This window comes from Panicum virgatum, chromosome 4K (genome assembly GCF_016808335.1).
Source record: "Panicum virgatum strain AP13 chromosome 4K, P.virgatum_v5, whole genome shotgun sequence".
Lineage (NCBI taxonomy): Eukaryota > Viridiplantae > Streptophyta > Magnoliopsida > Poales > Poaceae > Panicum > Panicum virgatum.
Window position 1 is genome coordinate 4,125,715 of NC_053139.1, and position 136,729 is coordinate 4,262,443.

The 136,729-nt window shown below is 46.4% G+C and overlaps 16 protein-coding genes, 5 long non-coding RNA genes and 1 pseudogene across 43 annotated transcripts; 12 read left to right on the forward strand and 10 right to left on the reverse strand.

Annotated features, from left to right (window-relative positions):
- The first annotated feature begins 3,897 nt into the window (after nucleotides 1-3,897).
- Nucleotides 3,898-6,828, forward strand: LOC120702620. The gene is made up of 2 exons (XM_039986484.1): nucleotides 3,898-4,278; nucleotides 6,511-6,828. Exons 1-2 carry the CDS (start codon nucleotides 3,966-3,968, stop codon nucleotides 6,546-6,548), a joined length of 351 nt encoding a protein of 116 aa, XP_039842418.1. The 5' UTR covers nucleotides 3,898-3,965; the 3' UTR covers nucleotides 6,549-6,828.
- Nucleotides 6,829-7,001: 173 nt separating this feature from the next.
- LOC120702619 (cysteine synthase, chloroplastic/chromoplastic-like) lies at nucleotides 7,002-9,394 on the forward strand. Of its 4 annotated transcripts, none has more exons than XM_039986483.1 (7): nucleotides 7,002-7,544; nucleotides 7,717-7,864; nucleotides 7,952-8,154; nucleotides 8,231-8,356; nucleotides 8,477-8,635; nucleotides 8,784-8,977; nucleotides 9,109-9,394. In XM_039986483.1, the coding sequence occupies exons 2-7, from the start codon at nucleotides 7,815-7,817 to the stop codon at nucleotides 9,232-9,234; spliced, it is 858 nt and encodes a 285-aa protein (XP_039842417.1). In that variant the 5' UTR covers nucleotides 7,002-7,544; nucleotides 7,717-7,814; the 3' UTR covers nucleotides 9,235-9,394. The 4 variants fall into 4 exon arrangements, with proteins under 4 accessions (XP_039842417.1, XP_039842414.1, XP_039842416.1 ...); XM_039986480.1 differs by having other exon boundaries at nucleotides 7,717-7,859; XM_039986482.1 differs by having other exon boundaries at nucleotides 7,732-7,864.
- A 2,731-nt stretch (nucleotides 9,395-12,125) lies between these two features.
- Nucleotides 12,126-13,399, forward strand: LOC120702621. Its single transcript, XR_005686469.1, has 2 exons — nucleotides 12,126-12,391; nucleotides 12,619-13,399. It is a non-coding gene; the product is annotated as an uncharacterized LOC120702621 (long non-coding RNA).
- A 4,597-nt stretch (nucleotides 13,400-17,996) lies between these two features.
- On the forward strand, nucleotides 17,997-20,633 carry LOC120702622. 3 transcript variants are annotated; one of them, XR_005686470.1, is made up of 4 exons: nucleotides 17,997-19,435; nucleotides 19,526-19,613; nucleotides 19,701-20,068; nucleotides 20,144-20,633. XR_005686470.1 is itself a non-coding variant. In XM_039986486.1 (3 exons), exons 1-3 carry the CDS (start codon nucleotides 18,417-18,419, stop codon nucleotides 19,728-19,730), a joined length of 1,137 nt encoding a protein of 378 aa, XP_039842420.1. In that variant the 5' UTR covers nucleotides 17,997-18,416; the 3' UTR covers nucleotides 19,731-20,633. The 3 variants fall into 3 exon arrangements, 2 of the variants coding, with proteins under 2 accessions (XP_039842420.1, XP_039842419.1); XM_039986486.1 differs by having other exon boundaries at nucleotides 19,701-20,633; XM_039986485.1 differs by lacking the exons at nucleotides 19,701-20,068; nucleotides 20,144-20,633 and having other exon boundaries at nucleotides 19,526-19,694.
- Nucleotides 20,634-23,558: 2,925 nt separating this feature from the next.
- On the forward strand, nucleotides 23,559-26,294 carry LOC120705002. The gene is made up of 4 exons (XM_039989551.1): nucleotides 23,559-24,916; nucleotides 24,991-25,083; nucleotides 25,173-25,298; nucleotides 25,703-26,294. Exons 1-4 carry the CDS (start codon nucleotides 24,761-24,763, stop codon nucleotides 26,075-26,077), a joined length of 750 nt encoding a protein of 249 aa, XP_039845485.1. The 5' UTR covers nucleotides 23,559-24,760; the 3' UTR covers nucleotides 26,078-26,294.
- Nucleotides 26,295-28,989: 2,695 nt separating this feature from the next.
- On the reverse strand, nucleotides 28,990-31,988 carry LOC120702624. Of its 2 annotated transcripts, XM_039986488.1 has the most exons (5): nucleotides 31,866-31,988; nucleotides 31,437-31,542; nucleotides 31,238-31,360; nucleotides 29,741-29,809; nucleotides 28,990-29,628 (listed from the first exon to the last, which is right to left on the reverse strand). In XM_039986488.1, exons 1-4 carry the CDS (start codon nucleotides 31,952-31,954, stop codon nucleotides 29,759-29,761), a joined length of 369 nt encoding a protein of 122 aa, XP_039842422.1. In that variant the 5' UTR covers nucleotides 31,955-31,988; the 3' UTR covers nucleotides 28,990-29,628; nucleotides 29,741-29,758. The 2 variants fall into 2 exon arrangements, with proteins under 2 accessions (XP_039842422.1, XP_039842421.1); XM_039986487.1 differs by lacking the exon at nucleotides 29,741-29,809.
- An 865-nt stretch (nucleotides 31,989-32,853) lies between these two features.
- LOC120702625 lies at nucleotides 32,854-36,962 on the forward strand. The gene is made up of 3 exons (XM_039986489.1): nucleotides 32,854-33,053; nucleotides 33,224-35,836; nucleotides 36,744-36,962. Exons 1-2 carry the CDS (start codon nucleotides 32,897-32,899, stop codon nucleotides 33,913-33,915), a joined length of 849 nt encoding a protein of 282 aa, XP_039842423.1. The 5' UTR covers nucleotides 32,854-32,896; the 3' UTR covers nucleotides 33,916-35,836; nucleotides 36,744-36,962.
- A 2,348-nt stretch (nucleotides 36,963-39,310) lies between these two features.
- Nucleotides 39,311-41,320, reverse strand: LOC120702627. Its single transcript, XR_005686471.1, has 3 exons — nucleotides 41,076-41,320; nucleotides 40,785-40,951; nucleotides 39,311-39,595 (listed from the first exon to the last, which is right to left on the reverse strand). It is a non-coding gene; the product is annotated as an uncharacterized LOC120702627 (long non-coding RNA).
- On the forward strand, nucleotides 39,469-40,720 carry LOC120702626 (protein FAR-RED IMPAIRED RESPONSE 1-like). Its single transcript, XM_039986491.1, has 3 exons — nucleotides 39,469-39,630; nucleotides 39,744-39,957; nucleotides 40,040-40,720. Exons 1-3 carry the CDS (start codon nucleotides 39,496-39,498, stop codon nucleotides 40,546-40,548), a joined length of 858 nt encoding a protein of 285 aa, XP_039842425.1. The 5' UTR covers nucleotides 39,469-39,495; the 3' UTR covers nucleotides 40,549-40,720.
- A 980-nt stretch (nucleotides 41,321-42,300) lies between the features above and the next one.
- Nucleotides 42,301-47,377, reverse strand: LOC120702628. 13 transcript variants are annotated; one of them, XR_005686483.1, is made up of 6 exons: nucleotides 46,675-47,376; nucleotides 44,487-44,515; nucleotides 43,262-44,328; nucleotides 43,040-43,168; nucleotides 42,599-42,715; nucleotides 42,301-42,506 (listed from the first exon to the last, which is right to left on the reverse strand). It is a non-coding gene; the product is annotated as an uncharacterized LOC120702628 (long non-coding RNA). The 13 variants fall into 13 exon arrangements; XR_005686477.1 differs by having other exon boundaries at nucleotides 43,262-44,115; nucleotides 44,241-44,328; nucleotides 44,487-47,376; XR_005686484.1 differs by having other exon boundaries at nucleotides 43,262-43,910; nucleotides 44,066-44,115; nucleotides 44,487-47,375.
- Nucleotides 47,378-53,751: 6,374 nt separating this feature from the next.
- On the forward strand, nucleotides 53,752-56,156 carry LOC120704965 (annotated as a pseudogene).
- Nucleotides 56,157-58,090: 1,934 nt separating this feature from the next.
- Nucleotides 58,091-60,951, forward strand: LOC120702630 (cysteine synthase-like). The gene is made up of 7 exons (XM_039986493.1): nucleotides 58,091-58,313; nucleotides 58,404-58,531; nucleotides 58,919-59,121; nucleotides 59,255-59,380; nucleotides 59,721-59,879; nucleotides 60,259-60,452; nucleotides 60,546-60,951. Exons 1-7 carry the CDS (start codon nucleotides 58,209-58,211, stop codon nucleotides 60,669-60,671), a joined length of 1,041 nt encoding a protein of 346 aa, XP_039842427.1. The 5' UTR covers nucleotides 58,091-58,208; the 3' UTR covers nucleotides 60,672-60,951.
- Nucleotides 60,952-61,449: 498 nt separating this feature from the next.
- LOC120702632 lies at nucleotides 61,450-63,002 on the forward strand. The gene is made up of 2 exons (XM_039986495.1): nucleotides 61,450-62,516; nucleotides 62,617-63,002. Exons 1-2 carry the CDS (start codon nucleotides 62,098-62,100, stop codon nucleotides 62,825-62,827), a joined length of 630 nt encoding a protein of 209 aa, XP_039842429.1. The 5' UTR covers nucleotides 61,450-62,097; the 3' UTR covers nucleotides 62,828-63,002.
- A 156-nt stretch (nucleotides 63,003-63,158) lies between these two features.
- Nucleotides 63,159-65,579, reverse strand: LOC120702633. Its single transcript, XR_005686485.1, has 2 exons — nucleotides 65,363-65,579; nucleotides 63,159-63,739 (listed from the first exon to the last, which is right to left on the reverse strand). It is a non-coding gene; the product is annotated as an uncharacterized LOC120702633 (long non-coding RNA).
- Nucleotides 65,580-67,084: 1,505 nt separating this feature from the next.
- On the reverse strand, nucleotides 67,085-69,238 carry LOC120702631. The gene is made up of 3 exons (XM_039986494.1): nucleotides 68,813-69,238; nucleotides 68,125-68,286; nucleotides 67,085-67,730 (listed from the first exon to the last, which is right to left on the reverse strand). Exons 1-3 carry the CDS (start codon nucleotides 69,131-69,133, stop codon nucleotides 67,371-67,373), a joined length of 843 nt encoding a protein of 280 aa, XP_039842428.1. The 5' UTR covers nucleotides 69,134-69,238; the 3' UTR covers nucleotides 67,085-67,370.
- Nucleotides 69,239-82,515: 13,277 nt separating this feature from the next.
- LOC120702635 lies at nucleotides 82,516-83,497 on the reverse strand. Its single transcript, XM_039986498.1, has one exon. The coding sequence runs from the start codon at nucleotides 83,376-83,378 to the stop codon at nucleotides 82,725-82,727; it is 654 nt and encodes a 217-aa protein (XP_039842432.1). The 5' UTR covers nucleotides 83,379-83,497; the 3' UTR covers nucleotides 82,516-82,724.
- Nucleotides 83,498-83,621: 124 nt separating this feature from the next.
- LOC120702634 lies at nucleotides 83,622-86,791 on the reverse strand. The gene is made up of 7 exons (XM_039986497.1): nucleotides 86,480-86,791; nucleotides 86,247-86,357; nucleotides 85,308-85,376; nucleotides 85,034-85,165; nucleotides 84,401-84,478; nucleotides 84,195-84,320; nucleotides 83,622-84,115 (listed from the first exon to the last, which is right to left on the reverse strand). Exons 1-7 carry the CDS (start codon nucleotides 86,693-86,695, stop codon nucleotides 83,933-83,935), a joined length of 915 nt encoding a protein of 304 aa, XP_039842431.1. The 5' UTR covers nucleotides 86,696-86,791; the 3' UTR covers nucleotides 83,622-83,932.
- A 963-nt stretch (nucleotides 86,792-87,754) lies between these two features.
- LOC120702636 (hydroxycinnamoyltransferase 2-like) lies at nucleotides 87,755-89,580 on the forward strand. Its single transcript, XM_039986499.1, has one exon. The coding sequence runs from the start codon at nucleotides 87,872-87,874 to the stop codon at nucleotides 89,246-89,248; it is 1,377 nt and encodes a 458-aa protein (XP_039842433.1). The 5' UTR covers nucleotides 87,755-87,871; the 3' UTR covers nucleotides 89,249-89,580.
- Nucleotides 89,581-91,907: 2,327 nt separating this feature from the next.
- On the forward strand, nucleotides 91,908-94,108 carry LOC120702637. Its single transcript, XR_005686486.1, has 2 exons — nucleotides 91,908-93,721; nucleotides 93,833-94,108. It is a non-coding gene; the product is annotated as an uncharacterized LOC120702637 (long non-coding RNA).
- An 8,308-nt stretch (nucleotides 94,109-102,416) lies between these two features.
- LOC120702638 (dolichyl-diphosphooligosaccharide--protein glycosyltransferase subunit 1B-like) lies at nucleotides 102,417-107,554 on the reverse strand. 5 transcript variants are annotated; one of them, XM_039986501.1, is made up of 8 exons: nucleotides 107,248-107,542; nucleotides 105,206-105,265; nucleotides 104,486-105,123; nucleotides 103,717-103,957; nucleotides 103,431-103,514; nucleotides 102,932-103,018; nucleotides 102,689-102,840; nucleotides 102,417-102,608 (listed from the first exon to the last, which is right to left on the reverse strand). In XM_039986501.1, exons 1-7 carry the CDS (start codon nucleotides 107,374-107,376, stop codon nucleotides 102,703-102,705), a joined length of 1,377 nt encoding a protein of 458 aa, XP_039842435.1. In that variant the 5' UTR covers nucleotides 107,377-107,542; the 3' UTR covers nucleotides 102,417-102,608; nucleotides 102,689-102,702. The 5 variants fall into 5 exon arrangements, 4 of the variants coding, with proteins under 4 accessions (XP_039842435.1, XP_039842434.1, XP_039842436.1 ...); XR_005686487.1 differs by having other exon boundaries at nucleotides 102,470-102,840; nucleotides 102,932-103,063; nucleotides 107,248-107,552; XM_039986500.1 differs by having other exon boundaries at nucleotides 102,470-102,840; nucleotides 107,248-107,540.
- A 5,241-nt stretch (nucleotides 107,555-112,795) lies between these two features.
- On the reverse strand, nucleotides 112,796-114,880 carry LOC120702640 (coniferyl alcohol acyltransferase-like). Its single transcript, XM_039986504.1, has one exon. It carries the CDS (start codon nucleotides 114,860-114,862, stop codon nucleotides 113,180-113,182), a length of 1,683 nt encoding a protein of 560 aa, XP_039842438.1. The 5' UTR covers nucleotides 114,863-114,880; the 3' UTR covers nucleotides 112,796-113,179.
- A 540-nt stretch (nucleotides 114,881-115,420) lies between these two features.
- On the reverse strand, nucleotides 115,421-120,312 carry LOC120702641. The gene is made up of 10 exons (XM_039986505.1): nucleotides 119,878-120,312; nucleotides 119,565-119,627; nucleotides 118,295-118,373; nucleotides 118,008-118,139; nucleotides 117,529-117,607; nucleotides 117,337-117,379; nucleotides 116,849-116,955; nucleotides 116,691-116,760; nucleotides 116,239-116,321; nucleotides 115,421-115,804 (listed from the first exon to the last, which is right to left on the reverse strand). Exons 1-10 carry the CDS (start codon nucleotides 120,088-120,090, stop codon nucleotides 115,774-115,776), a joined length of 900 nt encoding a protein of 299 aa, XP_039842439.1. The 5' UTR covers nucleotides 120,091-120,312; the 3' UTR covers nucleotides 115,421-115,773.
- Nucleotides 120,313-136,729: the final 16,417 nt, after the last annotated feature.

Below are 136,729 nucleotides of genomic sequence, written 5' to 3' on the forward strand. Positions count from 1 at the left end.
CAGGTCGGCCTTCGACCTCCCACCCATGGGGCTCTCAGTATTCCACGGCGTGTCCTTCTCGTCGCCCCCACCGCACCCGGACTCCACGGTCCTCATGTTCTCCAAGCTCCGCCATGGCAGCCAGGTCGAGGTGCTGGTGTGGCGAGCCGGAGAAGACGACTGGACCCAGCTGCGATTCGATCTTGGGCCTGACACCAAATTCAAGGTGACCTACAGCAACCCCGTGTTCCTCGACGGCCGGTTCTACTGCCTAGGAAGCCGCGGCAACCTGGCAGTTTTCGACCCGGCGGATTCGGAGTGGAGAGTTCTTGACGCCCCGGAGTGCATCTACGACGACGACGATCTCAGGACCTCGGACAGCCGGGGGCACCTCGCCGAGTTCAGAGGGGAGCTGGTCGCAGCTTTTGTGCCGCAGCATGAGGCGCCGGTTGAGATGTTCAGACTTGATAGGAGCGAGATGGCTTGGGCGAAGGTGGAGAGGCTAGACGATGCGGCCATGTTCGTGGACAATTGGGGCGCTGTGATCGTCCCACAACCGGAGGACAGTTTGTGCAACAGGGTGTACCTTCCAAAGTTTGCATGGAGTGAGGATGGAGATGGTAGTAAAGTCAGCGCATACTATGATTTGGTGAGCCGGCGATATTATCCCAAGTTCTATGGACTGATGGAACCCATGAACTCCATCTGGATTCAGCCGAAAGCTTCGCGTGCGTAGCTAGGAGTGTGTGTGGGTGTGGCTATGAAAAATTGAAAATGAATCTTCATTTTACACGAGGATATAAACAATTTCATATGATAGCTGTAATAATTTACTAAAGCCGTGTTTAGATCCATTAGCCAAAAATTTTTGAAACATAATCTTTTTATTTCGGACTGCTAAATAAAATCTATTTACAAAATTTTTTGTGCCGATGGATTGTAAATCGCAAGACGAATATAATGAGCCTATTTAATTCATAATTAATTTATAATTAGTTAATGATTACTGTAATATCACTGTTGCAAATTATAAATTAAATAAGTTCATTTCAAAGCATCTGCAGTGGCCTTTCCGCATGAATCGATTCATACGCTCCACGAAAGCAATTTGTTTTCTCTCTCCAGTCCAAACTGTCAATCTGTCATTAATGAATCTAGTCTCAAATAAAAAACTAATATCCTCTTTGCTTTTGCCCACGGCTTCCCCTCACAAGCAAAGTGTCAGCGCATTCTACATCTTATTTTATTGCCCATGGGTCGACTCCCAAAGATAGTTCGACTCTTCGCTCTCTCATCTAGATTCAGCTTTCTCCACTGGTTGCATCGATTCTTCCCACTGCCACATTAGACCATGAGTCGGCCAGGGGAGAAGTCCTTATATTTATCTCGCGATTTACAACTCATTCGTATAAAAAATTTTATAAATAGACTTCATTTAATATTCTATGCATGTGTCCAAATATTGGATGTGATATTTTTGGAGGAAAAAAATTTTAAATCTAAACACACCCTAATTCTTGTTTACTTGTAGTAAACGTACGGGCATATTTACTGCAAGATGTTTGAGTTTTTTTGTGTCTAGTGTTTACTCTATTTGTATTAAGCGTACTTCTAGATTAAGTTTTTGAGGGAAAATTTTAAATTAAATAATTAAATAAATTAATTCTATCTCTAATAGCATCTTCTCTCGAAATTAACAAATTCATCACAGACGCCTCAATTCTATATGTTAAAGCCCCGAGGGGCGGCGCGCGGCCAGGCAGGCCACGTGGGCCGGAAAAATTTGGCCGTCCGATCATGATCCGATGGCTATGGATGAAAGGGAATCTTGCTATTTCAGAGTACTAAATAAAATCTATTTACAAAACCTTTTACGTGGATGGGTTATAAATCACGAGACGAATCTAATAAGCATACTTAATTCATGATTAACTCATAATTAGTGAACGGTTATAGTAGTATCACTGTATGGCTACGGATGAATGGGAATCTTGATATTTCGAAGTACTAAATAAAATCTATTTACAAAACCTTTTACACAGATGGGTTATAAATCACGAGACGAATCTAATGAATATACTTAATTCATAATTAACTTATAATTAGTGGACGGTTACTGTAGAATCACTACATGGCTACGGATGAAAGGGAATCTTGCTATTCCGGAGTACTAAATAAAATCTATTTACAAATCCTTTTACACGGATGGATTGTAAATCACGAGACGAATCTAATGAGCATACTTAATTCATGATTAATTCATAATTAGTGAACGGTTACTGTAGTATCACTGTTGTAAATCATAGATTAAGTGAGCTCATTAGATTCATCTCGCTATTTACAACCTATCCGTATAAAAATTTTGTAAATAGATTTTATTTAGTATTCCATGCATGTGCTCAATATGTTAAAGCCCCTCGGGGCGGCGAGCGGCCAGGCAGGCCACGTAGGCCGGAAAAATTCGCCCGTCCGATCGCGATCCGATGGCTACGGATGAAAAGGAATCTTGCTATTCCAGAGTACTAAATAAAATCTATTTACAAAATCTTTTACATGGATGGGTTGTAAATCCCGAGACGGATCTAATAAGCATACTTAATTCATGATTAACTTATAATTAGTGAACTGTTACTGTAGTATCACTGTATGGCTACGGATGAAAGGGAATCTTACTATTTCGAAGTACTAAATAAAATCTATTTACAAAACCTTTTACACGGATGGGTTGTAAATCACGAGACGAATCTAATGAGCATACTTAATTCATGATTAACTCATAATTAGTGGATGATTACTGTAGAATCACTGTCTGGCTACGGATGAAAGGGAATCTTGCTATTTCGGAGTACTAAATAAAATTTATTTACAAAACCTTTTGCACGGATGGGTTGTAAATCACGAGACTAATCTAATGAGCATACTTAATTCATGATTAACTCATAATTAGTGATCGGTTACTGTAGTATCATTGTTGCAAATCATAGATTAAGTAGGCTCATTAGATTCGTCTCGCTATTTACAACCTATCCGGGTAAAAAAATTTGTAAATAGATTTTATTTAGTATTCCATGCATGTGCTCAAATATTTGATGTGACGTTTTTGGGATAAAATTTTTGAATCTAATCACGGCTCTAATTTCTATAAGTGAATGCCCCGAAGGTCGGCGCAAGGGCAGACCGGCCACATCAGTAAAAAAGATTCCCACCATTCGATCCTAAATTGACAGTGCATATGACTGGCCGTGCCATCGTTATCTTTGAGGCCTTGAGACACGAATGGTCCATGCGTCAGCTCTCCATTCGATCACTGCAAAACATCTGAATCTAGAACTCTCGACTGGTAATTTTGGTGGCCTCCGAATGTGTGTGTGCTCTACTGCAATGACGGTAGTGAAACTAGGCCGGAGAGCCACACGGCGAGTTTGGGCGGGCCGCCGGGCACGCCCTCGACGGGTGCGGCGAGTTCATGCCGTCACCGGCGGGCGACCCGGCCTCGCTCCGGTACGCCGCAGTGCCGCAGGTCAGGCGTGATAGCCGCGTATTGCATGGTGATGAGATGTCCGAGGACCGCTCCCGGCCGCCTTCGACGGCGAGATTGAGACGTCAGATTTCAACTACTATTTTTTTACTTTTTTTCTTTAAAAATAAATATCATATTTCTATCTATATATATTTATTTGTCTATACATCTACTATAAATCTCTATAAAAACTTATATTGCCAAACGAAAACAAATAAATAAATTACGCGCGCCAACGCGCGCAAGGCACTCGTTGTACTATAAATAATTCTGGCCTTCTGGCCCAGCAGCTGCTTTGTAAATCTTTTGTGAACTGGGCGTGCGCGGCGGGCTCACTGGGCCGAAGCGTCCATGGTGGGCTGTTATTGGGCCCCCAGCTGGCCCAACCTAACCGCACCGGTCGTGTCGTCGTGCCGCCCCGACGCGCCGCCGGCTACGCAGTGGACGCAGGCGAGAGGGAGGAGGGATGGAGGCGGCGCTGCGCGGGATCAGGGGGAAGCTGACGGAGCACCGGGAGAAGGTGGTCAGCGCGCTGCTGCTGGGATCGTTCCTGGCGCTGGGGTGGCGGTCGGCGGAGCAGCAGCGCGAGATCGAGGGCCTGGAGGCCGAGAAGAACTCCCTCCGCGCCGCCAACGCCTCCATGTCCACCGCCATGTGGGCCTGGCGGGAGGAGCTCTTCTCCCTCGCCGCCGCGCCCTCCTCCCCCATCTCCGTATCCCGCCTCCGCCACATCTACGGCGAGGAGGAGGTCGCACCGCCCGCCGCGCCCAAGCAGCCAGGTGGGTACCTCAGGCTCGCTGCGGCGATGTGATGGTCTTTTTTTTTTTCAACCAGAGCTTGATTGATACTACTCCGGTGAAATTGCCTGTTTGATTCACATCGAAGCGTATAGTTCGGTAGTTTCAATCCAGTTATTTTTCCCCCCACACCTGACCATGCTTATAGTAGGCAAGGTTTTAAATAGCCGGCTATAGTTGCCGCTATCTTCCGCTATAGCCTTTTTGGAGAGCTACCGCTAGGAGAAATAGCCGGCTATAGCCCGCTATATCTGGCTATAGCTTCCGCTATCAGCATTTTAGGATCATTGCCGCTAAATGCCATAGCCCGCTATTTAAAACATTGATAGTAGGTCGAAATGTCACTAAAGCTAGGTAAGGGTTTTCACTGTTCTAAGTGTATAGGTTATGCTCTGTGCCATGAATTATACATTTGATGAAGCTTGATGGTGCTTTGCTGCAGTAGTATGATGGCATCTTTCTATACTATACAAAATGCACAACTTTCTGTCTGAATTCTGAGTACGGTAGGGACTTAACAACACATCATCCAATTCCAACTGGAACCTAGAATTCAGTTTGTGGTTGTCTCTATTGTAGCTATGTCTAAGAAAGCTTCTTGTAGAGGAGTTTGCGATTTGGTTATCATTTATCCTTTTGAAATTTCCTGTTTCTAATTAGCATTTTTTTTAGCTCTATGACTATGATTTTGTCGTTCAGAATGCTTAAGTTATGGTTAAGTTACACTCGCATCCATATTAAATGATATACTACGTCAAAAGCATGGAATGCACCTGAGGCTCCGTTTGGATGTCGATATTGGAGGCCTTGGCATTGAATTGAGTTCAATGCCAAATTAACTTAGTATTGGTATTAGGTTACAATACCAAAGCCATTGTTTGGATGTAGATAAAATTGGGAGATGGAATCAAAGCAGCTGGGGAATACCGATTCATGTTTGGATGTCCACACCGTGGCATCTGATTTTGTCCACGCTGAGGGAGGCAGGGGACGAGCCGCACGGCTCGCCGGCGGAGGATCGGCGCGGGTCTCGCCGCGGAGGGGTGCAGGGGAGGGGCGCCGCGCAGCTCGCCGGCGAAGGGGCGGCGAGGGGCAGGCGGCGGGCTGCTGGGCCCCATCGAGCTCCGTGCTGGGCCCCATCGAGCTCCGTGCCCATGGCCGAAGCACGCGGCGGCACGACGTTCCCCGCTGGCTAGCAGCCAGCCGGCGCCCCTCCTCCCTCAACTCCGACGGCGCCAGCGGCCCTCCGCCCCCTCCCTCTCCAATCCTGCTCCCCATCCTCCTCCGTGGCGCGGGCGGAGCTAGGGCGGGCGCGGCGCCGGCGAGCGCAGGCGGAGTGCCGGCCGGCCGCGGGAGGGGGGAGCTGGCGGCGGGCCTCGCGGCGGCGCCCCCCGCCCCTGCTCTCCTGGTGCAGGGCCAAGGCGGAGGCCGCGACGCGCGGCCGGGCGGAGGCTCCCTGGAGCTCGCGGCGGAGGCTCGACGAGGCGGACGGGCGGCCCACGCGCAGGGGCGCGTGGCCCCGCGAGCAGGCGCGCGGCTCGCGGCGGAGGTCCGCCCATGGGAGTCGCGCGGAGGGAGGAAGGAGGCCGGGTCGCTCAATGCAGCGCAATACGGAGGCGAAGAGGTCCGAATTGCGGGAGGTGGTGGAGTGGTACCCAGAATACCGCTTGGCATTGGGTCCAGTTTCCAATTCCAATTCCAATTCCGAAATCATCCAAACAGCTGGCATTGAGTGTATCCAATGCCAATTCCGAATTCCAGGCTTCAATGCATACATCCAAACGTGGCATGAAGGATTTCTACTTTCTATTGCTGTGAATTTGTATATTATGCTTGTGTCCTTGTCAATGTATTAGGCAGCTTGAATCACCTTGTACCGGTACTTAACCATGATGATGTGCAAAATGAGTTTATTCTTTGTCGAAATTGTAAGGTAATCGTGCAGTCCGTGCCTCAAACTTGAGATTTGTAATCTCATGTGAAAAATTATCCCTTAATGCTCAGTGAGGTTGCCATGCCTTTTCGACTTAGCTTTTGAAATCTCTGATTGACTCATTATCAACATCATGCTTATAGCAAAATAGTAGTGAAAAACTGAAAGTGAACAGTTTACTAGTATAGATATGACTTTTCGATGCATCTGGTGATAATAAAAATGTTGGCCTTTTCGATGCATCTGGTGATAATAAAAACGTTGGCCTTTTCGATCTGCAGGATCCGATGCCGGGGAGGAATCAATTTCTATAGCATGAAACTCTGTCGCACCTTTTCCATGCAGTGTGCAGTGTTTAGCATGATCAGATAGCGAGCCAGGCTTCCTGAAGGCGATAATGTTTTGTTAGATAATCATGAATGATCGTTGCACTGAGTTGCAAATAAGTTTTCATCGACCTAGTAACATAAGGAACAGTGTTGTCTCGTGTGTTGCTTTCCAAAGCTAGACTGTGTGATCCGAGATAATATAAGTAACACTGTTGTATTATGTGCTGCTTTTCTTGCGGGAAATTATGTGAGGCATTCTTTAAATGCTAATATGAAGAGTGAGCTGAAGGCTCTGTGCATTTCATGCAGTTCAAACGTTGTCCTTTCACATGCAAAGACTCGTCACTTATCAGAATGCTCCCATTCCCACCTACTCCCAATAAACAAACGCTACTTGTCTCATGTATGCTTGGGCTGTTTTTTATGATAAGACAGGTAAAAAATGCTACTCCCTCCGTTTTTAAATATTTGATGTTTAGAACAAGCTTTTTAGTTTCAAAATGATCTAATTAGATTGTCCTAAACGCCATTAAGACAGAGGGAGTGCTGAATAGTAAGTCAAACCTTGCAGCCACGGAGGAAAAGACGAAGCTGCAGGCATCACTGCATCAGTGGCGTGTCTCGTGCTCTGAAAGATCCGTTTGAAGCGCACGGACCGTGAATGCAGCATTTTTGTCATTATTGAGGGGGCAACTGATAGCAACGTGCTTCCTGTCCTTGCAACAGTAGGACAAGATTACATTTGGATAATGGCCAAGCAGCAATCTTTTTTTTAGTGAAAACTAGTAATATTCAAGTAGGATATAGTGTGTAGTGGAAGTGCAGGCACCAATTGTCTGCTCCGTGGTTCTGTGAAGGAGCAAGAAGAGGACATGGAGGAAGAGGAGGGGCGGAAGGGGATACCTTCCCTGCTGAAACCACCATCCCCGCCTGAAACTGAAGCTGGTTCTCTGCAGCAGGAACACATCGCCTCTGATATTACCCAGGTGAGGTCATCTCTAGTTTCCATATCCTGGTACCTGTTTTCGTCATCCCCCCCCCCCCCCCTCCCCTCCTGTCTCTGCAGTTGGTTTCCTTGATTTCTTTTCATGCATTACTATTTCTTTGAACTACCATGTACAAATTCACTCAGAAAAAAGAACTATCATGTACAAGTAGCTTGCTTGTTTTCAGCTCGTAGGATGGACACCACTGATAGAAGTGAAAAGAATCACCCAGAAGGATGAGGGCAATGCCCGGATTGTTGGCAAGTTGGAATGCTACCAACCTCTTTGCTCTGTCAAGGACCGCAGCGCTCTGAGGTGAAGTACAAGTTCATATAACTCTACAATCTTGAGGTTACCTGTACACCTTCAGAGCCCTCTTTGGATCCAAAACCTCATATTCTTTGCAGAATGGTTGAAGATGCAGAGGAGAAAGGCCTTATCTCACCTGGCGTCACGACACTGGTTGAGCCAACTAGCGGCAATATGGGGATAGGTTTGGCGTACATTGCTGTGCTCAGAGGTTACAGGTTCGTAGCAGTCATGCCTGCTGAGTACTCACTTGACAAGCAGATCTTGTTGCGATATCTGGGAGCAGAGGTGGTTTTAACTAGTAAGGGTTTGCAACCATAAAGCTCGTCTGTCATAGAGTCTCGATACCAATGTGTATAATGCTATGCTTTTTTTAGATCCTACACTTGGCTTTCAGGGACAACTTGACAAAGTGGAACACCTCAAGAAAGAAATACCCAATGTGCATGTTCTTGATCAGTTTGCAAATGCAGCTAATCCTGAAGCCCACTTCACATGGACTGGTACCTATTCTTGAAATTAATAATGGTTTACATTAATCTTTTGATCCAGATCATGGATTGGGGAAAAATATGTTTCTGAGAATATTGCACGATATATTCTGGCTGTCCATTTGTACATAGGACCTGAGATTTGGAAGGATACGGCAGGCAAAGTAGACATATTTGTGGCTGGCTCAGGCACTGGAGGTACTATTTCTGGTGTTGGTAAATATTTGAAGATGAAGAACCCAGCTGTGAAGGTCATTTGTGTTGAGCCTGCTGAAAGTCCAGTTATTTCAGGTAAATGTTTAAAATACAATAATGTAAACACCCCACCGAATGATTAAATACTACAAGGAATAAAATAAAATATTATTAATCATTACTTACAATAAAATTACTTCATGAGCTAATTGATTTCATAATAGCTTTGCTTATTTTGTTATAGGTGGCAAGCCTTCTCGGCATAAAATCCAGGGAGTTGGCCCAGGATTTGTACCCAAGAACTTGGACACCTCCCTCGTTGATGAGATCATTACAGTAACTGCAGAAGATGCAATGGAGAATGCAAGGAGGTTGGCAAGGGAAGAGGGCCTGCTAGCTGGCATATCATCTGGAGCAAATTTGGCAGCTTGCCTGAAGGTTTGAGCTATTGCAAACTCCAATTCTTCTGACTGGAACCTACTCCATCACACTAATTTTTCTAACTGGATTCTACCTCCATTTCTTTCTCATCTTTGCTTACTTACCTTCTCTACGAAATAATATTTTAGGTGGCATCAAGAGAAGAGAACAAAGGGAAGATGATTGTCACAGTGTTCCCAAGTGGTGGCGAAAGATACATGAACTCTGACCTCTTTGCAGCTGTAAGAGAGGAATGCATCGCCATGACCTTCTGATCTCGACACTTCTGCAGATCTGCTGATCTGGAGTCGTGTTCTGCTCTGGCATGGAAGGATGTGTAGTCCATTTGCAGGAAGCAATTTATAAATGTTGTTGATCAGAAACCTTTATAGACTTTTGGGTTTGTTGTAGTTGGGTGTGCTTGTTTGCTTTCTACTTTTCTAGATTGACATCGAACTTTCAGCATAAAAAATCAGCAAAGCTATAACAAAATCAGCAAAGCTATTACAAGAAATAGTAGAATTCACTTAAACATATTAATTTCCCTCAAATTCCAAACTCATTAACTTGCATTACAAGGATAACAGTTGAGCAGGACCATCACTAGACATTTCGCCTCAGTTTGTTTCGATTGGTTGATTAACCCACTCTTCACAGCTTCTTTCGAGATCATTCTCCGGTCGACCCTCCGCCGCTCACGTGGGGAGGGGAGCAGGTCGCTGACATGTGGGGTCCGATCTCAGAGTTGGAGCATAGCTCTCCAATCAGGATGTACTAGAATGGGTGGAATGGAGCCACTAGATAGAGTGAAGTTTCTAGAGTTGAGCTGTTTTTAGTGAGAGATTGTCCCCAAACATCCCCCAAATTTCAAACTGTTAGGTATGGACTACCTCAGCGGTACCAGTAGAGAGCGTCTACCGCTACTACGGCCGGCCACTACTAACGTTATTTGTTATCTTGATGATAGGCTCGCACGCCAATTCCACACGTGGCGATGCAAGCCAACAAACCTAGTATTCCACAACCATCACGGATGCTGCTGCAGCAGCACTCCAATATTCCTTATATTAGATTTTCTATTCCATGTAACTAGATACAACACATATATAGATATAGATACAAAATAAGTATACTTAGAAAAGCCAAAACACTAACAAGTGCTCAACACAACTGGGAACATAACATTTAGACAAAAGTCAACTAAGGAACCAAACAATTCTTAACACAAGCAAATGCTTATAGCCCACTTTGAACGGCAAACATAAAATAAATACAAGCACTGTAGAGTTTAACAACAACAACATAGCTTTTTTTTCCCAAGCAAGTTGGGGTAGGCTAGAGATGAAATCCGAAAGAAATAAATTCAAGGTTCAGGCACATTGATAGCTAGTCTCCAAGCGCTCCTATCCAAATCTATCTCTTTAGAGATATTCCAATCCTTAAGGTCTTTCTTAACCGACTCATCCCACGTCAGTTTAGGTCTACATCTACCCCTCTTTACATTATCGACCCGCTCAAGAACCCCATTACGCACAGGCGCCTCAGGAGGCCTTCGTTGGACATGTCCAAACCATCTCAGCCGATGCTGGGTAAGTTTCTCCTCAATTGGTGCCACCCCGACCCTATCCCGAATAACTTCGTTCCGGACTCTATCCCTCCTTGTGTGCCCGCAAAACTACCGCAACATCCGCATTTCTGCTACACTCAGTTGCTACACTGTAGAGTTTGCTCTCTCGCATTGCACCCCCAATACTAAAATACAACAGCACCAGGCCAAAGGGCCTTGTAGTTGCTCAACGAGGTGAGATCAGACAGACCGCTCTGGTATAAGTGAGCTCCGCACATGTTTCGTCTTTATTTTCAGTAGCATTCTTCGTTTGTCACCTGTAAGAACATCGAGTGAAAACAGTGTAAATACTTGACGAATGAGATGCATACTTGATGAACGAGACTGCATCTTATGCTTATCTCGACTTTTCACATTATTAGCTACTAAAACTCAACAGGGCACAAAGGGGAAAAATATCTTCCTACATCAATCCACCTGAGGACAAAAGTGCAGATGACAAAAGAATCCTCCACAACGAAGTGTAAATGCAACTGATTGACAACCATAATTGAACATCATCTGTTCATAACATGGCTTGATGACGGAAGCGGCAATATTTATGCTTATCTTTGTTTTTCTACACCACCTAGTACAACACCAACTAAGCAATACAGTGACCCAAGGCTCACAAATCTTCCTATGACTATCAGATAGTAGTGTATTCTTATTTAGTGATCACTGTATTGATAGCCATAAGATCACTAACTAAGAAGAAAACACTACTATCTGACCACTAATGATAGCCATTTTTGTTAGAAAGCTAAAAATGAAGCAGTGTATCAACAACAGAACCAGCAACCCATGTAACCAAATCGTCATGGATAACTAATTAAATGATCCGCCGCCTCAGTTGATTGAGAATACGTAGTTGTTTTTCACATTTTGACTAGAACCAATCCAACTGTTCAAATGCATCTTTGCATAAATAAGAACAATGCTCCCTTGCCCCCCAACCTCTCTCTCATACAGACCCTTTCTTTGTCAACCCTGTTCGTTCCCTGCTCATTGGTCCCCACGAGCATCCTTGCTTTCTTCGAATCTACTGACGTTCTTCCCCTGAGCCAAGACAGCTCACCGGGCGCAAGCCTCCCCAGAGCTTCCTCTACTGCCAGTAACACAAGGTAACCCCCAAATCCCCAACACTAGTCCTCATTTGCCGGTTCAAATTAAGGTGATGCAAGATCTGTCACCTGAGAACTAGCAAATACATCAAACTACTAGAAAACAGGCCAAAAATCCAGGCCAAAGAAACCACTTGTTACTTGAACCGGTACTAATGTGAGACATCAGCACCGGCTGCATCAATAGCCGGTACTTTTGGCATGCGCCGAGCGCTGGCAAAACACGCCACGGCACAAACCGGTGCCAATGCACTAACAAAAGCACTGGTTAACTCCATCAGCCGGTACCAAATTGATCATGCATCAATGGCACCGGGTGGTGGCACGACCCGGTGCTTATGGAGCAGACATTAGCACCGGGTCATATCATGACCCGGTGCTTGTACTGACCCTGGACATAGGCACCGTTGAAATGAGTATCCGGTACCGATGGCCGGTCTGATCTCCCTCGATATTTTAAGTCCTGACCACCCATCTCTTCTCTCCACCGCACAGACCCCCACTCTCTTATCCTCTCCACCGCCCAGCACCCATCTCTTCTATCTTCTCCCCATCTCTCCTCTCTCCCACGCCATGGAGGTCAGGCTGGTGGATCGAGCCCATGTGCCGGAAGCTCACTGCCAAGGTGGTCTGGGTCATGAGCAGCTTCATCGTCTGCGTCGCCATGGCCATGGTCGCCATCCTCAGCTCCTGTCGCTCGAGGTAAGCTATAGCGGCAGGCTGGGCTAAGCTCAAGCTCGGGACAGTGCTACTAGATGTGCTACTAGATTTGGCCGCACGAGATTGGCGCTCCTTTTCTTTCTCCCATGCTTGCACATACAAGAATCAAGACCGATGGTTGCGTCTGTATAGTTTTCTTCCGTTGCTTTGTCTTGCTTGCTTGATGGGAATTGGACCTTTGATTCGTTTGTTGTTGAGGAGATGAACAGGTGCGTGGTGCTCACCCTGCCCGACGGCAAGCTTGCGGGATGCTGGATGCACTTGGCATATGCTCGGTCCCTGTTCGTGGATGGACCGGCGGCGGCTCCCTCTTGCGGATCCAGGCATGAAGCGGCCAGATCCGGCGAGGAGGCATCACGCTTAGTCGCTTGGACGCCACGGAGGTGGCGGCGAGCAGCCGTACGGCGGGGAGCCACTGGCCGCACCGGACGGATGGGCCGCACGGCCAGAGCAAGCCATGGCCGTTCCCGTGCCTGCGCCCGCCGAGCACCATGCAGTTCCCCTTCGAGGTAAGCTATATGCGAGCCTTTCTTGCTGATCTGCTGCTCCACATTTTGATTCAGAAGCTCACGCACTCTCTGGCATGCGCGTGGGAGCCGACCGCCGCCGCCGACGCCGCCGTGGGGCGCGCTGGCCGCCGCCGCCGCGGGAGCCGGCCGCCGGAGCTGGCATGGGGCGCTTGGGCCGCCACCGCTGCCACAGTTGCGGGAGCCGGCCGCAGCCGCCGTAGGCCGCGCAGGCCGCCACCGCTGCGTGTCTGCGGGAGCCGGCTGCCGTCGGGGGAGTGAGCGGGCTGACGCCGCCGTCGGAGAAGGATGGGAGCCGGCCGCGTGGGTGATTTTTCTCTTTTTTTTTCTTATTTTTCAGAAATAGATATGTATATGGGATTGTATTCATTGGATGTATCTTGTGAACTATTCTTTGGATGATTTGTAAGACATATGACTATTTTGTATCGATGGATTTAATATCTGAACATTCTTTGGAGCATGAATCCTGTGAACGATGTGAGGGGAACGGAGGGGGGAGGGGGGAACGGGAGAAGATGCTAGAGAATGGCCGTAGCGATTCTCCGGTAGCAATGGAGGTCTTAAGGCACCGGGTTATTTACCCGGTGTCCTAGGTAGTCACATTGGTCTCGATTACTTAGTACCGGTTGCAAAATCGGTACATATTCTCATTTTCAACCGGTGTTGATGGTCCTTTCTCTAGTAGCCAAGCAAATGTCACAAGAACCTGTCTATATAAACTGAAAATGCAATTGACTAACAGAAGCAATAGCTGAATGTATATCACACATCAATTTAAATGCTCTGATTAACTACTACTTTATACCCAGAAAGGGATCAATTGAAGCCACAAGATAGCATTTTTCATTTAGGAAAAGATGCTCTGAAATAATACCTGTTGTGTCCGGCTTAATATACTTGGCAATGTCACTGGCGAAATACATGAAAGATCCGTAGGGTTGCCTTTCAGTGCCAAACTCAGCTGCACCTACCAGTGTCTTGTTCCTCGTGTCAACAGCAAGAACCCATGCCTGGGGGTGCCTGTACTTTTTCCTAGCTATCAGGTAAACAACACCTTCATGAGCAGCAGCAGAGATGTCTGGAGTGGGGTGGGACACAACGAGGTTTTGCAAGGTTTGGCCTAATCCAGGGCCAAGCAGTCCAGACTGCAGCAATTCTGACTTGATCTTGTCGTCAATTATGATGTCCGATGCTTGGATCCTGCAATCCATGCGCCAATCCTGGAAGGAGCTAGTCATCGCTGTGTTGGTATATGTGACTACTGCCCAATCATGCACATTGTAGGAAGAAGACCATTCTCCATCATAATTTTTACCACGGACCAAAGTGAGCGTAGCTTCCAAATGAACAAGCTTGAGGCAATCATCTGGATTGCCGCTGCCTCCCTTGATGAAGGCAATGCCCCAAAAGGGGTGTGGACAGCCTAGTTCAGCGCCCATGCCATTGTTGCCGCTCACCATGTTCAGCGGCACTGGCAGAGGCACACCACGGAGCGTGGGCTCGTCGCGGAGCACATCGCACAAAAGGATGCCGTACCATAGATAGATCGACCCAGCCCATGGTGCCGGCTCCACCTCCTATAGAGATTACGGTGCTGTTCTCGTGGAAGAGGAGACGACTGCATTTCTCTGGAACCACCATCGGGACCATGCGCTGTGGCTCCGTCACCAACACCGTCCGATAGATCCAATTCGCGGGGTTCTCGGAATGGAAGATGTGGAGGTCGTAGATTGGCGTGCCCGTGGCAATCAATACGGCGATGGTGTAGTTGGCATCGCGGCTAAGAAGACCAATGTCGTCGTCGTGGAAGAAGGGATGAGGGCGCTCAAGCCGACTGAGCCACGGTGACCTTTGGTTGCCGGCCCGGTAGACAAAATAGTCGGCGTCGTCCGGCGAGGAGTCGCTCTCGGGCCGACAATCAATGTCGACACGGAGGAGAAAGATATCTTGCACCGCGCGGATGACGCGGGGGCGAACGGTGAGGGTTAGGTCTGGGCAGTGGACGTAGAGATTGGAGGGGAGCAGAGGCTGCTCAGGGCACAAGGATACCTCGATTTTGTCATGGTTCCTGGTGGTGTTGCTGGTGGTGGTGGCGTTCCTTCGCTGGACGAGATGGGCGTTGACGGAGAGGAGAACGCAGTCAGGCTGAGACGAAGTAGACATGACCGGGGGCAAAGGAGGGAGGGAGGGATGCGGCGGTGGAAATCAGTGGCAACCTTTTAGGGTTAGGAAGATTTTTTTTTGAATAAAAAGGGTTATATATATATTGTCTATTTGACTCCCATGATGTTGAATACTAATCAGCAAGCCGGCGACGCTGCCACCTCTCCGGTGAGCCAACCACCACCACATTTAATTCGCAACAGTTAATTCCTGAAACCTGCATGCACGGAGGGTGCAATAAAACCACCAAATCAAATGCATAATTAAAGGGCCGTCATTCTTGTAGGTAAAACCAGATGCTCACGGATCGTAATTATCAAACAACGCGGTCGTAAAAACAACATAGTGTTACGGTTCAAAAACCCCTCACCGAGCACTGATTGTAGATAATGAAGGACGTTGTTTTCAAACCATCGGAAATCAGGCCTCCGATTATGCTCCCAGTGCTAGGAACTAGGAGCCCACCTTCCCTCCTCCCTCAACATTGATCCACACCCAATCCACCGCCGCACGATGAAAAAATCTCACCCCCGCCCGCCGGCGTGCTCACTCACCCCACCCATACGGCTTTCTCCACGGATTCCCCACCCCCTGCAACACACCAGGATTGGAGGCCTGCGTGCCCTATGCCGCCCATCCCCCTGGTCATCAGGCTTGCTGGCGGCGCCCCCTGCTGGCGGTGCCCCCTGGTGGCCACCACATGGCCGCCCCTGCTAGTTGCGCGTGCCTGCGCCCCCCTCCCCCCGGCGGAACCGCTTGGGGGCCATCGCCGGGTTAAGTGCCCACTACCCGCAGTTGCTGTCTACATCGCCGGCTGTCTCCACCAACGCACCGGGAAGCCGCGGGATTCTCTCCACTATTCGCCGCCCAATCGATTTCGCTAGCATCACTAGTAGAAATGTGCATATCAATGACGATTACCTAGTGATATTTAGAATTTTTGTCACAAAACATGCTTTATCAGTGACGAAGTTTAGGAATTCGTCATAGTTCTTCGGTGACGGAGACCAACGCACAAAAGATTATGACGAAACAACCATCAGCGTCACAAAACAATGAATATGATCGCCACAAATGATATACGCCATATAGGTCGAGAATATGTGACCAAGGGCCCACGTCATTCATGTGGGACCCACTGTGCCCTTGTTCTAGTTGGTCCAAAAATTAGGCATGAATCGAACCGCGGCCGCGAGGTTGGGAGAAGGAGGTCTTTACCATCGCAGTACATGATCTTTTGTGCTCGTGGTGGGTTTTTTTTAATTATCAACATTTTGAACGTGATACTCTGTAACCTGAGTGCCCCTTCGTTCAGATTCAGATTCAGATCCGAGAGGACTTTGACTCGAGCGTGGGAGGCCCTGGTGAGGGCGGTCGGCGGCGTGGGTGATGCGCACGGCCTCGGCGAGCGGCAGCGTGGGTGAGGGGCGCGTCCTCGACGGACTGCGGCACTGGTGACGGGCACGGCGTTGGTCGTGGGCGTCGGCGGCGGCAGCGTGGGTGAGGGGCGTGGCGGGCGGCGGGCGTCGGCGTTGGTCGTGGGCGCGGAGTTGGCGACGGCCAGCAGGACTGCGGCGGCGGTGGCGACTCCTTAGCAGACATCCGATGAGCAAGGCTGCGCCGCAGTGGAAGGTTCCCGATTTGCAGTTGCATATCCGAGGTAATTGCTCGTTCTCTTAATTAATGGATGGCCAATACAGATTTATGTGAGAGGTTTAAGCATTGGTTTGTTTCTAGCTTAGGGTATCGGAATTCAACTCTTGCTGTGAATTTGGTTACAACTTAATATTGCTATGTTGGAAACAGATGGACATAAGATGGATACATGGAACACAATTCACACCAGAGTATATGGAGGGAGTCCGCCAGTTCATGGATTTTGCTGCCCATAATTTAGGGAAAGATGTTGATATACCATGCCCATGCAGAAGATGCCTAAATCTCGAGTCATGGCCTCAGCCAAAAGTAGATGCCCACATACATCTTTTTGGGATGTCAGCTACATACACTCGGTGGATTCATCATGGAGAATCAATGGATGGTATGGAGGTTGAATTTGTACAGGATGAGGTTCAAGAAACTGACATTGATGGTTCTAGGATAGATGTGGGCGAGTGTGCTATTGATGAGGGCAATAATGAAATGTCTGAGCTATTAGGAGATCTATATAAAGCGGCAGAGGAAAATGGAGAAGAACCAAAATTCCATACAATCCTTGAAGATGCAAAACAGATACTTAGCACGGGATCGAAGTATTCAAGATTCTCTTTTCTTGTGCGGATGCTCCATATCAAGTCTAGTTATCGAATCAGCAATAGGGCATTTTTTGAAATATTGAAGCTACTGTCATATGCATTTCCAGATTGTGAAATTCCAAAGTCGTATGATGAGAGCAAGAAGTATCTCCGGGAAATTGGCCTTGGATATAAGTCGATACATGTATGCAAGAACAACTGTGTGTTATTTCAAAAGGAGTATGCTGATATGGAGGTGTGCCCAAAATGTGGTGAATCTAGATGGGAGGATTCAGATGGCAGCAAGCGGTTTCCTCATAAGGTGTTGAGGCATTTTCCACTAATACCAAGGCTGAAGAGGATATTTACCAGCAAAACTACAGCCGAGAGTACCCAATGGCACAAGCAACAACGTGTGCCGGTGGAAAATGAAATGAGCCATCCAGCTGATGGCGAGGCATGGAAGTACTTTGATAGGAGAAATCCATCTTTTGCAGATGAACCTAGGAACCTAAGGCTTGCCTTAGCTACAGATGGGTTCAATCCCTTTGGGAAGATTAGCACTACTTACAGCATGTGGCCTGTCCTTGTGAAGCCTTTGAGTCTTCCACCATGGGAATGCATGGATGAATCGAATTGCTTTATGTCATTACTCATCCCAGGCCCAACATCTCCAGGAATATATTTTGATGTATTTTTGGAGCCTCTTATAGAGGAGTTGCTTGCATTATGGGAGGGTGTCACAACATATGATGCATTCAGTGGTGACAAGTTCAAGCTTCGTGCTGTTGTATTATGGTGCATACATGATTACCCTGCATTGAGCACAATGTCTGGGCGGACTACAAAAGGATATTATGCATGTATTCATTGTGACAAAAACCCACTATCACGGCCACTAAGAATAAGATTGGTTACCTAGGGCATCGTCGATACCTTCCATTGTCTCATCGATGGCGAAGAAGCTTGGCCTTTGATGGACGCCATGAGAAACAGACTGAGCCAGGAAAATTCAGTGTGGAGGAGGTGCGAAGAGAACTACAAAAGGTTAAAGATGTGAGGCCAGGTAAACAGGACACAATGAAGAAAAGAAAGCGTGAAGGGAATGAAGGACCCAAGATTTTCAGTCGTTGTAGCATTCTGTGGAAGCTCCCTTACTGGGAAGACTTGCTGGTGCCACATATTCTTGATGTGATGCATATCGAGAAAAATATTTGTGATAACATTATAGGAACATTGCTCCAAATTGAGGGGAAATCAAAGGATACTCATAACGCTAGGCTGGATTTGTATGACATGGGCATAAGACATGCCTTGCACTTACAGGAAGATGGAAATTCAGTTCGAATGCCTCCAGCTTGCTATGTTTTGAATAAGAAAAATAGAATTGGGTTCTGTAACTTCCTAAAGAGCATCAAGTTTCCACATGGGTATGCAGCCAACCTATCAAAATGCATAAGTGGTGATGGTAGTAAGGTACAGGGGCTGAAAACTCATGATTGTCATGTGCTGCTACAAAGAATTATACCAGCTGGGCTTCGGGGATTTGTGGAGAAGGAAGTATATGAAACCATTGCAGAACTTGGAAAGTTCTTCAAGGAATTGTGTAGTAGAAATCTGAGGAAAGATGTCATAACGCGGCTGAAAAGAGATATCACATTGATCATATGCAAGCTTGAGAAGATTTACCCCCCGGCATTTTTTGATGTGATGGTGTACTTGCCTATCCACCTACCTGATCAGATATTGCTCACAGGACCTGTACAATATGGATGGATGTACCCAATTGAGCGGCGGATGGGTACTTTCAAGAATTCAATGAGGAATAGGGCAAGACCTGAGGGTTCAATTGCTAAGGCATATGTGGCTAATGGTACCTTGTCATTTTGTTCAAGGTACATTGAGGATGTGGACACTAGGTTTAATCGGGATGCCCATGTAAGTAGCGAGGATGGATATCTTGAAGATGACACCTCTGTTTTTAGGCACGGTGTCAAACTCATGGGAGCAAACAGGGTCCAGTACATGGAAGAGGAAGAGATGGAGAAGGTAGTGTGGTATGGTCTAAATAACTGCGAGGAGGTTGAGCCATATGTGCAGTAAGTATCAAATTAATTTTTTTATCAATGTACATATAAAACTATGCTATTATGTCCTAATACAATATTCTGTCGTACTTTGTTATGCAGCTCGTTCAAAGAGGAGTTAGAGAGAGATGGAGGTCATGATGTTGACAAAAGGCTTCAAAAAGAATTTCCTAAGTGGTTTAACAACCATGTAAGTGTTGTCATGAGTATTTGTCTTGCTGTCAAAAAAATATTAGTATTTGTCTTGTGTGTGTGGTGCTGAATTTTCCTATTTCAGATCAGGGAGCTTAGAAGACAAAAACCGTAAGAGGTTAGCGAAGGGTTGTATGCATTGTCATGTGGACCTGATCTTCGAGTCAAGAAATGTGCGTCTTGCAGCATAAATGGAATTCATTATAGCACCCTAGACCGTGAGAAGTTCCGGCAGACACAAAATAGCAGAGTCATGACTGAAGGTACACATGAAGGGGCAACCGTTGATTTTTATGGTGTCCTTAGGGAGGTAATTGAGCTAGAGTATAACTCCAATCTAGAAAGCCGCCGGACTGTTGTTCTGTTCCGTTGTGATTGGTACAATCATGTTGGGAAGACAAGAGGGGTCAGAGATGATGGACACTTCAAATACATCAACATCGAGTCACTATGGTACAAATCTGACCCTTTCATCCTAGCAGCTCAATCGAAGAAGATATTTTACTTGCCTGATACAGCTTTGGACAGAGATTGGCGGATTGTGCAGAAATTTGAACATAGGGATATTTATGATGTGCGCGAAAAAGAGGCTCGCCACGGTGAGGTACACCAAGATGATAGTTGTTCTGATACAGAGCGTGAAGTTCAAGAATTTAATGTTGATGGAGACCTGCACATGGTACAAGATGATGGAGAAGTCACTATTGTTGAAGGTAATTTAGGCGACCTAATAGCAAGGAACAAGAAGGCGACCATGGAAGGGATTGATGATGAAATGGAGGAAGATGACATCATATTGCAGTACTGCAGTGATAATGGCAGCATGGAAGTCGATGATATCGATAGTGTAGACAGCGATGATGATTGATCCACTAGCCTATTTGTGAAACTGTCATGTACATCAAATTTGTATCTGTCATGTTTAGGAGGCTATCTGTGAAACTGTAATGGATGTGAACCTGAGACTTAATTTGCACATGGTTGCAACATGTCCTACTTATTTGATTATGTGTTCATATTTCCACATGTTGGCCTGCATTGTACTAATCATATTCTTCCAACATATCCAGGAAATAGGAGACATGCTGCCAAATTTTCCAAAAATTATCAGATCACATTACAGCCAAGTGCACAAACATACATCACAGACACAAGGTGACATGGATAAATTGTAGCATGTCAAAGTGCAGAACCATACATCAGTGACACAGAGTGATATGGAGCAATTGTAGCAAGTCGAAGTGAAAAAACATACATCAGTACACCTACTTCAGTGTTTTCCACACAATGCAGAAAACCACAAACACTAGCACAAAAAAAGTAATTTTTTTCCTAGTTTTGCTCTTGTCATCAATTTCTGATTTCATCATGGCCAACTCCTCCTTCATCTGATGCATTCGAACCCTCACTTCTTCCATTGCTTCCATCAGCAAGTCAGGGACAGCAGCCAAATGTGAGAAATTTTTAGGGTCTTGCATGTACTCCTCATAATCCTCCTGGAACATGTAAAAGCGGCATCTATCCTTCACCTGTACAGAAAGGCACAAGTAAATTGACGATGAACAAAGTTGTCACATTTCATAATGAAATTGACTGAACCACTAACCCAATCGTTGTTCCTTGGACACTTGAAAAATCTGCGGCCGCGATTCGCAGTCCACTTGCATGTAGCAGCAACAAGCCTCAAATCCTTACACTTTGGGCACACAATGAGAGGAAAACCTGTGACATCGTCAACCATAGGCGGGGGTACAACCTCCAGTGGCACTAGGTGCCCACTCCCTCGCGGTGCTGGTACAGAAGACGAAGAGCCCCGCCAATCCGCGAGTCGCCGGCTCCGCGTAGAGGACATGGACGCTTGCGACATCGAGCAGGCCGGGCGCATAGGAGATGGCGTCCTGGAGGCCCGGGCGCAGAGGGGATGGCGTCCTGGAGGTCCGGTCGCAGAGGAGAGGCAACGTGGGCGGTGAGGCAGAGCTGGGTAAGAGCGATGGCGTCCTAGAGGGCGTGGGCAGCGTGGACGGCGAGGCAGAGGTGGCCGAGCGTGGAGAGCAGGGTGGGGGCGGCGAGAGAAAGGCAGAGGGGGAGGCCCCGATTCGATCTCACGGTGAAAAGGATAAGGGCAGGGACAATTTTGTTTATTTGTTGCTGGACATGTGGCAAGCAGAGGCTGCTTGATACATCAAGTTTTTTCCTTTTTAATCCGTAATATAAACTTGAAACTAGTATATTTCAGTCATAGTAACTTCAAATGAATTGATTTTTTCCTATTTTTTTCAAAAAACATGAACTTTCATTTAATACTATTATTTTGTATGTTCAACACTATTTCATAATTCGTAATAGTATAGTTTCATTTCCCCTGAAGAAGAAGAGACCACAAAATATATTCTTGCATAACATTTCATAATGTAACTTCATATTTCGTAATGTCATAGTAAACATAAGGTTATATTTCAATTTGAAGTTTATACGTATTTGTTAAAAGTTATATGGTACTTAGATCTCATAGTTTGAGTTCAATTGTAAGAAACTATATGAGACATGTATCCATTTGTGAACAATGTATACTCTCATTTGTCGAAAGCATCTAATTTTTTGGTGACAACCTTTTAGCCCAAATATATGTTGCCATCTCAATTTTTAGCATTTTTTTTATCTCATTTATATATTTTGATGCTAATTATGTGGTGCATTGGACAGATAAATATGAATTGTCCATAGAAGGGAATAGATTTTTCCACCCATCTTCTGGACATTGCCTATAGTATATTGTATCAGTCTAAATATAATTTTTTACAATTTATTGAATTTTTTTTGGAGCTACACAATTTATTCTATACTAACTCAGAATATAGTAAATAAGAGTGGTACATGAACCCAGTCCATAAACATGACCAACACCAGTGCACTGACAACGGGTTCAGCATCCACCCCTTGCATACAGGTCCACGTGCATGCGGTGCACGGTGTTCTCCGCGGCCCACGGCCCACAGGCGCGCAGATTGGGTCCGGACGGCGCCAACCCAAAAAAATTTGGCTAGTGAATTGACCCTAATACCCATAGACTGAAAAAAATAACTTACAGCTCCACATCCATCTACCACAGTCTAGAGGGCATTCTTGTCATTTCCTTGCCGTACCCCTTCCCTCAAATCCCCCACCCCTCCCGCAGCCACCCCCAAATCCCTAGCTCAGCCGCCACCTCCGGCCCAGCGTCGGCGCCGAGACCGGCGCAGACGACGAGCACCGGCAGTGACAAGCCACTGCGCCTCATCGCCGACTCCACCTCACCGCAGCCGCCGCCTCATCACCGCGCCACCTCACCGACGTTGCTCGCCGAACCTGCTTCCCCTCCGACGCCACCTCATCGACACCACCTGCTTCTCCCCTTCAATGCCACCTCAACGACGTTGCTCGCCGAACCTGCTACCCCTCCGACGCAACCTCATCGACGCCACCTGCTTCTCCCCTCCGACGCCACCTCGCCGACGTTGCTCGCCGGATCTCCGTCCACTTCCACATCGCTCGCTGGATCTGCACTGCCGCTATGGTTACCACACGCAGCGGTGTAGCTCGAGGTACGCCGAGGTCTGTTGAGACGCCTTCCCACGGTAAGCCTTTCTTCTCAGTCCCACCGTGTTCCCCTTTTCAGTCTAATATATCGGCTACTAGTTTGGGTTACTTAAGCTAGTACTGCTCCAAGTCTTAATCCGGGTACTGCATGAAATTTTAATTCATCCTAGGTTTAGGTTTAGTTTCATTCAGTTGGTAGTTTGGTTTAGGTCTCAGATTTCATTTCAATTGTCGCCTAGTATTCTGATAATCACCATTTATTTATTTCCTGTAAGAAGAAGAAGAAGAAGAAGAAGAAGAAGAAGAAGAAGAAGAAGAAGAAGAAGAAGAAGAAGAAGAACAACAACAACAACAACAACAACAACAATTTGTGGATTATGAACGGTTACGAAATAAGAGAGTGGCCGACAATATACGAAGGTTGCAAGAATTGGGGATACATGATACTGTTAAGAACATGCGTAGTTTGTGTGATCATTCTGCATCAACCAAACGTTCAAAATCAGGCAAGAAGAATACTTCTTCTGAAGATTCTGAATCAGATTACCTCCTTGAAGAAGAGAATCAAGGAGAACATGATGATGATGATGAATCTTTAGAAGAGGAGCAGCCACGACCCCTCAGTATTGAGGTGCTTCTTCTTTCTTGGTGTAGGGGGCTAAGATTTTTTCCCTGCTATGTTGCAAGACAGTAAATTAATTTATGCTCCATCTTACTTTTGTTGCCTTACAAGTTATTTTTCCCTTCCATAGTATTGTAGATCAGGTAAACATAAGGCACTCGCTACAAAGCAAAAGAAACAAAAGAGCAACATGCCTCCGGGAGTAAGGCAATCCAAGAGGGTGAAGGCAGCTGCACCAGCAGCGGAGATACCACATGGAGTCTCCACTAGGTCAGGGAAACAGCAGCAAACTACACAACAACAAGCTGCAAATGAACAACAGCCTGGTGAAGGAGATCAAACTCCCCAAAGCCCTTTGGTGGACTGGTCTACTAGGGATGGAGAGCATGAAGGAGGAGGTGCTCATGACGATGAGATGGCCCCGGGCATAGATGGAGGCAAGTTACTATGTTAGCAACCAGATCTGTACACTGAACTACATCTATTTCCATAATTGTTTACTAACCACCTGGCAACTTTGGTCTATAGCATCTACATCGACACGCCCGAGGAGGCCGAGGAAACCAACCAGGGGAATACTTTTGGATAAGATGACAAGATCTATGGGAAGACGAATGCCTGTGTCTGTTGCAGAAGGGAACAGAAGCCCCAATGACCCTGTTCAAGCTGCCAAGCTTGCATCTGAAGCTGGTGTGATCATTAACGATAGAATTCCTATTCTCACTCATTGGAAAGAGTACAAGAAATATGAAAACTATTATAACAACTTCGTGGGAAAATTAGCTGTAAGTGCATACTTACACTCAACGCTGCTTACACTCTATTGTGCTACACTATGAACCTGCTACATGGCCTCATCTAACTATGCCTGTGTGAACTCACCTCACTAGGGTCGATTGGCTATTAATGTCAATGACGATCCAACAAGGGCAGCTTGCACTGATGTAATGAAGTCTGTGGTACGACAGAGGTGTTATAGGCTCAAGAAGAAATACTTCAATGGCGTCCCAGCAAATGAGATAAGAACAACTTCTCCTGTGGCTAACATGACTGATGAACAGTGGAGAGAACTAGTTGCAAAGTGGAATGATCCAAAGAATATGGTATATTGTTTGGTCTCATGTATTAGTTTTCAATTGTACTTTTAATGTGCAGTAACAAGTGTATGTGTTTGTAGCAAATCTCTGAGACGTACAAAGTAAACAGGCGTAACGTGAAGTACCATCAGACTACTGGTTCTAGAAACTATGTTGCCCACTTGCATGTATATGTAAGTCAATTACCTTCTATAGTCAAAAACCACTTATTTCCTGTAATGAACTAAGCGAATATGTTCTCTACATGTTCCATATGTACCAGCGGCAGAAGAGAAAGGAGGTTGAACCAACCCTAGAAGATGATGATGAACTTGATGCGGTGGATGCCTTCAGGACATGTCATACAAGCTCCAAAACGGGTCTGACTGAACAGGCACAACAAGCTGTTGTAAGTCCCTCCATATGTTGCTTTCAATTTTTGGAATTTGATTTCTGTTACTGAATTGCTTTCAATATTTAAAATGTTGTAATTTGATTTCTAGAACTGGAATGCCTAAAAACCCAAACGAAAAAGATAATTGAATTATATTCTTTCAATGGAATTAGAATCCATTTCCTGATCATGAGATTGTGTAAATATTGGAATCTCATGCTTAGAGATCCCTGAGACTAGGATCCTGTGATAGTTGAGCTTATGCTTCCATTTCTTTAGATTAAAAATCCATCTCACTACCCACAAATTTTATTCTGGTGGTTTGCATTTATGCTATGTACAGACATGCACAATATTTATTCATGTATTCCTTTACTAATGTCTACCAACCTAATATTCGATCCTTTGATTTTTCCCAGTCTCAAATGGAGACTTTGAAGGCAGCACCTGTACCTGATGGTGAAGAGCCAATCTCTAGTGCACAAATTGTTGCCAAAGTGCTCACCGAGGATAGCTCCATGTCAAACACATTCCTGAAGAATGCTGGTTTACAGTCTAGGTGCTCCTCAAGATCAGTGTCTTCGACTAAAAGGGAACTTCGGGAACAACTTGAAGCTGAACGACAAGCCAAAGCTGCACTCCAGGAACAAGTTGATGCCTTGAAGAAGAAATCTGAAATTGCAGATGAAAATCTCGCTAAGATCCAAAAGCAGCTCGATGAAACCACAAAGACAGTAGAAGAGAACAATATGCTCCTCCGACGTCTCTTGACCTTGAATGGTAACTTACCCTAGACTTGTGAACCAGTCCCTTGTCCCAAACTCATGTTGGTCCGAAAATTATGTCAAGTATTATGTGGTGGTCTGTGTTGGCTCCTAAGAACTTGTCCGTTCTATTGCTCTGTGTTGAACTTATGTCAGTTGTGTTGCTCTATGTACTTCGGATCAATGATGATGTGTTGAACTTATGTCAGTTCTATTGCTCTATGTGCCATGGTCTCTGTACTTTTGTGATGAAAGATGAGAAAACAGTGACGTTTTTCTGTGAACATATTGTGATAAAAATTGCCATGTTCTGTGACGAAAATTAATATACCGTAAGGCTGCCACATGGCGCAAAACTGTGCCGACACGTGGCGCGAATTTGTGACGACACGTGGCATGACAGCAATGATCCACGAGGTAGGCACAATGAACACGTGGCGCCACCGTGGAAGCTGACATGGCATTGGCCACGTGGATCCGGCCACGTCACCTGCCAGCGTGTCACCCAAAGCCAGGTCAGCCGTCGGCGTGGTCCACGCCACGTGGCATAGCCTTTAATGACGATACTGGTCATTTACTATGACGTAAATATTTTGACGTTGAAGACTAGTTGTTCGATGACGGAAAGTGTTTCATCATTGAAAAGTTTGCTTCTATGACAAATTATTCGATTTCGTCACTGTTGCATAAATATGACGGCAGTGGTATGACAAACACGTTTTCGTCACCAATTCGTTACAAAAAATATTCTATGACGATTTTCTTACATACTATGATAAATATGTTTCATCATCTATGTGACTTTCTCTACTAGTGCACGAATCCAGCAGCGACAGTCAACGGCCGCGGAAGCCACATTTTGTGGATACAACAGGTAAGACAGGCTACTACATTTGATCATCTTAATTTCGTTGAACTGATGCCTCCTAGATGCAAGCCACATACATGAGTCTGCCAAATAAAGGATTAGGAATCACAAATACACAACGAACCCAATTCCTTGGCAGTGGCACTTGTTAGTATTTTTTACGCCAGCCACTCATACTTTTTTACTTCAACATCATATGTGCTTCAACCTCACTTATTAGTATTTTTTACGACAGCCACTCATACCTTTTTATGGTAGCCACCCAACCTCACTTGTTAGTATTTTGTATTTAGAGTAGTATTTTTATTCATATCCAGGCAGTAATTTCACAATTTAGAGTAGTATGAGCTTCTATTAGATAAACCCCAAGCTTCAAGGATTCGGGGGCAGTTGCATGCATGGGTGATTACTTCTTTGAATATTAGGCCTCTTAATTTTAAAGAATTTTATGTAGTATTTTTTGTATTTAGAGTAGTATTTTTATTTATATTCAGGCATTAATTTCACAATTTAGAGTAGTATGTGTTTCTATTAGATAAGCCCCAAGCTAGAAAGATTCAGGGGAAGATGCATGCACGGGATGATTAATTCTTAGAATATTACTCATCCTAATATGGTAATTACTTCTTTAATATTAATTACTCCTCTCAGTTTTAAACAATTTATGTAGTATCTTTTCATAATTCAAAGTAGTATTTTTGTTCGTATTCAAGCAGTAATTTCACAATTTAGAGTAGTATTTGCTTCATGAGTTAGAGTAGTATTTTTACAATTTTCATATTCAACAATTTAGACACTACAATAAATATTTCTTGGTAATGTAGGTGGTGAGGAGAGGCATAGGGCTGTCACAGAGACACTCTTGGGAGCAATGCTACATCGGAATTTGTCGAACAATGAGCTTGTGGGATAGCATGACCACATGGTGGCGACTGGCGAATGTTGTGGCATTGCTTCTATGACTTTTGTGTGATACGTGATCAGCTCATGTAACATGGTATTTAAATATTTTGAAACATGAACATGTCACTTTTTTAAATATACCACAAGTCTGATTCTTGATTTTTTAATCTATTTGCTGCGGTTGTATTTATGCAAGAGTCGTAGGTTCGATCCTCTTAGAGCTACAGCATTAACTGGCAAAATCATGCCTGTATCATTGCTGTAAAAATTTTACTTCCCAACCAAATCAAACAATGTTGCTCACTATTTTTACTTCCCAAATGTTCAGCATTTTACACCTCTAAACCGAACTCATTGCTTCATCCATAATTAATAAAAACTTCAACCTAACTCATGCTTGGAGGTAAAAAAAATGACTCGTGTACAGATGTACATTAGATGCGCGTAGTAGTAAATCTTTTACTCCCCATTCAAACGAAACAAGGCTGCCAGGAAGCTGCCACGGAAGGCTTTTTACTCCCACCCACACCAAAAACTGTAATATTTAGAACGCCGGAGGCACCACAACTGCGCTGCAGCGCACAACGACTGGCCAACCGGCCAACTGAAATCACGCCAAAATCACCACGGGGTTGCAGGCTATATACAGCAAGCATTAACTCAGTAGACACGGACAACTGTTTGGTCAAAGGAGCATTAATTTAAAATGGACAGACAGTAAAGTACTCACAGCTTTTACTACTCAGAGCTGTCTGAGCTCTGGCGTTCAACACCCGAGATGCTAAATAGACCGGTCCTATAGGATACGTAAAGACTAGAATCTGTGGGGCGCCTATCTTGTAGATTTTCGAGATTGTTTTAAGGCTCACCTATCTTTCGGCTCAGTAAAGAATTTAGAGGTTTTTTTAATGGATATCTCTTCTCTATTACTGCTTGCCTCCAATGAGTTCCTCACAAAAGCAGGAAGCGAGCGTTTTCTTTTAAAATTGGCATATATAATCAGAATCTCATCTTGAAATAGGAGTATTTTCCAATCCAAGCCATAGACAAAAGAAAAACCGAACATGTTAACTGTTAAACGAGGACCTATACTATGCATCACAGATTCATAGAAAATGAAAAGCTTTTTTGTGATGACGACCCTCAGCAATGGATCGCTTGGGCACCCAGGAGGCATCGGATTTAGCTTAATTGCCAAAAGGGTAAGATATCACCTATATACACATATCACCTAGAATAATCACTACATTGAGTTTAGCTAATCCTTCTTGGCTTAATTCCTTTGCATCAATATTGCTGGAGGCAGCTTCAGAACGACCACATGAAAAAGGTATGCTTCAATCAGAACCAAAATTGTACTGCATAGTTACGACAGGTCCGCTGCGGCTACCCTCGCCAGTGTAGTTCAACAGAATAAGTTCAATTCATTCATCATATAATTATTGAGGCTAACACAAAAATTCGGCTGCCAAACTCATGAATCTTGAGGTGTCTTCTCAATGGCTGCATATATTCCGTTTGCTTCAATCAGGCAACAGTGTTTTTCTCCCACACCAAACCAGCACCAGCCACCAGCTACTAGTCAGCCAGCAGTGCTTTTCTCTCACAACAAATCAGCATCAGCCACCAGCCACAGCAAGCCAAACATAGTGATAGTTACCTAGGCTAACACAAACATTTCTCCTAGAAGCATCTAATGTCACTGCCAAAATACTCTACATATGTTTAATGCTCAGAGAAAGCACAGAGAAATAAATACATTTGTGTAATGCATTGAAAACGGGCCTTCCACCACAACAACAGAAATACCCTGCAACACATGGATCATGGAAAATTAGTATGGCATTAACTGAGTTGATTTCATGAGGAAACTGTCGCTGAGTAACTGAGTAATAAAACTGTGGCAAAATGAACATGCACACCTCTGTAGTATGACGTTTCTATAGTTTCAACCATTCACATATTAAATTTCCATCATATGTATCCTTGCACTGAAAATTGAAGGCAAGGCATAAACATAGATTACTTAGCCCCCCATACATAAGTTGGAGGAAAGCTTGAACTATTATTACTTCAACTTGAAATAAGCACACTACTAAAAAATATTGTACCACTTAAACAAAGAGCACAATTAATCACAACAAAACGAACCTAATAAGGATACGAGACCAGAACTATCTTCTCTAATAGATGCACAGATTGATAGACCATAACATTCTAAAATGAAGACGCCACAAGTCAGCAATCATAAAATGCAAATGACAGCCTTCAAAGCAACAAAGCATTCCTTTTTTTTTGAAAGAACAAAGCATACCTAGTCTGACACCAATTTTTATTTACAAAATCTCAGGAAAATTTTATCCATAAAACCACAACAATTTTTTCAGATTCAACTAAAGTGAAACACGTCAAAGTTTATACTGCAATAAATAAATCTGCTACCAGAAATTGCAAACAAAAGCATCTTATAACACCACTCTCAACACTCAGCAAAATGATCATGTAAAAGGAATAAAACATTATGCTCTCAATAAACCAAACTGCAATCATGACCTAAATCAAGTCTACTGCTTATTTGAACACCATCCGCTTAATGAATGACCTTGTGCATTGTATTCACATTAGAATTTAGAATCACCCCCAATCTAAACACTAAATGGTAGAGAAAAGCAGTCACAATACAAGAAAATTTCATCAAAACAATAAAAAATAAGAAATTTGATAGTGAATAATAATAATGATAATAAATTTATCAGCCAAGTTGCAATGTTGACACAAGAATGTGCACAACCAAACAATGCTATAGACCAGACTTCCAAGGAAAAAGCCAACATGAAGTAGCTAGTTATCCTTTAGTATTTAAACTTAATTCAACTGCAGAAACAAACAACAAGAGAGTACCAAATGCATTTCATTACAACGTAACAAATGAGCTTATAATATATATAGCCTACAACAAAGGAAACACCCAATCTACTAATGCATTTCAGTGAAGTCACAGTTAATAACACAAGGAAACACATAACTTTACCCAAGGAAGAGCAAAATATTACTCAAAATTTTTGGATTATACTATTTATTTTTTAAATTCCAGTGCAGAAGGAATAAAACTATATGGTAATTAAATTGCACACAAATGAACTAAATAGAATTCCTATGGTAGTTGAACTTATATCTTAAATTGACATAATTAAAAAGTTTGAGAACTAAATGAAATGATTATTAATCTTGATTCTCCTTCAAGACTATTGCAGAAATGCAGCAAATAAGATCAGAACACAAGATCAGTAGATTCCATTCACTACTCTTAGATATTGCCCACTAAAAGTATTTAGTGCAACACATTGCACAACCACATATGTAGACTATATACCACACACGAATAATAATGAAATATAATCATATGTAAATAGACCTACATTCAAGCCATTGCATTCCAGCACGGATTTAATGTCTTCCAGAGTAGCATTACTGATCACTTCAGATACATTGTAGTATGACTGTGAAGGTATGCCAACTCCTTTGAATGCACACCCAGGTACCTGCAAGTATCGTCAGTGTTAGCATTCAAATACATAATCGAGAAAGTGCTAGCAAATATTGTGGAAGATATCATACCTCGTCTTCATCATCATCAGAGATACTATTTAGAAACTCTTGCAACATGTTACTAGGTTCTGCTTCATCTTCCGGATCAACATATTCACATGGCTTGTCACAATATCTATAACCATATGTCAGACACTAGTTTTATCATCTGGAGCAAATTTGGCAGCTTGCTTGAAGGTTTGAGCTATTGCAAACTCCAATTCTTTTGACTGGATTCTACCTCCATTACTCTAATTCTTCTGACCGGATTCTACCTCCATTTTTTTTGATGCAACAGGAGGAGTTCAAGACTCCTACTGAATTCATTTTCTTTCTCATCTTTGCTTACCTTACCTTCTCTTCGAAATAAAATTTTAGGTGGCATCAAGAGAAGAGAACAAAGGGAAGATGATTGTCACTGTGTTCCCAAGTGGTGGCGAAAGATACATGAACTCTGACCTCTTTGCAGCTGTAAGAGAGGAATGCATCGCCATGGCCTTTTGATCTCGACACTTTTGCAGATCTGGAGTCGTGTTCTGCTCTGGCATGGAAGCATGTGTAGTCCATTTGCGGGAAGCAATTTATAAAGAAAAAAGTCTACATAACCCCCTCACCTTTGGAGGGTTGTCTACTTCACCCCCTCACCTTCAAAACCGGTTATTTAACCCCCTCAACTTTGCAAAACCGGACAAATAACCCCCCAAGTGGTTTTGGACGGTGGTTTGCTACAGTAACGCGGTTTTATCTTTTTCTTTTATTATTTATTTTCACTGAATCTTTGAAAAAACATAGTAAATCGTAGAAAAATCAAAAAATGGAAAATCCAATTTTGTTGGACTCCACATGATTAGATCTACATAATGAACATATAATATGGTATTCTTTAGTATAAAATTTTTATCATAGATTTAGATCTATGCTTTTTTATAATTAAATGAAATAATTCATATCTGCAGCTTCTATGGTCCAATTGTAGTGAAATTTTTACGGTTGGCAAATTATTGTATGCTTGAACTACAGTAAAAATTTCATACTCATTGGATCATGTATAACTTAGTTATAGATAAAGCATAGATTTAACAAGCATAAACTGAAATAAATCTATACAAAAATTTTTGTAAATAGACTTCATTTAGTACTTTAAATTAGGAAGATTCCTTTTCACTCTAATGCGTTTACGGTTTTTTTACGTTTACACGTAAAGAACTGAACAGGCCTTATGAATGTGTAAACAAGATGAAAAATCGTCAACAAAACTTTCGCGTAGCTTGGTTGCAGACTTGCGACCAACCAAGTGCAGAATTATTGCGACCTGTACAGAATCCCACATGACAGGCAGGCACCACCCTTCGACGCCCCGTCGCCGACCCCGCCCCAGCCGCGGGCTCGCAGCCGGGCGCCATTAAACACCCCCCCCCCCCCCCCCCCCCCCCCCCCCCCCCCCTCTCTCTCTCCGCGCGCGCGCAGAGCTGGGGCGCACCACCGCCGAAATGCCTTTCCTGAGTCCCCTGGGCGGCGACGGCGCCGACGACTTCTACTTCGGGTACGACGCCGGGTACCACCGCAGCAGCGGCGGTGCGGGCAAGAGCGCCAAGAAGGAGAAGGAGAAGGGCTTCCTCTCCTGCCTCCCCTGCTTCATCCCCTGCTGTAATTGACCCCTCTCTCTGGGCTTCAATCTCTGCGTTCTTGGCCCTCTTGAGTCTTGATTTCCCGTGGATATTCTTGGCCCAGATCAATCCCCGTCTTCTTGCTGTTCTTTTTCCTCTCTACTAGAGTAGAATCTTTGATTCATCGTCTTTCTCTCTTATGTTCTTCAGCGCCCGGCGCCGTGGACCCGACGGCGCACCGCCGCCTGCTGTCTTCCGACTCCAGCGACAGTGACAACGCGGCCGCCATGGACGTCACCGCCGACCTCGCCCGCCTCCGCGCGCGCTACTCCCGCCTGGCCGCCGGCCCACCCGTCCGCCCCCGCGACGTCCCCGCCCTGGTGGCGCGCCCCGACGACCCGGCGCTGGCCGTGTCCGCGCTCTCCTGGCTCGGCGGGGACCTCCGCCCGTCCTGCATGCTCCTGGCCCTGCTGCCCGCGCTGTTCCCGTCCCTCCCGGCCCACGCCCGCCATGCGCTCGCCGCCGCGGCCCGCCGCCTCAGCGCCCGCGAGGCGGCGCTCGATGGCGAGGTCGCCGAGTACCAGTCCACCTACGCCATGAAGCTGGCGTGCGAGAAGACCAAGGACGGCGTCGCCGAGACGGCCGCCGAGGAGATGTGCAAGATGGCGCGCGCCGCCCGGCGGGCGGACAAGCTGCGGTGGCGCGCCGTGGAGGCCGCCGTCAAGGAGGTCCTCGCGCCGGCGCAGGCCAGGGAATTCCTCAAGGCCGTCGAGGACGTGACGGGCAAGGTGGCGCGGCACGGCACCCGGTGGCACGCGCGCGCCGGGACGCTCACGGTGCCTGTCGAGGCGTTCGAACGCGTGCGCGCCAACGCCAGGGCGGCTACGGACGATGCCTGGTGAGGTGTCCTCTGATTGTGATGTTTTGCTTCAGGCAGCCATCTTCTTCTGATCATGGATTCGTTCGTCAATGAGGACTAGAATGTTTCCAGCTTACGATGATTGGCATGGTCCATGTTCTTGTTGAAGGTTAACTCCTCTCACGGGAAAGGTGAAATGCTTTAGTTGCTTCAGACATGTTCTGTCATTTGTTTCTGTACTTTCGAGGATGCGGTCTGAGTTTGCACCGTTAGCTATCGCAAATTCATTGATGAGTAGTGCTAGTTGCTGAACCTCTTTTGGAGGAGCGTGTCAAGGTTCTGACCAGGTCTTTCTTGCAATCAAACTTTCCTGCAGAATGATTTTGAATCCCTTCTCTGTATTTGTTGTTGGAACCAGTTACTCGTTCTTGGCACCTTAAATGCCTGGTATTTTTGTTGCTCAGTCCATGGAGTGGTTCCTGTTGTTTTGACAAAATTGTTTTTGCCTTTGAGATGTTAACAAAATTTGTTTTAGCACTATCTGAAATGTTTTTCAAGTTTCGACTGAGCACTAATAATACTTTGCTGGCTTTGGTTATTTTTAGCCATTTATTTCTGCATTTCTAGTATAATTCCATCTGAGTTGGCACGCGAAGTGGTGATTTCTCCATCCCCTCCGCCGCCAATGTGGAGACCGGTGAATTTATATGTTCCTCTCACTTACGCAATAAGTGATTCATTGGTCTTGGCTGAATAGCAGTTTGACTAGAGACTTTATAGTTGCAGGGGATCAAAATCATCGAGCTCTTTCCTACACTTCCTTGTCGGTTTTGTACTGCTTTCGCCATCTCTGCATACAGAATTGTGATGACCATCTCTTCTGTCCTGAACTCTAAAGTCCATTTGCAGAAAGCAATTTATAATGTTCTTGATCAGAAACCTTTATAGACTTTTGAGTTTGTTGTAGTTGGGCGTGCTTGTCTACTTTCTACTTTTCTAGATTGACATGGAACTTTCAGCATAAAAAATCAGCAAAGCTGTTACAAGAAATAGTAGAATTCACTTAAACATATTAATTTCACTCAAATGCCAAAACCCATTAACTTGCATTACAAGAAAAACTGTTGAGCAGGACCATCACTAGACATTTCGCCTCAGGCTCTGTTTAGTTCCCAAAAAAATTTCTACATTACACATCATATCGAATCTTTGGCCATATGCATAAAGCATTAAATGCAGTTGAAAAAATAATTAATTACATAGTCCAACTGATTACCACGAGACGAATCTTTTAAGTCTAATTAGTCTATAATTGAACATTAATAGCCAAATAACAATGAAAATGCTACAGTATCAAAATCCAAAAAAAATCGCGAACTAAACAAGGCCTCAGTTTGCTTCGATTGGTTGATTAACCTACTCTTCGCCTCAGTACGCTCGGCTTTCAGGGACAACTTGACAAAGTGGAACAGCTCAAGAAAGAAATACCCAATGTGCATATTCTTGATCAGTTTGCAAATGCAGCTAATCGTGAAGCCCACCTCACATGGACTGGTACCTATTCTTGAAATTAATAGTGGTTTACATTAATCTTTTGATCCAGATCATGGCCGGATTGGGAAGTTCGGCATGTTTAATTTGTCCCTCAATCATGGGTTAATATTCAAATATTGTATGGTTTTTAGTTGCAGTGGTGTGGTGTCGATAGTGTTTGTTAGATAATGACGAGTAATTCTGCAATGTGTTGTCATAGTAAGCTTTCGATTTTCATCGACCCTAACATATGGAACAGTGTCTTCATTGATGTTGCTTTTCAACGCTACTTTGAACTGACAAAATATAAGGAAGAGTGTTGCAGCTCCGGCATTTGTTTTTTCAGGGCGCTAAGATGAGATAGAACGAAGGAGGTGCAATACGCCTAGCTTTTTGGATTCTGACCATCCCGAGAAATGCCATTATGAAAGGTAATTCGCCAATTTGTCATTATGAAAGGTATACCACCTGCTAGAATACCGTCCGAGGGCTTTTGAAATTTTTTCTTCCCCCTCTACCCGTCGCCCTTTCTTTTTCCTTTGACAGCAGGATACATCTTTGAGAAAGTATCTCCTCCAAATCTTCTAATAAAATTCTTCATAAGGTGCCTAAAGCATTCTCTCCGTTCAGTTTGAGGGAACACTTCTTTGACAATATTTTCTAGGAATAAGTTCATTTTACCCCCTGAACTTGTCAAGGAGTCTGGATTACCCCCCCCTAAACTACAATACTGGAAATTCATGGTCCCTCAACTAATGAAACTGGGCAAATTACGCCCCTGGCTGGTTTTCAGGGTGGTTTCGCTGACATGGCGCTGATGTAGCAGTGGGCCTCACGTGTCTCCTCTCTTCTCTCCTACTCTGGTTGCCACTGCCCCCTCTCCGCCGCCGTCGCATCTCCCTTCGCCGCCACCGCACCTCCCTCCCTCTCTCCGACATTCTCTCTCCCCCGCTCGACACCATCTGCTCCTGCTCCCCAGATAGGCGCCGCCCTCTGCTCCTCCTCCCATCTCCACCCGCGTGCGCTGGCCGCTGCCCTCTGCCCCCCAGGAGCTCGGGCGGCCTGCGCCCCAGTGGCATCGCAACAGTTGCCTCAACCGCTCAAAGTAGCTAGCAAAGAAACATTTTACCCAGAGACACGGGTGATAGTCAGTCTATATATCGATAGTCATTAGCGTCTTGATTCAATATTTTTTATCATTATATTTCTAAGTTGTGTGCATCCTCGTAATGCAGAGGCTGGAAATATTTTTTTATCAATTCGATGTAAAGCTTTGAATTATCTAAAGTTTCCCTCGTCGAAAATTGATAGAATAGCCATTGCCGTATTGCATTGCAGGCCTGCGCCGCTGCACTTGCGCGTGCATGCACGTGGTCCACGTCCTGCTAGCTGCTGGCGTCCAGGTAATCTGTGTTTGTCTTGACTGCCTATCAGCATGTGCATGGTAGCCGGTAGCCCACAAATCCGCCGCTAGAGTATCCATAGTCACTCTTTTACAGGTCCCTTTACGCTCTCTATTTTTCTTCATATTTCTTGGAAATCAAAAAGATAATATTCTATATTGTACTAATCTATTAGTATATGCTAAGTGAAATGTCATCTGAAGCTGTCCTCAGGTATGAAATAAACCAAAGCAAATGCCACATATGATTACTATTGTCAATGGATCGGTCAATTATTCCCGATTTGAACTATCGATTTCTAACCGTTATTGACAAATTCCCAATCGAATTATTTCGTTTCCTTCATTTCCTATATCCGATTCCTTTTCCCAATGACTATCATTGACGTTGCCGTTACCGCTTCCGAGTTAAAAAAAATATGGTAACAAAAAGTGGATAGAAGGTTTTTCCGACCGCTTTCCTCCCGAGCACCAGATGCGCGCCCTTCTGCTAGTAAAAGAATTGGTGGGTAATTGATTGAAAATTTTCACTTCTTTGTGGCTCCCAGCTTAGAAATATGCAAGACGCTAGATATTGGACCAATCTATGCTATATCGCTATGCGGTGAGCTGTCCTGGACATTTGGTTTGCACCTTGCTGAAAAGATAAACGTTGTGGTTGTGGCTGCCCTTTATATGCTGCTTCCGCCGCTGGAAACTATACGTGCTGCATGCTTGCCACTGTTACATGTATGGTGATTGTGAGCTGAAGGGTGTGGCCATTTCGCGCATTGCAAAATACAAATGCTGCTGATCCTGAAAAAAATGCACCTAGTTCCAATGAACAAACACTAGTACTTCAAATCACAGGATACTTTCACATATGCTTGGGCCTTGGGCTGTTTTGTACGCTAGCAAAAGCAAGAACCCAAGGAGACGACCAAAAAGTAACGAAACGTGCAATGCATGACTAAATAAATGGAACAAATCGATTGTCACCTTGCAGCCATGGAGAAAACGATGAAGCTGCAGGAATTTGTGGGGGATGGCATAACCTCCAACCAGTACTAATGTCTAGAGGAAATGCAGCCAAAGCTAGGTATAATAAGTTGAAGGGCTCTGCTAATCAGCGCGTGCCGAGGGTTAGCAGCGCTCGACCATGCGATTTTTCTTTTGGAGAAAGTTTGTATCTCCAAGATTTTCTACTTTTAGAAAGTTACTTATAACGTATGTATGTGTAGCTTCTTCAAGACAACTATCAGATGGTATTTTTCAGCATATATAACTATTAGATGATAATTTTTCAACTCATCTTTTACAATACTTGTAACTTTTACGTATAATTTTTTCCAACCAACATTTTATAGGACAAATTTTTAACACATCACGTGAAAGTTTTACGCGCAACTTTTTTCATTCTCCATACTAAATGATAATTTTGAACATAACTTTCATGAAAACTTCTCGCACAACTTTGATGCATAAGTTCGTAATACAGCTTACAATTTATCTTTTTTTTAAGAGGAAACTTTATTGATTTCAAGATGATACATCAAGTACATCAACTTGAAATGTCCCCGGCCTCTGCTGCAACGGCACACAGCCTAGAAAGAGTTTTAACATAACCAGATACACTAGTGACCGTTAATAAGAACATCTCGTAAACAGAATAATGAAGGTAAAAAAATTATTGAATAAAGAAAAGAAAGAGAATACTAGGTAATTCGAATACATAGGAGTATGTGGTTGAGGCCTCTCCCTCTCATATATATGCAACACAGGCATAGGCATACAGTCTCCAATTAGACAACTAGGCTCTTATATCTCTGATCCTATATACATGCACGAGAAGCATACCAGGCTCTTATACACATATGCACGACAAGCATACGTACACATACACACCTTCCGTCGTTGTCGCGTCGCACGCCGCGAATAACACAAGCCCGTTAATGTGCAAGGATGGAATTGGATGAAAAATAAAAACTAGGGGTGCAAGTGGATACTACATTTTAGTTCAAAATATTATACTAGTTTTCCAAAATGATACTATATTTTAAAAAGTTAGTACCAACCTCTGTTTCAAAATACTTGTCACTCCTTGTTTACCGTGTCAATTTTGACCAATCATTTTTTTCTGTAGATTGTTTATCAATATTTAATGTTTATATATCACTAGATTTGTTATGAAATAGACTTTATTATTATTATATATTTTTAAGTATTTACAAAACTTTTTTTAAAAATGTTTAGCCAAAATTGGCACGATAAACGAGGAGTGACAAATATTTTGAAACAGAAGTTAATATAATATTTTTTACTAAAGAGAATTGGAGGTGTCCTAAGGGCCATCCTTTGGGGCTGGGGTTTCTTTGTCTCCTTTGCATGTCTCCATTGGTGTCTCTATGCACGTGGAGGCCATCCGTTGGCTGGCATTCTAGCCTCTTTAATTTTTCGTCCAGGCCGGGGGGAACGGAGCTAGAAAACGGAACCGTGAATTGCATGGTTGGCCCCACTAACACAATTACGGAAGTTAGGTGAAATTAATGGAGGGAAAAGCTGTCTGGTTCTGAAAAAAATGGCGCCAATTACAACCGCATCGGGAGGATAATTATCAGATTTACATCTTCCTCCTCAACACACCTCTTCAACACACCGGTAAAGGCATCTCGGCCAGATCATCACACGTCGACCAATGAAGCCAACTACATGGATTTGGCACCGCAATTACTGCCACAAGGGACGAGCCTCATCGTACCGCCGACCTCTCCTGCCACATCCTCGCCAAATTTCTCTGGGATCAAAATTCCTTCAGTTCACACAGAAAGAATGGAGTCAGGAACTGTAAGTCATACCACACCTGTGTAAATACGTTTTAATGTACCTTGTCATGCAAGTTTTGCTTGATCTCTAACTTAGTACTGACTGCACATGGAATCCTTTACAAACCCAACCAGGAATCTAGTAAAACTGAATCCGCTAGCCAAGTAGAAAATTCTCTAGAAGACAGGATACCAAAGATTGGTATGAAATTCTGTACAGAGCAAGAGGCGTATGACTTTTACAATGCTTATGCCCGAGACAAGGGTTTCAGCATTCGAAGGAGTAGTTCACACAATGTCAAAAATACGACAACAATAAAGAACAGAACATTTTGTTGTTCTCATGCAGGTACTAAATTATATTTCTGTTACATTTTCTACATGGTTGGGGATACAATGTCATTATGATCAATTATTTTGTTTATCAATAGGTATTCGAGGTCCTGATAAAAGAGAAGAAAATTTAAACTATAGTAGACCTGAGACACGATGTATGTGTCAAGCACTTATGAAGATAAGCCTCAAAGATGGGTTGTACTACATCTATGAATTTGAGCCTGAGCATAACCATATTCTTGCTACTGCCAGCCAAGCTCATCTTTTGAGATCTCAAAGAAGCATAACCACAGCACAACTTGCAAGTGTCGAAGCTGCTAAAGTGGTCAGCATATCAAATAAAGCCACTTTTGATCTCATGGCAAAAGAAGTTGGTGGAAATGAGAATCTTGGATTTACACATGAAGATATGAAAAATAAATTATATTCAAAGAGGTCATTAAAGATAAAGCAAGGAGACACTGGAGGACTGATGGAATATTTGGAGAAAAAAACATCAGAAGATGGGAAGTTTTTCTATTCCATTCAGGTTGATGAGGATGAGTACCAAATCCTATGTATGCAGCAATTTATCTTAGCAAGGACTAGATTCTCTATTTTTTAAAAAAAATTGTTCAGGAAGTTGAATTTCAACCACACTGGAATCTTCCATTAAAGGTCTCTATTTTTTTCTAATGCGGTGCAAATTATACAGATATGAAAAATCCAATTTTGTATCTTCTTACAAACTAACCAATCAATTGGAAGTGCATATTTCTGGGGGAAAAAAAGAAAAGCACAAGGCAACCAACCAGTCTAAATTTGTCATGGAACTAAAATCTCATGCTATTAGAGAAGCACCTTGAATGATACACTGTCGCCTTCATGTTGTCACCAAAGCTCATGCATCAGCAACTCGAACCCAAGGACCCACGCATCCCAGCTCGATGTTCCATCATGGGACCTTGACTTGAGGTAGCCAATGAGGAGCATCAAAAATTGAACTCCTCACTGCCCAAATCGAGATCCTGCATCATGAATCGAGATTGTGACCACCCCCAATCCAAATCTCGCAGCCGAAATCGAGGTTTTTTCCACCCAAATCGAAATCCACTGGAATTGAGATTCCGCCCACAAAATTCAGCTACTCACCATCGAGATTTACCTTGCTGCCGCCCAAATCAATCCTATTGCTGCCGAGTGTGAAGTTCCGCAGAGGATAAGCTATCCACACTTAAATCGAGCTCTTTGATTTGTGCGGCAGTGAGCTGACGAGCGCTTTTTTATTCATGGGGGCTAGCGTTTAGCAGGAATAGCAGGAAGGGGAAACGATAGAATCGAGCTGACGGACGGACTAACGGCTCTGTTTCCGTGGTTGCGTGAGCTGTGGATGGGAAATTGGTGGGCCTAGCTTTCTAGATGGGAGATGAAGGGATGGTCTCCACGTGTACAGGGACACCGACAGAGACAGGCAAAGGAGACAGGGAAGCCCAACCATCCATCGGCACCCCTAATAAAAACTGTTAGCATGCAGTTGAGATTTGAGAATCACCCACCGACCCACGTGAAGCCGAGTTGGGCGGTCGAGAATCACCCACCGACACGCTCGCTAAGGCCATCCGCAGTGAGGCAAAAGAAATAGGTAGCGAGTTGGATGGAGAGAATGCGGACAAAATAGTTTATTCTTTTTTTACCTTTCGATCCCACCTGGTCTCCACACAGGTACTCGATGCACGTGAAATCTCCTGGCGATTTGCTCGTCGCTGGCTGCTTGGCTCCCTCCTCTCTCCGTTTTCCACATGGAGCTGAGCCGGCGACGTCGCCTGCCGTTGCTGACGCCCTAACACACGCGTACGTGTGGGCTTTTAAAAAAACACATGCATGTGGAATTGGATCCTAGTAATAAGTTGAAGAGCAACACACACACTGTCTGCTCCAGCGAGCGTTAGGGCAAGAAGAAAGCATGGAAGAAGAGGAGGGGAGGAGGGGGATTCCTTCTCTACTGAGATTTCCATCACCGACGACACCGCCTGAAACAACCGAGCCTGCTTCTGTGCAGCAGGAACACATCGCCTCTGATTACCCAGGTGTGGCCATTCTACCCTGGTACCTGTTTTGATACTCCCGTGTCCAGTTTGTTTGAACTATACTACCATATTTATAGACCTCTCTGGTTCTAAGAGCCATGATGAGCAACGATCTTTTTTCGGTAACGAGTACTTTGCGCGCGCCCTTGGCGCGCTACCGTTTTGTAGTTATTTTTTGTGAGATATGTGAGATAATAAGTTTATTAACGATAAGTATGATTACAAGTTGATATGATTTGTGCAGAACATTCTGTATGCTGCATAGACAATGGTATTATGACCTGGCAATATAAACTAATAATATGAACAATATTTTCATTGACTGGTGATCGAGTACAGATGTAGATATCTAATTATATACAGGTTCATAGTTTTACAAACATACATAAGTAGAGACACAGAAATAGGAAATGGATTGGGGTCTTGGGAATGACATTGTATTTCCCACTTGCTTCACTTGGGAAGGTCTTGATGCCTTGTCGTGCTATTGGAGGGGCTGCGAATTAAGTAGGCAGTTTTAGTTTTCTTTTTAAAAAAAGAAAAAGAAAAAGAAAAAGGAGACTATAAGATTGTACAATGAATACGCACCTGGTATGTTAGGTTACCAATTTTTTGGCTCATTTTCTCGCATGAGCCCCTTGTCATCCCATTGTCATGACCATATGATGAAGCTTCAGGTATTACAAATAAACAAAAGGGACCAAGCTGTATCCACACCAGAAATTTCAGTTAGACATTCTAGATGTTATTAGTACAAAATTTGTCGCCTTAAACTGAGGTTTGGTATGTCATATAAATTAATCTGTTGAAGCAACTAAATCTTGCAAATTCACATGATACTATAACGTTTATAGGATACTACAATCGATGAAGTGGGAATCTTTATGAAGATTCATAATCTAAACCAACATTAACGTGTTCTTTAACTGGTATTAAGTTCATTCTTGTTACACTATTACTATAGAGCTTTGTTGAAGTAGCGCAGCTAGAGGGTGAGATGCTATAGACATCAATTTGAAAGAGAATTACCTTCTTGGCTGTTTGTTGAAGATCCACTCATCTTGTAGTATAGTGTCATTCAAAGAGCATTGTTGAAACGTGCTTCACAAACTGCACCTATGGAAATACATTATCCCCACAGTTGCAAGTTGCATAGTTCTGCAAATGGATATATAAAAAAGCGAATGACTCAAACTGTGATCATAAATGGTCCAAAAAATTATGATCATAAGTCAGTTAATATTTGCTAACCTCTATAATTGGCACGTAGAAAAGGTATATTATATTCGGCAATGGAACAAAAATGCAACTGGTAGCATTTTCAATGGACATGATTATCCGGCCTTTTAGGAAGGATAACACTATATTCTGTCACGAAGCAGTTGATAAAGTCCAGTATACTAATGACAGAAAAAGGTCGCAATATGATGTTGACATGATCAGCAGAAACTATCGCAAACTACAATTCATTTATGCGTAAAAATATAATGTATAAGATAAGCTTCCTTGTAAGAACTAACATGTTTGGCCACAAGCAAAACATGTTTCTTTCATTCTCTGAAATATAATTTGAATTATGGACTTGACTACGTCACGGTACACCTGTTCATTCCATAAGGTGTGGACAATAAAAGTTAAATGATTATTGTTGAGAATATGTATGCACAGTATTGGGAAACATCAACTGTCAATAAGAAAATTGGTACTATGGACTTAAACCCTACTTGGACTTAATTAGGGACAACAGCTTGGACTGAGAAGAGAAAGAGCAATACCTTATCATTCGAAACATGTTCATCTAGAACATTGTCGATACATCATTAAAAAAATGAGGAAGTATGAGGTTATAATTATAAGTATCAATGTCATGGTATACTTTAGCCTACGGGTGTGATATAGCCTGAAAAATGAAAGCAACTCGTGTTACTCATGTTTAGTGCAACTGAATTATTTCTTTTGGTTTATTAGTTGATGTGGCGTGATTTGGATGCCTTTATGTGCACCAGCACATATAGAAGAGAAGGCATGTAAGGATTGTGTCGATCAGCAATGTACCATGTGTTTGTAGTTTAGTGGATTAAGTTCTTCAAGATGAGCCACACAGCCTGCAGAAACCAAATCCATCAATCAAGGTTTAAGATATTTCATGAAGGATCTGGACACAACTCTTCCTAAGTAAAGAGATCCATATTAGGTTGTGCAATGTTAAAGAGATAATATAGATCCCTACAAATACTATGGAGCGGCATCCCTCGTGAGTACAATGAGGAAGTATGAAAATCATTGATCTTTGTGAGTATGTCTTCCACTGAGATTATCTGAAAGAGTTAGCATCTAGTAACTCTGATAGGACTCGAAATTTAAGATTTGCAGACTCTGCATTGAATAATCTCGAAGCATTTGTGAAAAGAAACAGATCTATTGTATAATATAATATGTTGCGATAATTTAAACAGGTAGGTTTGAAGTTATTTACCTTTTGGACCTCCAGGTAATGACTTGTGTCTGCAAGCCAAACATCCAAATGCATGAATTCAGATAGTCTAGAATATTCAGAGCATGAACCTGATCAAATAACTGTTTGGATTGAACACCTTACCAAATAATATTGGTAAGGTGTTCAATCCAAATAGCGACTATACTTTTAATATTATCTAAAGATATTTGTTGGACTTGATGTTATCCAAATCAGGATATTTATTACAGTTACTATAGCTAGAACTATTATCCTAAAACAATAACTCCATCAGTCTTTCAAAAAAGAAAATGAATAGATCCGTACATATCTTCATAATGCTATATTTAGTAATGTACCAAAGCTCAATCATGTTGCTTCTTTTTCATTACAAAATTCAGAGAGATCACGACTCCAGATGCTTTAAGATCCAATTGAGTTCAGGTGTGCACACCCATTATACATCCAAACTCTCTATGTACTTTTTGCGAGGATCCATCCAATTCCTGTTTGAATGCATCACTAAAAAATGGTTTGTTCACTATTTAGTCTGAACTTGACTATTTGTGTCACTAAAATGTAATTAACAATTGCCTCATTGCATGTGTCAAGCCTATGCCAAACATGTGCTAATATGTGTTTGTCATTGTATTCTATTGGGAAATAAAAATTGGACCTAGTCCAAGAGAAGAAACACCCTGATCTTTGCTGGAAATATCCACTGTTATCTCATATTTCTATGATAATGAAATTAAAAAAATTCTTATATAAAAAGGTCCTCCTCGCTTAAGGTGCAATGCTGCAAAACAACACCAGAAAAGTAGCTTCATAACTGTCAATTTGCAATTTGCTATGTTTTCTTTGGTGCACTATACACATCCGGAAAAAAAACTACTTGTATCATACTCCCTAGGGAGGTATATGGATCATGTTTGGTGAAGTAAATAAATGGAGCGGTGGGAAAAAAAGAAGAAAAGACATGAGCAGGAACTAAATACATAAGACCTTTTAGCCATCAGCACAGTGGTGTCTCATTACACAGAAAGCACAACAGCTCGGTTGGAAGCAGTCACCACAAAAGTTAATAGTACAACATCACTGCAAAAGGATCTTGGGCAGAGCTTTATCTCAAAGAACATTGTAATCAATTGGAAAGTAAATCAATAATATCTACGCAAAATCAACAAATCAAATACAACAGCTGATTTTTTTTGTTGTTACGTAAATTTTCTTGCAATACAAAAGGGAAAATACCAAGTATTCACCTGCAGTTAAATAATAGCTTTTAGTAGAGGTAAGTGTCAAATGGTTAAGTATTCTTATGCAGATATACAAGAGCATATAGCAGAAGGTGCAAGAATCATAATGATTGTCTTATTTATTTCTACAACTACTGGTATTGATCCTCGCCAGAAAATCCGTAATTATATGTCAAGAAGTATGGTTACATCAGATCATACCGTGTCGCAAACACATACAGTACGTGAGCTTAATCACAATGGCTAATGGATAAAGAACTATTTTCCTTTTGTCAATGCAAATATGTGGTTTGCTCTGAAGTTGACATAAGAAAAGCATATGAGCATATCCAAGGTACTTTTAGCTTGTTAAATTTATGGCTTGAAAAATAAGATTCATTTCCGATCTAGAATCATTACCTAAGGCAATGCAAGTAGACTGAATGTGCCTTCTTGTTTTCATCAAATAGGACTCCTTGCCAACTACATGTGTAGTCACTTTTTATTCAAACTTTTGCAGAAATTAGGGCATGGTTAATAAAGGTTAAAGGATAAAGAATCATTGTCTATTTCCAAATGCAAATATGCAATATGCTGAACTTGATATAAGATTACCACAGGAGCATGCCCAAGGAACTTATAGATTATTACAAATTTATTGTTACAAAAATATGATTCATTTTCGAGAGCTAGAAACTAGAATTATGACCTTAGACAAGGCAAGTAAACTGAATGTGTCAGCACATTTCTATTCACTTTTATTGTTATCTGTGCAGAAATCTAGGCATGGTTGATTGTTCACCGACTCACCATTGCCAAGGCAAACTATCAAACATATGGTGTGCACCTCCATGAACAGATCATTGGTTTGGTTTGCGCTGGCAAATCATCAAACACATAGTGTGCATCCTCCATTGATGAGACACATATGGACAGCAGGAGGTGGAATTGGAGCGGATGGAGCTACAGACCTGAGACCTTGCTGAGTGCTACAAATCAGCCGTTGGTGCTGGCAGGGGCCGCCTTGCGCGCCTGTGCTGCGTGCTGGAGACACTGCCATATCACAGCATGACCCTCATAAGCGAGTTGTGCCTCCGTTGACAGCGCAATGCGATACGGCCCTCATCAGTGCAGCCCTCGCCGGTGAGCCGCGCTGCTGTAGCGCAGGAGAGAGAGCAAATGCCAGAAGCGTGATGGGACTCGGGAGCGAGGCAACGGCAAGGGTGCAGTCACAACGGGAACGATGGGAAAGAACAGAGTGGGGAGATGGATTCGAGGCCCAAGAAGAAGTAGATAGAAGTGATGAACTAGAGAGCTTAATTTGAGGGCAACAAGCGCAATTTGGGTTGGGGCGATTTGGATCCAGTGAATAGAAATCCGTTTTGATTTTGGAAGCAAGAGCACTGGATGTTAGGATGCTTACGGGAGGAAAAACTCACCTGCGGAACGCCTGATGTGCATCCGCCGGCCGCCATTCATGCTTGCACGGGGCACATGCCTGCACCTACTATCCGCCCCTCATGCCTTCCTCGCCCGCTCGGTGCAGCGCTCGCCTGCGCCATCCTGGTCGGAGAGCCAACGCCATGGAGGAGAGTAGGGGACGCCAGCAGGAAGACTCAGGTGGACTGGTGGAGTGAAGGAGAAGATGGGAGGGGTCTGATATTTTCCGTGTCTGCTGACATGAGGAACCGAGAACCTTCCGGCCAATAGCATCGCAGCAAGCAATCAAAGCAAGCAGGAGCCGAGACGCCAGATTCAGTACGCACCGCATGATACGGATCGAACGTTACATATTTTTGCTATCGTGGATAGCCTAGCTGACCATCGATCGGTTGTAACACCCTAATTCAAATTTCAGCTTTAATAATAAATTTAATTGGCTTTATTTAATTTTCTAGAAATTTATTTGCTTAGTCTTGCATTTAATCTAAAATTTTGTTCCTCAAGTAATTAAAATTTTATCATAGGTTTAATTTTGTTGTTGCATCATGCTGGAGCATTGTTTTATTTGTTTGAGTGTTAGAGTTGAATTCAAATTCAATTTTGAATTCAAATAGATTTGGTTGAGTTAGTTTGAATAGGAAAAGAAATAGAAGAAGTAATAGAAAACAGACCCAGCCAAACCCAAAACAAGAGACCCAAACCCAACCCAAAACCCCTTCCCGGCGGGCCCCTCCCTTCCCTTTCCCCAACCCTGCGGCCCAGCAACTCCCACTTCGGCCCAGCCCGCTCCCTTCTCTTCCCGCGCCAAGCCCAGGAGGCCGACTCCTGCACGCCCGCTCGTGCCGCCCGCCCGCGCAGCCCGCCAGCCTCACCTGCCTCGCCCGCGCAACGCGCGCCCCCGGACCCACCTGCAAGCCAGCTTCGCGCCCGCAGCCCGCGTCGCCCGCACGCGCTCCCCGCCTCGCCACTGACCGCCTGGGCCGCACGTCAGCGCACCCGCGACCTCGCCTCCCCTCACTGCCCGGCCGGACCCACACGTCGGGGTCATCCCCTTCCCCGCACCGCGCGCACAACAGAAACTCCACGATCCCCGCCAGGGATCTCACCGCGCCTTTCACGGGGCACGCCCGCCCAGAAATCCGGCGCCCCCTTTAAACGCCCCAGGCCGCACCCTCCTGGAACCCTAAACCCCATCCCGCAGCCGCCACCACAGCCCCAATTCCACGCCGCATCTTGCCGCCGGAGCAGGACCTCTGCGCCGTCGTGGAGCCGCCGCTCCACAGCGCCCTAGCCCCTGCAAACCCTCGCGTGAGCTCCGCCTTGGACCCAGGATCAACCCCGAGGCAGCCATCGTCGAGCTCTGCCACTATCGCGCCGGGATTTCACCCAAGGCCCGTCATCGGTAAGTTGCGCCGCCGCCGCAATTACTCGCCGCAGTGGAACCCCTATCCCTTCTTGACCCTGTTCCACCTTCACAGCACCCCGGCGCACCGATTGGAGAGGATCCAAGGCTCAGAGAAGCATCCCGCACCCTGGACCGCGAACTCCGTCCAGCGGCTCCGCCCGAACTCGTCGCCGGCGATCCTGTATCACGCCATCGTCCAATCCTGAGCTCGGTGAGCTACACCCCGGCCCCCTCTTCCTTTTGCATGAGTTGTCATAGCCTATGACCCGCACCAGTGCCCAGGCACCGCACGCCGATGCCTCGCCGTCGTAGCTCCGCCGTGGCGGGTGCCCTGCAGCGCCGCCTAGCCCTCACCGTGCCTTGCCCTGGCCTGCACTGGTTCTGCGCACGCACGCAGAACCCACAGACCCGGATCCCAGCCCTAGAGTCGCCCAGCGCGAGTGCGCCGGCGATGCACCGCCACGCAGGGCCGCCGCCGACGCAGCGCGCCCCACAACCAGCCTCCCCGAGGCCCGCAAAAGCCCCAGGTGGACTACGCGTGTCGCGTAGTCCCCTCCCGACCCAGATCTCGGCCTTTTTGACCCTGGGAAGGCCGAGAATGGACATCTCCGGCGCAGCGCCGCCGCGGAGCACGACTCCGGCGACCAGCTCCGCCGCCCCCGCGTCCCCTTTGACCCGATCCGTCCGATCTTAGTTCAACGGCCGCGATTAGAACCCAAGCCGTTTAGATCCAAGCCATCAGATCTAGATCCAACGGCCGAAAACCGCGCGTACCCCTTCGGCCTGGTAGTTTTGCTAAAGAGGCCCTGGGTTTCTTTTAAATAAACCCGCAGTCCCTGCGCGTTCAAAAATATTTCCAACCAAGTCCTGTTTTTAGCACGCAGCCCCCTGAACTTCCTGGAAATAGCGCCCACAGTCCAAACGTTGAGTTTTTGCATGCTAGCCCTTAGATCTAACCATTAATTACGTTTAGACCCTTGGTTTTTGCAGAAAACCCCCTGGAACCCAGTTTTTCTCGCAGATAAGCCCCTAGAACTTGTTTTTAGCCTAGATTATGCGTTTTAACTCCGTTTTAAGTGTTCTTTATATCCTCGCGATTGTTGTAGCGCGTAGAATAGTTCTAGAGTAGTTTAGTGTGTTGTTTTTATGTATTAATGTACTGTTTCTTAGTGTTAGCATTTGTTTGCATGTATGTTTATGTTGTGCCTTGTTTTTTGCCATGTGTTCGTGAGTAGAGGTGGAGCTACCGGAGGAGCCCCAGTACCAGTACCCGGAGCAGCCGTCTTCTGACCAGTTTGAGCAGCAACAGGAGCAGTACGAGGAAGGCAAGTATAACATGAACAACCTATCACTTTTAAATACATTTTCATACTGCATTTTAATACTGCATGCCTATAAGGATTTCCTAGCCACTTTATATCCTTTATATATATCCTTTGGGTTGCATTTTGGTTAGTTGTGCTAGGTGTCGCGCTATAACACACTTGGTCCTTTTTAATTAATTTGATTAATGGTATATGCAACTTAATTCTGAGAGTGGCCCTCTGTGTGGCTTGAGTGGCTCACGTCTCGTTATAAATTTGGTTTTGTTAGAAACATGGTTTAGGGGGCCAGCACGGTGCTTACTGCTGGGTTGGCCACTCTCCATAAGGACCGGTTCATAGAGCGACAACCTGGGACAACAGCGCTACCACAAGACTGGAATGGGACGGTCTTGGCGTAATAATTAGGTCTTTTTGGTTTGGAGTAACTTACCTGCGGGGCAGGGGCGGTAAGCTTCTATGGCCCTCGTACTGAGTGGCCTCGTCTGTGCTTGGTCTGCGTACCTGTGTCTTGACGCCCACTAGACCTGCTCCATAGTCGCCGATCCACCCTCGCGGTTACTCCTTACCAACGAGATTCTTTGTAAAGGCCTCGTAGTGAGTTTGCTAGTCATCTCACCTAAGGAAATGTGATGAACAACTGGCATAGCTCACGACTTGTGGGTAAAGATATGCAACCTCTGCAGAGTGTAAAACTGGTATACTAGCCGTGCTCACGGTTATGAGCGGCCCAGATCCTCCTTTTGATTAGTGGGGTTGTCTCCTTCCGACGAGGGAGGTGCCTCTCGGGGTTACCTTGGTGGTTTTGGTTTGGTTCTCAGTAGTAACATGATTAATTCTGATTAATTACTATGTAATTGGGTTTAAGGTATTTCATCCACATGTAGTAAATAGCTTTAATAAAACTTTGCCAAGACTTAAAAGCTAATGCAGTTGAGTCAGCCAACCCTAGAGCCTCATAGTTTGTGTTATACTTGTTGAGTACAAGTTGTGTACTCACTCTTGCCTCTTCTCTACTTTTTCCTCTTGGATACTCTACTGCTGCTCAGTTCCTGCCGACACGAGGGAGTTCGCTCAGCGCTACCAGGACTACGAGGACTTCTAGGCATTTGTCTCCCAGTCGACGTCCCTGTGGCGCCCTGCTCAGCTTCGGAGAACTTTTATCGTATTTGTACTTCGCTTCCATTGTATCAGACATTTTTGTCATTAATGTAATAAATAATATTCGTATTCGCTTTATTATATCTTTTTACGTGATATGTGCTATGATATACTGTTCATTCTGTTGTATATACATGTGACTTGATCCTGGCACGTATATGATTGCTCGGTTTATGTCCTTTTATAAACCGGGTGTTACAGCGGTGCACAAATGACATATAGAAATGGCCTTCCAGAAAGCATTATAGGTTTAGCACTGGGGTTACCAGCAGCCCATTTCCTCCTTGAAGCTTACCCGGGTGAAATGAGTCATCACATATTGTCACACCCGGTTTATGAAGGCAAACCGAATGCATCTCATATGTGCGCCAGGATCAATTTAGACACATATGATTAACCATAAAGTGAATATCACAACTAGTGCAAGTATAAGGAGAGTATTAAAGACTTTATTACAAAATCAAATGTCTTAAACAAATAAATAAACGTCTACAGAGTAGCAGTGGAATCTTCTTCAGCACAGGCAGATGACTGGGAGACATACGCCTAGAAATCATCGAAGTCTTCTGGAAACTCCGGGCAGTTGTTATTACGGTCTGAGCAGCAAGTATGCAAGGGTGAGTACACTTATGGTTGGTACTCAACAAGTGGTAGGGAAACAACTATAATACATGCAAGGCTAGTTCAAGGAATAGCTGACACGGTTTAACTGCACCCAGCAATTTTAGTTGATCATATTTTATTAGCAAACATTATCTAGATATAAGTATATACCATTAAACCCATAAGATAAGCATATATAAAGATAAACAACAATAACCATAAATAGAAGCATCGATTTATATCAACTTCAAGTTCAATTATCATGTGAGGGTCCAAGCCGCTCTTGACCGTGAGCACGGCTAACCGGTTAGTTTTACACTCTGCAGAGGTTGTACACTTTCACCACAATTCGCGTAAAAGCTCCAAAGAACTTTAAACCCAACCATGCAAGTGCGGGCCAAGCACCATATCACACTTCCTTAGGTATGACTGCATAGGGACGCTACGAGGCCTTTACAAAGATTCCCTAACCTATAACAACCCGCTAAGGTTTCAAGCCAAAGTGGTCATAACACTGCCCTAATGAGGTGATACCTTGCCAAAGGATCATAAAACAATACCAATTGCCCCAAGAGGACTGAGCTATATCCCATCAAGGCGTCCCCTCTTGCCCTTTCGGTAAGATTGTCACAAGCTAGAGTTTCTAATTAATCAGCCAAGACCAGAGCCATATGATATTGTGGTTGTACGGTTTTCTTGGGTGGTTCTTCATGTTCCAATTACCACATATGATCTTGATTACAAAATTAAGCCATCATGAACATGAAGTAACAAGTATAGCATTTGTAATATTATCCACCCATATCCAAGGTAAAGCAACTAGCATAGCTACCCAACATGAAAATAAACCCAAGTTGATCAAGGAATAAGGTAAACAATACTAGGCATGTCCTTAACTCGGTTCCCATCATATTATAGACACATGCAAGAACATAAAAGTAAATGTGATTAATTTGGTGATTTCATGGGGTCAAAAACCTAGTCAAAGATCCACTTGCCTTCCTCAAACTGCTGCTGGTCCGGTCCTCCAAAGTCTTGATCTTGCTGCTGCTCCTCGAACTGCTGATCGTCTATCGCACTGAACACGCACATACAAATAAACAAGTACAAACAATAAGAAACAGTATACCAGACAACATAAACAGTACAAAAAGAGGTTACTAAACTATACTACTCATTGTAATGATCGCGTGAGCATAAAGATCATCGAAAACGGATCTAAAATGAGAAAGTTATGGCTAAAACAAGTTCTAAGGGCTAAAACGCATTTAAACCTTATACACAGGGGCTAGATCACAAAAGAAAAGGGCTTTTTCATAAATACTTTTCAACAGCAATGGACGGGAGGTTAATTTTGGAAAAACTGGAGGGCTCTTTAGCAAAAACGGCATGGTTGACCGGTCATGGCTGGGTTGACTTAGATTGAATCTAATCTGATCCGTTGATTTCAGATCCGATGGTTATGGAGGATCGGAGCGGGCAGCGGCGGCGCTGGACAGCCGTCGGCGTGACGAGCGGCGGCCTGCAGCGGCGGGATGGCCGGACTTGGCCGGAACGGCCGTCCGGGGCTCGGATTCGAGCGCGGCTGGCACTGGGAGCATGCGCGCGGCACGGGAAATCGATCTAGGGTAGTTGCGCTAACTGAGGCGGGCGGAGCAGAGCTCGCTACGGCGCATGGCTGATTGGCGGCGCCGGAGAGCTTTCCCGGGCGGAAACAGAGCGAGAGGGAGGGAGAAGGGGTCGGAGAGATTCCTCACACCACGAAGAAGCTTTGGGGCAGTGAAATCGTCGTGGAGCGGCGGTGGAGCGTTATGACAGTGGCGGCGGCTCCCGAGCTCGAGGTGGCGGCGACGCGAGCTAGGGTTTTGCGAAGGCGGCGGCTTCGGTTCGATGGGGGTTCAAGGGGTCGCGGGGTGCTGCTTTTATAGGCCGGGGCTGGGCCTTGGCGTGCGGGCCGCGCCGAGTCGGGGGGGGCGCACGGCGGCGCTCGGACTCGGGTCGGACTCTGAGTCCTTCCTGGGTACGACGCGGGGAAGACGGAGGACCCGACGGGCGGGACCCACACGTCGGTGAGAAAGGAGAGAAAGAAAGCGCGGAACGGGCTGGGCCGCGAGATGGGCCGGCGCGGGTTTCCTGGGCTGCGGCGAGAGAAAAGGAAAAGAAAGTGGTGGGCCGAGCTGGAAATAGGTAAAGGGAAAGGTTTTGTATTTTTCTAAAGCAATTCTAACACTTTCAATTCAAATTCAAACTCAAAGATTTGAATTTAAGTTGAACAACAAGCAAATAAAGATGCAAACCAGCATGAAATGCACACACCTATTTTCCTTATATTTATTTTATGGATAAATAATTTATTTAATTCCCGACAAATGCTCTAAATTCAAGAAGGAATTAAATAAAACCTTATCGAACCTTTAACAAACCTAATTAAATTTATTTAGGCTCCTAATTTGAAAATACGGGTGTTACACATACTGAAAGAAATATGGTTTACATCTTAAGGCACTCAACACAATCTGCATCTATAATTTCATTTCCACTTTTTCCTTTTAATAGAGCATCCATTTTTAATCTGTTCTGGAATGCCAGCCATGTAGCCATAGGAACACTGTCAACTTCATCAGCATCTTGTTCTTCCATTACCCCATAGCCATGCCATAACCTTAAGGGCTTAAGCCCACTGTCACTTCAGCTTGTAGGATGGACGCCACTGATATAACTGAAGAGAATTGCCGAGAAGGACAAGGTCAATGCCCGGATTGTTGGCAAGCTGGAGTGGTACCACCCGTTCTGCTCCATCAAGGATCGCGGCGCTCTCAGGTTCTGTCTAGGCTTTTGAATCCATACCATGTTCAAGTTAACAATTCCAGACTCTGATATGATCCTAACGCAATTGACCGGCCGCGCTGCGGTGTTTCGTCGCAGGATGATTGAGGACGCAGAGAAGAAAGGGCTGATCTCACCTGGCACCACGACATTGGTCGAGCCCACCAGCGGCAATATGGGAATAGGTCTGGCGTACATCGCTTTGATCAGAGGTTACAGGTTCGTTGCAGTCATGCCTGCTGAGTCTTCACTTGACAAGCAGATGTTGCTGAGGTATCTGGGAGCCGACGTGGTCTTAACTGGTGAGGATAAACTCGAGAGACATGTTCACTGCTTCTTGTTTAGTTTTGCATTTGCAGGGATCGCTCTGTATTAACTCTAATGTTAAACACACTGCTGTCTGCTTGTTTCAGATCCTGCACTTGGCTTTCAAGGACAATTTGAAAAAATGGAGCAGCTCAAGAAAGATTTACCTAATCTGCATGCTCTTGATCAGTTAGCAAATCCAGCAAATCCTGAAGCACATTTTACATGGACTGGTACCTATCCTTATAAAAATTGATCTTATCTGAATGAAACATAGGGATCAGGGTCTCTTCTGTGTTTCGTAATGTATTGTGTATGACCATCCCTACCTAGGACCTGAGATTTGGAAGGATACGGCTGGCAAAGTCGACATCTTTGTAGCCGGTTCCGGCACCGGAGGTACTGTTTTTGGTGTTGGCAAATACTTGAAGATGAAGAACCCAGCTGTGAGGGTCATTTGTGTTGAGCCTGCTGAGAGTCCAGTTATTTCAGGTAAAGGGTAATCTAAAAATCATGTACACTACATCGAATGATCAAATGCTCTAAGAAACAATTGTAGAAATATACAAAGTGGCAAGTGCTAACATAAATAATTGACAATAGGAGGTGACTGCTTTCATAATAACAATGCAGATTTTTTTCATAGGTGGCGAACCTTCTCAACATAAAATTCAGGGACTTAGCCCGGGATTTGTACCCAAGAACTTAGACACCTCACTCATTGATGAGGTAATTACAGTAACCACAGAAGATGCAATGGAGAATGCAAGAAGATTGGCAAGGGAAGAGGGCTCTGATACCATGTAGGAGGGATAGAATTGGTGTAATGGATGGATTGTATTAGCCTGAGCCTTGGATTGTAATGGATGGATTGTACATGACTTGGAGGGCAAGAAGCCTCTTCTACAGATCTGGTAGGATACGAATACAATCATAATCTACCTAATATAGAGATATCCCTAATATACTCTAACAATATCATCTGGAGCAAATTTGGCAGCTTGCCTGAAGGTTTGAGCTATTGCAAACTCCTATTCTTCTGACCAGATTCTACCCCCATTACTCTAATTCTTCTGACCGGATTCTACCTCCATTTCTTTCTCATGTTTGCTTACCTTACCTTCTAATGAAACTTTAGGTGGCATCAAGAGAAGAGAACAAAGGGAAGATGATTGTGACCGTGTTCCCAAGTGGTGGCGAAAGATACACGAACTCTGACCTCTTTGCAGCTGTAAGAGAGGAATGCATCGGCATGACCTTCTAACCACAGTGCTTGTGTGCCATCTAGGGTTGGTACGGCATGGTTCAGGAGTTGTTGGATCAAGATTCTAGACTGCTAAGCACATTCCATTTGCAGGAAAGATTAATTGGCGTGGTTGGGCGTGTTGTTTGCTTTCTACTTCTGCAGATTGCCATGGAACTTTCAGCAAAGAAATATAAATTCATGGACAATCATTATTGTTTGAGCAATATGACACAATACGTATTAATTTCCCTCAAATGCCAAAACTCGGAACATTCGAAGAAATACCAAATCTCCCGTCGTATTGAACAAATAAACAAGTGGGCAATTTACAACCGCCTGGTGTTCTACATGGGGCCTGAACATTTCATTTCGCTCGGTTTGCAACTCGCCACTGATCAAGTGGACCTTTGGGGAAAAAATATATGAGCTATGTTACAATGATTGTAATGTACCAGAGGGTACTTTCAGGTACTTTTCCATAAATTTTTCCTAACCCTTGATGATATATGGATAATTAAATTAAATTAGTATCCGGTCCCCACTCATTTTGGTACTTGATCCCATATTTTGTACCACCAGATACTTTAGTCTAGGTACTTTGTACTTTCTATCTTGACCAACATACAATTCTATCGGATGGACGACTATCATTTTTTTTCTAAAATTCTAAATGATTGTTAGTTTGTTACAAAATCCTACAAAACCCTTTTTTTCCCTTTTTTTAGGCGTCCAATCCTAACCGTCAGAGCATTTTTTTCATCTTCATCCTCGTTTCTGCTTTGGTCGCGCCTTGTAGTGGCGCCGCTTGCACCCGCTTACCAGGCTACCACCGGCGGCCTGCCCTCACATCCTCTGGCCCCCGTCATGTTGACCCGGCGTTGTCGGGCCATCCCCGTGCATTCTGCACCCTTTTTTTCCTGGTGCAAACGCCGTCGACCTCCGCCCCGCGCCTGCATCCTTCGCCTGGATGTTTTGCACTCAACACCTTGGTTTGGATCGAGAAATTTTAGCATTTGGGGTTTAATCTGCTCGCCTTATGAAATTTGACACCTAATTCGTAAACCTTTTAGAATTTGACACGGTGCTTGCAAATTGTTTTATTTCAGATGTTTCTCATCCTTTTTCTCCATTTTCTCTCTTTTATATTTTCCTTTTATTCACCATGCCATAGGAAAACACGTTCCTACCCCTAGCCTTATCCCTCGAGCGAACACATCCATCTCAGGCCTGGTGAAAAAATTGAAAAGAGAAAAGAGAGAAATTGAAGAAAAAAGATGAGAAACGTCCAAAATGAAACAATTCGCAAGCACGATATCAAATTCTGAAAAGTTTGCGAATTGTATGTCGAATTCCGTGAGGGACCCAAGTTCAGAGTTTCACACAGGTGTGACCTGCATTGCTCCCATGCAATTGCAGGTCATTTAATTTGTCGTGATGCTACTAGCAGTACCTGGATTTATTGTGTACCTTTTTTTTTCCTAAACTGTACCGATTTATGTGCTACCACAAACTTCTGTTTTTTTTTCTTATGAAGAATGATAGGAAGATACATGAACTCCAACCTGTATGCAGATGTAAGTGAGGAGTGTATTGCCATGGCATTTTGATTTATTTTTTTGTTGGAAAATGACATTTTGATTTCCTCAGTTGATCAGAACAGTTGTATCTTTTGTGTAAAGGGTCTCAGTAAACCACGTGTTGCTGATAGCACAATGTATTGCAGGCGCAGATTATGTGACACAGTTAAGCAGGCATACCACTACTTCTGACCCTTCATCTCTTCTCCCGAGGTCTTTCTCCTTGGTTCTAGCGAAGTCAGATCTCATCAAAGTATGGCTGCCCTGGACATGTTGCCAAATGGTTATGCACAACTAGACATGCTTTACTGGATAAACAATTAGTCAGACAGTCACGAACCCGTCGCATACTCGTACTGAGACTCGCTACCAACCAATCGCAAACCTCCAATCCAAAAAATAATTTTCAAATTTATTATACGACATGGACACTGGTGAACCGTATAATACCGTATCCTCGAAGAAACAAGAATAGTGCAAGTAGTCATGGTCAGAGTGGAGTGCAGCTACAAAACGGTATTCCTCTGCAGCTTGCCGTCTTCAGTCTTTGCTGACTGCCCGCAAGAGGACCTCCATTCCCCGTCGTAGAAGAAGCACGAGAGTGGAAGCAGCATCCATGGCGGGAGAGGAGGCTGGGAGGAGAGGTATTCCCTCCCTGCTGAACCCGTCTTCGTCATCCAGCGAAGGGGAGCGCGAACACATCGCCTCTGACGTCACACAGGTCAAGACCCTGCCCCTTATCTTCTCCTCATTCTCTGTCGCTTCCGTCTCCACTCTGCTCTTTCGGATTCATGTGCAACGCTTTCTTCAGCTCATCGGATGGACGCCTCTGATCGAGCTCAAGCGAATCACAGACAAGGACGGGGTAGATGCCCGGATCGTCGGCAAGGTCGAGGCGTACCAGCCCCTCTGCTCCGTCAAGGACCGCAGCGCTTTGAGGTCTGCTCCCCCCCCCCCCCCCCCCCCCCCCCCCGTTTTTTTGACTCAATTGGCTAGGGAGTGGATATGGAACTCTGACCAGTCTCTGTTACCCTACTGTTTCTGGATCATCTGATTTAATTTTTAGCTGAAAGAGAGCAAACTGAGAGGAGACACAAAGTCAACGGACAATCTTGTGTGTGTCCTGCACATGTCTCCCAAGTTCAGACATGTATTGCCTGCATTTTATTGCAATCACATGCCCACTTCATGGAATCATGGTCCTAGTTTTTACTACCAGAATCTGGATCCATGCTGCACCTAACTAAACTACAGTTATTGTTCCTATACAATTGTACTAGCACAGGCTGGCAGGCTGCACATTAACACTTCTGTTTTCTTCTGAAGAATGATAGAAGATGCAGAGGAGAGGGGATTGATTTCACCTGGGGTCACAACACTGGTCGAGCCAACAAGCGGCAACTTGGGGTTAGGAATTGTCCTCATTGCTCTTCGCAAAGGCTATAGGTTCGTTGCAGTTATGCCGGGTCAATATTCACTTGATAAGCAGATCCTGTTGAGATACATGGGTGCTGAGTTATACTTGACTGGTAAGATGAGCTCTAGGAATCTTTGGCATCACCTTGCTTGTCTTTTTTTTTTGGATTCTGTTTAAATTCTTAGTGGCAGTGTAAATTCAGTGGACTTGTATGGTGACCTTCTACCCTTGGGTGACATGTGCAGATCCAGCCCTTGGATTTCCGGGCATAAATGAGAAGGTTGAACAGCTCAAAAAAGAATTGCCCAATGTACATGTTCTTGATCAATTCTCGAACAAAGCAAATCCTGAAGCACACATTAGGTGGACTGGTATGGTTACTGATGAATGAGCCTGTATATGATGTTTTTATTTCAAAGTTTTTAGCTTATACATACTAATTCCTTCTTTTCTGAAAAACTGATACTTTTTTATGTTTCAACTTACAAGATGGTGCTAAGCACATATTTCAATTCTTTCCTGCTCACATCATAATAATGCAAATATCATTACATCATAAACCTTATTGCCTGTGTCATTTTTAGAGACCCTAATTGTCATTGATCTTTCACTTCAGAAACCAAAGCATTGCTAGAACTAGTACAGCTCCACTGTGCTGTTTCTACATGCTGTTATAATATACTGCCTGTTATTTACATTTCTGATATGCAGGACCTGAGATTTGGAAGGACACTGCTGGCAAGGTGGACATATTTGTAGCTGGTTCTGGCTCAGGAGGTACGGTATCTGGTGTTGGAAAGTATCTGAAGATGCAAAACCCAGGTATCAGGATCATCTGTGTTGAGCCTACAGAGAGTCCAGTTGTTTCAGGTAATGCACCATTCAGAAACACCAGTTAGTTGAATATGATCTTTAGAACTCATGATTGTGGTCTTTATAGGAAGTTTGATAGACATAGAAGAATTTATCATTGATGAGTGTTTCTGTGTTCCCAGAAAGTATTCCATCAAGTAGCTAATGTTTGCCTAGAAATATTTTACTTTGCAGTATAGTTGTCCCTTATTGATGTCCATCAAGTTTTTCAGATGTGTGCTAGACTTACATGCCCCAAGCTGTATATATATGTCTAGACTGTGGAGCATGTTTTGTTTGGACGAGCACAGGATGATGTTTTCTACAATGAACAGTAGCAATAAAATTTGCACATTGATTGGCAATGACATATTGACACAGTATTGGTATACTTCAGGTGGAGAACCTGGCAAACATAAAATCCAGGGCATAGGGCCAGGATTTATACCTGAAGTACTGGACACCTCGGTTATTGATGAGGCTGTCACGGTGACCACTGAGGAGGCGATGGTGAATGCAAGGAGGCTGGCCAAGGAAGAGGGCCTCCTTGTGGGCATATCTTCTGGAGCTAACTTGGCAGCTTGCTTGAAGGTTCGCAGTATATTATAACTAAAGGCTCTTCTAATAATTTTTATCATCCATTCAGAAATTTATCAGTAAACCTTCAAATTAATGTGTCTTCAGGTCGCGTCGAGGGAAGAAAACAAGGGAAAGATGATTGTCACCGTGTTTCCCAGCGGGGGAGAGAGATACATGAACTCTGACCTATTTGCAGATGTGAGAGAGGAGTGTATTGCAATGACATTCTGATCTCATCACTTATTCAGAAGAGAGCTGTCTTCCAAAGTTCCACGTAGCGGCTGACAACCACCCGATCGGCATCTGGTATATGTACTAGTAGCTCATATATGGTGATACCACAATGAATTGTGTAATTTTGCAATGGAATTTATATTCAAGAAATTTGTATGAACTAACTGGAGAACCAATTGGCCAAGTAACGTGTCCCAGGTTTATTTCAAAATGTTTGATGGTATCATTTTCTAAGCACAAACTGTCTATCGTCCAGGCTACATGTTAATATATCCAACAAACTTTCTCCAAATTGATATGCTGGCACTTTTGTTTTTCACTCCCTCAAGTTCAAAATACACATTGTTTAGGACATGGCTGCATGGTACAAGATGAAGAAGCTGGAGCTTTCAGCAACGATTTCTAAGAAAATATGACATTGCAACGACATGTAACAAATGCTGTGGAAGTATTTTTATGGTAAACCTAGTATGTATTTTGAATCAGAGTGAGTGGGGAAAAAATAAACCAATGTGCTATGTATTTTTATCCTCATACAGTACTCCTATTTATTTACTCTGGATCCGTGCCCTATAATTTTGGTCCGCTCCTGGTTCGTGCAGCGCCAGCGGCGCGCCGTCGTGTTCCCGCTGTCACGAGAGCCAAAACGAGGCGCTGCCGCGCGCGCGCGCCACCTGCCCGTCGTCGTCGCCGTCGTCGCCGTCGTCCGCCGCCGCCCTGTCGCCAACTAACCCGGCCAGCGCCGCCGCGCCCGTCGTAACAGCTGCCAGCCAGAGTTGACACGCCACGCCGTACCCGCCATATTAAGCGCCCCCGTTCCTCCTAATCTGGGCGCGGCACCTCCCTGCACGCGCCGATCTACCTCCTTCCCTAGCTTGCCGCCTTATTTATTCGCCGGCGCGGCGCGCAGGGCCGAGCTGCCATTGCATCCAAAGCAGAAAAACCAGGCCAGGCCACGAGAGAGCGTCGGACCCGAGCCGCCGCAGCTCCGTGCGCGCGTTCCCGGCGGCGGCGCGGCGAGGAAACAGGCTGGCCGTCTGGTCGGCGACGACCCGCGCGCGTGCGTGTGGTCCTTGCCGTCCCTAAGCTCGCCGCCGGAGGCTGGCCAAGGCCGCCGCGTTTGCCGCGCGGGAAGATCCCAGCCGTCCGAGGCCGGTCGGACGGCTGTGCTGGCGGTGCAAAAATAGCGTTCGGGCCGGCTGCGACCGAGGATTTGGCGGCGGCGTCGTCCGACAGGAGCTGCGGCCGCGTGCTGGTCGCGCGGAGATCGGGGAGCAGCGGCGGCGGCCCGCGCGCGCATGGCGTTGCCCCTGTAGGACAGGACATCGCCGACGCCGAGCTCCGCGACAAGCAGAACGCCAGCGGCACGGCGGCCGAGGAGAGCGCCTCGTCCGGTCACCAACCCTCGGAGGCGGCGGCGGCCATGTCGATCGAGCGCGAGGGTGGCGCGGCCGCCTCGCCGCCTCGGACGCAGCTGATGGACCGGGACCCGTCGCTGGACTGCGCCGGGACGGCGGTGGCCGACCCGGACAGGATCCCCGCGGCGGTGTTCGAGCGGGACGACGCGTCGGAGCCCAACAAGGACTGGAGCATGATGTCCACGGAGTCGGTGTTTGGGCTCCAGGTCGCGCCATCCAGCGACTTCACCGGCTTCTTCCTGGCGCACCCGGAGCTCATGGACATCGCCACGCCGCCGCGCTCCAGCATGGTCGCCTCGCCACCGCGCACCAGCGTCGTCGACGCCGACGCCAAGGCGGCCCCCGTGATCTCGCCGCCCTTCGACAGCATCCCGGAGCTCCCTGAAAACACCATGAAGGGCAACTACTCCTTCGCTTTCCCAAAGTACGCACATCTCGCCATCCCATTATTATCGTGTAATACAGACGTGCTTCGTTTCAAAGCTAGATTCTTCTCGGCTGATGAACGAAACCTGATCGTGCAGCTTGATAGAGGACAAGAGGAACTACTCCAAGAGGACTCAGCAGGAGGAGGAGCCGCCCGAGGCAGCGGCGCCAATGGAACCAGCCGAGGCGGCGCCAGCTGCAGCACAAGCGGAAGAGGAGACGAAGAGGCAGCCAAGCAGCAAGAGGGAGGAAGCTCCGGAGCCGGAGGCAGGAAAGGGCGGCTTGTTCTCGTGCTTCCCCTGCTGCTGATAAAAGAGAAAAATGCAATGTCCAAGCCGAAATGGCACGATGTCGCCTGTGTAAATGGCCTCTTGGGCGCTATGTAAAGTGAGGTGTTTTAGGGCGGGCGCGATGAGTGGTTTCACGTGTGCAGAAATGCAGGGTGCAAGGCTAACGTTCTCCTGGTACAGCAATGGTGTTGAGGCAGCAGAGGTTCTGGCATGAAGTATGCATGTCAAATTCAGAGTGGATACTGGCAATGCAACGATCTTTTTATGCACTGCTAGAACATTCGGCGCGTGATGCGCGCCCTGCCGTTTGAACAATCAAATATATATAAATATAAGATAATAAAAAGTAATAATTAAACTATATACATGGTATAAGATGAATTCAATACGAAGGTACCATATCGCGTAGCAAACACATCATCATCATGTTAACTATCTATCTAGCATTTGAATCATAAATATTACAGCACATTTGAGCACGAAAAGCTATCCTAGCCATCAGGTGTCTTTCTGGCATCTAAATACAAAATATTACAATACATTCGAGCATGAAGCTATCCTATCCATCGGGTGTCTATCCAGCATCTCAATCATCAACATCATAGTACATCCAATCACCATGGTTACATCTGAGCACCAATCTATCCTACCATCAGGTGTCGGTCCGGCATTTGGAGCATCCATATTATAGCACATCCGAGCACCATAAATCTACCTGCAACAGCAAGTGTGCATAGCTACCAAACAACCTAGCTGACAGCTTTAAATACTAACTAAAACCAAAAGCAAATCACCATGGTACAAACTTTGCAGGCCAAAGTCTGATGCAGACTTCAGGTCCGAACTCTTCTTGCCGGAGACGAAGGGCACACAGAAGCTAGCCGCAACTGGTAGAGACAAAATCAACATGAGCTTCACTACTCATCATCCACTACAAAAGATAATAATTTAATGTCTAGCATGTGTCAAGTAGATAGAACAACTTCCAAATGATGAGCTACTTGCATGGTTTCTAAAAACAGGCCGGCAGGTTGCTAATTAAAAAAGGTCAACAAAATAGTAACACTCGATTGTTTCTCTATCTTCTGTGTCTTCTTACTGCATTTTGTTTAAGTTATCTCGCTTAGCCACTTTGATCAGCCGAGTTCATGTGGTTATATGCCTTGTCGATCCATTTTACTTCTCATAAAAATGTCACATTATGCTCAGTTAACGAAAGTATTATTAAGATTATGTTCTAGAGTAATCATGTAGCTTGAATGATTTTACCCCTCAAATCTCTTCACTGTTCACATATAAGATGATGTAATAAATACTCAGAAGCTAGGATGCAGCACTTTGCACTGGTATAAACTTATTTGAAAGTATGAATGCCACAAACATCTCAGTTGCCACAAACATCTGTCACCTCTCCCACCACTACATTAACTTGAAAGGTGATACTGTCTAACGCTACAGTGGCAGCCAAAATACGCTATATTGTGCTACCAAAGTATATCGCTGTAACACAAACAAATCACAATATGGCCCAATTGACATGTTAAACTATAGTAGTACTGAACCCTAACAACTATAGAAACACCCAACAAATCTCTACAGGATCTCTACATTGACGCTCATGCTCAGCCACACCTAATTGTAAAAGCATCAATATTCTTTGCCATGCTTCATGAATAAACCTATTTGACCTTGCCATGAAGCTGTCATCTAGAAAAAATGTCCAGAACTTAAATGATTGATACAAACAACATATTCAATTAATTAGAACACCATGAGAAGTCACCCTACATTGTAGTAAGGACTCTATGCTTTTCCTGCTTCAAGTTCATGTTCCATCTAAGTACGGTTCCTCTACAAACAGTCCCTCAAGCTTCTCACTTCTTATCTCTCCACACTATTGAGCAGTAGAATCATTTGTTAACTACCTAACTGGTGAGTTATCTGTGCTAATGCTACAGGACAATAGTTCACCCAAAAATGTAAACTACGAATGCCAGCATGTGAAGGAATTCTAATAGAGCATTAACATCTAAAATAACCAAATTGCATGCATCTATAGTTGCAAAATAAACAAAATTGATGCGAGCTAATGCCGCAAAAGAACCTACACTCCCTATGCATGTCAGCATGTCCAACCCAAATGCGTAGAAGCGTCAATTTCTTTGTTTCATTGCAACCTCACAGCAAATGAATTATGTCCATTGAGTGCTATCTCTGACAATGAATAGAATAGGAAAAAATCTTCCAAAGGAACTGTATAATTTCTCTGATAGCTGTAGCTGACATCTTGAACCGGTCATTAATCAATAAAAATCTATGCCCATATTGAACCAGCATCTTGGGCAGTCTTATTATCATGAACTGGATAGGTACAATTACTAATTTTGCGGAAGGCGCTATATGGATTATGGTGTCTCGAGGAAATGTGGCAATTATGGCGAATCATAATGTACACATATACTCCTAGATTAGAGTTGATGATAATTTCAGAAACAAAATTTCTACTCTAATTAAATTGAAAAAAAAAGGACGAAAACATTAGATTGGATGTCACCTGAAGCAGGCACGGTTTGGAACTGCTCGAGGTCATGGTTGGTGAGCTCCATGGGGTTGGTGGGCGGGACCACGGTGGCCAGTGCGTTCTTGAGCTCCTAGTGCTCGTGATTGGGCTAATAAGGGCCTAGGATATTGAAGGGCAAAAATACGGCAATAAATCAGATAGTGCAGTCCATGAACATAAGATCATACATAAATGCATGCCGGTAAATCAAAGTTACCTGGATGTAGAAGTTTGTGCTGCCAACAATAGCAGGGAGGCCCCCTTGATCTAGTATTTTCTATATGATCTGTGACGACCAGCAGTGAAGACGTGAGCTGTCCATCAATACTAATCATCAGTGAACATGCGAAGTAGAGAGGGAGTCGACAGGATGAGCCATCTCCAATTTCTGTCCGTCAAAACCAATCATCAGTGCGTCGCCATCGAGCTCTGAAGACAGGTGGGGAAGCACCACAGGAAGCGGCGCCCGAGTGAGGAAGGTAAATCGACGCCTCACCTGTGCAACCACCAGGTCCTACACGTGCAAATTTGCTGAGAGAAGGCCTCCATTGCAGATCCATCCGCCGCCTCCTCGGACGCCATCCCTGCCTATATCACTTCCTCCACGAGGAACTGGATGGATTGCGCGAAACTTTAGGAGAGGGGAGGCACAAGAGAGCTGTGGGTGGAGGAGCTGGGTGGTGGAAGGATTCACGGTCAAGGAGGAGGCAGCGCGTTGGCAAGAGGCACGGGGAGGAGAAGAAGTCACGGCCTCGCGGGTCGGGCGAGCGTCCCGACGCCGATTTGGGAGAGGAGTCGTGGGGTGGGCGAGTGTGACTGCGCTCATTTGGGGCGGAGGTCGAGCTGCCTCCTGGCGGCGAGCTCACGGCACTACTGCCGCTAGGGGAGCACCCTGCTACCCATGCGCGCCGCCGCTCATGCCTGCGCTCTGCGCCTCTATCGAGCAGCACGCCGTCGCGCCGAATCTGGATCCGGCACGGGAGCGGGCGGCGACGGGGAGGGGCGACGGAGGCAGGCGGAGAGGGAGAAGGGGAGGCGAGGCGGCGGTGGGCAGGCAAAGAGCAGAGAAAGGGCGGCGGCAGGGAGAGGAGAGGGAGGGAGGGAGAGGGCGCCGCGAGATGGGGAGGGACAAGGGGGTTAGGGTTCGGGGTCGCGGGAGGGGGTAAGTGGAAATTGCTTTGCGGGGGTGCTTTTGCAAATGTGATAGTATTATCGTTTTTTTCTTCTTTATGTCCAAATAAACATTCGCGTGAGGTTGTTTGTAGAAAATATAAGAACGTGGCAACAGTGCGATCTGGGTTCAGTTGCGATTTTTAGAAAACTGGAGAACTTTTGTAGAAAAATGTCAAATTCCAGACTGTGCGACACGCGTCCCAATTTTTGGGTGAAGTGCGGAGGGGAGAGCGCAGGTGAGTAGGTTTTAACCATTCTGATGGGGAGGCCGAAAAATTCGAAGTCGTTTTTCGCGTTTCTGTAATGATCTGCCTGAAAGTAGACTTGTAATTGAAGGGTAAATGCTGCAATTCAGAGTGTAAGTATTGCATACTTGTTGCACATAAGCAAGGGTATCGGTGCCTCGACTCTAAAATGCAAGGGATGAAGGTACTTTGGCAACTAGAGCTGAAGGTAAAACAAGTGGGAAATCCATCATCTAAGTTGTAGCGGGAATTCATGATGTATGGCAACTATGATTGATCAATGGTTGCACAGAAAAGGTTCCCCTTGCACAAGACGAAAATCAGTAAAGTTTTCTCAGATAAGTAGAGGTAGAGCATGTGCGCCTGAAAGTTTGCAAACATTAACTGCCAAAGATGTGCAGTTACAGGCTTAATGCCCAGACAAGCAAGGGCCAGCAACAAAAGGATATCCCCTTGGCCATTTACAGCATAGTACACAGAATTCTGATATGGCATCCCTATCACACAGAACAGACATTCTGAGATGGCAATGCTCAAGAACTTGCAAGTAACTTCATGTTTGCATAACATTCAACGAGAAGACCTTACTGCTGGCTGGAGACTGGCGTTCCATCTTCATTCTGCGCAGCTTCAAGTGCCAGAGTTTTCTTAGCGACTTGTTTGGGAATATCAAGGTCATCTTGGATGCAGCGTTGCAAGGGATGGGACAGAAGAACGCACATCAGGCGAAAGAGAGCACGAGCTAGCCCTTGACCAGTCTCGAGAATGTACCCTTCATACTGGCTGACATGCTCAAGAGCATCAACCAACGCATCATATACTTTCTGTGGACAGTTGTCAGCATTTGGCTTGTCATGGAGATAGATTATGTCCAGAGTGAAATTCTTTGGCTTTACAGGCCACTGATGGTGTGGCTTAGTAGAGGAACGGCAGTAGATAAGTACCTGAAACGATTAGCCTTGCCGCAGTCAAGACCCAAGACATTGTAATTGAAGAGAAGCAAAGTAAATTACTACATATGAAACAGTGTGCCTGCACAGTAGGATAGATAGTGATCTGACGAAAGTTAGCACCTCAACAATCTGAAGTGATCCTGGCATTTTACATATACTAAAACAAACAACTATTTGCAAAGTACAATATTTACAATGAGCCATTTTTATTAAATTTAAATCACATGCGTGTGATCAGAAACATAAATTCTTTTCAAAAAAGTTCTATGCGACCACTGCTTCTGGATGTTTTATTGGTTACCAAACACTAACATGGAAGAAAATTACCAGCCAGCCATTATTTAAAAGCAATGCGACCCTTGATTCATAGTTACAAAAAGCTTACCACCCTGAGAAGCCGACCTTGCGATTCTGCTATTTTCCCTTCATGGTAAGCTATCTTGAAGAGCTGTGTGAGGTCAGCCGTTGCATATCTTGATTCTGAAGCAGACAAGGACTGGATTGCCTCCATTGCTGAACCAACATCACTGCTGAAGTCCTTCTTAACCTTAAAATCGGGGGGGGGGGGGGGGGGGGGGGGGGGGGCATATATATTAATCAACTAATCATTGCATTCCAGAAAACAAAAAACAAGCAAATAAGCCCTCAAAAACAAGTATATTCACCAATAACTCTGACAGCAAACTACAGAATAACAGAATAGCATTGGGGAAATTTTGGCCAATACATCCCTCAACTGCTAACTAAACCCAACCTAAACAAACTAAACCCAACCTAAACAGGATTCCCTCATGTGATCATCTCATAGTAACAGTAGACAGCAATTGGAAATTTGGGGCCAATATCTCACTCAACTGCTAGCTTGAGTAGAATTGGAGGAATGGAGGCTCATGTGGATCCTCTCGTATCTCGAATTCGACGCTCAAACAACTATATAGTTCCGCGAATCACATAAGGAATCATGACTTGTAGCCAATCAAGCATTGCTTCAGAAATACGAGGACAAGGAACGCGAAATCCGGTAAGGCGTAACCGGGAAATGAAGGGATTTCAGGTCAGGGACGCCGCCATACCATGGAGACGGTCTCGCCGATGGAGGCGAAGGCGAAGCGGTGGTCGGGGCACATGGTTAGCTTGCTGTGGACGAACAGCAGAAGGGCCTGCTTGACTGCGTCCATCCGCCTCACCGCGGGCCGGGGCCCCGGCTGCGGCTGCTGCTGCTGCTGCGGAGGCGGCGACGCGGTGGAAGCGGAGGCGGCGGACTTCATCTCGGCGCTCACCTCGAGGTCGACGTCGACGCAGAAGAGGATGTCCTCGGCGGGGAGGCGGACAGGAGGCAGCGAGTAGCGCGGCGCCGCCGCCGCCGCGGCCGGCGGCGTCGGGTCCGTCGCCATCGGGGACAGCGCGGGCGCGGGCAGTGGGCTGGGTGAGGCCTGGAGGCGGGAGGGGATCGGGCTCGGTCGTCGGTCTGGGTCTCTGCGAAACGGGGTTGGGTTCCGTTCGTTGGTGCGGTCGGGCCGGCTGTAGTAGTGGTGCCACTCGCTGTTAGCCAACCCCCCACCCACCAAAAAAAAAGCAAAGGAAAATAGGATTTGGAATGATGAAATGGTACTTTCTTCATTTTTATTACAATCCTCATGCATGAGCCAACGATGATATCCATGGACTTTATTTTTTTTACATAAGTATAAATAAAAATGCAAATATTGTGTTACAGTCTTGCAATCAAAATAAATATGAGAACAATGGTTTTTTTCTCTCGATACACTCCACGGCTCCAGAGGACATTAGTGTGGTGCAGTGCAAGCGTATGTGTGTGGTCGCTCACAGGAAGGTGGGATCAGAAGCGTACCCACTATCTACGTCTGCATACATATATTTATGGGACTAGTGGTACTCCCTTCATTTAAAATTTTAAATAATAATAAGTTGCCTAGGCAAATTTGGAGTATATATTTTTTATTATGCATCTAGACATAGCATGTATCATACATCTATTCTTGGCTCTTCTAGGCTCTACAGTTCAGACAGACGACTCGAGAGGCGATTTCGTCTCCTCAGCCGATTCGTCGATCCCTTCGCCTCTGCTGCCATTGCTGGCGACGGAGGTGGAGAGGGTTCGACTGAATCGGCGGCGGATCTATATTTACCTTTTGTATATTAGCTATACAGTAGGGTAGGTTGTTCCGGTGGATGGTAGATGGCCGCCGGTGCTTTTGGTTCTCTAAGCAGCGTTGGAGGGTGGAGCAACGGTGGATCTGGAGCCAGCATTGGTAAATCTGAAGCTCTCTTCTCCGGTGGTGGTTCATGGAGAATAAAATCCCGCTTCACCGGAAATTGCAAGGACGGCGTCGCCGTCGTCGACCTTTTCTACCTTTCAGCTTTGAGGTCTGTGCCCCTCCCTTATCCCTATTGGTGCTGCCACCAGTGTCTCCAGCGAGTTTGGGAGGTTTGTCTATCAACTTGTGAAATCGGGTTGGTTTTAGCTCCCACCTCTTCTGGTGGTTTACTTTCCCTTCTGAGTGTACTGTTGTTCGGCGGGGCGAGGTAGTTTCTGGTTGAAGTGTCAGACTCCCTCGATCTCCGACGAGGAGATGGCTACTACCATCATGCATGCTAGGCCGTCTGGGCGTTCAGTGACTACAACACACGTCGATGTTTGCGATGTGTGACTCTTGATGCTGCTCAAAAACTTTGATATTCTTGCGTCGAGAAGGTGGCCGGCTTCATTGCGATTGCTCTGACCGTCGGCGACAAGGAAGACAGAGTTTCTTGTAAGGACCGGGATGTAATTTTTTGTTTCTTTCAAGGACATCTTTGTAAGATTTGGAGTGTGAACCATATAAACCCAGTTTTTAAAAAAACAAAAGTCAACCAATCCAGTGGGTGCTCGCGAACCCTTAGTCACGACTCACGAAACTAGGAAAGCCAGCAGCCATGGCTAGCTCCTTTCGGCTTGGAGCGCCTAGAGATCGATGGAGTGTGGATCCCAGGGCCGCCGCGGCGGCCTGCCTCCCTGATACGATGAAGTGTGAGCGCTGCACATGCCGGCCAGCTCTGCCCGGACCTTGTCGGTGACATTTCGAGCCCCTTGGTTTGTGGCTCAACTTCTCCTGATCGCTCGAGTGGTTGAGCCCTCTCCTGCTTTTACTGGCGCATCCACAATCCTTTCCTCCCTTGTACCTTGTGCTACGTAGTACGTACACGTACCTCCACTCTCCTCTGCCCTTGAAATGTCGCTCAGAACGCTCATCCATGAATCTCAGCAATCACATGCAATGATTGAACGTCACAAGGATCAGACGAACACGCGGCACGATGACTGCGAAACCAGCCTCTCGCCGCCTTGGCCCCGAATTAAGCGTTGCCCCCGAACAAGCACGAGAGAGACCCTGCCGTTCTCAGCTCGGGCGCCGAGGGGTCCCCGCCGCCGGCCTGCCTTCCCCGATCGGGCCGGTTGGACGCTGGCCTCGTGGCTCTCTAGCTTCACTGCGCGCTCGCCGTGGCTGTGAGTGCCTGGGTCTCTCAAGTACGGCGTGCCCGGCGAACATGGCCGCGCACGGCGCATATGTGCACGGTCCCCATCGGCACCCCCTCGCCTCGCAGATGAGACGGCGTTACAAGTTAGAACAGCTCCAGCAGGCTGCCAAAATATTTCTTTGTCGCTGCGATCGATGGATGCTGGTGAGCGAGCACTGGATTGTATCCTTCTCTCTCTCTCTCTCTCTCTCTCTCTCTCTCTCTCTCTCTCTCTCTCTCTCTCTAATGTGATCGTCGCGGTGGTTCTCTAGCTATGCTACTCATCGTCTCGATCGATTCGCTTGTGCAGTGGCAGTGCCGCCACCAGGGGCGGCGGCGCCACCGCCGGCACCAGCAGCAGCAGCAGAACGGAGCCCGGTGAAGGCGCGCGTCGTGCTGGCGAAGGTGCTGCTCGTCATGGGGTGCGCGGCGGCGGAGCTTGCCTTAATCTGCATCACGCTCAACCCGGAAACATCCCGATTCATGGTCGCTCACCTCACGCGTCCATTCGTCGCTCCAGTTCTTCCTTCCAATCGAGCGTGATCTCTTGCTTCATGAACGCCCCCTCATCAGTTGCATCGTTTGTTTGTTTCCTCGCTTGCTGTGCGGATTCAGGGTTCCTGCGCGCCGACGGACGCGGAGGCCGCGCGGCTGCGCGCCGGGTCCGAGCTGCTGCTCCTGGCCGCGGCGGCGCAGGTGCTGGCGTCCACCGTCGCCCTGCTCGTGCCGGCGCGGCCCTGCGCCCTCGCCGCCACCGCGCTGGCCGCGCTCACCGCCTACCGCGCCTCCGCCGTGCTCCTGACGCTCGCCGCCTGCCACGGCCACGTCCACGCCCGCAGCGCGCACGGCTTGCACTTCGCCCTCGCCCTCGCCGCGCTGCTCACCGCGCTCCTCGTGGCCGTCGCCGTCCGCTGATCGAGGCCACCATCCGATCCATGCCGCTCGCGTGCCACTTGTTGGCGTATCAATCATCCGTTCATCACCAGTCCCCAGCCAGCTAGGGCTGGGAAGATACCAACGTGATGGCCACGCCATCCATGGTCCATGGAGTTGATCGTGTGAAATGTAGAGTTGTAGACCTTGGGCTATTGGTTGTTGGAAATTTGTGATCTCAGGATAACAACCTAGATCTGCATGGCAAATAATTTCCTCAAATTAGAGATAACATACCAAATAAGTCATGTACCGTGATTGGCAGGTACACCTAACGTTTCCATCTATAAGTCGGCTCCGGTCCCACAGTGCTGTATATAAATATGAGGTAGACGGGAACCCTCTCTAACCCTAATCAGTTAATCTCGCGATTAGCGAAACACCAATCAATTAGAGCGCTGGAGGGGCTGGAAGCGCGACTTCCTCATCTACTTCGTGGCAGGCACAAGGAGTTGCTGTTCCTCATCTACTTCGTGGCATGCACAAGGAGGAGTTGCTGCTCGTCAAGAACTTCATCAACAGAGAGATCTAAATCTCTCCAATGGTGAAGATTAAGTCTATTTCATCTACATCAGTCATCAGCCCTACTACTACAATTTCAGAGGCGTTCATGGATTCAAGAAGCTCTGGTCATTTTAATCTAATTAATTCCGCATTAAGTAATTAGTGATCATGATTAGACTAAGCTAAGATCCTGTTTATAATAATTAAATCTATCAATTGGTATCAGAGCCTTCTTAGATCTGTCATGATCCTAATCCAGAGCCATCAAGTTCTTAGCCTCTGATTAATGTTAATTTAGATCTGTTCCGTGCTTAATCATGGGTAATTAATTCTGGTATGGATCTAATCATTTAAGTGCTATATGCAAATCAGTGCAATGCAATTAGTAGATTGGATCTACTATTTTGTTTGCGTGAAATAAACACATATTGGATTTGTTATGTGCAATTAGTGATGTCCAGCGTGATGTGTGTGCTGATTAATGTTCAAATTAGTTTATTTTTGTGTTTATCTACCTACGACTAAGCTTCTGCAGTAAAGTTTTTTATGGGCGAATTAGATTAAGATGCATGTTTATGAAGTCTGAATTATGTTCGGATTAGACGCTGATTAATGCAAATCTTATTCTAATTAGACTAAGTACCTCAGATTAGATCTAAATAATTATCTTAATGCTAATTTGTGATTAGACCGAGGCAAATTAAGATCTACTTGATGATTAAGTCAAGTAATTAAGGTTATGGTTTAAGATTACTTAATCAGTTCCCCAAAATTAGCCCACTGTTAAGTCAAATTCTGCAAAATTGAAGTCAAATTCATGCAATTAGATGCATCAGAAGCATTGAGAAGAAGGGGAATTGCAAATTTTAGATCGCATCAAGAAATCCCAAATTGCATGAACCCTAACCCTAACCCGAGGTGAGGAATCCTACCTTGGCAGCGACCATAAGTTGGTTCGGCATGAAGGCACGGTACCCCAGTGGAGCCCCTCGACGGCATGCCACGCGTCTCGGACGCACGCGCACACCGGCGAGAGGGCCTGCAGGGGCACCTTGGTGGCCGGCGACGCATCAGGAGACCTGCTGTGGGCCGCGCATGAGGGCGCGTGGTCGAAGCCCGCACTCGCGACTCAGGTGGCGCTGGGCCAGTGCGGCTGCGACCGACGGCAGCGCTCGTGGCGTGGGGCCCGCGCATAAAGCGAGCGCGCTCGGCAGCACGCGGCACCCACGGCGCACACCATGGCCTGCGGCCCGGCACCGAGCCACATCAGGCGGCGGCGCATGGCCTGACGCTGGCGGCCACGGGTGCGCCACATGCCGGCGCGTGCAGCACGCGCAGCACCCGCGCGAGGCCATCCGGCCGGCGGCGGGGCCAGAGCGGCCCGCGCATCTGCAGGCGGGCGCTGCTCCCGCGGAGCTGTGCCTCACCCGGCCACCGGCGCACCCACGCAGGCGACGCGTGGAGCGGCCGGGCGGTGCGCGGCTCGCGCGGTGCCCTGCGGCAACAGCGGCGGTGCATCAAGGGCGCACGCAGCACGCTAGGCTGCGCAGCCGGCATCCCGGGGATCCCGCGACGGCCGTGCCCAAGGCAAGAGGTGCGGCAGCTGCGCATGAGAAAAGCAGGAAAGGGTGAGTGAGGGGAGCTCTCCGACAGCCGATTCCCTTATATACAGAGCCAAATCAGTTGATGGCCCTCCGATCGAAATGAACGGTCAGGATAGCTCTGCATTAGGGTTTCGACCAGATGGGCCGAACTGGGCAGATAGCGCACCCCTAACGGGCCGAGCCGTTTTGCTGGGCCATTTTTCTTCTGGTCCGGTTTTATGAGCTTTTATTCTATTTAATGTTTAATAAAGCCTGGTACCCTGCTGATTCAATGATATAAATCTTATTTGGCTTATTGTTTATGCTTAAAGATTTTATTTAATTATTTTTGTAATAATAATTACGTGCCTTATTTTTTTAATGCCCATGAGTATTTATTTCATATTTAAGATATCTATTGTTTATAACTTTGCAAATAAGTTTATTGCTTAATTTATCTATGATAGATATTTCTCAATTATGAATAGTGATATTTTCCATAATTCTGATGTTATAAGGTCAATTTAAAAATAATTATGGAAAATCATCATTGATAATGAGTTCAATTTCGGGCTATTGATGAGTCTTGTTTTTCAGCACAATTAATTCATACTGTTAGATGTGCTTGTTAAATGAGAAAGAATCTAAAGATTAATGAGCCTTATCTTTTGTAAGTGCAATAAAGTTTAAATTTTCAGTGCAATTAAGTTTAATAAGGTTTTATGCACTGATTATATAATGCAAAGTTTAAGATTTTATAAGGCTTATATCTACAGTGAAATTTAATCTCTTTATGATTTATGTGTTATTTCACTGCTTAAGTTTGAGTTTAAAATTCCAGAATAAGTGTATTTGCCTTAATGTTTTCATTATGCTTTATTGATGAACATTGCATTAGTTCGCATTGTTTAAGCTGAAAAATTATATTTTTCCACCATGTGCAATTAAGATGCTCTCTAATCAAATGGAACCATCAAGAAGTTTGATTAGAGTACACTTGTAATTAATTCTAGCCATCATTGTTTTAATTATGAGTTAATGATAAGTTTCGTTTGTTTTCCCCATCGGTGATGCAAATTGAAACTTATGGCATGATTTTAATCAGACCATCGTAGGGTTAATCTTGTGCCTTTATGTGCATCTTGTTGTAAAAGATTATTGAGACTTCAATTTTATGATTTTTCAGTGAATTATGAGGGCTTGCTAAGCACCATTGAGCCCTTTGATGGCACCAATTTTCCCAAGCGGAATAAAGAGGTGCATGCTGTTCTTAAGGTTCTGGACCTTGATTACGCACTTTATGAGGATAAACCTGTTAATCCTTCTATAAGTACTGAGAATCATAATGAGCAATTAAGTTGGAGAAATGGTAAAAATCCAACGAATTTGCAAAATTAGTTATAAAACATTCGATCTCAGATGCCATAAGGGGAGCATTTCCTTATAGGAAGGATGATAGGGAACTAAGTGTTAAGGAGTTTATGAACTCCATTAAGGAATGTTATAAAATTAATTATTCCAACTTCCTCATAAATAAGCTGTCTACCTCACGTTATGATGGGCGCAATGAACTAAGTATACACATTAAGAGCATATACAATATGGCTGCTGAGTTGAAAGCACTTGGCAGGTTCATCTCTGATGATCTGCTGGTGTCATATCTTATGGCTTCTCTGCTAGAGAATTATAATGAGCATGCTCAAAATGTGGATACTCCAGTAAGATATAAGTTATGTGAGTCACTTCATCAAATGCAATGGAAGGATAATAAAGTTGTCTCATAAGCTCTTTTAAGTTAAAGTTTCCCCTAAATTTTGGTGGATTGATTGAGATGTATTCCCAGTAGGTCATTAAATCTGACCCATAAGATCAGGGGAGTTCAAGGGGAGCAAAGTTTAATGATGATGATGATGATGATGATGATGTTAAATGCTTCGCATTAGTTTTATATATTTAGCCATATTTGTTTTCAGTAATAAGTGATTCTGAACATTTGCTAAGTTTTGAGATAATAAGTATATTATCATTGTTGATTTTGCTATCTTGTCAAGGAATTATTTTATTTATTTCTTGCATATTGTGTAATGCTTCAATAAGTTGTTGATGAGACCTTGTCAAAATTGTGATATTATTGGTTAAATCACATTTCGAAGGGGAGAATTGGAATGTCTCATCAAGTATAAGAGATACTCCGGTCATTAGATGTAAGACTATAAAGAGTTATCACCATATTTTATTTGCCCATAAAACCTTACGTGTGTAAGCATCTAGGCCCTCAAGGTATGTTTCGGTGATTAATGACAACCATTATTGTGACTAATGAGTTTGTGCAGCTTAATAGATCATTATCGCTCATTTGGTCATATGTCAAAAGAGGCCCCTAAATTTCGGTTATTCAAAAAGGCGATCTCGGTATTCAACTCAAGATTATGTCAAGACTAAGGATCTTTCTAGTCCTAAGTGTCATAAGGTTGAGAAGGACACTTAGGTTAGTATAGGTTTTTTAGTTTTATAGTGATCGCACTATTAAGAGGGGTTAAGGCTAAGTAATTTGAGCATGGACATGGTCATTTGAAAATGGATGCACACTATGGTCACTCAGGTTTCTAGAAGTTCAAATAAGTGGTTCTCAACTTATATCTCAAGAATATTTGGATTTCATTCAAGACTCAAATCAGAAAAGGCAAAATCAGAAAAAGTCTTTAACACCGGTTTAACCGACGACCTCAATTTTCTATGCGTCGGTTAAACGAAGTCAGCAGAGTCTGGACAAGTCAATACACCGGTTAAACCGACGTGTTTGAATTTAACGTCAGTGCATTAGTCCAGAGTTGGTTTTTCCAGGGTATTTCAAGTTCTATACACCGGTTAAACCGACGATGTTTGAAATGGGACGTCGGTGCAATTGACCAGTGGGATGGTTTTTCCAAGGACTTCAGAAGTTGTACTCACCGGTTAAACTGACGATAGGTTTGAGTTAACGTCGGTGCAGTTGTCCAGAGACTTGGTTTTTCAGTTGATCAGTGGACAACTACACTCACCGGTTAAACCGATGATACGTCGGTTAATCTGCCCAAGTTGTAACGGCTAGTTTTCAGAAGGGGCAGTTTACATTCATCGGTTAAACCGACGCTGACTATTGGAGGTACGTCGGATTAACCGGCGCTACGCAGTTTTCTGGCAGCTTTTCTCCAACGGCTCTATTCGTGTGAGCTGCCTATATATACCCCTCCAATGGGTCATTTTGCCACTCTTGACACCAGGCAACATCCAAACACTCATACTATAGTCAAGAGCCACCTTGAGCTTCATCTTTCACATACTTGTTCATTCAATCAATCAAGAAGCAAGATTAAGGACTTGAGTAGAGAGAAGCTTGTGTGCATCCGTTCTTGGTGATCGGTTCTTGCTCAAGTGAAGGCCTTAGCTTGTTACTCTTGGTGATTGGCATCACCTAGGCGATCTTGGTGATCGAGGTGTTTCTCGCGGAGCTTGCCAAGGATTGTGGGAGCCCGGAGAAGAAGATTGTACGTGGCTTGATCTCCACCACGCCGGGATGGTGAACGGAGACTCTTAGTGAGCGCCCTCGTCTCGGTGACTTGGGAGGTGACAAGACTCTTTGTGAGTGTCACAATGTGGATTAGGGGTGTGTGCCAACACATCAATACCACGGGAAAAAAATCTGGTTGTCTCTTGGATTCTCTCTCTTTTCAAGCACTTACTTTCATGCAATCTTTCATGTGCTTGACCTTAGAGATCATAGCTTAGCTCTACCTTGCTTAGTTTCATATCTTTGTTAGCTTGTGTAGCTTGCTTTATTTAGCCGGTTGGTGAATTGAGCCTTACTAGCATTGCATAGATTAAGGTTGTTTTATCTATCTTAGAATTTTGAAAAAGGCCCAATTCACCCCCCCTCTTGGTCCATCGATCCTTACAATGTGCAGGGACTTAATCTTAGTTTAATCAAGTCGATTACTTTGCACATTATAATAGTGCGGATGCGGAAGCTTAGTCACACGTATATGCATAAGGTAGAACATTAATCATATAAAGGGTGAATATGATGGAGAACGCTAAAAAAAAACATTGTGACAGGAGAATTACTCCATAAAGCCAATTGTCTCAAATAAAGTTAAGTGTGACTTTATTCATTATTCTGGCCATCGCTGATTAATGGATACATGTTCACAAAGTTTTGTTGCTCTAGTTCATTTTAGCCATCGCTATTTGACTAGTTCAATGAAGCTCGAGACTTTTGAAGTATGGCTTATATTTATCATTTCTGGCCATCGCTGTTTGGTAAATATTTGACCATAAACTTTGCTGCTCTTGTTCATTTCTAGCCATCGCTAGTGTGATCTTGATTAGTAAAGGAAATTGATCAATGGTATACTAAAGATAAAGAACTTATGTCATGATGAGCTACCATTTATGGATATCCTAATAAGTCTGAGGGTATCATTTCTACCACTATAATTGTCTCAACTATTGTGTTTCTAAAGGAATGCAAAGATCAGTTGTTTCAACTGTTGTGTTCTTAAAAGAATGCAGAGATTAGTGGGAGTCAGTGGGAGCTCACAAAGGAGGAAGAGATGATTTGGAGAGATGTGAGCTTAGTTACCCCGCATCGATGATTCAAGTAGCAGAATCTCATAATATTTAACTCATACCATTAGTTAAGTAAACCTCCATCTTAAACTACCATATATTTTGTTGAGGATTCTCATAAGTTGATTAATCCCAACATGAATATGTGATATATAATAACAGTTGATGTTGGCATAAAAGAATGACCTCATTCGTTTTGAAGGTCACTATAAAGGAGGCCATAAATTGAGTCTATGAGCTTTAGTATAAATTTGTGATGGAATCAAATTAGTATCTTGCCATGATCATGATTCCGAAAGAAAATTAAAAATACTGAGCTTATAGCTTACCATGATTAAATGTTCATGGATAAAGGTATGTACTGAGATTAAGGTGGAAAAGTTACTATCCTAATACTTAAGTGGATGATGCTCTACTAAGTAAAGTGGCGATTAGAATATGCTACTAATATTGTGAGATTTCCTGTCATCATTAAATTAAATTTAAAGTAATCTTGGTGAAAGCCTCTTATGTTTTGGGCATCAATATACACTAAGATTGGACCAAAAAAGTGTTAGGATCATCACTTGAGATGTAAGTTGTCTAAAGTGATACAATAAGAATAAATATTAAGATATGTTGTTCTATTAGCAAATTATGTCTAATACCCTAAGAATAAAGTTGAGATAAAGTTAAGGAAGACGTTCCTTATGCTTCAATATTTTGAAGCTTATGCATGAGTCTCTAAGTGATTGACTTTGCATTTGTAAGCCGGAAATCCTTATGTGTTTAATATTATCCAAAAAAGGTCCATTGGATAATGTACAAGACACCATAGCATGCTTGTTTATTATAAATTATTTAGCTAAGAGTTCTGTAAGAGTGTGAGGATGTAAAAGTGCACATTAGATTATGTCCTTCACTTTCGCAGAAAAGAGCAATTTTATTGAGAGCTCTAAGCAAACTTGGCATAATGAAAGCTGAGATTGCATAAGACATGTTTTAACTTATCAAGCTTTAGAATTATATTCCGGTGTTAAGTTTATGGACAGCAAATTGATACTGCTATGATTGCAGTATTCATTCGAGTAACAACATAATTATTGATGATGTCTAGACTACTGATGATTAAGTATTATGTTGTGAAAGAAAGGTCCCAGGATCAAATTATTAAAGTTAAAGAAATAAGTTTGAGTTTATGCTAGCAAATATTATTCAAGACTTGTCACTCATCCCATTTAATTTTTTCGCGAAATTAAGTATGGGATTTGTGAACGGTCTTGGACCTGATTCTGGATACATGATCATTCCCAAATAAGTAATAAGCGTTCTATCGAGGTATTGCAGTGAACTGTGGGTAATGGAGTCCCGGTAGTGAATTAAATACTACTGACGACGCATTGGTCCGGTCTTACTGTTGTACTGAGTGTGAACATAAGTTTAAAGCGAACCTAAGTTGTTAACCGTTCGATCAAGTGGGAGAATGTTGGAAATTTGTGATCTCAGGATAACAACCTAGATCTGCATGGCAAATAATTTTCACAAATTAGAGATAACATACCAAATAAGTCATGTACCGTGATTGGCAGGTACACCTCACATTTCTATCTATAAGTCGGCCCCGGTCCCACAGTGCTGTATATAAATATGAGGTAAAGGGGAACCCTCTCTAACCCTAATCAGTTAATCTCGCGATTAGCGAAACACCAATCAATTAGAGTGCTGGAGGGGCTGGAAGCGCGACTTCCTCATCTACTTCGTGGCAGGCACAAGGAGTTGCTGTTCCTCATCTACTTCGTGGCATGCACAAGGAGGAGTTGCTGCTCGTCAAGAACTTCATCAACAGGGAGATCTAAATCTCTCCAATGGTGAAGATTAAGTCTATTTCATCTACATCAGTCATCAGCCCTACTACTACAATTTCAGAGGCGTTCATGGATTCAAGAAGCTCTGGTCAGTTTAATCTAATTAATTCCGCATTAAGTAATTAGTGATCATGATTAGACTAAGCTAAGATTCTGTTTATAATAATTAAATCTATCATTGGTATGTGCAAGCTTAATCGTGAGATTAATTCCATACGGAAAATTAACTGAGATGTCGCCGCGGGGACGAAGAAACTGTATAGGCCCTGTTTAATTCCCAAAAAAATTTCTGCACATCGAATATTCGGATACATGCATAGAACATTAAATACAGTTGAAAAAATAATTAATTACATAATTTAACTGATTAGCACGAGATGGATTTTTTAAGTCTAATTGGTCCATGATTGGATATTATTTATCAAATAACAACGAAATGTGCTACAGTACCAAAACCAACAACTTTTCATCAACTAAACATGGCCTTTCGTGTGTCATTTCTTCAGCACCATGTAACTTAAACATAACCCTCCTCTGTTTGTAATTCGGTTTTCTGAAACTCTTTCCCCTTCTCAATGATCAGACACTGCTCCTCCCTTTGCTTCCAAATAAAATAGATCATCAAGGGTGTAAAGCGTAACTGTTTTGTTGCCATGCCAAATCACGATGCCGTTGGGTATCCATCATCCGTACTCACACCCTTATCCATGGTATTTGGGTAGGGTACGGGCCTACCCATCTAAGTTTGGGTATGGGGAGGATATACGCGGATATTACCCGTTTCACCCACACCCATTAGTTTATACTAAACCTTGTCTATGTAGGTATACGCGAGTGCTGTTCTTGGCAGCCTTGTCGCCGCTGCCATCATTTAAGCCTAAGCTCGTGGAGCACCGCACCGCCCATCTTCATGCATATTTCCACGTCCGGCGGCGCCAACGCCCTTTCCTTGTCTGGGGGCGACGGCAACGGCGGCGGCAGCGGCAGCGGAGTTCGCGGACGGCGGCGCCGGAGTTCGCGGGTACTTCTGGTGGCAGCGACGCCCTTTCCCGTGCTGGTGGCGGCGGCGGTGGCGGAGCTCGCGGACGACGACAGCGGCGCCGCCGGAGCTCGCGGACGGAGTTCCCGCGCTTAGCGCTAAGCTCTTCACCAAAGCCCTTTCGCTGCCAGCCAGGAGTCAGCACGAGCGCAAGAGCAGCACTAGCCAGTTGCGTTAGTTGTTCGTGTGAATGCTGAGCTGATGAGCGGACGTAGAAGCTGAAGCTTACCCATGGTTATCTATACCTACCCATTTATTTGGATATGGATAATTTGGGGATGGGTAAAACGCAGATATGGGTGTGGGTGACCCATTGCTTGCCCAACGGCATCGTGACATGCCATCACCGCCGGGGAGCTGCGCTCCGGCCGATGCCGAGGAGGCGGGCCTTTATGCGCCGCTTGCTGCAGGCGCCCCTGCCGTGCCGTGCCTCCGCCTGGTATCGCCATGTCCATGGCGCTGATGGGTTTGGTGATCCTCGCTGGCCGGCGCCGGCTTCATTCGCGGTCACCGTGGTCGGTGGTGTGCCTGACGCCTAACGCAGCAGCTGCCTGCCATGGCATTGCCCCTAGTCCCGCACGCGGTTATCCATCAGCATCTGTTACCAGAACTGCTCGAGCAGACCGCATTGATGCGGCTAGTAGGTACGTTTTCAGCATGCTAGTGCGGCACCCACATCACCACGCCTAGCTTAATTAGCAAGATGATGGGGTTTATCATCATGGAGTGACTCCTACATTCTAAACAGGGGTCTTGCTCCCAAAGATCATCAATGCATTCAGACCAAATAATTTCACAAAGATCGAACGTCCATGAGACATGACATGACAAAATTAAAGAGCAACCACACCTGAATCTGAGATCCCGAGTGCACTTGAAATCGCACCAGCATCTCCCCCCTTTTTGAACCCTACACACGGAGCAGCGTGTCCCCTCTCGGTGAGTTACGGGAGCGTCAACAATCCGAGGCGCGCGCCGGGGCGTCGAGCTTCGGCGGCGGCTGCTTGAGCACGGCGAACGAGCTCGACCGCGACACGGGCTGGGAGTAGCTGGACCGCCGGAAGCTGCCGGCGGCCATCTCGTCGGCGGGGTCGACGCCGCCGTCGTCTTGCTCCGCCTCCCTCTCGCCGGGGATCCGGCACTTCTCCCCGAGGATGATGCCCTTCTTCCACAGCGTGTCCTCCGAGTCCGCCTTGTGCTGGTGGTCCTTGCGCTCCCGCCGGCTCAGCCGCAGCTTGTCCGGGATGTTCTTGCTCAGGTTCTTGCTCATGCTCACGGACAGCCGCCGCTTCGACGTCGACGACGGCAGCGCCACAGGGTCGATCGCCCCGTGCGTCGCCAGCTCCGGCGACAGCCTCACCACCTCCGCGTCGTCCTCCTCCTCGGCGCCCGTCTCCTGCTGGCTGCCGCCGGAGACGGAGCCCGTCCCGGCCGGCTGGTCCAACGCGGAGGGGTCCGGTTGGGTGGCCGGCTTCGGCTTGCGGCCGCACGCCGAGCACATGGACGACGTGAGCGCCACGGTCGCGGCCACGCACATCACGAAGAAGGACAGCGCAATGGGGTCATGGCCGAAGGCCTGCGCGCCGTCGGGCGGCGGCCACCGTACCATTGCCACCGGCGGGATCCCGGCGACGAGAGAGCTATTTCTCTGCCTGCCGGGAAAGAATGAGGCGACCTGCTCGTCGCAAGCTTGTATTCCCGCGAGGCGGGGCAGCCTCCCGTTTCCAAATTGGAAACTGGTGAGGGCCGGTTCGGTTTCAGGTTGTGTGGCTCTGGGGTAATGCTCTGATCCCGTTCTTAAATGGGACAAGCTAATTTTAGGGAGAGAAAAAAAAAGATGTTATGGCACAAATTTGGACAATGCCTGCCTGTGTAAACCTCCAGCAGCTCAGAGATGATGTTATGGCCAATTGTTTTACAACGAAGTATGTCACACCAAGTCTCAAACTTTACTAGCCTGGTAAACTATCTGTAGTTCCCAGTTGAGCTCCAGATTCTAGTTCTAGTGTACACTGAAAGTAATTGAAAAAAAAATTGTACACATTATGTAGCTAAACTCTATCAAAAGATATGTGGCTTATCTTCCGAAGATCATCCAAAACTTTGCTCCAGGAAAGCGGAAGATGGATGAATTTACTGAACTGATTTGCCAGTACTTGGTCTTCAGAGTTCAGTTTTGCTTTTACCAGATTTTGCAGGCTTCTTCGTCCCTTGCCACCATTTCTTTACCATCTTGGACACCTGGTTTACATGCCCTTTCAACTTCTTGCTGGTATCCTTGAACTGTTGCACGACTTGCTGTTTCAAATCTTTCTTTTGAGAACCTCTGTCTTTCAGAACCTTCCCCTGGCAGTAATGGATTAGGTGTGATTATATGTTAAAACTGGACTGGATATATTTTAGCTCAAATCGTTTGAATACTTACCAAGTTCTTTGGGAAGTTATCCTCCTCATCTTCATCATCCTCATCATCATCGTCTTCAGTACCGAAGTTATTTTTCATCAGATCGTCTCTTGAGTACATCTTCATGCTTGGGGCTCCGGGCATACCCTGCAATAGCCATCAGTGGCAGTTTTAGTATTTTGAATATTCTTGGATAAAGGGATACTAGCTGCAGTTAGAATATCCACCTCCATTGATCTCAATATCTTTTCCATCTCTGCATCTTTAGATGGCTTTCTAGCAAATGGCTCTCCAGGGACCCGATCCTGTGAATTTAATGATGAATTGATGATGTCCCAGAAATAAATTTATATCTTGACACCAAAACCTTACTATTTTTCTATTTAGCAATTTTTTTACAAGTGAAACATTGAAATATGTCATGTAACAGGTATACTATAATAAGATTCTAAATCATGCAATGCCCACCTTCAGAATCAAAACATGATATACATTTGTCGATTCCCTGATTCTATCATTAAAATTGCTACTAAAGATCATAACTATGTTTTCTTCCCCTTTTAGAAGAAAATTATTGTGGTCACCTCATTTGTACCACCGCAGTGCAACATGTAAATCAAAACATAACTGAGTTCATTTAAGACTGAATAATAAAATCAATACGGTTTTTAGACGCTGCTCCATAGTATCTTACATCAACACTTAACCATACCCAAGGTATTATCAAACTAAAACAGGGCTTGTCAGTAAGTATCCATCTTATGATTGGGAAAATAGAAGCTAAAACTCAAATTCAGATAATCAGGGTATCATGAAAAACAATCATTTAAAAATGCACAAACAAGGCACGAAGGGCTCACTTTTGGAACCGGTGGTGGGTCCTTGGCACACGCTTTGGATAGATCTTTACAGAGAAATTTCATCAGTTGGTCAACTGAGGGGTTGTTTTTGTAAACAAACTCAGCGACATCAGTATCAGCATATCCAATCACCTGCAGGGAGTTCAGTTACACTGTGAAAAGTGAAAACAAATATAATAAAAATAGTTCTATGGTTTCTGCTCTACAATCAGTAATCAGCGACAAATTGGAAAGCAAAATTTAACAAGCTCCATGACAGATAATATTAATTCACCTCCTGACAAGCACGTTCAATGGTCTTACATTCTGCATTACAATGCCCTTCCTCGTCTTGCTCAACAAGCTGCAAAACTTTTATGCATTAGTACTAGGCTTAGATGATACATTTTCATAAGTCTCACAGTTAAACAAAAAGCTACATCAATCAGAAATTCAGAATCATGTAGACCACTTCTATTTGTCTCGTTGCCCCCAAGCAAAAAATAAAGGGGGCAAATATGAGTATGAAGCTACTAGTCTGAAAACAATTCCAGTCAGTTATAGAAGTCCATCCATATTAAGGCTGCCTGATGATAAACGACAATGTTTGCATAGAATAGAAGTCCATCCATATTAAGGCTGGCGGCTGCTGAGCTTACGATGCTACTCACATCGAGTTACTTACAGTAAAAAAAAAGGAACTACGGCACTTACTGAAAAACGGAGACATATCTTGTGCAATCACGGAACTGGTGAAATCATCGTGCAATCCGACTAAAAAGGTCTTCAAAAATTACTGATTGTCAGAAAATTTGTCTTTTTTGTAACTGCAAGTGTAAGATGAATTTGATCGTGGAAATTTATATGTAGATGGGGTAGACCGAGATGTACATTCATGATTTTTTTCAGAATTTTTTGAAGACCTTTTTAGTCGGATTGCACGGTGATTTCACCAGTTCCGTGATTGCACCAGATATGTCTCCCTGAAAAACATACTCATAAAGCGAGCCAAACTGAGATTTCAACACGTTCGGCCACTGCTAAGTCTTTTCCTGATGGATTAACTACTTGCACTTGGTAATTACTCAAGCAAATTACTCCAACACGAGCTGCTCGCATTCAAGAATAGTTTGAGCATTTGCAGATTTAGCAAGGATCAAGCATCAGCAGGCGTCAAATCCGGCCGCATCAACCTCAACTTAAAAAAAAAAGGCAACAGAGAGTGCTAATTTACCTCCAGCTTGTCGCCTTTCTCGACGATATCGATCCGGAGCATCCAATCCGCCTCCTGCTTCTTAAGGTTGCACACATTCTCCGCGATGTCGATGATCTCGATCTCCGGCACCTGCACGCGCCCCCGCAATTGGCCAATTCCCAAGTCGTCAGCGCACCACCCCCAACACCAACCAACCAGCCAGCCAGCGAACCCCACCGCCGAACCAAGCCAGAGTCGGAGCAGAAGAGTACCTTCTTGGAGGGCGGGAGCGCCTGCTGCTTCTTGGCGACCTGCGCGGAGATCTCGCGCGCGATCCGCTCGCACACCTGGCACCGGATGTAGGGGATGTCCTCCCGCCTCGCGGCCGTCGCCGGCTTCTTCTGCCCCGCCGCCGCCGCCGGGGCGGGGTGCAGGACGACGGCCGCGAGCGCGACGGCGAGGAGCAAGGCGACGGCGCGTCCCGCCATCTCCGATGGGTTTCTCTCTTTGCTCACTTGCTCAGTTGTTCGGCTTCGGCAGCAGGCGGACTCGAAGGTTGAAGCCGTGCAGCCAGGGGTTGGTTCCCCGGCGCGGGCCTATGTGGCGGGCGAGTTCTGCGCCGTCCGTTCGTACACGTCATGTGATCGGAGGGTGGGGGACGCGTTCGGGGAATCCGGGCCAATGGGAGGAGGCCAGGTCGGATGCGTGACGTGGTTCGTAAGAGGCCTGCGTTCTGCTGTGTGACGCACACACTTGAAACTTGCTGGTACACTTGCGTTTGCACGACTCTTTTGGTCGAGGATGTTAAAATTGCAGATTCTAAGTTGAACCGGAAGCATTTAGATACAATGGCAATCAAGAATCATAAATCTCTTGTCTGCTTTCGATTTATTTCAATTTATTACAGCTTATTCTCTCTTTCAGAACACTATTAAATTAATTAAAATCAATCAAAATCAGCATTTTCTCTAAAAAAATGAATACAAAAAGTTATACAAATAAACGTATATTCTATGAGTTAAAATTGTATATTCAAGTCTAATTTAAAAGTTGTAAAGATAAAAGAATCCATATTTTCACAACCATGCTTTTGGCGGAACCCAACCTTTTATTTTGCCTCAACATATCTAACCTCGTCGTTGCAGTGGACCCTTCTTACAAGTAGTAGTTTTCTGAAAACTATTGTGCGCTTATATCTTTTAAGAAAATTTTCAAACTTAATTATCAAATTTAATATGTTTGTAAATTGTAAGAAACCTACAAAATATTTTGTACTTTTTTTATAAAAAAAGAAAAAAATGTGCTTACTCCTTCAGTTTTTATAAATATGTTTTTATAAATATATAAACAACCTAAATAATTCAAAACTGAACTGGCTAGCTTCTCCTATGTTGAGTACATCATATGTTCTTACTTTATTTGCAATATCAACAAATGGACACGTGTAAGTGTAAGATACAAAGGTCTTAGGTCTGTCCATTCTCCTTTCCTTGGCCAATAGTAAAAGTGTACCACCCGATGAGGCCATGACTAGCCCAAAAAGAAGTGTTGGCTCGTCGCGAATTCGCCCTGTGGCTAGTGGCCACGCCACCAACCAGGTCAGCCGTCAGCGACACTCGCTACCCATCCCCATCCTAGATCCCCGCCGCAACACGCTGAACGAAATGGCGGCGAGGCGCTTCCACCTCGACATCGCCGCCCGGACGCTGGTCCGGGCCTCGCGCCCGCCGCCGGGCTTCCCCGCCGTCCTCGCCGTATCCAATCTCGACCTCGTCCTGGGCCACTTCCCCATCTTCCTCGTCTCCGTCTACCCCGCCCCCGCCGCCGGCCTCGACGCGGTCCTCGCCGCCGTGCGCGGCGCCTTCCCGGCGTACCTCTCGCGCTTCTTCCCCTTCGCAGGGCGCGTCGTGCGGGACCCGGAGACCAAGGTCCCCGAGGTCCAGTGCAATAACGCCGGCGCCGAGCTCGTCGTCGCCGACGCCGCGGTGCCGCTCGCGGCCGTTGACTTCTCGGAGGTCGACCGGTCGCTGGGGCTGATCCAGATACCCTTCGACGCGAGCCTCGCCATGTCGCTGCAGCTGGTCCGGTTCGCCTGCGGGGGGTTCGCGCTGACGATTGGCACGACCCACCTCCTCGCCGACGGCAGGGCGTTCACCGTGCTGCTGAGCGCGCTCGCCGAGATGGTCCGCGACGGCGGCCTCTCCCGCGAGCCCCTGTTCGACCGCTCCCTCTTCAAGCCGCGGTCGCCGCCGTCGTACAGCACGTCGCTGGACGCCGAGTTCGCGCGGTTCACCCCGGAGACCATGATCAACCCCCTCCTGGCGGCGGCCATGCGGCGGCGGCTGTACCGCGTCGAGGCGGCCGACCTCGCGGCGCTCCAGGCCGCGGCGTCCCCGCCGGGCGGCGGGCGCCGCGCCTCGCGGTTCGTGGCACTGTGCGCGCACGTGTGGAAGCTCCTCGCGCGCGCCGTCGGCGACGCCGACCCCAGCTGCCGGATGGCGTGGATCGTGGACGGGCGGAAGCTGGTCGAGCCGTCGGACGGCGCGCTGGACCGGTACATCGGGAACGTGGTCACCTACACGTCCCGCGAGGCGGGCGTGGCGGAGCTGCTGCGCGCGCCGCTCCCCGACGTGGCGGCGGCGGTGCGCGCGGCCATCTCGGGGGTGATGGCCGCGGCGCGGTTCCAGGAGCTGGCGGACTGGATGGAGGAGCGCAAGGCGGCGTTCCGGGACGGCGGCAAGTGGACGGAGGCCGTGAACCTGGGGTTCGGGAGCCCCGCGCTCGTCATCTCCGGCCTGCTCCCGTTCCCCATCGACGGGGACCTCGGGTTCGGCAAGCCCAGGCTCGTCGTGCCGTGGCTGCGGCACGGCCGGCTGGGCTCCGCGTCCGTGACGGTCGTACCCGACCCGAGCGGCGACGGGTCGTGGTTCGTCGGCGGCACGAGGGTGTGGCCGCGGCTCATGGAGGTGATCGAATCCGACCCTTTGCTGAAGCCGGCAGCGAACCTGGGACTGGCGACGCCGGCGGGATCCCGTCTGTGAGCTCGCACTGGGAGGAGCTTTGCTTTGTGCATCGCACGTTGTGGCAAGGACTACGAAGGCGAGGAAGATTCTCCGTGCTTGAATTGGGAATGGCGAGAACGTGGGGGAGCAGAGGAGGGACGTCCGTAGAGGAGAGTAGCTGCAAATTCTTCGTCACTCTGTTCAGCTGAGAGGACAGAGTGCCAAAGGCAAAGGACACTGAGAGACAACCCTTTTGTTCCTCTTCTGCTGTGCTCTGTAACCGGACCGATTCGGTGACATGATTATGGCATGTCAAGGTGTAACATGCTCTCCATCTGGATTGTTGAAAGCAAATCCAAAGGTTCTGGCCTCCCGCGCGCTGTGCCCACCCTGATAGGCGGGACCGCGCCCCGCATTCGCCGTTTCCGCCGTGAACGGCCATTCGCCAATCCGTCCTCGCCTTGCGCTCCCAATCGACCGGCGAGGGTGGCCCTTGGGCCGCCGCCGCCGCCAGGCAGCACCATCATGATAGGCAGCTGGGTCGCCGCCGCGGGAGGCTGTCGGGGCCTTCGCGTGAGGCAGCCGGGTCGCCGCGCGTGTGGAGGCAGCAGCCCCCGCCCTACCGCTGTGACCGGAGAGGAAGGGGGCGGTAGGCCCGTGGAGGCCGGCGAGCGCCTAGAGACGGGCGACCGGCGAGAGCCTGATGCACTGCGGGCATCGGAAGAGCGCTTATTTGCAGAATTCCAAGTAGGGATCATGAATTCAAAATGTAATCCTTATTGATTAAATAAGTGAAATTTAGGGGGGATAGAAAATCCAACAAAACCAATCCCACCGCAATTATGCAAGCAAAATCTGTCTTACTAGCTCTCGAAATGACACATATTGTAACGTCGCCTTTCCGAGGTCAGGCCCGCTTACATCTGGCTGCTTTCTAGTACATAGATTGCCCTCACAGACCAACACCAGTCTTTTCTACACACTTTGTCCTCACTCATGCGCACCCATCCCCAAATTTCTCCGGGCCAAGCACACTTAACCTCTGAGTTCTTTGGAGATCAACTTCCGGAAAAAAAGTTGCAACTTGTTGATATAAGTATCCTATTAAACTCTGGACCGGGATGTCACATACTCACCCCCTTAAGAGACCGACGTCTTCGTCGGTCAATCTCAAGCCAGGAACGTCCTCTCTTGGCCACGTCCAGTGCCAGCAGCCCATGTGTCACGTCTGTGCGTCCAGTGCCAACGGTGCATCCCAGATATCCGCACACTTACCCGCCACGCGTCCGTGCACATGGCGGTGGCATCTGCACCCCCACGCGCCCGTGCCCGTGAAACCGCGAGAGTCGGCTCTGATACCATTACGTCCCGCTTCCGTCTTTTCTGCACACTTTATCCTCACTCATGCGCACCCGGGAAGAACTTCCCGGTTGGTCACCCATCCCCAAATTTCTCCGGGCCAAGCACGCTTAACCTCGGAGTTCTTTGGAGATCGGCTTCCGGAAAAAAAAATTGCAACTTATTGGTATAAATATTCTATTAATCCTATTAAGTCCTGGATCGGGGTGTCACACATACACCGAACAACAGAAATTCTTGTGGGGAGAGAAGCAAAGCAGGGCATCACAGCAGAGCAGAGCAGCAGCTAGGAGGCGGCGACAACGACGGCGTCTATACGAAGGTGTGCTTCACGAGCAGGTTGAGGACGTCTTCCTGGACTCCTGGTTGTTGAGCTTGGCACATCAATGGGCGTCTTCCCGTCAAGGTTCTGCAGCGTCCTGATGAACACCACGAGCGCTCGCCGCCCGCCCATCTCTAGGCGCTCGCCGGCCTCCACATGCCTGCCGCCCCCTTCCTCTCCGGTCACAGCGGTAGGGTGGGGCTGCTGCCTCCACGCGCGCGGCGACCCGGCTGCCTCCCGCGAAGGCCCCGACAGCCTCCCGCGGCGGCGACCCAGCTGCCTACCGTGACGGCGCTGCCTGGCGGCGGCGGCCCAGGGGCCTCCCTCTCCGGTCGACTGGGAGCGCAAGGCGAGGACAGATTGGCGAACGGCCGTTCACGGCGGAAACGGCGCATGTGGGGCGCGGTCCCGCCTGTCGGGGTGGGAACAGCACGTGTGAGGCCAGGACCTTTGGATTTGGTTTCAACGATCCAGATGGACAGCATGTTACACCTTAACATGCCATAAGCATGTCACCGAATCTCGGTCCTCTGTAACCAAGTGTAGTTTGTGCCTACGAATTCCATTGGAAGCTTAAACTTCAATGAAAATCGAAGTATTTTCTTTCGGAAAAAAAAACTAAGCGTTTGCCTGGTTGGTGCTTTGGAAACTTTGTTAAAGTATATGGTTAAGATGAAGGGCAATCAGGAATTGGCTAAACCAGTTCTCAAAAACCCCCCTCACCTCATTTCCAGTCTCCATCTTTGCTTGAATTGGAACAACAACAACAAGCGCTGCTCTTTCGTTAGAGGAAATTTAGAGTTGCACTTTCTGTTTGAGGAAAGGAAAAAGTTTAATTTACTCCCTTAATTATAGCCAAAGTCTGGATAATCCCCTAAACTATAACTTAGTTCAATTTATCCCCTAAACTATGTCATTTAGTTTATTTTATCCCATAACACAATTTATCTTTTTTATTTCTCCATACACAAGTTGAATTTTAATTTTAAATTTTGTAGGGTATTAGTGAACACTAGAAAAGCCTCGCGGCGTTGCCGCACATGGCCAGTTGTTGGGCTAGTGTTATTTTGGAGACAATGATTTCTTTTTGTTTGTTGGTAAATTCCACACTGTTGTTACACGGGATGCTTTTGGAGTATGAGTATTGATACGGTGTCTTCTAAGTTCTTCTAGGTTCCCAACACCTCCGTTGGGATCGGTTCCTGGTGCTAGTTCTTGAAAATACATGGTAATAAGTAGTTTTCAAATTGAAGCAATGGAAATCGACATATCTGGAAGAGTATATTATGTGTTTGTGCACACATTGTTATGCAATTAAGACTCTGCATACAAATCCAAGAAACATCTGAGTTACAAAGAAACTGAAGAATAAAATTTGATTCATGGGTATAATATAAGATATAGATGCTATGGGTATCCAGTCTGCACATTTTGCCACCGTTGTGTAGTTATGAATTCATGATACATGAACAGCAAAACTCAAAATATTTGAAGATACGGATTAACAGTTTAATTGATGGAATTGCAGTAAGTATATGATAGTAGGAAAATGACATCAGATTTATCTGGTTGTCTGGGTGCATCAGTTGCTAAATTAGCTCCTGAAGTGCTACTCAGCTACAACTCTTGAAAACGTTGTCCAGGCAATACCTGCCTTGGAGACATTTCCTCAAGCGGTTTGTGGGCGGCTCGGTGTCATCCATTTGGATGAGGCACCACACACCAAGGGGTCGGGCTGAGCTGTTTAGCAGGCTATCTCGTGGGGAGGAGGATCGGAGATGACGGTGGCCTCGCGCTGGAGGAAGCGGGGGCGGACGGGCGGCCGGAGGGAGGGCGCTGCAGGCCGGCGTGGAGCATGCGCCCGCCCGTGGCTGATCTCGCGCGCGGCGGCTGGCAGTGGCTTGCGCGCTGCGGATCTTGTCTCACATCGGACGGAAGGTAGCTGCTTGGCTGCTCATCGTCTATCTTCTCGACCCATCTTTTCCTCCTCACGGGCAGTGAGAAGCCCCCGGCCCGAAGGAGCTGCTGGCGGCGGCTCCGAGCTCCGCACGAGGCGGCCTCCGGCGGTGGCAGGGGTTGGACCTCGCGCGAGCTGAGTCCAGCTGCCCGCGCAGAGCTGGAGAGAGCGCGACGGCGAGTAGCGGGCGGCGGCGGGCCTCCTGCGTGAAGGAGCAGGCCTCGCGGGGCGCGGAGACCGGGCCGCGCGTGGCGCGGCGGCGGCTGGCGGCGGCCCGTCCGCACGCCGTTGTGCTCTGCGCCCCTCCCCTCCCTCGGTCCCTCCCCATTCTTTTCTCTCTCCCTCTCTCGCTCTCTCCCCGGGCTCGGCCGCGACGGCGGTGGGCGCGAGGACGAGCAGGCGGCCAAGAATGGGGTTGCAGCAATCTAGTTGTCTGGCCGAATCGTTGTGCCAGCTATACCCGGTCGCTCAAGTTCTATCTCTTTCCTAAGAGTAAATGCACCCTATAATCGGAAGGGAAAAAAAACCATGTCAACATAGTGAGGCAAGTTGTGGTTCACTGTGCAAATGCATGCACACAGATTTTCTTCAAATAAACACTAGATTTCGAAGTCAAGATGACATTTATATTTTATAACAGAAGTGAGAAGCAAATTAAATGGAGTTGCTGCAGGCATGCCAAATGCGAGGCAGGACTCAGAAGCATGGTCTGCCCGGGATCTGGCTGGCCTGTGGTCAATAAGGCCAAGCCTTAGTGGCTTAGTCAAGACTGCAGGGGAACATCTGGGGTGCAAGCAGGCAATCGGTGCAAGCATGCAAGCAATGCTCCACATTCGCACGATATGAATCCAACGGTGTCTTGGCTTTTTTGCACGTAAGCCCTCCCACTCTTTCACCTCAGTTGCAAAGAAAATATTCCAATAACCCCTGGAATGAATCTATCATGTCCTTTCGGTCTCCTTCCTCTCAATCCCCCGCATCACAGTTCGTGAGCGATTTTGCTGGGCCGCCGATGGCCAATCCTCATGTCCGCCGCCTCCTCCATTGAGCTCCATCATCCGCACCGCAGCCACTCCCCATTCACGCAGCCATGCAGATCCTCTGATCTGATTTGTCCATCGTCGTCCCCTGCTGGTTCTTTGTACTTGTAGAAAATCCAATGTCATGGCTATATTATCATTTAAAACTGCATCTGCTGCTGTGCAAATTTGATTTCATCTTGTCTGTAGAAAGGGACATGGTTATGAGCTAATTTGAAGTATCTTCTCTTATGATGAGCAAGGCCTGGCGCCCTCATTTTTATTTTATTTCTGCTGCTGCTTGCGAAAGCTGTGGGCTAGCATAATACTACTATCCATCTGAAACAGAATTTATTCCTGATTAAATGAGCTTTTGAGATGGTCCCACTTTTGGTCAAAACTCAATTGGATCGAGGGATGCCGCAGGAGATGCTGGTACGATCGGCAACACAGTATGTGGAGGACACAGACATCCATCTGGGGCATAGGCGAGGATGGGATCAGCCTGGGGGTACTGCGGACGGCCTTCAGTTGCTGCTGGTGTTGGTCGGCAGTGTGGATGGAAGGCGACAAAGCGGAAGGGCTATGTCTGCACCAGCGTCGTGGATAGAAGTCTTCAGCTGCAGTAGTCGGCTGCATCGACGGCCTAGAGGCTACAGCAGCGAGCGCCGAGCGGCGACGTAGCGCTGCGGAGAAGATCGGAGAACGCAAGACAACGCAGGGGCTACAACTCAATTGAATATTTCTGTAGATGGGGTTTTGGCAAACAATTAACAAGTGCGTAGAGGACGCGTGGGGGGATCTTTTTGCTAATTTGCAGCAACCGTAAGATCAGGATCATGCGGACCAGGGGCGTTGCTTGCATGCTTGCACAGGTAATGAGATTGCACAGCAGTCGCCGCCAGACTGCAGATGGTCCAACCTGTCCCTGTCAGCTAATGGCAAACCGTCCATTATACATCCATCCCTCCCTCAATTCTTCCCTCTCCTGGGATCACTAGATGCTAAGTCATTAACGCCAAAAGCGAGCAGGCAAGAGCAGCTCATTTTGCAGATCCGATCTCACCAGAAACACGAATCCAACCAGACATGCAGAATATTGGAGAGGAGCTCATCTAGAACAAAGCTAATTACTGACCTCGATAGCTAAGAATAAAACTAAAACGCATGCCGTCAATAACTGAATTTAATCACAACAAAACATATGGAGAGGAGATAGAATCATAGAACAGGAGTAGTAACACATGCTGTCAATTGCTTTAAGTACGAAACATTATGAAACAAGAATACTGAATTACCGAAACAGCAGATCTCACGTCGTGGTGGTGCAAGAGTTGGCTAACAAACAGCTTCAAGAGGAAGGCTACAGGTGCAACAGTTCGCTAACTTCAACTGCCTATGTCTGCAGGAGTAAATTTGCAACAATTACTGAACTAAAGGATTTCTCAAATTACTGGAATAAGCAAGCAGGAGTAAATAAGCAAGCAAGCTAGTTAACGGAGGCAAAGCGGATCATCCACCATGGGTTTGGGGCAATCCCTCCGATCCACGGGGGTCGGAGGAGGAAGGATTGGAATGAGTAGTAAAGGTTACCTGGACCGGACTGGATGGAGTAGCATCGGCCGGAGACGGCAGCGGTGGATCTGATCTGAGAAATCCGATGCGATGCAATGCGATTCTCGAAGGAAGGGAATGGGGTCTTGTGCTCAAGCTGCTTGCTAGCGAGCAGAGGCGAGAAGCTTCGGGGCAGGCAGCTCTGCAGCAGCAGCCAGCACTTGGGCCGCGGCCGTCGGCCTCCGCCCCCTGCTGCCCAGAGGATCTGCGCATGCGGCTCCGCGCCGACGGCCTCCGCGCTCCACCCGTGGACCTGCCCTCCGCCCGACGAGAAATTTGGGATTTTGCTATTGTCAAAGTGGGCTTTGCTGTTTTGCCGTCAAATAACTGGGCTTCGCCAAATTGCCATTATAATTGCCATTATGAAACTATGCCACACCTCTGCAATGCCTTTTCAATATTTTACAATTCTTTTTTTTGTTTTGCTCTTCTATTTGTTATGTGAACTGACCCTTATACACTTACCAGAAACCTATCCTTTTTTGGTCACGAGCACCGCCGTCTCCTCTCATTCTTTCTTGCCTTCGCTGTTCGCCCCCCTTCTCTCTTCTGCTCCCATGGCTGCCGTCGCCGTCAACACGCCATAGCCCCAACGCAGCAAGCCCCCCCTCCACCATGATTGGCACGACTGCAACTGGGAACCAAATCTGCACTCAGATGTTGATCCATTGCTGTGAGCACCTTTCTGTGCTCTGAAATCATGTTGAAGAAAGACAAAAATCATGGGTGTTGATTTCATCGGCAGCCAAATCGAGGGGTCTGCACTGGCCCGCGAGGAGACGGTGACAGTGGTGCTTGCTCTGCTTGCTTGCCTGCCCGGCTGCCCCCCGCTGCTCGGCCAGGATTGGGATCTCAAGATGCCGGTGTCCTGGGACCTGGCCAACCTGGAGCATGATGCCGTGCCGGCCATCGCCGCCGCAACGGCAACGGCAGCGCCTCCCGCCGCGGCGGCGTCGGCATTGTCGCTGCGGCCGCGGCTTCTGCGGCGTCGGCGCGCGGGGCGCCGAGTCGGGCGGAGTGCTTCGTCGACCTCAAGCTCGGCGGGCTGGGCGACTTCGGCGTCGCCGCCGTGGACCAGTGTGACAGAAGCGCAAGTTAAACGGCTTAATTAAACATAATGGCCATTATTTGAACGCCTTAGACGCATTAGTTTAATTAAGTGTAACCTGATAGTCTATTTCCAACCCACAGGCCGATCGAAACACACCAGAAGTCTCGCGCGACGGCGAGCACAGACGGTACCAGCATAATATAATTTCACAAAATAGATAATGACATAAATATTTACAAAACAGCTTTAAATTTAGAATTTATATAAAATAAATGACAGCAGCGGAAGAGAATATGACCTGAGAGAAGGAAATTTGATTGAGAACCAATAAAACAAAACGATAACTATGGACACGTGAGGACGTCACATCGAGCCCACTGATGCGAATTCTGGTTAGCTTCTATACCTGAAACAGGGTAAACAACAAACCCTGAGTATACTAATACTCAACAATACTTACCCGACTTTTGGGTATACTTAGCCCACATATCTAAACATGCAAAGCTTTCTGGCTGGTGGATTTATTTGCAGAAAAGCATGTAAGTGTAGATCCTTAATTTCAAATTTTAGCTCCAAATTATAGTTATAAAGTTGCTATACATCTATGATTTGCAGATCTATAACAATCAATGTGAAAACATAATTGATTAAATAACATCAACGTGTATCATATCATTTCGTTTCATTTCCTTACTACGATGTGACTCGGAGATCAAGGTGCTCATGTCCGAGAAGCGACTGACGGCGAATCGATCCGATTTAACCTTGCAAGGTGGACCTAACCAACACGACACGTATTAGCCCCGTCGGACCATACGGACCAACCATTCCCCTCCCCGCCTCGAACTACAGGAACCAGCCCAACGACATATGGTCAGCCGAGCTCAACGTGAGACCACCAAAAGTAAACATATGCATCCCCATTTCTCCGCGACTACTCAACTACCCCAGGAGTTGGGTGCAGGTTCCTGTACTTTCGAAGCAAGGCAGTACTCGGCTTACCAGTTTCGACTACCTCCTACTCCCGGCATGCAGTTAGTACAATTCAAACATGATCAGCAGGGCCGACAACGGTACGGTCCTTAACCGACACAGACGGGGCTAGACAATTCCCGTCCGGTCTCCAATTCATTTCCTTTCCTCCATATTCCAATATTCCATAATCAAATCATAAAGACATCCTATATCTCGCGAGTAACAGAAAATTACTCGACTTCTACCGAATCCTATTTTTAGCATGGCAAAGATAATGACCTACACATACTAGTAATTCGACCAATGGAACCTAAGAATCATGCAACTAGGGCTTCATTCAACGCCTAGAAATTTAATGCATAAACAAGTAAATATATATAACATTTCATAAGTTAAAATAATAGGTTATGCTCCGGGGCTTGACTTTTGCTGAACGAGGTTAGTATTACTTGCGGCCTTGGGCTGGGTCTTCACGAACTTTTTTCTGGTCCTGTATTGCTGGTTCTGGACTTCACGACCAACTCATAGACGACGTCCTCGGCTACGATTATACATGTGTGCATATGAGATACTAATTAATGCAATGCATATTTCTACACATACACATGCAATCATTGATCGAGCAATAATCAAATTAGTTATGTACATAAAGTAACAAGGTCGAGCACGATAGCAATGACACACATCTTGTATGAAATATTTTCTATATTAAACCTACAGACAAATAAACAAAGCTACACAATTTACCCGATCGTCGTACCGGAAAGGAAAATTGCTAGCTAATGACTTCAGCATACATTAAACTAGGTTTTTACTGGTATAGTATACACTCTGCTCCTAGTCCATTCTATCATGATTAGCATCCTTCAGAATTATTATGTCAAGATTATACACCAAATGTTACATTTACAGGGCAGAAAACAAGAGAAACTGCAAATGCTAGAAACAAATTAAATTGCATGAATACAATTTAATAGCACAACTAATTCTTACAAATTATAACATATAATTATACCTAACAATTTATTTTACATGGATTTATTATGATCTTTTATATATGGAAAGAAACTAATATTTCTAATACAACATGCCTAGGTACTAATAAAAATTATTTTTGATTAGCAACCTATATGTTCCGAACATAAAATATTTACTAGTGACAAAACAATAGAAAACAACCCTAGCATGAAGTTTTCATGATTCATCAGCAAGCATAATTATTTATGCATATTCCTATTACTCATAAACTATTTATTAAACACTAACCAAGTTAAATCACTAACTCATGCACTAATAAATCTGAAACTTTTACCACATCACATACATCACATGACTAATCTACCATAAAAATTTCACAGCAAAAGGAGCAACATAACTACATATATGGTTTTATCCCTAACAAGCATGAATAAAATTCTAGGACAATATTTTTCCAACAACACATGTCATATTATAGGTTCATTGCATAGATCTGATCACAAGGATTCCAAAACATCTTTATTTTCTATTTTATGATTATTCCATGATTTACTATGCATTTTCAAAGTTTACCACCACTTAAACTAATATTTAAACTAGAGCAAAAACTATTTAGAAACTGAAGATCAACCTGTAAGAAAAATTGTAGATCTTAGAACAAGGAATCCAATAAATTTTAGTTTGCATTTTTTTTATTTTTCTATGATTTTTAATTGAATTTAGAAGTTCACTGGTTTTAAAACTAAAAAGGAAAAGCAACTTTGCAAACAGGCCCCTGGAAACTTAAAAGATATTACAAAATGGCCCTTGGCCGGGGTTGGAGACAGGGGAGGCGGCGGCGGCCCGTTTTCCGGCGCCGGTGATCGCCGGCGGCGAGGGGGACGTTGGGGGAAAGCTAGAGGGGGTCCAGGCGGACCTGTAGAGGGACTTGGCCGGCGTTGGGGTGGCTCGTGGTGGCGGTGCCATGCGAGGAGGCGGCCGGCGGTGGTGCTAGGTCGCGGCGGCGGCGCTCCGGCGAGGTTTGAAAGGGGCAGCCGGGCCGGTGAGCTTCACTGAGTGGTAGGGATGCCGTTTGCGAGGTCCACTGGGGGTGAGGTTGGGTGGAGGAGGTAGCTCGACGGCGGTCTCAGGCGGCGGCCAAGGCGGCGGCAGTAGCGGCGGCGTTCTCGCCGACGGCGAGGCCGGTCGGCGGTGAGGCCAGCGTGGGGAGGTCCAGGGGCGCGAGGCGCACCTCATGCGTGCGTCGGTGAGATGGAGGCAGCCGGTGGCGAGACGGCGCCGTGCGGCGACACTGGCAAGCCGGCACGGCGGCCATGGCGGCGATGTGAGGCGGCAAGCGGGGCAAGCGCATGAGAGAGAGGCGAGGGAGAGAGAGAGGGGGCAGCGGTCGAGCAGCAGCAGAAGGAAGGGGCGGCACGGCGGCAACCGCGACACGCGGAACGCGGGCATCGTTCGGCGGTGCCGTGGCCAATTTGGCCATGGTGACCCCGGCAAAATATCGGGGTGTTACAACCAGATGAAGGAGCCGGCGGCGCCGGCGCCAGCGCCGGCCTGGGCGGCTGCTGCGGTGGTGCCGTCCGCGAGCCCGATGAAGCGCCCGCGCTCGGGCGCTAGCGGCACCGGCGGGGCGCAGTGCCCGTTGTGCGCGGTGGACGGCTGCAAGGCCGACCTCAGCAAGTGCCGCGACTACCACCGCCGACACAAGGTCTGCGAGGCGCACTCCAAGATGGCGATGCTAGGAGGAGTCGATTTGCTAGGAGGATTCGTGTTGGGGAGGTGATGCTCGCCGGCGGCATCCTCGGCACCGCCGCTCTTGACGCCGGCGAGACGGGAACCGACGGCGAGGAGAAAAGAAGGATGCCGGTCTCGTACAGCCTGGAAGAGGGTCAGGGGTAATTTGGGAAGTTTCCTTCAAAAATTTAGTGAAAAAACGTAAAATGAATCAAAAAATCCCGAAAAGGCATTCTGGCGGAGCGGTGTGGTTTCATAATGGCAATTTGGCGAAACCCAATTATTTGATGGCAAAACAGCGAAACCCACTTCTGACAATAGCGAAATTCCAAATTTCTCCCGCCCGACGGCCTCCTTGCTCCGCCCACGGATCTGCGCCGACGGCCTCCGGCCTCCACGCCCGCAGACCGGCCCGTCTCGCAGTCGCCGCTCGCAGCGCTCCGCGCCTCTCACCGCTCGCGGGAGACCGAGGCGCGGACCGCCGCGTTGGCAGCCTGGAAGAAGGCGAAGCCGGTGGCTACAGATCTAGCGATCCCGCCGTGCCTACAGCACCTCCCCACAGATCTTGGCATCTTGCAAGAAGAGGAAGGGAGCCAATGAGCCATTGAGGAAGAGGAAGGGGTGATGCGCAGGAGATGAAGATGCAAGGTGGAAGAGGAGTACCTCGATCTGTGGACGTTGGAGGAGGGGAGGTGCGGCGGAGACGGTGTCCGGCAGCGGCGATGGCGGCGGTGTCGCCTTCTTGGCTTCTTGCGGGAACAGGCGATCTGATCCGTTTCTACCCCTACCCCGCCCCAACTCGCGGATGCAGCCCACCCCGCCCCCAACCCGTTGGCCTCTAAACCTGTTACTACCCACATAAACGGATCCTCATTCGAAAACCCGCCCCAAAATCCCCATCTGACCCCGCCCCACTAGCAGGGCTAGTAGAAAGTTCCCTAGCAAGTCCTCCAAATGGAATTTCTAGGTTGTAAAAGTTCTTACACCCCGTCCAACCACCACTACACACTTATCGTGTGTTTGGTTCAAGGGTTCAAGTGGGTTAGGTTGGGTTGGACCTGTTTTTGGAGGTGTTTGGTTTGGAAATAAGATGGGTTGAGTCCATCCATCCCTAAAGAGGAATATTCCTCCCAGATGCGGGTCGGAGTGGTCCGCCCAAATCGAGCGGACCACTCCGACCCACTTTGACGCCGTATCGGCTCCGTCCGCGCGGGCGTGGGCGACGGCCGTGAGGCCGAGCTCGCGGGCGCGGGGGCAGGCGGAGCACCGGCACTACCGAGCTCAACGGCACGAGGGCGGGCGGGAGGGCGGAGCCACCGGCGCTGGGGAGCCTGCCGAGGAGCGCGTCGGCGCGACGGGCGGGCGGAGGAGCTCGCCGGTGTGGGGGACGGGCGGAGGCACGCCAGCGGGGTGAGGTGAGGCGAAGGAGCGGGGCTAGCAGCGGGTTGCAGGAGGAGCGCCCGAGCGGGGCAGGGCAGGGCGAGGTGAGGCAGAGGAAGAAGGGGAAGGGAGGGGAAGAAAATGAGCAGAGAGACCGACAGGTGGGTCCCACAAAAAGCTCCCTTACGGTGTTACAAACGGTTATCTCAACCCACATATCTAGACTTCAAACCAAACAAAAAAACTGGAACCAACCCAACCCTTTAACCAAACACTAGGTAGATTGAACCCAACCCAGAAAAATAGGAATGGACCCAACCCATCTCCAAACAAAACACATGCAAGGCTGACTCCAACAGGCGCAAGCCATTTCGGCCAGCCATCCGGGGCTTTGCCTGCCCCCGGCAAGTTGCCTGCCCAGCCATATCACGAGTGAATCCAACAGCAAAGCTACTTTCCCTTCTCCTCTTGTAGTAAATGGTGGTGGGTCCGGGTTGGTAGGCCGTGGGGCCATGCTAGCAGAGATGGAGCGGCGTGATGGCTGCCGGCCAGAACACTAGCGATTTTGGCTGATTCTCTCTCCTACCACGATTTTGGCTGGCCCATTTAGCTGTCCCATTGGAAGGAGATTTCTTCTGCTACAGTACCCGCGCGGCAGCTATTTTAGCTTTGCCTGGCCCTTTGGCTGCTCCGTTGGAGTCAGCTTAGGGTATGTTTGATTTCTGCCAATGTTTGCCACGCCAATGCTTCGGCTAGCCGCATATGTGGTGGACAACAAATGGAGCGGCAAACATTTGGCGAGAATCAGGGGAAGAAAGCACTGAAGTAGCTCTGCACTTTGTTTAATTAGCATGCCACAGCTCAGTCACAAACCAAACAGAAGCGTGTGGTGTGCTTTGTTCAAGAACCAAACATAGCCTTAATGATCATTGTTGTATTTTGCATTTTGGCGTGTTGCATTGGTGACTGGACTACACGATCTGAAGTCATATGTCTTTGTAACAGTGGCTTGGCTGCAGGACGGATGAAGCTGAAATTATTGTTTTTTCCATTATCTGAAAAATATATACAAACATGGCAACCTAAATAATACCCCATGACGAGTTTTCAAATGGTATCCTGGTTTCCCGCTTGTGTGGAAAATGCCTGAAATAGTGAATATGCGACGCAGACAACAACAATAATCACTGCCCAGAGAGTTGATGGGTCGGCCAGCATGAAGGTCGGATTGGATTCGTAGTACACCTAAAAAAAAGTTGACAGAATGTTCCAAATATCAGAATAGATTAGTACTAATTAAAAAAAACACGCTTCACGCATATGAAGAAGTAAGTACCTGGAACGGAACATTGTGCTCTCCTACTACATTTTTCTTCTTTATCACCACCTTCGCCCTCCCAGCATCATGGTATGAATAACTCGTCTGCATCAGTGGCAAGTATCATAATCACAAAATAATCTTCCAGAACTGAAAATGGAGGAAGGCACTGATTATATATGAAAATTAAGGAGTAAATAGATGTTTAGAGTAAACTTCTTTTAACGACTTATGGGCTTTATGGCCCTCCTGGATAGGGGGAGAAAAATACGAAACTGAAATAGTAGAAACAAGCCATGAGCCCATGATAGCCTAAAACTAAGGTGAAGTACAAAGTTCAAGGACTCGGAACTACGCACAACTCATGGCAGAATCTTGGCAATGACAACCTAAATTTAGGTATAAACTAAGGTGAACACCCGCACTTCATGAGAGCCATGGTAGAAACAAAGTCATGAAAGCAAGTATGACTCTGGGCGCGTCACACGCAATGAGTGGAAGGAAAGATGGGATTTACCTTTGTCGGAAAATGAACAATAGCCTGTGGATTCGGAAAATGAACAATAGCCTGTGGATTTTTTGATCCTTCAGGAAGTATAACCTGCAACGTTAAAAAGGTTGATGTTTCTGCTAGATGTGAATGCCCAAGAAGATGCCTTTGTATACATTATTATCACTGCTCCAAACAAGCAGCAACCTGGTATTTTTCTCAAGAATCTCATTTCATGCAAAGTTCATCACAAATTGGACCATGACACTTCTCAACATGATCCTTTGATTAAATAGGATGATGCCACGCTTACCGTAGTAGCAAAATCGTCAACCACAGTATCGAGTTGAGGGATTCCAAAAGTAAGGTTGATGTAGCGCCGGCCATCAACCGACTCAAAGAGAAAATCTTCCAATGGCAGACCATAGCCGGCGGTGAACGACGGCGTGCAGTGCCAACCGTACCTTGGCCCTTGTAGCAATGTAAAATAAAGCCGATCCTTAATTGATGACGACAATGTATTGGCAAGTGGCCAAATTCTGGGACACTCAGGCCTAGCAAGAAAGTTCTGAATAAGTGTAACCGTGAAGCATTTAACTAAGTTGACCTAATGAGCTGCTAATAATTCAATTCCTGCAGCTTCAAATGAAAGGATCCTGAGGTTCACAAGTAGTACTAGAAGCTTAGAGCCTTAGACCAATATGCATGAGTTCAACATGGCATGTGCTACATACCCAGAAGCCAATAAATTCTAGCAGGTATCAGCACATCTATTTCAAATTTGTCAGTACTATATTGTTTGAAGAAGTGGACAAATACTAAGAGAGATCATTTGACTAGATAATGCAAGGTTCAAACATCCCCAGCAGAAGAAGGTAAAATTAAGTTTGCAGTACTAGAAAATGTCATGGGGAACTGTGACCCCCCAAGTTAGTGATTCAGACTCACAGCAACTAGCATTTTCTCAGTCTCAGCTGCAAATTTTTGCAGTTGCATCTGTTTGGCGCCAAGGCCATTCTTACTTTCTTAGACCCCAGTAAGCAAGCTGACGAGAGTAAGTATATATGGAGTATGCAGCTAACCTTGAAAAGATTCGTTTGTACCAAGCAACATCGTGTCTCATTTTATACTGATCTGTGACTTTGATGTGTCCCTGGCAAGGAATATCCACCTTCCGTTCAAGCTTCTCCACAACAGCAAATGGACCAACCTCATAGCACACAGAGATGCGCAGATACGTGATTGGCATCTGGTTATAATACGTGCCGTATTTAATCTCAGCGCCAGCCCGGCTGGTCGGATCCACCATCGTGATGCTCTCGATCCTATTGCTCGGCAATTTGATGTAGGTAGCCTGCTCTAGGACATGGTAGGGTGTCAGAAGCACCGCGCTGTCATGGTAGTAAACCAGCTGGGACTCCGACCGGCCAACGATCGCAGCCGGATAAGGGTCCACGGCATGCGTCAGCACGTACAGCACTTCCAGAGTGGTCGCCTCGCCAGGCTTGAGATGAGTGCTGAGCAGGGCAGAGAAGAGGCAAGCACCATTCGGAGTCGCCGCCGTGAGATCGGAGGGTTCGACGCGGAGGGGCTCGTGTGCCTTCTTCCTATGCTTCCCCTCCACCCTGGTGGCCCTGACAATGGCGAGGTGCTCAACCTCCCAGGGCCAGAACGCGAGAAGAACTCGAGATGCATCCGTGGCGGCGGCAGCATTCTCGACCTGGCAGGCAGACATTCGGCAATGAACAATAGCTGAGTAGCTGACTGGCGGCGGAGCAAAACGAGGAATAAGAAACTGTTACCTCCAATGTTAGGATCACTCTGGCAATGGGACCAGTGAGGTGGATCTGCACGCAATTCAACTGTCAAATGTTATTGTGCCTGCCATGAGAGGGAGAGACGTAGTTTTTGGGCTCGGTTTGTTTGCCACAGAGAGGGCCCTTTTTTCGCGAACGTGCCTGAGCACGTATTTCATTAAGAGGAAAGCAAAACGACCAAAACAAACCTTAATAGCAGAGGCTATCAAGGCGGACACAGAGCACCACCAAGTAAGTGGCAGGCGACTCGTACAACAAACAAGTAAAGCAAGAAAAATGGGGGAGACACAGGTGACCCACAAACCTAGACACGACCACAACTGAACCTGCTAAAAGATATTACAACGCCAAGGGTGCAAAGATCGACAACACGACAAAGGTGGCAAAGTATCCACCCGACTCAACAAGGTGGCAAAGCATCCACCCAACCCAACTAGGCGGCAAAGCATCCGCCCGAAGCGATCACCAGCACGACGGCAACGAAAAAGCATCCGCTAGAGCAGAACGGCGGCAAAGCATCCGCCAGCGAACATAAACCGACGACCAAGGCAACCCGGATGATGTAGACGAAACAAGCGAAGGCAGGCGCAGTAGCGGAAACTCTCCAAAGAGAGCAGACGACCACCGCCAGAAGAGCTTCCAAGACGACGTCTCCAAGAAGGGAGCGACGCCACAGGCGCCGCCGTCGTCCGACCAAGAAGGTTAAGGTTTTCACCCGGAAAGCTCGCCGGAGAGGAGGAAAGAGGGGCAAACAATGACACCTTCAAGAAGATAAACGGCGCCCGAAGGCGTCGTCGTCATTGGTCCACAAGCAGACCTAGGCTTTCGCCTCTGCCCCATTCCCTCCCCGGATCCAAAGGCCAAGGAACGCCGCGGCGAGCCCGCCGGGACCCGTCGAAGGACTGCCGCAACACCGCGGGAAAGGCACAGATATCCCGGACCTGGGCGGAACCCTAGGACGAGGGCCGTCAGCCGGCCGTAGGGGCGCCCGCCCCCAACGACCAGAGGCGATGGCCCAAGCCCCCCAGCACGGAACGTGACAACGTGGCCGCCGCAGCGCCTAAGCCCGTGGCGACGGGCAAGCCCACCACCGGAACCACAGCAGGGCGAGCGCAACAGCCACGGCCACGCACCCACCACCGGCAAGTGCAGCAACACAGCCACGCACCCGAGGGGCAAGCGCCGGCCCGAACGCGCCCCCACCGCCGGCGAGCGCAGCAGCACAGCCAAGCACGCTCGGCCATCAGCGGGGCGAGCGCCGGCACGACCGCGCCCCCACTGCCAGAGAGCCCAGCCGCGCGGACACAGAAGGGGCGACCGGAGGTAGACCCACAGCCCCCGCGACCCGAGGCGACAGGCAGACGGAGCACCCAACCGGGGGCGGCGCGCGAGACGACGGCAGACCGGGGCAAGCGGCGGCGACGACGACGACGCGGCCACACACCACGCCCACCCAAGCCACCGAAGCAACTCCGGTGCAGACAGCGGCAGTGGCGGCATGGCCACGCCCCAAACCCACCCGAGCAGAGGCAGGCCGGGAGCGGGACGGCGGCGACCCCACGATGGAAGGCCAGATTCGGCCCGGGGGGGAGGGGGGCGGGGGGCGGATCCGGCCCCGGCGGACGTTCACGTTCAAGGTTCAGGGCCGGGGGAAAGAGAGGAGAGGGAGGGAGGGAACGACGCGATCCGGACCGACTTCGGCCAAGACGCGGGCCGCCGCCGCGACCAGAGGGCGACGGCCGGGGGGGATGCGATCGAGAATCCTGACAGTCTCATCTCTTAAATAAACTCAAAACTAGAGCTTCCCCAAATCCGAACGAACCGGATCACTAAAACAGTATTGGGATTTCGATTGGTAAGTACAACCACTAATGAATTCCAAGTCAAAAGCTAGTGGACATTCTTTCATAACAAAAGAATTCACATCTGAGGAAGGAAAGAACAAGAAATTCAGACAGGAGCGAGCGAATGGTGCTAGTGGGAAGGTATCTGTACGACGATGTGGGCAGTGCACATAAGAAGCATACCTGTTTCTCGGCGGAGATGATCCGGATGCCGTCCTCCGGCGGCAGGGAAGACGAGGAAACGGCGGAGAGGAGGAGGAGGAGGAGGGCGACGACGGGATTGGCAAGGGTCCGGCGGGTGGGGAGCGTCATCGCGCCCGCAGTGGTCTGTTCTCTGCTACCTCGCCGGCGACTTCCGGAGGAGTAGTGCGTGCGTGACTCATCACAAGGTCTGATTAGTTTGGTATAGGAAAGCGATCTTTAGGGAAAGCTAGTTTTTATCATAGATCATCTCCTCTGCAAACTGTCGTTTGGCAGAGCCCTCTTTGAAATCACTTCAGGAGCTCTGGCAAATAGAAATCACTAGGGGTGCAAATTGTTATCCCTTAGAGCAACTCCAACAGTTCCTCTAAAAAAAAGGTTGGATAGTTAAAAATAGCCAAACAAAATTAAAAAGGATGTAACAGCTTCTTCAATTGCACAACTTGGTCATCTGGATAGGCATCCAGCGCTCCTCATGAGCTATTTTTACCTCATCACATGGCTTCTCTATCTCCATTTGGGCCCACCCTCCCTTCCTCCCGACTGCGCCGTGCCGGTCCCGCCGCTCCCCGCCATGCGCGCTGCCGGCCCCGCCCTGCCATGCCCGCCGCCGGGCCCGCCATGCCCCGCCGCCAGCCCTCCATCTCGTTAGTGCCAGCGACCTCGCGTCACCCCCGCCTTGAGCTCCGCTGTCCGCCACGCCTCCCTGCTCTGGCCCGCCGCCGCGCCTTCCAGCTGGGCGGGCGGAGATCCGGCGCGAGCTCCCCAGGCCGGGCGGAGCTCCGGCGCGAGCTCCCCTGGGCGGGCAGGCGGGCGGGCGGAGCTCCAGCGCAAGCTCCCCTGGGCGGAGCTCCGGTGCTGGGAAGGAAGTTGCGGCTGGCAGGAGGTGGATTGGGGCCCATTTATTTATCAGCGTGAGAAGGGGATAGATGGAGAAGCTGTTGGATTTCCCACCCATGAGCATCTCCAAGAGCTCTTATATCTATGAATAGCTAAAATTCTGATATAGCTATTATATAAAACAAAATAGCTAGCGAAAAAAAATGAAATCCAATAACTTCTCCAAAATCCAAAAAGGAATGGCTAGAACTCAGCGCTAGGCAAAGATGCCCAGTGGCACCCCCTAGATAGAAATGAGTTTTTTGTCTTCCTTTTTTTTAGAAAACTCACCCAAAATACAAAATCTCTTAGAGATGCTTAGTTCATAATTTTGTACTACTTTTTCAAAGTGGAATCCTATTTTGAAAAAAATAGTACAAAATTTTATATTAAAGAGGTTGGAGGTGCATCTAAGGGTCACCTCTTTGCAACCAAACTAGGTGGGCTACCCGCGGCTAGATATTAAAAGATTGGCGCGGCGTTGCCGCGCCATGACCTGTAGCCCAGTGATTGGTATGAAGGCTGGAAATGTTTTTCATAAAATTTTAGGCTATGGATTAATTTATAGAAACTTTAAGGTATTATTATTTAGTTAGAATGCAGGGGTCGTGGGTTGATCGTCATAAATCTGGGGGCCCTTTTCTGCAAAGTTTCGGGCTATGGGTACATTTTTAGGAAGTTTAGGGCCTTTTTGTAAAAGTCTGTCGAGCGTGGGTTAAGTGTTGTAGAGTTTGGGTTTGTAAAAAATACATGGATCGCGGGTTGGTTATCATAAAATTACCTGAAAGGTGGTTGGATCGAAACAGTTGTCATAAAATTGCCGGAGAGGTGGCTTGAATAAATGTTATTTATGAAAAGCTAGGGGGGTTCAGTAAATTGTCAGAGGAGTGGTTGGACTGCAGTTTAATTTCGATAAAGTTAGCGTTGGTTTCCATAAAACTGCCTGAGAGTTGGCTTCATTAAAATTGTATTTATATGAAGCTCGAGGGGGTTACTGTAAAATTATTTGGGAGGTGGCTTGAGCAAATACTATTTTAGCGAAGCTCAAAGGGGTTTCTATAAAATTAACTGAGTGTGGGCTGTACTACATATTAATTTTAATAAAGTTCAAGGGGTTTTTTCTGAAATTGCCGAGTCTCATGGATAATCCGAGCCATCCATGCGCGATCCGACGGCCGAGAAATTTTGAATGACGTGGCTCAAATTGTATTTCTATAAAGGTCGAGGGGGTTGCTGTAAAACTATTTGCGAGGTGGCTTGAGCAAATGCTATTTCTGCAAAGTTCAAGGGGGTTTCTATAAAATTAACTGAGTGTGGGATGGACTATATATTAATTTTGATAAGTTCGAGGGGTTTTTTTGTAAAATTGCCGAGCCACTATATATTAATTTTGATAAAGTTCGAGGGTTTTTTGTAAAATTGCCGAGCCTTCTAGACAATCCGAGCCATCCACGCGCGATCCGACGGGCGAGATTTTTGAGCTTACGTGGCTCAATCGTTGGGGGGGGCAAAAATCCCCCCCCCCTTGGGTCTGGGGTTTCTATAAAATTAACTGAGTATGAGCTGGACTACATATTAATTTTAATAAAGTTCAAGGGATTTTTTATAAAATTGCCGAGTTTCATGGATAATCCGAGTCATCCATGTGCGATCCGACGACCGAGAAATTTCGAATGACGTGGCTCAAATTGTATTTCTATAAAGGTCGAGGGGGTTGCTGTAAAACTATTTGCGAGGTGGCTTGAGCAAATGCTATTTCTGCAAAGTTCAAGGGGATTTCTATAAAATTATCTGAGTGTGGGCTGGACTATATATTAATTTTGATAAAGTTCAGGCTTTTTTTTATAAAATTGCCGAGCCTTCTAGACAATCCGAGCCATTCATGCGCGATCCGACGGCCGAGATTTTTGAGCCTACGTGGCTCAATGGGGGTGGGGGCAAAAATCTGACGGTCTTTGAAGATAAGGTTACATTTGCGCAGAAGCGAGCCACGTTGTGGAACTCTGGCGGCGAGTCCTACAGATTGCTTTTACGAAGTCAACATGTTCTCCTCATATGAGTTCTGTTTAAATTTTTAAAAAAGGTAAATCTGTCTCATTTATGAATACGTGATGATAACATCAACCTGTTTTCCTCGTATAGATTATGTTTAGATCTGTGATTAACGTATTCATGTGCCGCACGTTAATTGGTTGCGGTGAGCCTGACTAATAAGATAAGGGGTATTTTTGACTAATTTTATTATAATGACAGTGATGGGTAATTTAAATTTCTCTTATTTTATCAATAAGAGGTATTTTTGATTAATTTTATTATAATGACAGTGGTGGATAATTTAGATTTTTATTTTATTTTTTCCTATTAACGTGAGAATTTCTAGGCCTTGAGAGCGAACATGGAGGCTACGTTTGTTGGCCAAATAATAAGATAATAGGTCACTAATGTAATGTTTGTTTCCGCTTTTGCAAGCTTCTGTCGTTGAATAAACAGCCAAAAGGTAGATGTGGCTTTATGAACCGAATGCTACATTTGTATCGGAAATTAACCTACAAGTCATTTATTTATGAATCGAATGAATGGGCATAAGGTCGGTTTCAAAGGCAATTTCTCAGGTTGCATTTTTATAATAGCAAAATCCGATCAAGGAGTGGAAAACATATTAATTTACCCGTTGGATGGAATATCGATTGACTTTAAATTCCAAATCATTTGCCGACATGCGCTGGGTCTCGAAGATCAATTTCCCAGGCAGATGCGGTAGCAACTGAAAAAGCATCTATCACTGCTTACAGATTCCTTTGGAGCACTACTTGCAAATTCCTTTGGGAGCTTTTAGCATGTTTTGTTTTTCAGTTTGGTGCTTGACTAACAATCAGAATTGCTAAATTTCCGTCACTGAAGAAGCAAGATGCAATAGATCTTTCCCTTCCGAATTTCAATGCCATGGTCCGGTCGGTGGTGGGGTGTACCTTTCAACTCTCAAGCGTGCTTTTGGTGCTAAAGATACGATAAATCAGTCACTTTCAATGCACTGCACCATTTATCGGAGCTCTCTTAAACAATCCGATTCTTTTTTTTTCTTTTTGCGAAACCAATCGGATTCTAGTAACTATGTTGATCGATAGGACATGACCCAAAAGATCGATGGGAATTTCATTACCATCCTGACGAAGTTGTGGGTTTTCTATATATGCACCTCGGCCAGAAATTCTGGATATTTGTCCAATGTAGCAACCAATTCGTTTTTGAATTTTTTTTAAAAAAGATGTAGAAACCAATTCACATGTTAGTTTCTTGATCCGGTATGTGCCGGCTTTTGTGCTGTCTAGTTTCAGCATGTTGAGGTGTTTCGCATTCCTGCCGCTGGAGTCTGATTCGCTGCTGTTTGCGTCGGTCCAACAGAACAAATGTTGTAGAACGTTCTTGTGTCTTTAAGACGGGTTTGGAGCCCTAAAACTGGGGTGGGGGTGGGGTGGGGGGCCTAAACCGGTGGAGATTGCTCATACGCTATTATATTAAAAAAATTATATTAAAAGGAAGTTCAACCTTCTTCTGATCGAGAAAATCCCCTGAGCCCTAGCTATGCTAGGATCGGGATTTTTTATGTAGCGTCCGAAGATGAGAATGGCCATAACTTGAACCCTGACGAGTTGGTTGTGCAATAGCAGGCCAACCATCGTGTTACACGTGCTTTAGCTTAAAACTAAAAAAAATTACATATTGATTGCATTAAGGCCCTCTCCAATAGCGAGTCGAACCATCATCTGAAAAAGTAGCCACATAAGTGAACCATCATCTGAAAAAGTAGCCACATAAGGATCCGTTCCAATCGAATCCCGAGCCAATCCAAACTATGCCCCCCTGCACTCCAATAAACAGGGCATAAGAGAGCAGACTTTCTCTTCTAAAAGCTGCAGACACCTAAGGAGCAAGACATGGCAGGTGCAACCGACCTATTTTTTATCTGCGAGGAGTCGACTCCCAACGACAATTCGACCTCTCTTTTTCCTTGAAGATTCGCTTTCTCCAGTGGTGAATCGGACTCGTGCACAGCTCGGGTGAGGATTCTCACCGGAGAAGCCCAAATTGCCACTCGATTGCACCTACTTATCTAGTACGAAACATGCACGATGCAATCTAGTCTATATTATCAGGTATTTCCAAGATAGAGGTGAGGTCGATCGACAACCTGCCTATATTGAACTCTAGAGATCCATCCAATCGCAAGTTCGTGCTGAGGCTTTGTAGTTGGGCCCAAACTGGGCCGCCGCCGCCGCCTCCTCGGTCGGACACGATGGGTTGGGTGTTGTTGGGTGGGAAGAAGACCTGGACAATACGTTACTAGAGCCCAGGGATCAATTGACGACGATTACGTGAGCGCCTGCGTCATTTTTCGTCCCAACTATGGTTTCTAGAATCTCGTTTATTTTAATTAATCAGTGTCTAGATTCATTTCATTTTGATTCTGAGTGCAGAATCCCACCAATAATTGACGAGGGCCGCAAAGCGCATCGTCGTGCCGATTGGCGAGCAGCTTGTTTGGACTCGATCGACCCCGTTCGAAGAACGTTTACCCATGGCGGCTGTTGGAAAGTGTTCAAGAAACCACGGCGGCTAGCTCCTAGATTTGTTCCAAACTAGTGCTCCCATATGTCCAACGAAGAAGTCGCTATCCTCTACTAGTACGTCCGATAAAAATGAAGTTCTTCCCGTCTACCACATCGATGGACTGGAATAATTCAAATGTAGAAAAAGGTAATTACAGAATAATCTCCTGACATCACCCCTTCACTTGCAAAGATACACTTCTGCAAAAGGTCTGGATAGTCGGACAGCTACTTGTTCGGTCACGACTGAAAACTTGTCGCAAGGACCGGCACGGGGGAAAAGTAATTGAACACCACGGTCCAAAATATTTTGTCTTGAGATGGCACGGACAAGAAGACTTAAGAATTGCCACTGTACAGCGTGTCGGCGCCACAGCTCCCAGCCGCCCTGCACTTGCACTGAGGGCCACGGGTAGTAGGCTCGTCCCTCACAAGCGGCTCGCGTGCGGCGCCACGTCTGCCGGCTCGAGCGCGGCGAACCCGAGCGCCGCGGCCGTGGCCGGCTTGAGCACGGCCTCCGGGTCCGCGTCCACGGCGTCGGCCAAGCGCGGCCACAGCCTGGCGGTGATCACCCAGGACCCGTCCTCCCGCGGGCTCCGCGCCACCGTCATGGCCGCCGAGCCCAGCCGCCCCGGGCGCACCCACGGCATCACCAGCCGCGGGCGCCCGAACCCGAAGTCCCCCTCCACGCGGAACGCCACGAACGCCGAGACCACCAGCGCGGGGCTCCCCGTGCCCACGCCCACCGCCTCCGTCCACTTGCCGCCCTCCCGGAACACCCCCTTGCGCGCCTCCATCCAGTCCACCAGCTCCTCGAACCGCTCCGACCGGAACACCCCCGCGATGGCCGCGCCCGCCATCGCCGCCACCTCGGGCAGCGGGGACGACGACACGGCGTCCACGGCCGCCTCCCGCGACGCGTACGTGATCACGTTGCCGAGGTACCGGCGCACGGTGCCGGCGTCGAATCTGGAGGGGTCGAGGCGGGGCCGGCCGTCGACGAGCCACGCCATGCGGCAGCAGCGCTCGTCGGAGCCGCGCGCGGCCGCGGCGAGCAGCTTCCAGACGTGCGCGGACAGGGCCTCGAGCCGGGTGGCGCGGCGGGCCGGGGTGCTGGCCGCGGCGCGGAGGCGGGCGACGTCCGCGGCGGCGACCACGTAGTTGCGGCGCACGAGGGCGGCCGCGAGGAGCGCGTTGGGGAGGCGCGCCGGCGCGTACCGCGTGAACTCGGCGTCCAGCGACGGGCTGAACCGCGGCGGCGAGCGCGGGCGGAAGAGGGACGCCCGCTCGTGGTGCGGCTCCCACGAGAGGCCGCCGGTGCGGAGCAGCTCCGCCCACGCGTTGGGCAGCGCCGTGATGCCGTGGCCGTCGGCGAGCAGGTGGTCGGTGCCCCACGAGAGCGCGAACCCGCCGCAGGCGAACCGGACGAGCTGCAGCGACAGCGCGAGGCCGCGCTGGAACGGCACGGCGAGGCGGGCGAGCGAGCGGCCGGCGTCGGTGAAGTCGACGTCCGCCAGCCGCGCCGCGGCCTCCGCCACCACGAGCTCCGCGCCGGCGTTGTCGCAGGCGATCGCGGGCACGCCGGTGGAGGCGTCGGCCACGACGCGGCCGGCGAAGGGGAAGAAGCGGGAGAGGAAGGCCGGCAGGGCGGCGCGCGCGGCCGCGGCCACGGCGGGGAAGCCCGCGGCCGGGGCGGGGTAGACGGACACGAGGTAGATGTGGAAGGAGCCGAGGATGAGGTCGAGGTTGGAGACCGGGAGGACCGCGGGGAAGCCCCGCGGCGGGTCGGACGCCCGCACCAGCGTCCTCGAGAGGACCGCGACGTCGACGCGCTCCGCCGGCATTCCGTTCCGTCGGGCGCGCGCGTGGAGGGCCGGGGTGTCGCCGTGTCGGAGCCAGGCAGGGGGAATGGCGCGGCTGGCGGTGGAGACACGCTCACGACTCACGAGGCAGCAGCACGAAGCGTGGCCACGGCACGGGAAGAAATGTTTGGAAGGCAAGCACTTGAAGAAGCAGCCTTGACGGGGAGGAGCGTTTCGCACTTGGCAGCTTGGCAGAGCGGGGACCACGTCGGGAGGCGGCCGATCGTGGCTGAGAATGGAGAGCCCCATCCGTGCACGGGTGTACGTAGAGTGTACGAGTAGACGAGAATGGGGACACGGCGGCACACCGAGATGGGTCATGGAGCAGCTCCTAAAGGTGACAGTAGACACTAGACACCAAAAACAAACACAGTTTTAAGTTCAAAAAACAAACACACACAGTATTAAAAAGAACAAGGAGATGGATCCGAGTACTTTCTTCATAGGTTCAGTGAATTAAGAAGTAAATCTTCAGTTTCCCATTTAATTACAGAACTAGTATTTCGAAAAGGTAGAGTGGTCGTTGAACCTTCACTATTCCATTGGCACGAGAGACTACTCCACAGCAGAACAGTGCAACAGCAGGAGTTGGCCACGTTTCAGCTAAATGCAGGCTGCCGACCTCTAAAGGATGGAAAAGGACCCTCATAAGAAGAGCCGGCCGCGTCCGCGTACTGCCGTACTGGTGTGCCTGTGTGAGTGCGACTATACACCATTCAACAATACCGCCGGACGAAAACGGAAACATAGTCAGGACGGAACCGGAGTTGGTCAGCAACCGTCCTCTACCAAGATCACGCAACGCTGTTTTTTTGCCCCCCGAGGCAGAGCTCTGATCCCAGCTCAAATCACCTTTTTTTTCGATCCAAAACATGAGTCATGTGAAATCTGTCCTGGTGCAGACGTGCAGTACAGATCGTGCCTGATCTGAGTTTCCAAACAGGGAAGTTCCTTCAACAATTCTAAAATGACCCGGCTATTCTGGCACAAGACAATCGGCACCGCTCTCGGTTCTCAAGCTTTGATAAATAAAAGCAAAATCCGAACGCTACAGCGACATGCAGCTTACATGTGCAGGGATGCCTCTGCCTACTACTGATACCCTCAGGATGAGCGGAGATCACACGCAAAACCTTGCAGTCCATCAACATCCAACTAGCTTAGCTTTTCCTCATCTTTGACCTCGCGTACCTGTAGGCTAGAGTTAAAGAAGACAAGGACATAAAATGGCATCTGATTTCCAATCGATGAAGCAAATTGCACGCTATGAGCCTATGACAAGGATTTATTTTCAACCATAGGATATAAATGGTAACAGCAACTCCAACCACATCGACAGCTTGGCTCTCGAGCAAGCAATGACATTACTATTTGACGTGAGGACCGAGCAACTGGTTAGCATTTCACGGCAATCATGGCAAATGAAATAAACGAGGAAGCCAACAGAAGGTCTTCAAAACTCAGAAGTGAACAATACGAAGATGCAAACCATGCGAAACCTACTGAAATCTGAAACCAGAAAAGAGAATGGTCTTGTACCGCAAGATTTCTTATGGGTATTGACATGAATATATAGGTGAGAAACAGAAATAGTGCAATAAAAGCAAGCATTGTATTGAGGATACTCAATGTGCAATCCGTCATTATCAGAAGAAGCCAGTACAGTGCCTTGGAGGCTATTCATAGCAGCTGTAGATGATTCAATATCCTGCATATTGCAAGTGCTTGTCTCAGGCTCTTGGTAAATAATAATAATAATAATAATAATAATAATAATAATATTAATATTAATATTAATATTAATATTAATCTATGGAAAATAATGAGGTGTCACTCTACAGAAAAGAATTGTGTTACTTATAGCCTTAAAACAGTATGGTCCTTATTTATCTACTATGCCAACTGAAGCAGCATTCTGCATTCACCTACTAACTTACCAAGTAATCTTCAGAAACTTCATTAAATGAGTAACTGACCAAGGAAAAATAATGTGGATATATACTTAATTTTTATTTTTTGCAGCATAAAACAGAAGTAGCTCGCTAGCTTAAAACAATAACAGTATAGGTAGGCATACCGTAAAATCAGCAAAAGCTACAGGCATTCCACTACGGCGACGCATCTTAAGGACATGAAAACCAGGTTCCCTGGCAATGTAGAACAATGATAGTCAATATCTTTGCTATGGATCCATATCATCCAAAAAAAAGTAAAATAAGAATTTGCGAATCATACTTGGATAAAACTTCCTTCAGTTCGTCCTCTGTGCATGTACGTCCCAAATTTGCAATAAAGAGTGTAGAACAAGGTGGTATATCACTTGAAGACTTGTCTCGTCCATCCTGCACCAACCATGCCATATTATCTCAAGCTTTAACCATGTCAAGCAAGCTTTAACTAAAGAAAAACAAGAATAAGTCAGTTCACACAAATCCAAATCCACCCACTAGTTAGGTTGGATAAGTCAAAATACCAGATGATTCTTCAAACAAGATATGCATATATCCGCATTTTAAGAACAGTTTGGCAAGCATTCCCTAGGTGTTAGTAAAATTAAATAGCTCCTACAGGCACAAATGCATGCTGTTCAAGTTCCAATTTAATGACAAATTTACAACTACTTGCAAGTTGCAATGTTCCACAGGTCTGTAGCAGTATGCTTTAGTATACAACTATGATGGTAGGTATAAATATGTGAAGTGAAACCATAACAATAAACTCACATTTGAGGGAGACCCATTCTGCTGCTTGTGCGCTGGTTGATCACTGCCCATAAATGGAACATTAGAGATACACCACTAAAAGATCGATTGTAAGTTGATAACATAAGAGAAGCAGCTTTGGTGTGTTATTAAGATGAAATATAAAGAAAGTACATCATCTCCAACTACGTGTGATGTGAAGCACATGCCAACCTCTTATCCGCAGGCAATTCATTCTTATCACTGGAATTTTCATTTTCTGTGCCTGATGGCTCATCTGATCCTCCATCACCTAGACGTTTGGTGCCAACAAAAATGTGCAGGTGAGATTTATGTTGTAGTTATAGTGCCTTCAGAAATCCTAGACTGCATTGTTTTATTAAATGAGTGAGAAAGCTGACACCCAATAATTTGGTGATATTCCAATCCTTATTCAATCCTTTTAGTTATGAACTTTTCAAATAATAAAAACGATTTAAGAGGTCTCAACAAAGCCATCACCAACCTGATATTGTAATGAGAAAGAAAAAGGTAAATACAATTGGGGTTTGAATTTGTCCATGCCCTACTAACAAAATTAGAATGTCGCCAGTCACCACTGAATTAAGGGCTTGCACCGCATAAACATCTCATGTAAGCTCATTAACAAAAATAATAAGTGATTTATAAAGATATCAAGTAATAATGCTGACCATTATCATCATGACCATCATCCTCATCCTCTTCCCATGCTTCTTCACCACCTTCATCACCAAAGTTCTCATGATCAGCATTTCCTTCTGTTTTGTTAGCTCGTTTGTCAATAATTCGGTAGACATCACCACCTAATAAAAATATTGCAATCAACTGATTAGAATTGATGTAATGGCATGTTAACATTAAATACAAGAACTAATAGAGTGACATGTTAACATAAATAACTATCCAGGCAGGCAGGAAATAATAATATTGTGAAAATTTGAAATGGCGTATAAGACACCTCCACGAGGTCTGCGTGAAGTTGATTTAGCTAGCTCAATGTGCAAACGGTCACCAGTATCTGGATCAAAAATTGTTCCCTGAAATGGATCAAAATATTAGAAAAGTGACAGTTGCAAGCTACTCCCTCCGTCCCATAAAACTAGTCATCCTAGGAATTCTAAAACAAATCAACAAGAAGGTAAAATGACCATGTTTGCCCCTATATATTATCCATATTTGGCACTAATTGATTATTGCATGCACATGCACTTTCTAAATAGGGTAGGGTGACTTGCTTTTTGGGACAAATTTTGAATCCCAGGATGACTAGTATTTTGAGACGGAGGGAGTACAAAGTAAATACTTATGAATTTGTACGCTAATTTCTTTCAACTACAGCATAAGTTAAACGTACACTTTTTACATACCGGAAGTTAAAGTCTACAAGTTGGTTATGTTTGACAAGTATGGATGTTCGTTTATGTAGCAATTCTGAAAGTCCAAGTAGGTTTATAGCTCTGTGTAACCAGAGCAATGTTTTCTCATAGAATTTTTGTTGACTTTCTTACTGATAATAGGCCAAAGAACTATCCAGATATGGTTCTGAACATATTCCAGTATTCCAGATCTACTGATGGACACAAGTTAGGCACATTTTAATTTTACAAGCTACCTGACTACAGTCTACAGACATCGTTACAAAAGATGTGGGTTTAAATAGTGAGTGACACAGCGGTTAAATTGAAGGTGCTAGCAACTACACAACATTAAGACAAAATAACTCATTAGTAAGCTTGAAGTGACATATGATAAAACAACATAAGCTTCTGAGTTCCTGTGACCTTGTAACTGTAACGTTTCATAATTTGCATCTGTGGCAGGATGAATGTTAAGGCTACCTAGTTCTAGTGAGTTAGTGATATGAGCTATAGCTCACGAAGTGTCCAATAAAGCCTCACTTCTAAAATCTTATCTAATTGTTAATGATTCAGCTTCATACACTTTATTCTTAAAATTTCTACTCAGTTTGGATCACATGATGAAGAACAATGAACAGGGAACTAGATAATATGGTCAGGCCTGGTTTCGTAGAGTATTCAGTTATTTTTCCGCACCAGCGTCATGGGGCACGCTATGAGCAGATACAGAAAGAATACAGAAGGAACTTGATTGTTTGTCTCCCTAGTCCTTGCATCAATAAGAAGGTTGAAGGAAACCAACTTCATGGTTGCGAGAATGCTAATTATTGAACAGATACAGCAAAAGCTGAGCTCGGTAGTTTAACTCACATTTAAAGAAGTCATTGCCGACAGGGCCGCCTCATGAGTGAAGAACGTCACAAAAGCAACCGCCTGCAGCATAAGAACCAGAATTTCAGTAAACAGCATCATTGCGTCGACGGGCACATCCATCTGAAGCAATCCATCTTCTCCTTTGCTATATCAATCGGGACTGTGCCCTACTGCCCTCGACTACAGTGAATCTTAGATGAGCTGACAGGCTCACAGAGGAGGCACCCGGATGGAGGGTTTAGCATGGCGTCCCGCGGAGGAGGACGGGGCGGGTACCGAGGCTCGAGCGAGAGGCTGAGGGGGGACGGACCTGGTTGCCGCGGCCGGTATACTCGAGGAGGCAGTGGTCGAAGCCGGGGCGGTGCGAGAAGAGGTTGTGGATCTCGCGGGGCTTCACGTCGTCGGGGAGGCCGGCGACGAAGAGCGTGAGGACGCCGTGCCGGTGCGGGTCCGGGCGCGGCGCGTACACGTAGTAGGGGTCCACCGCCGGCGCCCCCGGCGGGAGGCGGTGGGAGAGGCTCATCTCGGCGCGCCGCCGCGGAGGGCGGCTCGGCTTGGCTCCGCACGGGCCGCGGTTCCGCTGCTTGAATCGCGGCTGCGCGAACGCGACCGACCGCCGCTGCTGCGTCGAGCGCCGGGCCGGCGAGCCTGTCGATTTGGCACCCGGCGCGCCTGAATTTGGCAGGCGATATTTTTTGGGAACCAAATGCACAACGGATTAGCAGAGAAAAAAAATACACCGGCTGTTTTTCTTTTAACAGGGCTGATCCCATAGCTTTATTCACGCAACAGGTCAGAGATGTTGTAAAACTTATGGACTCTATCCTAGAAGGAAAGGAGAAGGAGCAATCCTAATCCTAATCCTAATCCATTTGTATGTGGGCTTTTACCGAAACTCTTAGACCTTGACAGGACTATATATATGTGGGAGCTCTATGTTATATCAACGAATATTCAAAAGAATAAAGAATAGTCTCCCTATCTTGTGTCTACTTGTTCTACTATTTTCATATACTGTGTGATCATGAGAGACGAAGAGGGGGAGATACTAACCGCGGACAACGAGTTTTTAACACGTAGAAGAGTTAATGCTTACTTTGTTAGCTTGAAGACTTCTTAGTTGCAATGTTTACTTGAAGTAATATGTGTGAAATTCTCATGGAATAAATTAGTTTTATATGTTTCACATATAAACAATTGCTTATTTTTGCCTATCTAAATAAGTTTAGCATTATTTTTATCCACAAAGAAGCCTTAATTAACCATGAAGGTTATAGTTATTTGTGCATTACTACCATGTAGGTAGAAGAGAAACTGAATTTTAGCACAAACAATTGGATTATACTGGCATATTAACTGATCTTGGAAGGATCACTTTAGCCATGAAATTGTATAATCTTAAATATTTAATATTTTAGCCCGATAACTAGAAGTTATATTCTACCCTGAGTCTATTGTTGTACACTGAATAGTACATTGGATATGTAATTTTTATGCCATAATCAATGAATACTAGAAGCGTATGAAGCATTAGAAGTGATTATTCATAGATGTTGCATGAAGCAAATTACTACATGAAGTAATTATGGCATGAAAAGGGGGAGGAATTTAGGTAAAAGCGCGAGAAAATATGGGTAATATATAATAGGCATAGCCTTCCTAAATCAATCTTTAAGCAAGTAAAGCTTGTAGCTTTGCATTTTATTGTTATCTATTATATTGAACTGAATACCAACATTCCACATTACACTTGCATGTGTATGGCTATTTGATCTCTCATTGATCTGTAACTATCCTCATTCTTGCATGAATATTAGCATAGCAGCTATTGTTGTAGCTAGTAGCTACTTATGCGCTTCCCTCATAATTAAATTGGCTAGCTAGCATGCTATGTCTATATGGTTCCCCTTGAGCTAAGGAAAGATTTGCTTTTGATGCATCGTATGCATAAGCAATAGATTGGTCTAGGGACAAGCAGCCTATGCTCAATGGATACTAACCCATTTGATGGGATGAATAATTGTGGAATTAAGATGATGGATAACACATTTAGATGATTTGGAATTCATGAAGATAAGGCATTATGGAAATTTTGCATTAATGGAAGTTAGAAAATTCTAGAAGAAATTCCATGTGAATTTGAATGTTGCGTACTCTATACTTTTGAATTATATGGTCCATTTTTTTATGTATGAGTACTTGGATCATTTTTGGCTAAATAATAAAGAAGCTAGACAATGAAATAGTTTTGTACACTATGATATGTGCGAATCAGGGGGAGAACATCCCTGAATTTTGTCGGAAGGAATGCTGAACATTCTTAAGTGCACTTTATGTATTCTAGCTCACTGCATTTAGTGAATAATAAACCCCATGTTTAAATATGTGCGTGAATATTTCCCATAAAATTTAATCATAGCATACATGAATGGGCCTCCACTTGTAGTTGGAGATATATGAATTTGAAGCCCATGTTAGGGGATATTTTTTGAAGTATGCTATTAAAGATCTAATATTGGCATTAGGGGGAGAGAAAGCCTATTTTGAATGCCAAATATTATTTTCATAGAAGGAAAATGATCTTAAGAAAAAATATTCCTTGAAGCTTGAAGCAGGAATAGTATCACGCACTAAGTCATAAAATAGTTTGACTAATGCTCTTGTGAAGCATGAAGCAGAGCATATGCCAGATATTTTTAAAATAAGAGGAGTAACTTGAAGTTATAAACCAGAAGTTATGTTTTACTAGTAGTAAACTGAATGTTATATACTATCAACTTAGAATCTACAGGGACGCCTGTGGGTTCTAGTTTATTGTATACTTGTTAAGTAGAAATAAAATGAAACTCCTCCATTCTCATGAAGAGAACACCTCATGAAGAAAGTTAAGAACCTCATGAAGAGGGTCATCATGAAGATGGAATCCAACACACTAAGCGCGCACATCATTAGTGTTGGGTATGCAGAACAATAAAACATCTCTTGTTTGGGAAATGGCAGAGATAGAATAATCTCACATTGTGAGAATAATGGGAGAAAATAATAGTTGTCAACAACGCTACCTCTATAATTGCAAATGTTTCTCTTATGAGAACCCGGATCCGGAAAACAAAGTCCATGGCAAAGTCGCCTGTAGCGATTATATCGGGTCAATGAAGAAAGCAATTGAGGTTGAATCTCCTACTTAGAAGAAATAAATGTTCTGCTATATCTCTGGCAAATGAAATGAATGAATATGAAATATGCAGTTAATAAATGGATTATGAAGATCCATATAGTTACAGAAGAATATAAATCGCAACATATGGAAATAAAAACTCATACTTAAGTATTAAAGTCTAATGTATATATTCCTGAATGAATATTCAAGTCTCAAGAAGAGCATGTCCTAGAAGGAATATAGTCACCGAATGACTTTATAGTAAATAACGCTGTATCATTGTGTATATCACATAGTAATCTCTCATGAAGTAGAGAATGTATATCATTGAAGAGAATTATTAATTCACTAATATTGAAAGTACATCTTTGAAGGAATTAATCTATGAAGGATTTACCAGTCAATTCTTGAATAAGCACCATTCATTCCTGAAGTGAATATAGACCCGAGAGAAAGAAAATGAGGAAATTCTGAACACCATGAAGGTGTCATACAAACACTCAGAAAGTGTATATTGTAAAGCTAGAGACGAAGTGTTGATATCCTCTAGATACCATAGAAGGTATAAGAATAATGGTGGTTTTTGGCAATTGAATTATCCCCTAAATGCCAAATGCAAGGCTGGATTTATTATTTAGTGATATGATCAAAATCTCGAAGATTTAAACATGTTGTAAGCATCTAGGCCCTCAAGGTATGTTTCGGTGATTAATGACAACCATTATTGTGACTAATGAGTTTGTGCAGCTTAATAGATCATTATCGCTCATTTGGTCGTATGTCAAAAGAGGCCCCTCAATTTCGGTCATTCAAAAAGGCGATCTCGGCTTTTAACTTATATTTGTCAAGGCTAAGGATCTTTCTAGTCCTAAGTGTCACAAGGTTGAGAAGGACACTTAGGTTAGTATAGGTTTTATAGTTTTGTAGTGATCGCACTATTAAGAGGGGTTCATGAGTTAGTAGCTTGATCAAACTTGAGTTGGCCCTAGACATATTACACACTCACTCAAAAACAGCAAAAGATGGTCAATAGAAGTCAACACAACTCTTGGAAGAAGAAACAATCAAAGTCACATTCGAATCCAAGTCAAAACAGCCGAAAACAAAGAAAATCAGTAGCACCGGTTGAACCGGTGCACAAGCATCGGAGCATCCGATGCATGGCGGAAGGACCGATGCCCTGTCGGTCCATCTTCTCTGGATGAAGGCAGATATCAAGTAAAGCACCGGTTGAACCGATGGTCAAGAACATAAGCACCGGTGCAATGAAAGTCCTTTGTTCCAGAGAGCATGTTTTGATGGATTCCAACCTCTCTTCAGCACCGGTTGAACCGACGCTCCGAAATCAAAGCACCGGTGCAATGAAAGTCCTTTGTTCCAGAGAGCATGTTTTGGTGGACTTCAACATCTCTTCAGCACCGGTTGAACCGATGGTTCAGAAACAAAGCACCGGTGCATTGGATGTACTTTGTTCCAGAACGCTTGTTTGAGTTGATCAGCGAACCTCTTCAGCACCGGTTGAACCGATGCACCTACGGAGCATGCACCGGTGCAATGACGCAAGCGTGGATACTGTGTCAGAACTCCAACGGCTACTTCTTTGACACAGAGAGACCGGTTGAACCGATGCCCATATTTTCTATACCGTCGGTTCTTCCGGTGGTCACGGTTTTTCTGCAGAAAACCTCCAACGGCTATGTGACCTCCTCCACTCTATATAAGGGTACCCCCTGGTTCATTTCAGTTGCCTTTTGACACCTTGAAAACCTGAGGCCACCCTTGAGAAGAAGAAATAGAGCTTTGAGCAAAAGAGAGAAGATCTAGTGCTTAGTTTGTGCTTCAACCTTGAAGAACTCATCCATTGCAAGTGTAGCAAGTGTGCTTGAGCTAGGGCCAACTGAGTGTAGGTCAAGTGAAGGCTTAGAAACTTGTTACTCTTGGTGTTTGGCAGCACCTAGACGATCTTGGTGATCGAAGTGTTTCTCGCGGAGCTTGCCAAGGATTGTGGGAGCCCGGAGAAGAAGATTGTACGTGGCTTGAGCTCCACCACGCCGGGATGGTGAACGGAGACTCTTAGTGAGCGCCCAAGTCTCGGTGACATGGGAGGTGACAAGACTCTTAGTGAGTGTCACAACGTGGATTAGGGGTGTGTGCCAACACATCGACACCACGGGAAAAATCCGGTTGTCTCTTGCACTCTCTTTCTTTTCAAGCACTTACTTTCATGCTTTCTTTCATGTGCTTGACCTTAGAGATCATAGCTTAGCTCTACCTTTGCTTAGTTTCATATCTTTGTTAGCTTGTGTAGTTTGCTTTGTTTAGCCGGTTGGTGAATTGAGCCTTACTAGCCTTGCATAGGTTAAGGTTGTTTTATTGCTTTAGAATTTTGAAAAAGGCCCAATTCACCCCCCCTCTTGGTCCATCGATCCTTACAATTGGTATCAGAGCCTCGTTGCTCATTTGGATCATTAGGCTTCACCGCCTAGAGCTATGGCCAAGATGGGAGGTTCGCCGCCTCACTTCAAGGGCAAAAACTTTGCCTATTGGAAAGTTCGTATGGCCGCATACCTTGATGCGATTGCCCCCGAAGTGTGGTTGGCAACAAATACCGGGTTCACCGGAACTCCCACCACGGAGCAATTAAAATGGAATGCAAAGGCTAGAAATGCAATTTTCGAAGCCATTAGTGAGGAAGTCTTTGCTAGAGTAAATGGCATGGACTTAGCAAGTGATATATGGAAAGAGCTAATTGAAATTCATGAAGGCTCCACAAAAGTCCGTGAACAAAAATATCACTTGTTTAGAGCAAAATATGATTCTTTTAAAATGCTTGCTCATGAAAATTGCAATGATATGTATTCCCGCTTGAATGTCATTGTCAAGGACATTAATGCTCTTGAAGTTTCCAAAATTGACAGTGGCTCCATCAACCGCAAGATTCTCATGCTCCTTCCGAAGCCCAAGTACAACATTATCAATGCTATGCTTCAAAAGGAGAATCTTGATACAATGGAAGTGGGAGAGCTTGTGGGCGAAATTCGCGCTCATGAAATGAGTATCCTTGGTATGACAGAAGAGCCAACAACAAGCAAATCAATTGCTCTCAAAACCAAGGCCAACAAGCACCGCAAGCTCAAGATGATCAAGCAAGAATCTAGCTCAAGCAATGAAGAAGAAGATCATCATGAAAGCTCATCCGATAATGAAGAAGATGGGGAACTTGCTCTCATGATGAGAAAGTTCACACGCTTGAGCGACAAGATAAAAAAGAAGGGTTACAACTTTGACCCCAAAAGAAGGATGTTCCGGTATAGGGAAGATGTCAAGTACAAAACATGCTACAATTGTGGGGAAAAAGGACACATCTCTCCCGATTGCCCCAAGCCGGACAAGAGAAAGAAGGATAACAAAGGCAAACATCGCCATGATTCAAGCGATGATGAAGAAGATGAGAAGAAAAACAAGAACAAGAAGCTTGAGAAGAAGAAGAGCCATGACAAAAAGACCAAGCTCTTCCCAAAGAAAAGGGGCAACACCAAGAGAAGCTTCTTGGTGGAAAAGCAAGAGTGGGTGACCGATGTCTCATCAAGCGAAGAATCAAGTGATGAAGAAGACATAGTCACCATCGCCCTCACAAATGAAGAACAATCACTACCTCCACCTCCAATGTGCCTCATGGCCAAAGGTAACTCTAAGGTATGTGAGAGTGAAAATGATAGTGATGATGAGCTTGACCCTAATGAATTTGCTAATCTCATTAATGAGTATACATCCGTCATCAAGAGGGAAAAGGGCAAAGTCAAGGTTCTTGAGAGCACTCGTGCCAAGTTAGAGCTTGCCCACTCCGATTTGCTTGGCAAGTACAATGACTTGCTCAAAAAGCACAATGAGTCACTTGTACTTGCTAAGCAAGTTGAAGAGAGCCACAAAAAGCTTAAACAAGAGCATAGGGAGTTGGCTCACAAGTATCAAGAACTTGAATTTGCCTATGAAGCAATTGACCCAAGTCTTGAGAACTTTGCTCATGAAACTATTGAGAAGGTCAATGTTTCTACTTCATGTGATGACCTACTCATTAATGCAAATGCTACTAATGCTTTGCCCGAGCTTGCACCTTCTAGGGAAAAGGAATTGATGGATCAAGTTGCAAGCCTCAAGAGTAGTGTGGAGAAGCTCTCAAGAGGAGAATACATCCACAAGGAGATTCTCTTCAACAATGCCCGTGACTATGGCAAGAGAGGTCTTGGTTCGTTTCCGGAGCCAAACATAGCTACTACTCCTTCTCCGGAGATCAAGATTAGCTTCATCAAGGAAGTTGGATCATATTGCCAACATTGCCAAGTCACCGGGCACCACACTAGGGAGTGCACTTTACCATCACGTCATCTTCCTAAATTACCCAAGAATTACTCTTCAATGTTTGAAAATAACCATTTTCTCTTGAGTAAAGTGAAGGGCAAGGTGAAGGCCAAATTCATTGGCAAACTCACTAAGGAGTCAAAGAAGAAGCTTCCCAAGCAACTTTGGGTCCCAAAAGCTCTTGTCACACATGTGCAAGGCCCAAAGCTTGTTTGGGTTCCCAAAACTCAAAAGTGAATTCTCATGTGTGTAGGTGAACTATAAAGCCGGTGGAAAACATTGGGTACTTGATAGCGGTTGCTCTCAACACATGACCGGCAATGATAGCATGTTCACCTCTCTTGAAGACCCCGGCAATCATGAACATGTCACCTATGGTGATAACTCAAGGGGGAAAGTCTTAGGTTTGGGTAGAATAGCTATCTCTAAAGATTTATCTATTTCAAATGTTTTGTTTGTAGAAGCACTTAGTTTTAATCTCATTTCTATTGCTCAATTATGTGATCTTGGACTAACGTGTACCTTTGACAAGAATGGTGTTGTAGTAACTCTTGAAGAAGACAAGTCAATGGTATTCACGGGGTTTAGGCATGGCAACATCTATTTAGTGGACTTTTCTTCAAAGCAAACAAGCACCATGACATGCCTCTTCACCAAGTCTTCTCTTGGGTGGCTTTGGCATAGAAGAATTGCTCATATTGGCATGAGCAACCTCAAGAAAGCCCACAAGAGAGGGATGATCACCGGCTTGAAGGACGTCACCTTTGACAAGAACAAGCTATGTAAAGCATGTCAAGCCGAGAAGCAAGTTGCAACACATCATCCCATCAAGACGATGTTGTCTACCTCCAAGCCGCTCGAGCTACTTCACATGGATCTCTTTGGTCCAACTACATACAAGAGCATTGGTGGTAACCTCTATTGCCTAGTAATCGTTGATGATTTTTCACGTTACACTTGGGTTATGTTTCTAGGCGATAAGGGTGAAACTCCGGAACTCTTCAAGACATTTGCAAGAAGAGCTCAAAGGGAGTACAACTCCCCAATTGTGAAGATCCGGAGTGACAACGGCACCGAGTTCAAGAACATGAAGATTGAAGAATGGTGCGATGAAGAGGGCATCAAGCATGAGTTTTCCGCCACCTACACGCCTCAACAAAATGGAGTGGTGGAAAGAAAGAACAAGACACTCATCACCCTAGCAAGAGCAATGTTGGATGATTATGGCACGTCCGAGAAGTTTTGGGCGGAAGCAATCAACACGGCGTGTCATGCATCCAACCAAGTGTATCCTCACCGACTCCTCAAGAAAACTCCATATGAGCTCATCACCGGGAAGAAACCAAATATATCATACTTTCGAGTCTTTGGTTGCAAATGCTTCATCTACAAGAAGAAAAGGCTCGGTAAGTTTGAAAGTAGATGTGATGAAGGTTTCTTTCTTGGTTATGCATCAAACTCCAAAGCATATAGAGTATTCAATCAAACCTCCGGGTTAGTTGAAGAAACATGTGATGTGGAGTTTGATGAATCTAATGGCTCCCAAGAGGAGGTTGTTGGCTATGAAAATGTAGGTGATGAGGAGATTGATGAAGCTTTGAAAAATATGTCCATTGGGGATATCAAGCCGGAAGAGGTGCGTGAAGGCAATGATCAAGGGGGAGGACCTTCCTCATCTACACCAAGCACCTCCACGGCGCCCCAAATGGATGAGGATCAAGAAAAAGATGATCCACTACCTCAAGAAGATGTGCCAACACCAACACCCCAAGTCCAAGAACAAGAAGAGCAAAGTGTTCCACAACAAGCACAAGTCACACAAGATCCACCTCAACAAGCATCCAAGCAAATACCGCTAGTGAAGCATGGTCGCATCTCCAAGGATCATCCAATTGGTCAAATCATTGGTAGTCCTTCAAAGGGAGTAAGAACTCGCTCTAAGCATGCTTCATTTTGTGAACATCACTCGTTTGTTTCTTGTATTGAACCCACTAGCATAGAGGAAGCACTTGAGGACTCGGATTGGGTGATGGCCATGCAAGAAGAATTGAACAACTTCACCCGCAATGAAGTCTGGGTCCTCGAAGCTCCTCCAAAAGACAAGAACATCATCGGCACCAAGTGGGTCTTTCGAAACAAGCAAGATGAACATGGGGTGGTGATACGCAACAAAGCAAGACTTGTGGCAAAAGGGTTTTCTCAAGTCGAAGGTTTGGATTTTGGTGAAACCTTTGCTCCGGTCGCAAGACTTGAAGCTATCCGTATCCTTCTTGCTTACTCTTCACATCATAACATTAAGTTGTATCAAATGGATGTGAAAAGTGCATTCTTAAATGGCGTTATTAACGAACTTGTTTATGTTGAGCAACCTCCCGGGTTTGAAGATCCGAGGAATCCTAACCATGTTTATAGGTTGCACAAGGCACTCTATGGGCTAAAACAAGCTCCAAGGGCTTGGTATGAGAGGCTTCGTGACTTCCTAATCATGCAAGGCTTCAAGATCGGGAGGGTGGACACCACGTTGTTCACAAAAGACGTCAACGGGGATCTTTTCATTTGTCAAATTTATGTTGACAATATTATCTTTGGCTCAACTAATGATTTACTAAGCCATGAGTTTGCTACCATGATGTCTAGGGAATTCGAGATGTCCATGATTGGCGAATTAACCTTCTTCCTTGGTTTTCAAGTCAAACAAATGAAGGAAGGGACATTCATCCATCAAGAAAAATATACTAAAGATATCTTGAAGAAGTTCAAGATGGATGAGTGCAAGCCAATCAAGACACCCATGGCAACCAATGGGCATCTCGACTTGGATGTGGACGGTAAACCGGTTGATCAATCCCTCTATCGTTCAATGATAGGGTCTTTGCTTTACCTTACCGCATCTAGGCCCGATATAATGTTTAGTGTGTGCTTGTGTGCCCGCTTTCAAGCTAACCCAAATGAGTCACACCTTTTGGCTGTGAATAGGATCCTTCGGTATCTCAAGCACACCCCTAGCATAGGCTTGTGGTACCCCAAAGGCGCTAGTTTAGATCTCTTGGGATACTCGGATTCGGATTTTGCCGGAAGCCGTGTGGATCGCAAGAGTACCTCCGGGGGTTGCCACTTGCTTGGGCGTTCTCTAGTTTCTTGGTCGAGTAAGAAGCAAAATTTCGTGGCTTTGTCCACCGCGGAAGCGGAATATATAGCGGCCGGTGCATGTTGTGCCCAAATCCTATATATGAAGCAAACCCTTTTGGACTTTGGTGTGAAACTAGATAGGATCCCGCTCCTTTGTGATAATGAAAGTGCCGTAAAAATTGCCAAAAATCCGGTTCAACACTCTCGCACAAAGCACATTGATATTCGCCATCACTTCTTGCGTGATCACGAAGCCAAAGGAGATATATCTCTACAAGGTGTGAGATCCGAGGAGCAATTGGCGGATATATTCACAAAACCTTTAGACGAGAGTACTTTTGTTAGGCTAAGGAGTGAGCTTAATGTTCTAGATGCTTCTAACGTCATATAATTGCCTTGTCATATAGATGCATTTCATATGTACATGTGCTAGGGGCTTGTCTAACCTTGTCAAGATAGTGATGAACATAGGTCTTGCATGAGCCGGTGGTCTTGGTTTTGCTCATGGCATGAAGAATGGTTCATCATGAAGAAGCTTGACGAGGGTTCAAACTTGACAAGATAGATTTAAATTTTGCAATGCATGTGCTTGTCATATAGAATGCATCCATGTTTAATTTCACGCTTTGCATTGGCATTGCATCACGTTAGTAGCATCACAAGGGAGCAAATCACACTTCGAGAAAGATATTCATGCTAAATATGATATATCATCTCCACAAGAGTGATAAGATCAATGTTGTGCTTTCATGCCTATTGAGTCACGTCCTATCGAACTTAAAGTTTAAATCTCTAAGTTCATAGGCAAAGTGGCTCATACATTTGGTTTTTGTGTTTAAACCTCGCTTGGTTCTTATTTTGCCTAAGTTAATATAAAAGCTTGCGAGCATTTAGTTTGAGTGTTTGAGGGGTGAGGTTATCTCTCGAAAATGATCCAAAACTGAGTGTTTATGGCTTTGGCTTTGAGTTTTTGGATCAGAAGTAGAGTTTGTAGTTCAGCAGAAAATTTCTTTAACCACCGGTTAAACCGACGCCGTGTTTTTCATCTCATCGGTTCAACCGGTGCTTAAGTCTTCGTGGCTAGGTTTCTGCAACGCCTCTGGAACAACCTCCGGCCGTTACTCCGATGGCTCACCGGTGCTTCCGATGTATGGCGGATGAACCGACGCTTCAGCATCGGTTCAACCGGTGCTACTGCGTGGAGTAAATGGGCCTTGCATAGCCTCTGGACCTTACTCCTGCAGATACACCGACGCCCATCGGATGTTCCGGTGCCTCAGTGGCGGATCTTCCGGTGCCCTTCTGACCACGTTTCAATCTCGTTCAGATCTGGTCAAACTTACCCCGGTGATTACACCGACGGTCTTTTCTCTGCACCATCGGACCTTCCGGTGCTTAGGGTTGGCGGGCCCGTCCGTTCTGTTTTCACTTAATCCTTCCACGGGCCCACGCGTCAGTCTCACTCCTGTTCCTCTTCCTCCTCGCGAAACTGCCGCCCTGCACCCCGCGCCCGTACGCCGCTTCGCCGCCGCCACTCCCGCGACGCCCCTCCGCTGCCGCACGCGCGCCGCTCCTGCCCAACTTCGCCGCCGCGCCACGCGCCAGCGCTCGCGCACGCGCCGCGCCTGTGCCCGCGCCACGCTGCGCCGCCCTGCGCTCCCCTGCGCCGCCCGCACCGCGCGCCGTCGCCTTCCACGTGCAGCGCCGCCGCTTCGCAGCACCTCCGCACGCGCGTTCCCCTGCTCCTTTGCCCTACTCGAGCCGCAGCAAGGGCTCTGTCTCACTCCCTACACCCCTTGATCAGGCGCACTCAAGGTGCTCGAGAAATTGCCTCTTAGGTTTTTTCTTCGATTTCTTCCCTGATTTGCAAGGGTATGACCTTTACACCTTGTTGCAAAGTGAATTTCCTTTGTTTCATCATCTTTTGCACACATGTTTACATATATCAGTGCCTTGATCACACACACAAGAATCTTGTCACTTATCTTTGCACATGCTCACATAGATATCTTTTAAATCCTTTAGCGTGTCATCGATATCAAGGCTGCTATCCACTAGATTTCACGTCATAGGCTCAAATCAAAACTTTGTTTTGACTCTCTATGTCAGATGGCTGGTGACAAGAAGGGCAAGAGCAAGATGGTTGTGCATAAAAAGAAGAAGCGCACCCGTGAGGACCGCGAGCGAGAGCAGGCCGAGGCAGTGGCAGATGCAGCTGACAGGCAGGGCTCACTCAGGATCAGAGAGCCTCAGGCTCAGGGGGAGCCACAACAGCAGTTACGTCGCTCAGGACGTACTCAGACAGCTCAGGCCACACCTGAGTCCCGCTCACGTCCACGGACTCGAGGTGGTGGCACTCAGAGGGGAGCAGGTCATGCACCGCAGCAGCACACCGACAGTCAGACTCAGACAGGTGGTCAGGACAGTGGTGAGGAGCTGCCCGAGGTTGAGTTGTTTGATCTCAGGGGCATACCAGGACCTAGGGTCAAGAGATTGCGTTATGTGACCCCAGAGCAGTGGTTTCCCGAGCAGAGGGATGTCGGAGTTGATCGTCGTTTTTACACTCTGCTTCAGGAGTCTTTTTACCACACCTACTGCCAGTTGGACATCAAGATTAGTGAGCACAAGATGCTCCACTGGGTAGCTATGCGTGTAGCAGCAGGTGGGACTCCAGTGCTTCCTCTCTTTGAGAGATATGTTGGATTGCCTGCTCTACTCAGTGAGAGGTCCAGGTATATTCGAGAGTGGGTTCGAGTCTTCTACGCCACTCTGTTTATTGAGGAGGACCGGCAGTTTATAGACTTCATGTTCCAGGAAAGGCACTATCGCTTGACCCGAGCACGACTGGCTACCTATCTTGGAGTTCAGATTGCCGAGGAGCCACACTTCATACACTATCAGGCTTATGGCAGCACGGTACCTCCTCGACGTCCTCACGAGTCTCACGTTCCATCTGATGAGGAGATCAGTGTTCTGTTTCAGCAGCCTTTCCTGCCTGGCACACCGAGGACTCCGGACAGGCTGACTCCCATGGCACACACTATCCATCTAGCCTTGAGGAAGAGCTTGTTGTTTCGGATTGGATACAACGAGGGGATCACAGCTCTGCAGCAGTGGCTTCTACTTTATATCATGACAGGTCGTGACTTTGACCTAGTCGACTTCTTTATCTGCGAGCTAGAGGATGTGATTCTGGATGGCATGACAGTTCACCGTCGGCATCCGTTTGCTCATTGGATCTGTTGGATTCTGGCTCAGCTAAGCTAGAATGAGCATATGGATGAGCTGGAGCACTCGAGGACACAGTTCAATTTTTACTCACCAGCTACTCCTCGAGACGGTCGTCGTGGCTCGAGAGGCCAGCGCCGAGCACAGCGGGTTCTGGATGAGCGTTTCTTGGCTGAGGGCAGAGTTGCAGATGATCCGACAGCAGCCGAGGATGCTTCACTAGCAGCTGCAGAGGCCCAGCTCCCACACTACCTGATCACTGACTCAGAGGACTCGGAGGATGACGAGGACTTCATTCCCACTGTTACCGTCCCTCGAGGAGCTCATGATGATGAGGCAGGATCTTCTGGTGCAGCACGAGCCCCCGCTCCTCCAGTCTCCACCGCTCAGGTCACTCAGCCAGATGCACTCGCTGCTATTCTTACTCGGCTCTCAGATCAGCAGGACAGATTTGCAGCAGCTCAGCTGAGCATGCAGGCCGAGCAGGCTCGCCAGCAGGAGGCCCAGACTCTAGTGCTTGAGGGGATTCGGCAGCAGCAGGAGGCCATGAGGTTACAGCTTCAGCAGCAGTCCCAGATCCAGCAGCAGATGTTTACCTTCTTCTCGGGATGCTTCGGTCAGCTGTACCGACACACTAGACTGCCTGAGCCTCAGCTCCCTACACCCCAGCAGCTCCAGTTCGACCCCACTGCTCCTCCTCCACCTGCTGGCGGTTTCATGCAGACACCCTTGTCATCTTTCCCGGTGTCACCACTTCTACCGACCGGGTTGTTTGCCAGTCCTGTTCCTATTGCTGCCCCGGCTCCTGCTCCACAGCCTAGTGTCTGGACAGCCGAGCAGCGTGCAGAGTTTCATAGACAGCAGCAGATCCTACACCAGCTCCAGCACCCCTCGGCTCAGTCACTCACGTTCGACTCTCCTTCTCAGCCCGAGGTGCTCCGTCCGTCCGTCGTGCGCCCCACTCAGCCAGACCTGACTCCCGTCACGTCTGCTCCTCCGACGGACTCCACGATCGTCGTCGCGCCAGCTCCTACCGCTACTCCAGCTACTTCTGCTGCTCCGACGACTCCGGTCGAGCAGAAGTCTTCTTCGGTCGACGACGACTGGACAGACGACGACGCCGACGACTCCGCCGCTCAGTTCTCCACCGGACCCAGCCGGAAGACCCCGCCTTCTCCTGCTCAGGATTAGATCGCCTTCCTTTTTGGTGCCTTGTTGCCAAAGGGGGAGAGGTGTTAGGGGGAGGGTAGAGAGTTAGGGGGAGGGTAGAGCTAGAGAGAGAGCTCGTAGTTATCAGGACTTTGATTCTTTGTATCACATTTGGTGTTAATTCATGGATATGTACATTTGTCGCTTGAGTATGCCGTGCTTTGAGACATATCTATGAATTTCGTTTGAGCCGTTGAGCTCTTTGGTCCTGCTTTCGAGTTTGCTTGTGTTTATCTTGCTTTATCTTTCTCGCTCTCTCGTTATTTATGGTTGTGTTGTCATCAATCACCAAAAAGGGGGAGATTGTAAGCATCTAGGCCCTCAAGGTATGTTTCGGTGATTAATGACAACCATTATTGTGACTAATGAGTTTGTGCAGCTTAATAGATCATTATCGCTCATTTGGTCGTATGTCAAAAGAGGCCCCTCAATTTCGGTCATTCAAAAAGGCGATCTCGGCTTTTAACTTATATTTGTCAAGGCTAAGGATCTTTCTAGTCCTAAGTGTCACAAGGTTGAGAAGGACACTTAGGTTAGTATAGGTTTTATAGTTTTGTAGTGATCGCACTATTAAGAGGGGTTCATGAGTTAGTAGCTTGATCAAACTTGAGTTGGCCCTAGACATATTACACACTCACTCAAAAACAGCAAAAGATGGTCAATAGAAGTCAACACAACTCTTGGAAGAAGAAACAATCAAAGTCACATTCGAATCCAAGTCAAAACAGCCGAAAACAAAGAAAATCAGTAGCACCGGTTGAACCGGTGCACAAGCATCGGAGCATCCGATGCATGGCGGAAGGACCGATGCCCTGTCGGTCCATCTTCTCTGGATGAAAGCAGATATCAAGTAAAGCACCGGTTGAACCGATGGTCAAGAACATAAGCACCGGTGCAATGAAAGTCCTTTGTTCCAGAGAGCATGTTTTGATGGATTCCAACCTCTCTTCAGCACCGGTTGAACCGACGCTCCGAAATCAAAGCACCGGTGCAATGAAAGTCCTTTGTTCCAGAGAGCATGTTTTGGTGGACTTCAACATCTCTTCAGCACCGGTTGAACCGATGGTTCAGAAACAAAGCACCGGTGCATTGGATGTACTTTGTTCCAGAACGCTTGTTTGAGTTGATCAGCGAACCTCTTCAGCACCGGTTGAACCGATGCACCTACGGAGCATGCACCGGTGCAATGACGCAAGCGTGGATACTGTGTCAGAACTCCAACGGCTACTTCTTTGACACAGAGAGACCGGTTGAACCGATGCCCATATTTTCTATACCGTCGGTTCTTCCGGTGGTCACGGTTTTTCTGCAGAAAATCTCCAACGGCTATGTGACCTCCTCCACTCTATATAAGGGTACCCCCTGGTTCATTTCAGTTGCCTTTTGACACCTTGAAAACCTGAGGCCACCCTTGAGAAGAAGAAATAGAGCTTTGAGCAAAAGAGAGAAGATCTAGTGCTTAGTTTGTGCTTCAACCTTGAAGAACTCATCCATTGCAAGTGTAGCAAGTGTGCTTGAGCTAGGGCCAACTGAGTGTAGGTCAAGTGAAGGCTTAGGAACTTGTTACTCTTGGTGTTTGGCAGCACCTAGACGATCTTGGTGATCGAAGTGTTTCTCGCGGAGCTTGCCAAGGATTGTGGGAGCCCGGAGAAGAAGATTGTACGTGGCTTGAGCTCCACCACGCCGGGATGGTGAACGGAGACTCTTAGTGAGCGCCCAAGTCTCGGTGACATGGGAGGTGATAAGACTCTTAGTGAGTGTCACAACGTGGATTAGGGGTGTGTGCCAACACATCGACACCACGGGAAAAATCCGGTTGTCTCTTGCACTCTCTTTCTTTTCAAGCACTTACTTTCATGCTTTCTTTCATGTGCTTGACCTTAGAGATCATAGCTTAGCTCTACCTTTGCTTAGTTTCATATCTTTGTTAGCTTGTGTAGTTTGCTTTGTTTAGCCGGTTGGTGAATTGAGCCTTACTAGCCTTGCATAGGTTAAGGTTGTTTTATTGCTTTAGAATTTTGAAAAAGGCCCAATTCACCCCCCCCTCTTGGTCCATCGATCCTTACACATGTAATTT

Excerpts from the sequence above, each read along its gene's own strand:
- LOC120702626 (XM_039986491.1), top strand. The coding sequence starts at position 39,496 with ATGGATTTGGCACCGCAATTACTGCCACAAGGGACGAGCCTCATCGTA. Across the intron at positions 39,631-39,743 it reads AAAGAATGGAGTCAGGAACT|GAATCTAGTAAAACTGAATC; the intron begins GTAAGTCATACC and ends AAACCCAACCAG. Across the intron at positions 39,958-40,039 it reads ATTTTGTTGTTCTCATGCAG|GTATTCGAGGTCCTGATAAA; the intron begins GTACTAAATTAT and ends GTTTATCAATAG.
- LOC120702638 (XM_039986501.1), bottom strand. The coding sequence starts at position 107,376 with ATGACGCTCCCCACCCGCCGGACCCTTGCCAATCCCGTCGTCGCCCTC. Across the intron at positions 105,124-105,205 it reads GAGTGATCCTAACATTGGAG|GTCGAGAATGCTGCCGCCGC; the intron begins GTAACAGTTTCT and ends TCTGCCTGCCAG. Across the intron at positions 103,019-103,430 it reads TTGTTCATTTTCCGACAAAG|ACGAGTTATTCATACCATGA; the intron begins GTAAATCCCATC and ends CCACTGATGCAG.
- LOC120702641 (XM_039986505.1), bottom strand. The coding sequence starts at position 120,090 with ATGAGCCTCTCCCACCGCCTCCCGCCGGGGGCGCCGGCGGTGGACCCC. Across the intron at positions 116,956-117,336 it reads AGAATGGGTCTCCCTCAAAT|GATGGACGAGACAAGTCTTC; the intron begins GTGAGTTTATTG and ends TGGTTGGTGCAG. Across the intron at positions 116,761-116,848 it reads CTGAAGGAAGTTTTATCCAA|GGAACCTGGTTTTCATGTCC; the intron begins GTATGATTCGCA and ends CTACATTGCCAG.
- LOC120702619 (XM_039986480.1), top strand. The coding sequence starts at position 7,431 with ATGGAGGAAGAGGAGGGGCGGAAGGGGATACCTTCCCTGCTGAAACCA. Across the intron at positions 8,636-8,783 it reads TGAAAGTCCAGTTATTTCAG|GTGGCAAGCCTTCTCGGCAT; the intron begins GTAAATGTTTAA and ends ATTTTGTTATAG. Across the intron at positions 8,978-9,108 it reads ATTTGGCAGCTTGCCTGAAG|GTGGCATCAAGAGAAGAGAA; the intron begins GTTTGAGCTATT and ends ATAATATTTTAG.
- LOC120702631 (XM_039986494.1), bottom strand. The coding sequence starts at position 69,133 with ATGGCGACGGACCCGACGCCGCCGGCCGCGGCGGCGGCGGCGCCGCGC. Across the intron at positions 68,287-68,812 it reads TCGGCGAGACCGTCTCCATG|GTTAAGAAGGACTTCAGCAG; the intron begins GTATGGCGGCGT and ends CCCGATTTTAAG. Across the intron at positions 67,731-68,124 it reads AAGGTCGGCTTCTCAGGGTG|GTACTTATCTACTGCCGTTC; the intron begins GTAAGCTTTTTG and ends TAATCGTTTCAG.
- LOC120705002 (XM_039989551.1), top strand. The coding sequence starts at position 24,761 with ATGAAGTCTGTGGTACGACAGAGGTGTTATAGGCTCAAGAAGAAATAC. Across the intron at positions 25,084-25,172 it reads TTGCCCACTTGCATGTATAT|CGGCAGAAGAGAAAGGAGGT; the intron begins GTAAGTCAATTA and ends CATATGTACCAG. Across the intron at positions 25,299-25,702 it reads AACAGGCACAACAAGCTGTT|TCTCAAATGGAGACTTTGAA; the intron begins GTAAGTCCCTCC and ends GATTTTTCCCAG.
- LOC120702635 (XM_039986498.1), bottom strand. The coding sequence starts at position 83,378 with ATGGTACGGTGGCCGCCGCCCGACGGCGCGCAGGCCTTCGGCCATGAC.
- LOC120702620 (XM_039986484.1), top strand. The coding sequence starts at position 3,966 with ATGGAGGCGGCGCTGCGCGGGATCAGGGGGAAGCTGACGGAGCACCGG. Across the intron at positions 4,279-6,510 it reads CGCCGCGCCCAAGCAGCCAG|GATCCGATGCCGGGGAGGAA; the intron begins GTGGGTACCTCA and ends TTCGATCTGCAG.
- LOC120702625 (XM_039986489.1), top strand. The coding sequence starts at position 32,897 with ATGCCTTTCCTGAGTCCCCTGGGCGGCGACGGCGCCGACGACTTCTAC. Across the intron at positions 33,054-33,223 it reads CCCCTGCTTCATCCCCTGCT|CGCCCGGCGCCGTGGACCCG; the intron begins GTAATTGACCCC and ends TATGTTCTTCAG.
- LOC120702624 (XM_039986487.1), bottom strand. The coding sequence starts at position 31,954 with ATGCCAGAGCAGAACACGACTCCAGATCTGCAAAAGTGTCGAGATCAA. Across the intron at positions 31,543-31,865 it reads TCTCTTACAGCTGCAAAGAG|ATATTGTGACAAGCCATGTG; the intron begins GTCAGAGTTCAT and ends ATATGGTTATAG. Across the intron at positions 31,361-31,436 it reads CTGATGATGATGAAGACGAG|GTACCTGGGTGTGCATTCAA; the intron begins GTATGATATCTT and ends CGATACTTGCAG.
- LOC120702630 (XM_039986493.1), top strand. The coding sequence starts at position 58,209 with ATGGCGGGAGAGGAGGCTGGGAGGAGAGGTATTCCCTCCCTGCTGAAC. Across the intron at positions 58,532-58,918 it reads AAGGACCGCAGCGCTTTGAG|AATGATAGAAGATGCAGAGG; the intron begins GTCTGCTCCCCC and ends TTTCTTCTGAAG. Across the intron at positions 60,453-60,545 it reads ACTTGGCAGCTTGCTTGAAG|GTCGCGTCGAGGGAAGAAAA; the intron begins GTTCGCAGTATA and ends ATGTGTCTTCAG.
- LOC120702632 (XM_039986495.1), top strand. The coding sequence starts at position 62,098 with ATGTCGATCGAGCGCGAGGGTGGCGCGGCCGCCTCGCCGCCTCGGACG. Across the intron at positions 62,517-62,616 it reads TACTCCTTCGCTTTCCCAAA|CTTGATAGAGGACAAGAGGA; the intron begins GTACGCACATCT and ends CTGATCGTGCAG.
- LOC120702640 (XM_039986504.1), bottom strand. The coding sequence starts at position 114,862 with ATGGGGCTCTCCATTCTCAGCCACGATCGGCCGCCTCCCGACGTGGTC.
- LOC120702634 (XM_039986497.1), bottom strand. The coding sequence starts at position 86,695 with ATGGCGGGACGCGCCGTCGCCTTGCTCCTCGCCGTCGCGCTCGCGGCC. Across the intron at positions 84,479-85,033 it reads ACCCACCACCGGTTCCAAAA|GATCGGGTCCCTGGAGAGCC; the intron begins GTGAGCCCTTCG and ends TTAAATTCACAG. Across the intron at positions 84,116-84,194 it reads ATAACTTCCCAAAGAACTTG|GGGAAGGTTCTGAAAGACAG; the intron begins GTAAGTATTCAA and ends CATTACTGCCAG.
- LOC120702636 (XM_039986499.1), top strand. The coding sequence starts at position 87,872 with ATGGCGGCGAGGCGCTTCCACCTCGACATCGCCGCCCGGACGCTGGTC.
- LOC120702622 (XM_039986485.1), top strand. The coding sequence starts at position 18,417 with ATGAAGAAAAGAAAGCGTGAAGGGAATGAAGGACCCAAGATTTTCAGT. Across the intron at positions 19,436-19,525 it reads GAGGTTGAGCCATATGTGCA|CTCGTTCAAAGAGGAGTTAG; the intron begins GTAAGTATCAAA and ends TTTGTTATGCAG.